The sequence below is a fragment of the Oreochromis niloticus genome, linkage group LG17 (assembly GCF_001858045.2).
Source record: "Oreochromis niloticus isolate F11D_XX linkage group LG17, O_niloticus_UMD_NMBU, whole genome shotgun sequence".
Classification (NCBI taxonomy): domain Eukaryota; kingdom Metazoa; phylum Chordata; class Actinopteri; order Cichliformes; family Cichlidae; genus Oreochromis; species Oreochromis niloticus.
In genome coordinates, this window is record NC_031981.2 from 32,457,699 (window position 1) to 32,572,594 (window position 114,896).

At 39.9% G+C, this 114,896-nt stretch overlaps 4 protein-coding genes and 1 long non-coding RNA gene across 11 annotated transcripts; 3 read left to right on the plus strand and 2 right to left on the minus strand.

Annotated features, from left to right (window-relative positions):
• Positions 1-3,160: 3,160 nt before the first annotated feature.
• Positions 3,161-13,299, minus strand: LOC102083075 (uncharacterized). Its single transcript, XR_266791.3, has 4 exons — positions 13,265-13,299; positions 12,156-12,235; positions 3,417-3,484; positions 3,161-3,301 (listed from the first exon to the last, which is right to left on the minus strand). It is a non-coding gene; the product is annotated as an uncharacterized LOC102083075 (long non-coding RNA).
• Positions 13,300-51,964: 38,665 nt separating this feature from the next.
• si:ch211-262h13.5 (fetuin-B) lies at positions 51,965-59,049 on the plus strand. Its single transcript, XM_003452356.5, has 7 exons — positions 51,965-52,267; positions 53,064-53,174; positions 54,901-54,988; positions 55,807-55,973; positions 56,464-56,571; positions 57,460-57,546; positions 58,356-59,049. The coding sequence occupies exons 1-7, from the start codon at positions 52,049-52,051 to the stop codon at positions 58,797-58,799; spliced, it is 1,224 nt and encodes a 407-aa protein (XP_003452404.2). The 5' UTR covers positions 51,965-52,048; the 3' UTR covers positions 58,800-59,049.
• A 4,368-nt stretch (positions 59,050-63,417) lies between these two features.
• On the plus strand, positions 63,418-80,436 carry LOC100694968 (G-protein-signaling modulator 2). Of its 2 annotated transcripts, XM_005457128.4 has the most exons (16): positions 63,421-63,758; positions 63,852-63,893; positions 70,163-70,384; positions 70,748-70,883; positions 71,278-71,417; positions 72,207-72,330; positions 72,455-72,570; positions 73,048-73,203; positions 73,803-73,911; positions 74,096-74,261; positions 74,479-74,576; positions 74,919-75,104; positions 77,007-77,166; positions 77,680-77,865; positions 77,950-78,065; positions 79,314-80,436. In XM_005457128.4, exons 1-16 carry the CDS (start codon positions 63,751-63,753, stop codon positions 79,479-79,481), a joined length of 2,133 nt encoding a protein of 710 aa, XP_005457185.1. In that variant the 5' UTR covers positions 63,421-63,750; the 3' UTR covers positions 79,482-80,436. The 2 variants fall into 2 exon arrangements, with proteins under 2 accessions (XP_005457187.1, XP_005457185.1); XM_005457130.4 differs by lacking the exon at positions 63,852-63,893 and having other exon boundaries at positions 63,418-63,758.
• On the minus strand, positions 79,740-88,095 carry mcoln3b (mucolipin TRP cation channel 3b). 2 transcript variants are annotated; one of them, XM_005457132.4, is made up of 15 exons: positions 87,899-88,095; positions 87,600-87,686; positions 87,125-87,348; positions 86,840-87,007; positions 86,352-86,505; positions 85,043-85,109; positions 84,839-84,935; positions 84,361-84,460; positions 84,149-84,261; positions 82,208-82,357; positions 81,992-82,093; positions 81,558-81,680; positions 81,209-81,415; positions 80,875-81,005; positions 79,740-80,722 (listed from the first exon to the last, which is right to left on the minus strand). In XM_005457132.4, exons 3-15 carry the CDS (start codon positions 87,344-87,346, stop codon positions 80,677-80,679), a joined length of 1,680 nt encoding a protein of 559 aa, XP_005457189.1. In that variant the 5' UTR covers positions 87,347-87,348; positions 87,600-87,686; positions 87,899-88,095; the 3' UTR covers positions 79,740-80,676. The 2 variants fall into 2 exon arrangements, with proteins under 2 accessions (XP_005457189.1, XP_003452402.1); XM_003452354.5 differs by lacking the exon at positions 87,600-87,686 and having other exon boundaries at positions 87,899-88,094.
• Positions 88,096-88,180: 85 nt separating this feature from the next.
• Positions 88,181-110,556, plus strand: dnai3 (dynein axonemal intermediate chain 3). 5 transcript variants are annotated; one of them, XM_013275837.3, is made up of 23 exons: positions 88,181-88,304; positions 89,768-89,835; positions 90,462-90,500; positions 92,631-92,815; positions 93,194-93,298; positions 93,713-93,850; positions 93,944-94,140; positions 94,429-94,545; positions 94,833-95,029; positions 95,641-95,759; positions 96,260-96,349; positions 96,590-96,688; positions 98,983-99,099; positions 99,981-100,054; positions 101,655-101,808; positions 103,723-103,819; positions 106,847-106,962; positions 107,248-107,308; positions 107,595-107,725; positions 108,180-108,387; positions 108,475-108,566; positions 108,727-108,843; positions 109,958-110,556. In XM_013275837.3, exons 2-23 carry the CDS (start codon positions 89,775-89,777, stop codon positions 110,054-110,056), a joined length of 2,613 nt encoding a protein of 870 aa, XP_013131291.1. In that variant the 5' UTR covers positions 88,181-88,304; positions 89,768-89,774; the 3' UTR covers positions 110,057-110,556. The 5 variants fall into 5 exon arrangements, with proteins under 5 accessions (XP_013131291.1, XP_013131292.1, XP_013131289.1 ...); XM_013275838.2 differs by having other exon boundaries at positions 89,768-89,829; XM_013275835.3 differs by having other exon boundaries at positions 88,216-88,293.
• The last annotated feature ends 4,340 nt before the right edge of the window (positions 110,557-114,896 follow it).

Here is a 114,896-nt window from a genome sequence, read left to right on the forward strand (position 1 = left end):
TTGTCCAGTATATCCACCGCCCCTCCTCTGCACATTACCAAACCATCTCAGCCTTGCCTCTCTAACTTTGTCTCCAAACCGCTGAACCTGAGCTGTCCCTCTGATGTGCTCATTTCTAATGAAAGTTTCAACTCTGCCACCTCCAGGTCTTTTTGTCAATGCTACCGAACCAAACATCATAGAAGGTCTCACTGCCATCTTGTAAACCTTCTCTTTCACTCTTGCGCCGATCCTTCTGTCACAAATCTCTTTGTGAGGCAGCTCAGCTCAGCTTCCTTGTCTCTGCCGTCACTCGCTTCCTCTTCTCGCTTTCCAAGGTCATCCTAAACACTTCCATCCGATGCTGATTAGCTAAATTATCTCCTGACACCACCTTGCAGTCTCCAGTCTCTTTCCAATTGCAACTTCTGCATAAGAAGTAGTCCCCCTGTGTGTACTTTCCTTCACTCTTAAACATCAACCTATGTTCTTCCCTCTTCTTGACATATGTGTTCATCACAGCCGTTTCCAGCCTTTTCATCTTCTGCATTTCTCTCCCTGACACCGTACCTACCCAACACCTCCTCATCACAGCTGTTCCTTTACCTACATGTCTATTAAAGCTCCAATTACCACCCATTGGGGACGGTCTCTACCACTTCATGCAACTTACTCCAGAATCATATTTTTATTTCTCAAGCTTGGTAACAGTATGTTCAAGAAAATACTCTGCAGTGGTTTTGGCACTCTGGCTGAGGTGCTCAGTCCTGGAGACAAATACATAAAAATGTGTGTATGAAATGGCGTTTTGCATGCCAATGTAGGGAAATGAGAATATTTTCTTCTTTTATATCCACTGATAAACATAAAATCCCCTAAAGTCACACGCAGAACAGAGTCAGGACCATGTGTATCAGGCTGATGCTATAGGTCAGTGACTTTAAAGTGCAGATGAACTCTTTTTAGGATTGATGAACAAGATGGCACATGCACTGTGAGACGTGTTAAAGTCACACCTGCAGTGTCGAACGTTCATGTGTGACGTAAAGATTTTGACCTTTAATTATTGCACTCCATTATGCTAAACACTTTAATTTCTGATGAAGGCAGGATGGTGCAGCATATTGAAAATCAACCAGACTCCAGTGTTTTTGGCCATCTGAAATCTATTTCCCAATGATGTGGTGCCAGTGTAAAGCACAGAACCTGTTAAATACATAAAAAAATAGAAAAGAATAGTGCCAGTGCCAAATGATTGGCAGATGAAGCCTCTGTACCGGCACTGTTGCTAGAAAAACAGTTATATAATGAGCGCCCCATAAGGGCAATTCATGATTTTCTTCACACTGGAACTTGTTTGTAAAAGGCTGCTTCACCCCTTCAGCTTCCATTGAACTCAAACCAGCTGGCAGCCTTTTAGATCTCATTGTGGGCAAACCCTGCACAGCCAGTTTAGCTTTAGCAGCAGCAGCCCATTCAAAGTTATGCACGCGAGCTCCAGAGTGAACCTCACAGAGGAGAAGGCACAGCAAAAGGAAAAAAAGAAATGGAAAAAAGTTACGGAAATGCCACAGTAACAACAACAGGGCTGTAAATTTCTGCTCAGAGTGGCGCTCGATCCCAGCGGGGAGCAGACACCTCGGCTAAGACGCTGAGATTGATGACACTGACACTTTGATCCCTGAACCGCTGCAGTGACATGTGACTTGAAACACTCTTGACCCCAAGTCACAGCTGCACAGGAAGAGCTTCAGTTCAACTCACTGAACTTTACAGAAGAGATATGTGAGGGCGAAGGCTGATAATAATTAACATATAACCTATGCAGGTATGTGATGTTGTTACAGTCCAAAACAGAAACCATAATATCTCTGAAATTCAGGAAAAGTCAGTCGTTCACGGTGAACAACCTCAGTCTTGTGATAAAGAATTAATATTCAAGAGCGTAACCGAACCATTAACTTAAAAAGTGTTCAGAGAAATTTGCTTGCAGTAGACTTTTTTTTTTTTTTTATTAAGATCAGCACCTTGATGAGTTCGGGAAGCACCATCTTGCATTTTGAACAGATTTACCTTGTTTTCCGATCCGGTTGAGATGAACACATTTTTGCAGCAGTTTCCTCTGAGCATTCTAATTTGAGGTATTTGGGTCAAATGCAACTTTGATGCTCAACTCTTTCAACTTCATCTGAACCTAATATCCCCTCCATAAGTCATCCCTGGGGTGGATTCAAAGGTAAGATAAACAGCTTTGTGTTGGATCCATACAAATTACCTAGCAGCTTTATTTAAGTTATTGTTTGGAGGTATGTCTAAAATTAAAACGTTATCTAACATTTAAACTTTTTATCTGCGATAAGAACCACTGCAATGTAAGCTATGTGTGAGCGCTGTGTCTTTGTAATATAAAAACCTTGAAAACGGTGACAAATATGAATATGCATGCTCACAGAAAGTACATTTTTGCATTTTCCCACAGGTCACAGGTCAAAAATGCCACCTCTTCTCGCTTCCTCCTTCCTCTTCTTCCTCTCTCTCCAACTCCTCTTCCTCCCACCTTATTCTCCGTTTATACCTTCCTCTTCCACCTCTGCTTCCTACATCCCATTGTTTTTCTGCTCTGAATCCTGTGAAGGCTAAATTTAGCTGAGGATTCTTCTGCAGGGATCAGTGATTGCGTTGCTTTCCGAGGACGCCCTCGGTGTTTGCAGGAAGTAGTTCAGTCTAATCTTGTTTTTTACGGTGTGGGACTTTTGCTGGAATTTTATTTTTGAGTATGTGCAAGAACAAAATACACCCTGCTTAAAACCATTCTGTGCATCAATATTGTACAGTTACAACAGCATAGCCCACTCAAGTTTAAAATGTCAGCAAGCTTATATCTGATCAGCAATAAATCAATGGCAAATAGTTTATTTACTTCTGCTTTCCATTTAAAGTATATAATGTCTTCTAAAGCCTGAAACAACCTGAAGTCAGTATTTAACCCTTTAAGTATTTGTTTTATCTTTTGTATCTTTTTCATTTTTTATTAATTAAATAATTATAATAATATATTTATTTTTTAGTTAGTTTTTATTCCCCTTTAAGGATTTTAATGGTCTCATCACCTAAAAATAAAGTAGATATCTCCCCACATACAGTCAGTATTGGTTACTTACACACCACAACTTTCCTTTGCACTTATTTTAATGTTATCTACAGTAATGAAAACAATGAAAAACTGTAATCCATCCATCCATCCATCCATCCCCTTCCACTTGTCAGAGTTATGTTGATGCGATGATGAGGGCTGGGGTATCGCCTGGTCAGGGTTATTTTTCTTTAAAAAAAAAAGCATCTCAGGTTACAGGTATGTTATCAGACATAAAATTATTAAAGGGACATTCCAGCGTTTCATTCTGATTTACTTCTATTCACGGGTGTGTTCCACTTACTGAGTTCATCGGAAGTTTCCATCTGTTTATTTGCAGATGGAGGGGGCGGGGTTGGAGCCTAAATGCAGCTTGAATGAAAATGAAAAAAACACACCAGTTCAGAAAAGATGATGCAAAAGATGCTAATTAAAACAGAATGTTTTTTTTGAAAAATGTAACTCCTGACTCCTGTACAGGTGGCTGATTTTCTGCTTTGCTGGTGGGTTTAAATAAAAAATATCACCCACACTTCCCTGCATGTCAGACATATCTCAACTTTTTCATATTTTCTGACTCATATGTCAGAATAAAAATGGGGAAGTAGGGAAGTTATATAACTAAAATTTCCAGTTTAGTCCTGACTGGGGCCCGTGGTGCAGCTACATCCATCCATCCATCCAGCCACAATTCAGCTGGAGCCGCACATAACTAGGATGAGGGCCAGGCTACTCCCTGGACAGGTTGCCAGTTTATCAAAGGGTCGTTTTACTTAAAGGAAAAAAGCACCTCGGGATAGAAATGTCTGACATGACATGGAATGTACATTTAATGAAAAAATTATTAAAGGCACATGAATGCTAAACACTAAAAACTGAAGATTGAGCTGTTTTTTGTTTTTGTATATTGCAGCGTGTTCCTCCAGATGTGAGGCTGACACACAGATCGATACTGTGTCTCAATCCTTCCTGTGTACAAACACACTGGAGCTGCTGCTGCTGTTCACACTACACCTTCTGTGTACACACAGCTTTAGAAATAGTTACCCTGTTTTTTCCAAAGGTAAAAGACTTTGTTTACAAGTTGCCTTTAAAGGTCAGTAGTCAGCATGCACAAACAGAAATGTGAAAATCACAATTTTCTTTAGCTGTGTTAGCTGTTTCTTGCTATTTTAGTCTTTATGCTTATCCTAACTTTAGCTCTAAAGTTGCATACAGGCATGAAAGTGGCACTGATCTCCACATGCAGCTCTTGGTTAAAAAGAAAGTTTATTTTTAAACTATTTTTGGTGGGAATGCTGTAATGTAGTTACTCCTGTGTGATAAAAATAAAGTTTTAGATGTAAACTAGTTGATCCACAATGTTTTTCCCTTTCATTTACTTTAAATCTGATTTACTGTTTAACAGGAGTGTGGCTAAAGGGGGTGTGTGCAGTGTCCTCGCATCATTTGTGCTCCAATACGATGTATTCTTCAAACTACTAATGACAAAATAATACACTTCAAAACCTCTGATAAGCAAGTGAGTAAAATTCATGTATAAGAGCTTTTCACAGACAACCAGTCACAAAGTGCTGTACAAAAAGCTAAAATCAACATGAACGTTAAGTGCCTAAAAAATTTAATTAAAAAAGGCAGGTTTTAAAAAAGTAAATAATATTTCAATTTTTAATCCAAAACGTCAACTAAACGTATTTGTAGTGGTAGACTGTTACAACGCCTTGGTGCCACAGACTGAAAGGTTATGTCCCCTTTAGTCTTTAGTCATTCATGGGGAACAGCTCACAAGTTTTGAGTCTGTGAACAGAGACAATTAGTCCAACCTGGTAAACAATAATCTAAACGTGATGACAAATGCATGAACAATTTTTTCCAGTTCAGGTGAGGAGACCATTTGTCGCAATTCAGAAATGTTCCTCGAATGAAAGAAACAGGAACAAGACAAAGATTTTACATGCGGGTCGAAGCCCAGACAAGAATCAAATATCACATCAAGATTTCAAATGTTGGGCTTAGCATTGGACAAAAAGAAGTAAGAACCTGACTGAGAATGTAGTTCAGGAGGAGCTGTAATTACGGTTTCAGTGTTGTTACTGTTTAAAACAAGCTAATTTCTAGACAGCCAATCAGTAACCTGAGTTAAGCAGAGGACTAGGGTGGACAACCTATCCATCTGATTAGGCTAAAAAGACACATACAGCTGAATGTCATCGGCATAGAACTGATAAGAAATTTCATTAGAACATTGAATAATGCCAGCTAAAGGAGGCATGTAGAAAGAAAACAATAATAGACCCAAAACTGAAGCCTGCAGGTTAGGGAGGAAATGTTAGAACTAGTTTGTTCTAACAGAAAAGGTCCTGTCAGGTACATAAGAAGAAAATCAGTCTTAGGCAGAGCCACATACACCAGCCAAAACCTTAAGTCTATTAAGTATTCTTTTATGGTCAGTGGTATCGAAGGCTGCACGGAGATCAAGCAAAAATAATTACAGAACAATTCCCTGCATCAGAAGCCATTAAAAGATCATTACAGACCTTCAAGAGAGCGGTCTCAGTCTCAGATCTGCTTCTCTCCAAAGCCAAAGAAGCCAAGCAAACTGACTCTCTTCTCCTGCGTCCTCCAATGAGGCAAACTTAATGGCAAGAGTGGAGGTATGCTGGGTGCTTTCCACATTTTTTGATGCAGCGCACTTTTTGTACCTGATTTTACCCAGCAACCACTCCCAGCTGGTCGAGGAATATGTGTTTTTCCCGAGGGACAGGCTGTTGGCAGATGGAACCACTCTCTAGGCCTGTGCGACTGAGGTCTGACTCCCTTGACTAGCAAATATGAATTAAAACCAAAGGATGTGTTTAGTTCTGCCACTCAGTAGAATTATATAGCAATATATTTATAGTTGTTACCAGAATACTTTTTCTTGACTCAGTTGTAGCAGATGGCCGCCCCTGCCTGAGCCTGGGACTACCAGAGGCTATTTCCTGTTAAAAGGCAGTTTTTCCTTCCCACTGTCACCAAGTGCTTGCTCATAGAGAGTCATTTGATTGTTGGGGTTTCTCTTTGCCACAAGTAAAATTAGAACTTACAGAGTTTTCAACCAATTTTCCAGTAGTTTGGCTTTGTGTTTATTTCTTTAAAAAAATTCATGATTTCCACTGCAGCCCATGGATTGGTCCTTCAAGTGCCTTCCCTCCGCAGTTGGTAGGTCAAACTGAAACACAAACTCTATTTGTATGTATTTATTTAAATTTGTCAGTGTCCTTTAAAAAACAAGGAATTGTGGAAACACTGGTCTTCTCAGATGGCAATGAGGAAGCCCCTAACATGAGAAACCAGTCTGACTCATTCAGGCTCTCTCGCTGTCCCTGCATGAAAGCAACAACAACAGCAAGAGGGAGGCAGAGTGGTGACACCAAGGTAACAGAAGTGTCTCTCTCTCTGTCTCTCTCACACACACACGTCCCCATCACGTCTCAGGACATCAAATTACATAACTTTAATTGTCTGAAGACTAACCTTAAACAATTACCACTACTTGTTGGATTCCCAACCTTAAAGTGCTTCTTCATCCTTAAACTAAACCATCTGTTAACAGAGACTTGCCCAGAAGGAAAATGAGTCCCATGAAGCTGAGACTTTAAGTGCATTTAAGTCGCCACAACACAAGTAATACAAGCAGACGCACGTGCCCTGCATTTAGCCTGCCTCAGGACTGCACCTATGTGCTGATTTGATGATTTGACCATAAGAAGGAGAGAGAGAGGGAGAGGGAGGGAGTGACTCAATTTTGTGTCACCATAGCAACGGGGCGACTGTAGAGAAATCTGGTCCTCTCTTGTAATCTCTTTTTAAATCATCTTTGAAAAGATGGGATGGCTCGGTGACAATATCTGTGAGTGTGTGACGAGTTGGGGGGGTGCAGAAAATGAATCTCTGCAGTAATTGTGACCCATGTCTCTCTTTGTACTTTCTTCCCCTCACACACACACACACACACACACACACACACACGCATGCACACACACACACAGACACACACATCCTTCACTTCTTTCCCCTTTTGTCAGTGTATAGATTTTCTCTCGGCGCTGGCCTTGTCTTCCTCCCTGCACAACGCCACGTTTCAGAATAGCAATCAGCCAGCCTCATTTGCCCCCCACCCACCCACACCCCCCCTCGTCTCCTCATGTACCAGAGAATACTTATGCTCTCAAGTCAAAGGCTGCTCCCCGAAGGTGTCTGGGCTTCCTTCACGGGCTAAATTAGATATTTAAGTGGTTCGATGCTTTTGTTGCAGCTCGGCCAGCAGGAAACAGCAACAAAAAAGAGGCACCGATTAAAAACAAACCGCGTTGACACACGCGGCAAAGTTGAACTTGAAATCATGTTATTGTTTCGTGTCCCTTTTCTCTCCTGCTGGCTTTATCTCCATCTTTTCTTTCACTCTCTCGCGCTGTCTCCCTCTTTCAAGCAAGTAATTATGTTGTAGTGTAAATCTGAATTCTGCTTTCTGCTTGCAGCGACAAAAAAAAGCTCACAATTTTGCTGACATGAGCAGCATTGTAACTTCTCGAGGGGCAGCCTTTGCGCTATCAATGAGTCACTGTCTGCCTCTGGTTTAGTAAAAGCTAAGACTAACACAACTAGCACAGGGTTTAGGAATGTTATTAAAAATAGGGGTGGGGAAAAAAAGCATGCTTTAACAAGGCATTCTGATTCTTTTTCTCTTTCTCTTCGCGTTCCTCAGTTGCAGGATTGTTGCATCATATTAGAGTTAATTTAAGTGCTGAGCTCAGACTGACTCATGCGGCAGGGCGCAGAAGGTTACTTGAAATTATAATCTGTTTTTAATTACTGATTGATTGCGTGCTTAACACTTCAGTCAGCACAGGAGACTGTTAGATGGCTCTGTTCAGCCATGTGTGAGAGTCATCAAACAAGTATTCAGAGAATCCCTGTCTTTGAATTTATGGCCTTTTTTTCCTTCTCCCCACTCTAATAACAGCCTTTGGAGTTTCACAAAATATCAGCTGCCTTCTCTTTCTTTTGTTTTGTTTTTATCTTCTTCCTCTTTAGAAAAAAAAAATCTCTTTTTATGCTGTCTCTGTGTCTCGACGTTATGCATAGGCCAGGACTGTGCAGCTGCTGCACAGTCCCCAGCCTTGTTAATATTTCACATGGTTGGAAGTCAGAGCAGACTCCTGGTTTTTCTCTCGAAAGGAAAGACATCTCCTCATTTAACCTCGGGCACCCAATCTCCATACTAACCAGCCAAGCCAAGGGTTTGACTAGAGACACACTGATTGTTGCAGTGCAGTCCCCTGTTGTTCACCCCCAACTCCCCACCTACCCCCTCAGCAGTCTTCTGCACTTTTTTTTTCACTTTTCAACATGGCAAAACTCCAAAATATTTAGCTGCTGCAGAATCATAATATGCCTAACCAAAGCTGCTAAGCACTTCCAGAGGTATGACTTGCTGCGAAAACCAGTTAAAAAAAACTAAAATAAAACACATTGATTTTGTCTCCTTAATGGTTGTGATTCTTGTGATGTAAGCTGCTTCAGTCTGAGTATAGCGTGATGCAGACTTTGTATCTGCATCAGCTGCCCTCAAATGAATGTGATTCATCACTTTGTGCAAAATGCAGTGTTTGTCTCAATCACCCCAACTTTCCTGGTTTTTTTGTTCTCATGTAAAGTCATTATCTTTTCTGAAAAGAAGTTATTTTTGCTGAACAAAATCTTTATTAAAACTTCCAGGTGTTATGTGAGCACAAGAAAAGTCACCTTTCAGATTCAAGATTCAAGAACTTTATTGTCAATAAAACAATATACACAGTATACAGCATACCGAAATGCTGTTTCACCCCAAGCCCCCCATGGTGCATTTATATATATATATATATATATATATATATATATATATATATATATATATATATATATATAAAAGATATATCTCCAAGAGAAATAAAACTAGGTATTACAAATAAACCGGTTTTTTGTAGGCTGCTCATCCTCTGAGTCAGTATATGTGTACAGGGGATTTGGTCTAAAGAAAAGAAATTACTTTCTGAATAAAGGATTCACTAAGTTTATTCATGCAGGCCCATATGACAGAGAATATGCATCTTCTTTTTGCTTTCATATTTTAATTTATATTTAATTGGCTGTGGTTTGCAGTATTTTGTATTGTTTCACTTTAAACTTAAAAGGAAAAAGCTGAAAATTTAAATAGTTAAAAGTTGAAATGTAAATAGTTGGTTTTTGTATTACTGGATTTATTTATTAAATTTATGTAGAGTGAATAAATAAAAGTATATTTACGGTGGCCCCTAGAGGCAAAGCACGTACAAACTCCAAAACACGTAAAAACTCCAAAACACGTAAAAACTCCGAAGCACGTAAAAAATTCAAAATACGTAAAAACTCAGAAGCACGTACAAACGTGTATAAACACAAACTAAGTGAATCACAACACTACAGTGTTTTAGAATTAATTCATAATTAGGCAGTGATTCTCTTTTGTGCAGTCAAAAATAGCCAAATTACATTTTTAATTACGACCAGGAAACGATGGAGGGATGAGAAACGCTTCTTTTCTGCCAAATCAGCACATAATGTGTCTGAAATGATATCTGCAGTTGAGATTTTGAAGCTCATTGGATTTTTCCTCTTCTCCCCAGTTAAACCAGTCACATTTTGCCTCAGCATCTGTTAGTCTGCCAATCATTTTTCCCAGCTACACTCCACTGGGGAACGTTCCTATGGCTCATGGCATTACTACACCCTTAAAATGACGGCATCACGAGTTTAATCACAGAAGACTCCACATATTTCTTCAGTTATTCCATACTGTGCGCACATCAAATAAATCATTTACGCCTTCTCTTTAAGCGTCTTTCTCATTTAAGTCTCTTGTGATTGTTATGCTGATTAGTTATCTAGCCTGCAAATTGTTATACAGTGTAGATTTCCTGGCAATGGAAGATGTGCGACTTTGGTAGTTAAATAAGAATGAAATTGAAAAAGTAATCTGAGTCGAGGTTTAAAATGTGTTGCTCTTATGCTGTGCATCAGGCTGCTGTCTGCTTATGCACCATGAAGCACATCACATTATATACATGGTTTAAATTAGGGGATATTGGTATGAAAACCAATTGTCAATCTGTTGGAGAGACTGGTAAGGGAAATAAATATTCTATTTGTTGCTGTGAAATTGATTGCTAAGGCACCAAATGACCCCCCAGATGACTGAACTCCTCACCCCATCACTAAGGGGCAGTCCAGCCACCCTTTGGAGGATTCTCATTTCCACTTTTTGTATTTAAAATCTCATTCTTTTTGGTCACCACCCAGAGCTTGGTGAAGGTAAGGACGCAAACTGACCAGTAAACCATCTGCTTTTTCATGCTTCTTCACCACAAGTGATCAGTACAGAGTCCGCATCACTACAGATCCAGCTCTCTCTCAATTTCCCTCTCACCTCACTCATGACCAAGAACCTGAGATACTTACAACTCCTCCACCCTGCAGCAACCTATTTCTGGCCTTGAGTGGCCACTCCACCCTTTACAACCTAAAAACCAGGACCTCAGACTTGGGGATGCTAATTCTAATTCCTTCCATTTCACACTGTGCTGCGGACCGCTGCAGTGTGAGCTGGAGGCCATCACCTGATGAAAGCACATCATCAGCAAAAAGCAGAGACAAGAGCCAAAGTGGAAGCCTTCTGCCGCTCGACTATGCCTAGAATTTCAGATACTGCCGGAGTCACTGGGTGGGACGCTCGCTAGGATCCTGCAAAGTGATTCCAAAACGTCTGGGAACTCTGAATTGTCAATTGGCACACAAAATATATAGCTTCCTTTTTAAAAATATACGATTACTAAATATTTTTCAATTATTTTATTATTTTTAATTATTTAGATAAATAAATATGATTTAAAATCATTAATTGTATTTTATATTTGTATTATAGTTTAGTACAGAGCATAGCTGCTCTTTCCTGTTTTATTATATTAAATAGATAGCTGGAAGGCAAGACTTGGTCCAAATCACAACAGCCGTAGCCTCACTATGCTTTATACTATAAGGTAAAGATGGTACAATAATACATAGAAAACCCCAACAATCAGGCGACGCTCTTTGAGCAAGCACTTGGCAACAGTGGGAAGGAAAAACTCTCTTTTAACAAGAAGAAACCTCCAGCAGAACCAGGGTCAAGGAGGGGCGGTCATCTGTCGTGACTGACTGGGGTAGAAGGGAGGAAGACAGGACAAAAGACACGCTGCGGAAAGAGCCAGAGATTAATAATAACAAACAATTAAATACAAAGTGAACAGGGTGTTGTGTAAACACATAGAGATAAAAAGGTGAGTGCATCATGGGAAGACCTGCATGTTAGGATAATCGGTGGTTCTAAATTGGACATAGGTGTGAATGTGAGTGTGCGATAGACTGGCAGCATGCCCAGGATGCACCAGCCCCCCACAAGTGATAAAATTAACCTTCACATGAACCTTTTACTGAATTAGTGTGGGCAGCTAAACAGCCAAATATCCCAAATGTCCCAACAGCAGCCTAAATCCCACAGCAGATGAATTACATGCCATAAACATCCCAGGATCATTGGTCCTGCTCCAGGTGTAACACCAGCCCGAGTGATGCTAACTGGAGCCGTTTCTAGCATGTTCTGGCAACTATATATGGCCCAGAGCTGGCCTGCGTCCTGTCTTCCGATGCCAGAACCCAGATGAGTGCACCAACACTCAGCTGCAACTGGCCTGATTCTGGCTAAATACCAGGCACATTTACCATAAACAAATGAGAACATGTTCAATAAGATTGGCAGTCCCTACTGGACGCTACATTTCACATTGTGCAACACAGGGTCAAATCTTGCTCGCAGCGTACGTGCCGGTTTGCTTTATGACACAAAGCAGAAGAGAGACTGATGCCAGCACAAGCAGAACTACTGCTTCAGAGTTTCTCACAAAGGCAGATGGTAGAAGGAGTGAAAGACAGATGGAAAACCACTTACTAGCTGTTTATCCTCTTCAGTAAAGTAGAAGGGAAAACATTTGCCCGAAGAAGCAACATTTTTTGCTGAGGGGAGGTTTCCTGTTAAAAAAGATTTAAGGTTTATTGGTTTATGGGAAATGTGCTGTTAATTTAGAGAAACATTAGCAGTGACAGCATCACTGGTGCGAGGATCAGGTTACCAATCATCTTCGCCACGGTGTCATCTGTTTGCAGTAATTATACAAAAATTTCACAGATAGTTTGGAAGTAAACAGTGCTGTGTGTCGAGAGAAATATCAACCATTTCATAAAAAACACGTTTATTTTTTTTAACACTGGATTAAAGCCGTGAGTAAAACCGCACATAACTAGAGAGCTGGGTGTAAAAAGGATGAACTGCAGCATTGCATTTAGAAAACCAGATTCCATTTAACACAGTCAGTCTGCTCTTCCGATATGTGATAATGAAGACTCCGGGGATCCTGTGACCTCAACAATAGAATACAGGTCAAAGGTCACAGGAGAGCGGCAGCTCATCATGATAATCGTCTCACTTTGCCTTTTATGATTCCTGAGGTGAATTCGTGGGACGCAGACGTATGTCTCTCTTCTTTTCTTGCTGTCCCATCAGGCTCTAGCATTTTAGGAGTACTAATACATTTCACCGGTATAGAGAAGCATCAGACGAGAGAAAAAGTTCATGCTAGCAGGCCCACCTAGTGATGGGATTTCCAGCTCTTTTTGGAGAACCGGCTCTTTCGGCTCGGATCACCAAAAAGAGCCGGATCTTCAGGTTGTTTTGTTGCTTTAATTAATTTATTATTAACAATAATATAAAATTATGCACAAAAAGAATTGCTAATGGAAAAAAGGGTTTTTATTTTTATGTTTATATATAAATATATACGGTGGCCCCTAGAGACAAAGCACGTACAACCTCCAAAAAGCACATACAAATTCCAAAGCATGTACAAACTCCAAAACACATTTCTAGCGTTAACTGAACTTCCAAAACAGAGCTACCTAGATAACTTAAATAACACAATTGAAAGCATATGTGTATTGTTTGTGTATTTATACACAAGCACTCACATAGTTTCAAATAATTTAAAAAAAATGTTCATTTACCTTTTACTACCACACACCAAATCCGGTCATTGGTACTTCCTTGCTTGTGTAGCCACTAGGTAACAAAAGCTCAACACTGCGCCTAGCATCCTGGAGCACTTCTGTTGTCTTTTGTACGTGTTTTGGAGTTTGTACATGCTTCGGGGTTTGTACGTGTTTTGGAGTTTGTACATGCTTCGGGGTTTGTACGTGTTTTGGAGTTTGTACATGCTTTGGGGTTTGTACGTGTTCTGGAGTTTGTACATGCTTCGGGGTTTGTACGTGTTTTGAAGTTTTTACGTGCTCCGGAGTTTATACGTGCTATGGAGTTTATACGTGTTTTGGAGTTTTTATGTGCTTCGGAGTTTATACGTGCTATGGAGTTTATACGTGTTTTGGAGTTTTTATGTGTTTTGGAGTTTGTACGTGTTTTGGAGTTTGTACATGCTTTGGGGTTTGTACGTGTTTTGAAGTTTTTACGTGCTTCGGAGTTTGTACATGCTATGGAGTTTATACGTGTTATGGAGTTTTTATGTGCTTCGGAGTTTATACGTGCTATGGAGTTTTTACGTGTTTTGGAGTTTGTACGTGTTTTGGAGTTTGTACGTGCTTTGTCTCTAGGGGCCACCGTAAATATGCTTTTATTTATTCACTCCACATAAAATTTAATAAATAAATCCAATAATACAAAAACCCAACTATTTATATGGTTTTCAGGGTTTTTATCGGTTTTCAGCGTTATTTTGTTATCGTTTTTATCGTTAACTCGGTTTTCCTGGGTCTTTTCACGTGTGTTATGAATAAATCTTCTTTTTTTCGGTACCGGCACTAGTTTTATTTTGTTGTATTTATCCGCGACACCTTATTGCCGGTCCGTGAAAATATTGTCGGGCATAAACCGGTCCGTGGCGCAAAAAAGGTTGGGGACCACTGACCTAGTGGCTACACAAGCAAGGAAGTACCAACGACCGGATTTGGTGTGTGGTAGTAAAAGGTAAATGAACATTTCTTTTAATTATTTGAAACTATGTGAGTGCTTGTGTATAAATACACAAACAATACACATATGCTTTCAATTGTGTTATTTAAGTTATCTAGGTAGCTCTGTTTTGGAAGTTCAGTTAACGCTAGAAATGTGTTTTGGAGTTTGTACATGCTTTGGAATTTGTATGTGCTGTTTGGAGTTTGTACGTGCTTTGTCTCTAGGGGCCACCGTATATACGTATATAAATAAAACCCCTTTTTTCCATTAGTAATTCTTTGTGTGCATAATTTTATATTATTATTAATTTCATGTTATTCCTGTGCTACTGCGAGTGTAACTACCGCCCCTCCCCCCTCTTTCCAGCGCAAAGCACAAGGCTCGCTTGCGAAGTGAAGCGGAAAAAAAGTGAGAGAGATAGAGAGAGGGTGAGAGATTGGGGGGGGCAAACAAACAAAAAAAAACACAGCTCCCAATAAGGAGCCGGCTCGCGTCGTTCACTTCAAAGATCCGGCTCTTAAGAGCCGTTTCGTTCACGAACGACACATCACTACCACCTAGAATACCACCTACATGCTGAATTTCCGAGACAAAGGAGCACATCATTAACTAATGACATTAACGTGTGTGACCGCTGGCTGCAGGCTCCATGCATGACTGACAGATCACAGCAGTGTTTCCAGTCAGTTTGAAAGCCAAATGTAGCTGCTCTATCCTGCTCTGGCTTTTGATATTTAAAGTTCTACTTGCTATTCATTTAGCGTACTGACACCACCGTTGCCAAATACTGTAAACAAGTTAACTGTACAATTTACTCCAGGATTAATTGCATGTCAGGTAAAGATTCAAAATCCAAGATTCAAAATGTATATTTAACAATGGTCTCTGTGGTAGTCCACAGAATATCTATAGCTAAGCAAGTTTACTGAAATGGGTTTGGATTATTAAGGTTCTAGGAACAAATATGAGCCAATCATGAACAAGCAGTTTTTGTAACATTAACAAAATAAAATGAAAAAGCCATACCAAAAAGATTATGGTGAGCAGCAACATGGGAGAGCTGTTGTTGGACCATACTAATGCATTATTGACATGGTTCGCCATGGTTTGCATATTCTCAATAATCCAGATGGCTCCAAAATTACTCTTGTGGAAAAAAAAAAATCCTATTAAATTTGTTTGTATAAGGGTCAATCATATAAAAGCTTTAAAGCAGCCACCTTCATATGCTGCTTGTGGGTCTTTCTGCATTCAGTTTTGTATTTATGACTGAAAAAAACTGTTGGGTTGAGATCATGTGACTGACATGTCCATTGAAGAATATCTTTGGACATTAACCACCGTACACAAGCAAACACACTATGTGTCATAATCTCTCTGTCTCACTCATTCACAAATAATATCACCTAGCAGTAATCAATAATATCAATAGCATCATTCCAGCTTATAAATAACAATTCCAGTCAGAGTTCAGGGAAACTGACACATTTCAACTTGCCCACAAAAAATCCGAGACAGAGTCAGCTTTGCTAAAGTAACAAAGATAGGTGCAGCATCTGTAAGCCCAGAACAAACAAGATAAGCCCATTGGTGTCAGGGCTCTGTGTGCGGGCAGGTGGAGATGAGGATCCAAATACAGGACTCGAACACCGAATTGTGACTCAAAAACCCTCAGCTTTATTGCCGGTGAAAACAAAACATGAACTGAACTGAACTGAACAAAGACTACTGACCACAGAGAACTGAAACACACAGGCATAATCTGATGGTACGACGCAACACTGAGCACAGGAAAACACAGGGCTAATATACACAGGGTGGTAATCAGGGAATGGGCAACAGGAGGGAAACACAGCTGGGAGAAATTGGACTAACGAGACAGGGGGAGCAAAGCTGGACACACTGACATATCATCATCATCATCTAGACCAGGGGTCCCCAATCTCAGTCCACGAGGGCCAGTGTCCCTGCAGGTTTTAGATGTGTCCTTGATCCATCACAGCTGATTTAAATGGATAAATTACCTTCTCAACATGTCTTGAAGTTCTCCAGAGGCCTGGTAATGAGCTAATCATGTGATTCAGGTGTGTTAACCCAGGGTGAGATCTAAAACCTGCAGGGACACCGGCCCTCGTGGACTGAGATTGAGGACCCCTGATCTAGACCAAGAAGATAACCAAAAATACAAAATCAAACCAAGACATGAAAAGCAACGACATTGACAGCACCACTCAAATCCTAAATCCTGGTGCTCTGCTTGTCCTTTTTTCCACAGATGTCAAAGAAAAAAGTCAGGAAGTACGAGTAATATACATCACAGTGTGCCAACCTGTCGTCAAGGGCCGAGGGCTCACAGCATGTTGACTGGGCAGTTCCTTGGTAGCTACCCCGCCAAAAGTTAGGCCTTTGCGTTTGTGCTGTCCTTTATCCATTTACACTGTGAAATTCTTCCAGAGACTGTTCTTGACTTGGTTGGTTGTTGTGAAGTTGTATTTTTTTTCCTACCAATTCTGAAATAATTCTGCGATCATCCCCTTCAGTTGTCTTCTTCTTTCAGACCTTTTGGTGTTACTGAGCTGGCCAAAATGTTCCTTCTCTTTAAAAATGTAGCAGATTGTTGCTTTGGACACTCCAACTCAACTCACCTGGTATTTTAAAAATAGACATACAATTAAACTTCTTTTTTTTTAAAAACCAACAACAACTTGTGATTCGTTTTTTTAGGTCAGGACACAGACCTGAACTATTTATTATCTATTTATTTTGCTTTCTAAATGATGGGTTGTTCTTTATTACTTTGCATCAACTGAATTAACTCACACACCCACAAAGCAATAATGGACCCATTGATTTCAGATTAATACACCATAGTTGTGAACACACACATTAGCCGCTGCAGAAATAATCAGCTGTCAGTGGAAATATGGCAGAAATATATGTGGATTTGTGGAGGATTTATGGCAGTCATTTAGGGAGAGGTTTACAGTTGCAGGAGCCGGGAAGGAAAAGCATGGCTGATGAAAAATAGTCTGTCAATCTCTCTGCCCTGGGTAGAATCTCAAACCCAGGAATCTGACGGTGGGAATGAAATATTATGTGAAGTGTGAAATATTCCAGCGGTGAAATACTCAGCTCTGTCTGTCCTCATTATCCATCTCTCTCTCTCTCTCGTCCGTCTTTCTCTTTTGAATCACTTCCTTTTCTTCCTCTCCACCGACTCTGCTCTCTTCATCCGCCTGCCCTCTCAGTCGTCTCTCTTTGTCTCCTTCTGTCCGTCTCTCATGTTGCTGCAGGGAGTTGGTCAGATTGGTCACAGCTTTCACAACAAAGGAGGAGAGAACAGAGAGGGACAGATTGGTAAAGAAAGAGAAGATAAAGAGGCTTTTACCTGGCTCAGATGTTTCATTTTGGAAGTAAAATACTTACTAAGGGAAAGATAAATAGCTTATAAAGCTAGATTACCAACTGGACCAAGTGGACAAACTGTCTAGCGATTTCCTCCACGTCATTTCTGCACGACGCTTTTGTTATTAATAAATTTGCCCAATTGAAGCAATCGCAACAAGGCTTCCATGACTTTTTTTTTTGTCTTGTAAGATGACCTTGTTAAAAAAAAAGTTTGCTTTAGTTTTTATTTGGGTCACTATTTGTTTTTGTTTTTTATCAATCTGCTTTCATTTTGGTTCACATAATTAACACCCATGGACCCTGAGGGAAAGTACTGTTAGCTTTTAAACACAGTAGCCGTGGAAAGCTGCAACCAACATTTATTTTCATCATCAGTACAACTGAAATATATTTTTTAATTAACTGACTGTAAAGTGTTACAAATGAGAGAAAATACCAGTACATCTGTTCTCTTGATTTGGCTTCTAGAATCTCAAAAATAAAAAAGTACACCCTCCTTCAACTGCTGTAGGCCCATCAGGACTAAGAATACTTAAACTGTAGTGTACATCACCTCTCCTCTCGCGGTGCTTTGGTCTATCCAAAGGACACTGCTCTTGTGGTTTGTTCAGATGTAACTCTAAGCCATGCTGCCATGTTCTTTTTAGACACAAGAGGCTTTCTCCTGTCAAACTTTTCAAACAAGCCATACTCGTTCAGTCGTTCCCCAATTACACTGTCATGAACGTTAACATTTAGCATGCCAATTTGGACCTAGAGAGCCTCAGATGTAGCTAACTGTGTCTTTATTCCTATGGAAGAAATATTTACTTTATACAACAGACGGTTGATAATTACACTTTGCCATTTTTGGTGACTATGCTGTACTGCTCTCCTTCTGTGTGTGCATGCGTGCGTAGGTACACAATTCAGCAGCCAGCCAAACTTCATTCAAAAGAATACGGGAGTCAGGATATAGCGTCCAAGCTCCAGGTGCTTTATTTTACATTACACCGCCATACACCATTGAATCAGAGTGAAACTAAAACAAAAGCAAGAGTACAACAGTAAGGTGATTAACACACTGATATTACAAATTCCCTTATCTACTCTACAGCAAGTCAAGGCTAGCAACAAAAGACAAAGACATATCCATGTAATAGGTCCTCCTATGTATACATGACATGAGATTAGCTTAGCAATATAATTATACACAGAGTTAGGCTTTAGAACACAAAACTACCAAAATGTTACTAAAATATGGCTCTATACTCTTAAGTCAACAAGTACTTACAGACGATGCTTTCGAAGGCATAAACAAGAAAGAGGAATGCAGCGGATAACTACGGGAACACTTCAGCACATGTGAACCTGCTTACCCCAACTAACATGGCTGACTTCCTGTTCTGGGTCAAAGTGCATGTCACATTAACAACAATTTACAAGGCCCAGTAGGGGGCACTAAACTCAAGGCAGAACATATGCGTCTAAATCGCTACAGTTGTGCTTGGAGGTTGGTGAACCCTTCAGAATGGTCTACATTTCTCCATAAATATTTTTTAAAATATCACCAGTTTTTCACACTAAACATTAACAAAGAGGGCCAAAAGTGAGCAAAGATAGTGATAAGATCCTGAAGTGCCGAGGTTTATTTTCTCCCGACAAAACATTTCTCATTTAAACCATTTCTTTTTTGGGGGGGGGGGCTCTATCGGCTTTCTTCTTGCGTTCCTGCACATCATTGTTGTTCACTATTCTCCTGATGATGGAATCATGAACAGCAGTGAATGTGAGAAAGTCATTTAGTTAGTCATTTGGACATTTCCCAGGTTTCCTTTTTACCTCTCAGTCTACTGAACGCCTTTCTCTTGAGGCAATCTTCTTTGGCCAATGACTCCTGGGGAGGGTAACAATGGTCCAAATTTGTACGCCATCCCTCTGACTGTGGATTGGTGGAGTCCAATCTCCCCTTTAACACTAGACTAAATTCAACTTAACATTAACTGCTAATCAAAGAGGTTCACATGCTTCCCTTGTTCAAGACTTGTGTGGAATTTTGATGATGTTTTAGGTCATAATTTTGCAGAAATATATAAAAAGCATGCACAACCTGCCAAGCGCCACTTTAATTGAGAGTGAAATTTTGATCATCATAATCACTACAAAAATAAGTCGCTGTGCCCCCGGGAAATTCAAAGACAGGTAATGTGAAATGCTTTGTGATATGTTCAAAACTCCTGTGGACAGCTGTGTGTTTTAATAGACCGAGATCATGATCCTTGCCAGCCCACCCACAAATAGGCTGTGAATAGCAGAGAACCAAATCAATTTGATTTGGCATTAACTGAAACGACTGGAGAGACACTGAGTTTTATTTGATTTAATTGGTCTGGTATAAACTATGCTGTTATTCAGGCTGAAATACAAATGCTTGTTCCAGTAAGAGCGGACAGATAGGCTGTTAGGAATAATAAGTCACAATAATGCAAAATGTCTGGGTAAGCCCTACATTTGTGTCAGAATCTTGAAACATATAAGTGTGTAAAGTATCCTGAGTACATGTATGTATATATGCATGTTTCTCTTTTCCCCATGAAGACGACATTTGATGACCTCCCCTGTACTCTTAACGGTGACTTTTACTCAATATACATCAATAAAGACGTAAATTGACGATCGTCAAACATTTTGCACACAATTGCACACTTCCAACTTCATAGGAACAGTTGGTGATGGCTCCTTCCCGTTCCAACATGACTATGCATGTATAAGTGTGTTTTGTTTTAAAGAACCTGACTGGCCTGCACAGAGTCCTGACCTCAACACCTTTGGGATGAATTACAGTGGAGACTGTGAGCCAGGCCTACTCCTCCAACATCAGTGTCTTATCTCACAAATGGAAGAACAATCAAAAATTCCCATAAACACACTTGTAAACCTTGTCTATAGCTGCAAAGGGTGGGCTGACACCAGCCTTGTGAATTGTGAGCAAATACTTTTGCCATTATGGCGTATAACAGAAACCATCATAATAAAGTGTCCGTTTGACTTTTTATTTTTAATTTGAAGTTAAGGTTAAGGCCTTTGACCTGTTTCACTGCTGTCAACCTCCTGCTGCCTCCGTCTTGCAGATTCACATCATTTGACTCGCAGGAACAGCAACTCGGCACCGGCCTTGGTCAAGTGTGGACACTGGTTTACCAGCAAATACCCCAGATTCATTCCATAAACATCCCTTTAATTATACAACTTACACTAATAGCTCAAAAATGAGCCAAATGCTGAATGTTGAGAAATAAAATAGCGCCACAGTTGTCAGGGTGCTGGTTGCACTAGGATTGCTGCTCAGATAGCGCTGTCCATGGTGCTGATAGCAACACGGAGCCATTTGGCTGCCTTCATCCATGTGCGGTATTCACAGTTTAACGCCTTCTGTGAGCTCTATGCTGATGTAATTGATCGTGTCATCTCCTTCCTCTCCAGGGCGAATCCCTTCCCGCTCTCCAACACATGAGCCTTGTGCCTGGCAGCCTGATAGACAGTCATGCCACATACGGAGTTAATTCAAACGCTTCCCGCTGAACGAGATGAAAGATTGTATTTGTGCCACTAACTTGAAACCAACTCCGCTGACACTGTGACACTTGATGCACCGTGCCTCCTTTGTTGCAGGGAATTTTCCTCACTTCCTTTCCTAACCTGAAAGCGCAAGAAAGTTCAACTTTTCCGGAGACAAAAATTCACGAGGCAGACTCCCACACATGAGCACACACACACAGGGATGCATGCCTCCCCTCCCCGTGCCACACACCCATCGGCGTGTGCATGTGCGCACAAAATAACACAGACAGAATAATAAAAAATGCCTCGGCACTCACACTGAGATGAGAGCTTGCAAGTGGAAAATAATGACATCTGTTGGGAGTCAAGAAACCCTCTACGCAGTACACACAGAAATACACACAAGACTGCACACGTGCACTCGGAGGTTGATAAATATACTAATTCTCCTGCGTGGCGTTATGCATATTGGTTTCAAACTGTTCAACCAGTCATTTCGGATCAAGCTCATTCAATGTGTGTTCGGCTGCATTGGAACTGTTGCTGCTGTGGAAATTGACTGGAAGTCTCTCGTGTCACCTGTGCTGCCTGATGCGCTGCCATGGCAGAGGCAATCTTGGCTCAGAAATGTAGCACTGCTTGTGCTGTGCAGGTTCTCCGAGTTATGTGCTGTGGTTACCAAAGAAATTAATCTGACCTTCATAAATACATCATTTTAAATGTGGTATTGCAGCTGACTTGCACACACTGCAGAGTAATTTGATAATATGGAGTTCCAGTAGGTGTCCAGTCATTTTAATTTGATGGGGGTTGTGCATTCATTACATCACCGAGTCCCCTACTGGTGCCTCCAAATAGCCAAGCAAAAAAATAATCCCAACTGCAACGCAAAGATAAGGACTCGCAGTATGCCAGGGGATAATCTCCTGATAATGTGTTGTGTAGCAGCAGGGGTGTGCTGTACAGGTAGCTTGTGGTAGTCATTTAAAAGTCCCATTACCTGGTAAGTAGACAGCCTTGGTGCTGTGGGATTTTTACAAAGTATTGCACCTGAGAGAGGCATGGGTTACCAACCACAGCGCGGCAAGGATTGCTCTTCCTGAAGTGAGTCACTATGAGATTTGGGAGCAGAAACAACTCAGTAGTGGCGTATTGGACGGGCTATATTTGCACATGTTTTCATCTCCGCTGGCATGCCACAGGAGACAGAAGATGCTGCAGTGTGATGGTAGTGGTAGAAAAAAAGGAGGGGGGGGGAAAGCATTTTAAAGGCGAGTTAAAGATCAGTGTGGCATTTTGCATAGCTGTGTGAAAAGACTGCTATCAGATTGCAGTTCAGGGTCTATTCTTGACCTTGTCTTGGAGGGACATCTATTTTTCTGACTACTGTAAGGGAAATGAAAATGTTTGAATTGATTTTTTTTTCTTTTTAGTACTCTGAGCACTAAAAGAGTGCCTACAGAAAATGAACATCTACAGTTATAACTGGGTAAGAACAGTTATTAACTACTTGCTAGACTGCTGTATGTTTAGTAAATCCATATTTGACAGTCAGGATACTAACAATGTTATTATGGGTGTTCTGGAATATAAATCTCATCACTGTGTTGTTGTATGATGTTTTCAGGCCTTACATGATTACATCAGAAAGGACAGTGATTTATTGGAAAAAACTTGATTATTGTTTATTTAATGTTTGTGTTTTCTACAGCCTGTAACTGCACAATTACCAATAAATCTCTGCATTGCCACATTAAATGTGACAAGTCAATAGTTAGCTCATAAATGGACAGTGATGATACAACACTGTTGGACTTATTGAGATTAATAGGTATAAATCTTAAAAAGATTACATTTCAAGAGAGTGTTTCATCTGTCTCCATTAAACTCAGAAGTTATGATGGCATAAAAATCTTTTCGTTAGTCACAAAGTAGCTGTGGTTGATGAAGGTTACTGTTAGGCAACAATGTAGCTCACTGGGTTAAACAGATGGCTTTTGCAGAGGGCCTGGCTCAAATCTACCCTGAGGCCACTTACAGAGTGACTTCTCCCTGTTCTGTCTCCTCTGGTTTGCTGTCTTCTCTCCACTGTCCATGACAAAAATAAAAAATAAAAAAAGACAGCGCTGAACAGTGAACCCCAGATCACACATACAACAGTGTTTCAGGTTTGTGGAACAAAAGGCTAACACACCCTATAAATCTCTCAGTCCATCGCCAGAACTTTCACACCGCACTGCTCCAGCTTTAAGCTTTAGAGTTTATCGATCTGATAAACTAAAGACTCCAGTTGAGAATAACTCCATGGCACGAGTACGAATCTGGCTGCATTTTAGACCAACTCAAAACCCATGTATGATGATAACTTAAAAAATAAAAATAAATACAATTTCTCAGAGAGAAAATTTCAGTGCCATTGCTACAGATGTATAAAATCAAACACCTAGCCATGCAGTCCGCCTTTACAAACTGTTGTGAAAGGTTGGGTCCTAAAAAGCTCACTGAACAGTGTGTTATTGTAATAGGATGCCACCATTGCAACAAGCCAATAACATTGTGAAATTTCTTTCCTCCCACATATTTGACGAACTATATCATAACTATATCACTGCAAAGTGGACAAAGTTACTGTTACAGGGTAATTACGTTAACTGGGAACAGGTCAGTAACATGACTCATTATAAAAATTGCATTTTAAAGAGACAGAGTTAAGTCTAAGAAGTAAAGATGGGTAAAGATTCACATATCAGTAAAAAACCAAACCAGCTTTTACAATTTGTGAAAGAATTTTACATAAAATATGTAAAATTGTAAAGGATTTTCGATATCTCATCATCTACAGTACATAATATCATTCAAAGAGTCACAGAATCTGGAGAAATCTCTGTGCGTGAGGGACAAAGCCAAAAATCAATACCGGATGCCCGCGAACTTCGGCCCCTTCAGCTCACCATGCCCTCCACAAATCCAGGTTGAAGCTCTATCATGCAAAGGCTATCATGCCATGTGTGAACACTATAGAAACACCACCACTGTGTCGTCACTAGGACACAGTTCATTTTAAATGGACTGAGGCAAAGTGAAAAATTGTTCTGTGGTCAGCTGAAAACTGACTGAAGTTATTTGGCAGATTTTCCTTAAAAGATGAAATATTTGACTTAATAAACCTGTGATTTAATATTTTTCAGTTTCAGTTTAGCATAAACTAAATAAACTAAAAAGTCTTCATGCAATAGTAAAATGTCGTAGTTTAAACATGTGATATCTTTTCCTTGATTTGGCAACCACTTCATTTTGGTTTTCTTTAATTTTTCACAGCGTTCCAACTTTTCACGTGTGATTTAGATTTACTGAAGGAGCAGATTTTATCCATCAAGCTTATTGCTTCATACCCTGAGCTGTGCATTAGTAAGTGCAGCAATGTCACAATCAGATATTTGCGAACCAGTCACTGAGATACCCATTATCACTAAGTGGGCTTTAGCTTTTATCAAGCCATCTTATGCATTGAAGCCTGGTTATGTCCAACACCGAGCACAGGTGCCATTTATCTCTCTGCTTGTGTTTTACCTGAGAAAACGATCGGCGCGTTTTCACTGTTTGAACATCTGATGAGGCTTTAACATATGTATGAATGTGTTACCATTCAGTGGGTGTCTCTGTGTCACTTGCTTACACTTTGTCGGACTTGTCAGCGCCACAGAAGCCAAAGAGAACTCTGTCACATGTTTAATGTAAAATAAGTATGCTATCAAACTACAAACCAAAGCCACTGAAAAATCACCTGAAACAAGTGATTTACTGTGTGCAGTCAGAATTAAGTAACAGCTCATGATAGTTTACAATTCAGAAATTACTACTTTGAGAGCCTCTGTAAAATGTGGCGCATAGCAAGGCACAAAAAACTGTCCATATGATGCAAAGCTGAAGGACAAAATAGGAAATGGGCAAACATTTCCAATCAGGCTGCAGTCGTCCTTTAATGTTGACCTCAGTGATTGATGCAGGCATTCTCCAAACATCATTTTATTCCCGTAGCCTTTCAAATCAAAAGCAGCAGAGGACCGGGAGGCTTTGAATGGCCGTAATCAGTTTCTACTCCATTTTGCACAAACCATTGTTCGTGAAACAAAACCACAATGATGGGGGTACAAAGAAATGTAAGGAACTGATTGACTGCCGACGGTACGCTGATTCAGAGAAGTTCCGTTGTGGATAAGTTTTTGTTTGGATTTTGACAACTTTGTTTATCATCTGCCCAACGGCCAAGTTTGGTTACTCAGCTCTGCAGGAAATGAATAGTTATTCCAGTGACTTGTTGATCATGTAGCTTGCAGTGTGAGTGCGGGGTTTATGGGAGGAATGTAATGAAATTTTTCACAGCAGTAAAAGAAAAAAAATCACTGTGTGTGTGTGTGAGTGTGTGTGTGTGTGTGAATATTAAAACCCAGGAGATCCACAAGCGGCCAAAACAACAAATTAGCTGGGCAAATGATCCAAAAAATGAACAAACCAAGCAAAAAAACAACAAAAAAACAGCTTCCATCACTTCGTAAGTCGGACTTCACATGTGTGTGTAGCCCCCTTTCATCACCCTTAATCAGTGTATTAGTCAGCTTTTACCGTTCCATTAAGTGTTTTCAAGCCTTGTTAGTGTCCCCTGTAGAGTGTGTTTGGGTGTGTTTTGGAGTAGCAGGGCACAGACTGTGCTCTGACTCAGCAGACGAGAGTGGAACTGAATGTTAAAATGACTAAATGCTAAATGCCAGCTCAGTAATGAGAAACTGTCTGAAGCTGTCAGAAGCAGCCCGGACCAAATGCTCCCGGTTTTGATTAAGACACCTATCGTCGGTGTCCCGCAAACAGAAAGCAGAACGCTCTCTAAAAAGGTCAAGCTTTCAGGAAGTGAGAAACATTTGTTCATTCGCTCAGTGACATCTCTGCATTTCACAGAGTATGTTTATGTGTTTAAGCAGTTTGCAGAAGTTGCTCTGTGTGAGTGTGAGAGGACTTTGTTGAAACTGCTGCCTTATCCAGAACATCAGACTATATTTCACAGCAGTTCTGAGTCAAAAGCAGGGTCACAGTTGGATAGATCTAACCCATCCTGACTGATTTACCTTATCTGTGGGCAATGGGAAACCTTTATTAAGAATTCTTTCCTGACTGATCTGCAGCATGTCTGGCTTACTATGACAGCCTTTCAGCATCTATTCTGTCAGGAGCACACGCAGCTGAGCAGCAGCTCATGTAGCTTTAATAAAAAAGTCAATCGATAATTGGCCTTTTCACTTCCCATCCTTGAACAACTGTGACCGCGTGCTGCAGCAGTTTTGCACACAGCAACAGTGTATAGAGGCTCTACACAAGCCTCTAATGTTGTTGGAATGACCCAAATATCAACAGTACGATACCAATGCCAGTATTGGTATAAGATCAGTACCAGAGATGGGCAATAATGCGTTACAAGTAACGCACTACTGTATTCCGATTACTTTTTTCAAGTAACGAGTAAAGTAAGGGATTACTATTGCAAAAAAGGTAATTAGATTACTGTTACTTTCCCGTATGCATGCTCCGTTACTGCGTTACTAAACCGTGATTTTGTTTGCGAGAGTGTCTCATGACAATGACCTATACTGACCTTACTTTGAGTTGGATTCCGTAAAAAGTGACAAAAACATTAGCGTGGGAAGAAAACTTCTTTTCACAGTGAAAAAAACCCCTAAACTTCTGAGCAAGCACCGAGTACGCTGCCATGGGAATGTGAAATTCAGAGAGAAACTCCCGGATCCTTCCACTGACATGACCACTGCGGCACACCTGCACCAGGGCAAACCTCCACCCGCCCCACTCCTGCTAAACAGGTGAAAATAGATTTAAGAGCATCAAGACTTAGTGCCACTGAGTCTTTGATTTTATTTATTTTTACTTGCATCTATTTGAAAGAGTGAATGTAAACACAAAAAACGATTTTATTTTATATGCTGGAATATGCAGAAAATAGGTTTAAATTTAAACAAACTTCTTCCAGTCAGTGAATGTTGCATATAATTTAATTTTTGCTTGATGCATAAAGTTAAAAGATTAAAACTAATAAAACCAGTTTTAAAAAGAGACTTTTATATGATGGATTATGCAGAAAAAGTAGAATTGGGCTGAAAGATCTATTGCTTTATTACCTATTTAGGCTGTGTATCATATTTTAAAAAAGTAACTAACTAATTACTTTTGAAAATAAGTAATCAGTAAAGTAACGGGATTACTTTTGGGGGGAGGTAATCAGTAATTAGTAACTGATTACTTTTTTCAAGTAACTTGACCAACACTGATCAGTACTAACGAGATAGGATCGATACTTTGTTTCTATCTCTAAGTTCAGTGTGTAGCGCACTGAATTGTGTTAAATAAATAGAAATGAAATGAAAAAATACACCTCAAACAGTATGAAAAATATCTGAACCTTTTTGTGTTGACTGTCATATCTACTTTATTTATATCCTATAGCACATTTAAACAACAGAAGCTGCCCAACGTGCTTTAGAGACAGGAGCGTTTACGTGCCAGGTCTCCAAAATAACCCGGTTTCAAAATACATGAAAAGCTGAATGATGTGTTTTGTTGCGTTAACTATTTATTGTGGAAATAACAATCACTCAATTCCCTCAGAGCTTCATCCAAGCCTCAGTCTTGATCTTCACCACTACCAGCATCTAGACTTCAAGTGGGGGGGGATCCTTTCATAAATCAAATCACAGACCCATCAATCAACTAGTAGTGCTGTGCAAATCTGCAAAATTTGGCATTGATCTGATACCGAGTAATTACGGGGCCAGTATTGCCAATACCAATACCGGTGCTTACATCAGTACGGGTCAGGATGGCTCATAGGAGTCTAACTGCTAAATACATTGATTTATTTCTCTGTCTCAATAAATCATGTTCAGTTCTTCCAAATGATCTCTTGTTATTGAAATATATTTGTTATATTTCATAAATTAATTAAGAATTAAGAAAGCACTTGAAGTACTTACAATTTGTTCCAGAATAGGAAAACTTTTTCCAGTTGCAATGTTGATCCAGTACCAACATTATCATGATGATGCAGGAACGACACTAACACGGGGATATCGGGTACACCCATGGGTTTGGAGGGGTGCAGCTCATCATCAGAACCTCACAGTGGCTGCTTCTTCTTCCTTTTAAATGAATGATTCCTGTCAGTGTTAACCTGGATGACAGATGTGTTTATTTTCTCTGTCACTCCTTCAGTCTGACTTCTTTTTTATCCATGTGAATTAAGCATTGTGAAGCAGTTGGAAATATTTGTTTTCATTAGCAGTAACTTCATACAGCTCTGATACAGCTGTGGGAGAAGGAAGAGTAAACAGTGAGGCTGATGATAATGAGCTAAAATTACTAACAGTAATGGGTTTCTGGGAATCTTTGTGAAGGCAATCTGAATCCAGTAAGGCAGCGGTTGACTTAGAGACATTACAAAAGCGATATATTGTACACATTGGTAGGTTTAAATACATATTTGACTGGATAGCTTTGCCGTCTAGGAAAGTTATCCCACTAGCATCTGGGTTTTGCTTTAATAAATGTTAGTACCATGTAAAATACAAAGCAAGAGCTTTTAGAATAAAGGGTGAATCTGTAAAAGAAATCAAGTTTGAAGAGATTACAGCGCTCAGTCAGTTTTTGTGTTAACCAGTGTTGGGAGTAATGTGATTCAATTATCTGCGGGAAAAAGAAAGAAAAAAAAATCATCAAACGTATCTTTTCATGCATCCTTCTGCAACAATTTTCAATTCTAAGCTTGCATGGGAGAGGGTATGAAAAAGTAGGAGGCCTGAAATATGCACATTATCTTCACATTTTTGGTCATTATGTGCAGTAAATTTGAAAGAAATAACCATTCCCTACTTTCTGTGAACACAGCTCACCATTCCCATCGCATCTATGTTTGCACTCACCTGCAATTCAGGAGACATGCTAACACAAAGGTACTAGCAATTTGTGCCTTGTGTGCAAACACTGTGAGCTTATTTGACAGGTCCTCTGGATGCCACAGTGCCTATCGTCCTTCTGCCTTTCCAACACATGCAGCATTTAGGCCTGTGACATGAGCTTGCTTGATCTAACAGCTGATTAGTTCACTAGGTTAGGTTCTGGGTTAGCAACATTTTGCTCGTGTTTCCCCTTGCACTTTTTTTTCTTTACGATTGCTTGAATGTCAGGCTGTGGTGGATCGGCACAGCATCAGATGCATGTGAGGCTGATTCTTATCACTCTGAAACCCTCTTATAGACATCTGGATAACACATAGCCAATCAGCCAAGGAAACTGCTGTTGTTGCATCACTCTACAATACATTTGAGGGCCGTACAGCTAAGTAACGAGGAGCAGCTAGAAGTGCATTCCTCCAAAAAGATGAGTGCAGCTGCAGATTCAGCTGATAATTTCCCATAAGTCAGTGAAGCCTTTCCACATCATCGCATTGCCAATATTATGACTTGATTGTTATTTGTCCTAACAAAAAGCACGAGTCATAGTCTTATTGAGCGGAATCAAAACTTCAAGTTTAAACTGTTTTTGACTCATACTTACGAGCCTCTTGCTTTCCTCAGCAGTGCGCTCTCCTGCCTTAGGTAAAGTATCATTAACAAGGAAACATGCTGCTCGATGCAGGTGAAGGAATGCCTCCTGGTTGCCTCCTCTCTATAAGAACCTGCATGTGGCCAAACAATGAGTGTGTGAGTCATGCACAGCGCTATATCTGATGCTGCCTGTTGTTTTTTCCCTCCTTGTCAAACACACATGCTGGTCTGATGCAGCGTTTCAGCCCAGCAGTCGATGTAGCTTTTATCCTTGCTAATGTGGACGGTGGAATTGGCTAAAGCCGCATCTCTCCACTACATGGTGTTTCTTGCGTGCTTTCCTATCTCAGTTTCTTGGTTTAAAGTATATTACTGTCAATTTTACTATCTTTTCTTGGAACTAAGCTCTTCCAGTGGAGCAAGGAACAAATCAGTAATGGAGCTGATGTTTGCGCTTCAGTGCTGATTGAAGACACGTGTTTCAGGTGTTCTGGTCTAATTCAGCCACATACAGTGAACTCTGAGACCATGAGTGTGCTTCAAGAGCTGCAGTCATAACAGTTGAGCTTCTTAAGACTGAAGGGGCCTTGTATTAATCCATGCATGATGATGGATTAAACAGGACATTCAAAAAGTTATGTGTAAAGTTGTTGTGACAGGAGCCTTCAGTTGATGAAGGCCCCTGTCACACAGGCCTCGATCCCAGTTACCAACTGCCTGGCAAGCATTAGTTGCTAGATAAAGATAAATATTCCCTGAATGGTTGCGAGAGGTTGCTGGAAGTTGTTCTGTGAAACTGGTTACTTCAATTCATTTCTATAGTGCCTAATTGCATCGTGTTACTTTATATTGTAAGGTAAAGACCCTACAATAATAAAGGAAACCCCCCCAACGATCATACAACCACCTTTGAGCAAGGATTTGGCAACAGTAGGAAGGAAAAACTCCCTTTTAAAAGAAAGAAACCTCCAGCAGAACCAGGCTCAGGAAGTGGCAACCATCTACTCGTGTGCATTATTGGTGGTAGCTTTCATAAAGCCTTGATTATACTTCTTATATCTACTTATAGTGTGGGTTATTAGGCATACTGAATCACTATACTGATACTATTACACTCAATCAACACATTTCTCATATAAAATTCATTTGAAATCAGTCAATATGCAATCAATAAGCTTCCTATTTTTCCCAATGAAAGATTGGCTATATTAGCCTAAAACTATTCCTCAATGATTGAAGATGGATCTATCCTTCATATGCCAAATTATCTTGGGTTGCTATGTCATTTGGAGTCAGAGTCTGGGCTGTAATGATTAGGGGAAAAATGAAAAGTAGAGTGGATAAAACCCCAAAAAGTGCCCCGGCTATCAGACAAGGTTCCTTCTATTTCAAAAAGTCCTATTTAAGCCCATTTAACTGGTCAGATTATTATCATTGCAATTATTACAGATAGACTGCATACAGACTACATACGTTTAATCACCCTTTTCAATCACTATGTGTTCGCAGACCCCTATTATTTATTATTAATAATCTGCTGCTCTTTTCCACAGCATGTCTTTTTCCTGTCTTCATCTGCTCACCCCAGACGACAGATGGCCGCCCCTCCCTGAGCCTGGTTCTGCTGGACGTTTCTTCCTGTTAAAAGGGAGTTTTTCCTTCCCACTGTCGCCAACGGCATGCTCATAAGGGGGAATATGATTGTTGAGGTTTTCTCTGTTTTCTTTGTATTACTGTAGCATCTTTACCTTACATTATAACCTTGACGCAAGTGTTGTTATTTGGTGCTATATAGAAAAATCTGAATTGAATTGATTTGAATTGATGTGCAATGATTTCTTTCTTTTTTTTCTCGAGTTGTGGTGAGCTTTTTTGTCCTGTCATTGTTACTTGTGAAGAAAATCTTCCTTTTGCCACAATAGAGCTCTGTGACCGTGTTGTGAGAACTTGCGTCACTTTCTGGATAAGTGATGCCGAACTTGAACTAATTATGTTTGCTTCAGTTTTACTACACAGTCAGACTTTATTCAGCTTGCACGGTATATTTCCTTTGTTATTCTGTTCTATTTGCCTTGCTTATCGCATGGCTTCAAACAGCAGGCAGTCACCATTTCTCTGTTCTAATCCTTTGTTTTTCTTTTTTTAAATTTTCATTTGACCAGAAAATCTTGGTGTGTCATTGGGCGATTCCCATCCGGGTGCAGCAGCACACTCCCACTCTGGTCGGCGTCAGGCTTTTTCTATCAAAGCCGAGGGAAGCTGCTTTGATTCCGCAGACAACGCAGAGTCGGTAATGATGTTCTCAGCGGAGCACCCCCTCTAGAGTGATTGCGGGGCCATGTTTGTTGGTGTTGTTTAGATGCATCAATCTCACCGCTGAATGGAGTGGACTCCTGCTGCCACTGTTCAGCATTCAAATTATCTTCCAGTCAATTAGTCATGAAGTTGAGAGGAAGCCTTCACTGAAGGAGTTTTTTTTTTCTCCTAGAATGACCTAAATCTGTTATTTCAAAGAAGTGACATGTACTCCTCGACCAAAAAAAAGAGAGTGAAAAAAGAGAGTCACCGGCACAGATGGAGATAAAACTTCCCTGCTGTTTCAAATGGAATTTGAGTTTACTTTTCATTTCAGAGGGGTTATTTTAGGAGAGTTCTCCTCTTTTTTTTGCAGAGTAAAAGTATGAACACAAACAGCCCCTCACATGTATTCACAGCCTCGCACTCTGACAAGACTAGAAAAACCTCATTAAGATCAAAGACTTGTTTCTCTTAATTACTCTGTCGCTGCAGCCCCATCCTGCCCTCACATGCATGTACACACGCACACAAAGCAGAAAACTAATTAGACTGTGGTTATTTTTAAATCCGGATCACAGTTTCTGAGAGGGTTTTCTTTGACTGTTCTGTCTCTTCGGGATCAGGATTCCCCTATAACCCTAGGATCAGTGACTATTTTATTACTAACAACTCTCTAATGCTGGCTAGGATCCCAGAAGTGCCCGCATTCTGCATTACATTGATTCAGCAGTGCATTAGCATTACAAAGTTGCTACATGATGCAGACTCAAGGGTTCCCTTTTGTGGACTGAGATATGCTAGCTGCAGTGGCCTTTCCTACAGTATAACCAAACTTAAATCACACACTGTGTCCACAAAGATGCTTATGCTAAGCAACAACCATAGTGTTAAACCACTTGGAAGTATTTTGTTTTTTATATTGGTGAATATAACTTGCAATATGGAGTGATTCAACAGGTATGTGCACCTATAGGAGCGAGAGGTAAGAAAGTCCCTTTTTGCTGCATAAGCACTCTTAGAACAAAATAAGGAACAACCTTTCCTGCGGTGTCTCAAAATCAGTGGTGTATTCAGACAGAAGTACTAGTTAATGAATTATTCATTTGCTACAGCAAAATTTAGCAGCAAAACTACCCCAAATATCATTCAGTCAGAGTGTATTTACTATGGGACATGAATGACAAAGTTCAAGTGGGACAATGTTGAAACTCCCTGTGTTCCCACCACGTCTGCATCCTACAGAGACAAGGCATCTTCAGGTCAATGAAAGATTGTGGTGGGCATCCAAAATGGTGAAATAGTAAAACAGCAAAGGAGTTATCATTTACAGCATGGGTAAGGATCAGAGGTCATAAAGAGGTCAGAAGGTGCCTTGATCTGCATCTGAAAGATCTGCATCACAAGTGTTTGTAGCCCTGCTTACTGAAGTGAAGTAGATTACATAGTATAACATGTAAATAGGTACCTCAATTATTTTTTTAAAGACTCAGTTTTAGTGACAATAGCAGCTGTAAATAATTTCTTTGGCCCCTGCTTTAAATGATTTACACATGAAATGTGTAACCTGCACTTGAAAACGATGTGTAGTTTGGCAGATTTGATTCAAATACAGCACCAGAATTTTCACTCAGTCCATTGTCAGGCTGGGATTATTAAACACGGCCAAGTTCGTATTAAGGCCTTTATCTGCCAAGAAAATATCCTGAAACCTATGAAGCCTCCACCCCCAGCCTGAACTGTACAAGGCAGCTCAGATTCTGTGATTCATGATCATTTTGTTTTTCATTGGATGCTGTAGGATTACACAACATAATTATCAAAGACAGATGCAAATAGTATTTGCAAATAGTATTTATAATACATCCATCCAGCCATTTATCCATTTTCGTAACCACTTATCCAACACAGGGTTGGAGGTAACACTGTGTGAGAGCTGTTGACACTATATGAGAGGCAGGGTACACTCGGGCAGGTGGCCAGGAAACACAGACGTGTAGTTTTCTTTTATAAAGAAGTGGGCACTGAATCAAAAAACACAAACTAGCTGGGAAAAAATAAAACATGTATTGATGCTGCGGTTTAATTGAATTTGTAATAATTGAAAAAATGAAAATGTTGCCAACTACACAGTTAGCTTGTCTGAAAACCTGTTGCTTTGCAACGGAAAAATGCGTTGGACTTTCTCCACCGTTCCTCTTTTCTCCAGCCTAGTAAAGCACAGCATTTCCTGAAATGTAGTGTGCATATAAAACAAGGGCGCAGGACAATCAGTCTAATGGCCAGTAAGCTGCTGAAGGCAATTATATTCTTTGAGATCAATAGGAAGAGAATAAAGAGGTTGACACCATGAATAAAGCACTTCAAATTTGTGTATGAGTGTAAAGCGAGTCCCTTTGTAACGTCTTGCACCCAGCACTGTACATGACACGCAGTCAAATAGGGCAAAGTAACAGTGCTGGACAGTCTTGTGTGTCATGTCAGTGGTAGCTGGCACCTACATACAGAGTGCAAGTAAGTGTGCAGTGTGACATTGGTGCAAGTAGTCTCGTTAATAACTTGGTTTTTCTGAACGTTACACACATTTATTGAGAGCTTTTAAAAAGATAGGTTAACAGTTCGAGCCCTGTGTGTCAGATAAATTACAAATATCATTGAACAGATGTGATTAATGTTATTTATATCTAACATCTCTGTGTTTCCACAGACATTTGATCAACATTCAACATTTTTATGAGCTTCTGATGCTTTTTTACTTGCATAACAGACAGTAACAGTGTATTTGGTTGGTTTGGTCTGGATCAGAGTCGAAGCAACAAGCTATTCATAGCTTTTTAAATAGGATTGAGCCTATCATTAAGTTATCCTTACATGACATCCTTACATAATTGTGTCCAAGTTTTAACTTTCTAGCTGTTGATCTGAGGTCAGATCCAAGTGGTTCTCTCTGTTTATCCACATTGTGCAATGCACCAGTATTACTGGGAGCAAAACTGCCCAGGAGCATGATGCTGCTACCACCATGCTTGACAGCTGTTACAGTGCTCCCAGGTTTGAAAGCCTTGCCTTTACTCTGCCAAACAAACCTATTTTCATTGTGTTTAAATAGCTCACTATTGGTCTCTTCTGATCATAACACTTTTCTCCAAAACACATTTGTCCCCTTTGAGCGGCCTCAGGAAAACCAGAGCCCAACACAAAAATGACTCCCCTGCTCCCAATGAAGGACCAATGCCGCCACAAAGTTTGCAGTTTCACAACAAAATATTTTATTTATCTTTGAATTTGGGAAACATCAGGATGAGCACGGCCAAAACAAGATACAAAACATTCTTGAAGGGAAGCAGAACTAACTTACCTTTCATGAAAATCCAAAAGAAAACACAGGCCTCTTACCTGTCTCACTAACCTAAACAGGGGAAAAAGGCTTCCCACCCCTACAGACCAGATCAATCAACAGAAGAGTCTATTCACAATATTTATAATATATACAAAAATAACTATTCTAGTTCTTCTAGACACAGGAACTTCATCACACACACAGTACATAACTGAACACACAGCCTGGTTGGAAGCAGGAAGTAGGCGGAGCCACACTGGTCTTGACATGTGTCAAATTTATAGCCAGCACCATTCAATCTTCAACCAGTCGTCCACCTGGAACATTACCACCATCAGGTGTGGAAGAGCAAAAACAATACACAAAATTATGACCTGGGTCAAAACAAGCTTCAAATTACAGTTGAGTTTGAAGGTGTTCATTTTGAAGCAGGGGCTTCTTTCTTGCTGTCACTCCATCGCAATGTGAAACTCACTTTTCTGTGGACAGCGACTCTGGTGCTTTAGCAGTGTTTTGGCAGGCTTGAAGCTTGGTGGTTCCTGGGTTGTGTCTGAACATGTTAACCAATTTCCTCTCATGTGAGGCTGACAGTTTGGGTCTTCTTCCAGAACTTGGCAAAGTGGTGACACATCTGAATAACTTGCACTTAAGTTCAAATGCTTGAACTGATTGATGATTCTGGAATATGCAGATAATGGCTCCAAAAGACCTTTGCAACTTGTGTAAACTTACAATTCATTTTCCATTGATCCAAGAGTTGGCCAGTCAATCTCTTGGATAAGTGTGTCAGACAAATTTTTTTCATGCTGGCAAAAAGAAAATGCCAGTTGTAGTCAATCATGATCACTAACAAGAAGTTAATAGTTAGTGTGTGTATATATTTGAGCCTTTTGATATTTCAATGAATGTATATACATTTCTGACATCATCTAAATAAAAACATACTAGTGAGAAACACTGTAACACATACCAGGAGCTTCCATCCAGTGTGGCTCAGAGAGAATGTAGCTTACGGCCAAATCCAGCGAGTGAGGAGAGCGAGGAGTTTGAGGACACATCAACAGACGGAGAAACAACACCAGCAGCAAACAAAAAAACTGATATTGATAGAAAATAGGATGTTACTGAGGGTGATGTGTACTGACTCAAATCTGCCCTGAACCACCTTCTCTCAGTCATGGCAGATCTCCTGCTCTATAAGATAAACTGGTTCACACATTGCTCCCTCCAAATAACCAGCAAATGGTCGGGTCAATGTTGGATCTGAATCCCAGGGGGACTTCAAGTGCAACCGCTGCAACCGCTGCACTAATTGAATCTAGACATTGATTTTTGTTTATTTGTCTTCTGAAAATATTAATCATCTCATTAAAGCATTGCCTGTGCTGCCTCAATTGTCATGAATGCCGCAGCTCTTTTACTTTTAACCCTGGGAGACCACAAAGACATTTACTGGACAGATTAGCAGAACACAAACATACTATTGACACTATCTGGACGCTGTCTGAACCCCCACAACAGTAAACATCCAGATTACAAGCATATGATGCTAACAGTTATCCATAAAAATGTAAAAGATAAAGTAATCTTAACCAGACTGAAGCTTTTTAGATTTGTGAATTAGCAGCTGCAAATGTACCATTTAAAATAAAGTCCGTTGGAGTTTTTGATTTTTAACTCTGTATATTAAACATTAAATATGCTACAAAGAGCTAAAAAAAAGGTGAATAAAGCAATCTTTTTTTTTTTTAATTCTATGATTGATTTTAACAATGCTTTTTTTTCTTACTTTTGATACTTTAGGTGTCTGTATGAATAAGTTCAGAGGTTGTTTGAAATAGTCATGGTTTAATGGAGGTTCTAAGTTTGTCTGCAGTCGTTTTGTTTCCGCTGCAAAGCTAAATGAACTGGAGGATTAAAATACAAGATGCACTCTTTCCAAAATGTACAGATAATCTTGCAAAATCTTCTAGGGGATCACATTCATCCATCCCCAGAGAGACCAGTAGTTTAGTCAAACTTTATGGATGGTGAAAAGCTTAAAAGGAGACACACATGCTGTGTGTGGAAATAGCCTGTGTGGAATAATGCAACCAGATAACTGACAACATCTCCTCTGAATTTCTTTGACTTATTCTACTGTGAATTTTGCTCACTTGCAACATCATTTCAAGGCACTTCTCCATGTGTGTGTGGGGGTGTCTGCATTTGTGTAAATCCCATCTTCTTTTTTTTAAATATGAAATTCATTTCTGACGCACCACACGAGAGGAATTTGTATCAGATCATGTCTTCCACATGTGAGGAGTGAGACTTTTGAGTCATTGCTCATCCCAGATGACTCGTGCCTGACAACCATGTGGGTTTTCAGGCTGTTTCCTGTTGTTTTTCGAAGCCTCTCGTAACATAAGATATGTGAATTTGATTACGCCGTATCAAAATCTGTCCCTGAACACCAAAACAGCAATGTGTATGTTCTTTGTAGTTGCCAACAAAGGCCTATCTCTGTCTCTTATTTTGCCACCGTGGCGGTGGAAGTGTGCATGTGTGTAGCATGTAGATGGCCCACCTGCCACTTCAAAGCTCCTGCCAGATGTGAAAGCACAGGGACTGGCAACACAGGGTCCCACAGTGGGAGGTCCCCACACGGTTCAGCAGCATTATTCACACATAATTATACATGCACAAACACAATGGCTGAAGCTCATTGCAGTGCCGGAAATCATGCACCCACCCTGTGTCTTTACCTCTGGCCACTCTTTGATGGATAAACCTGCAGCAGCTATTTTTCATTATTCTTCAAACAAGCATTTGTTTCATTTGAATATGTGTTGAACAGTGAGCCAGGGCTGTACAGGAGGACATCCCATCTTGCTAACGTGGTCAAAGGATGCTCAGTCTTACCTGTCTTAGACAATATGGGAGGTGCTTCAAATGTCATTTCCTTGTCCAGCTTTGGACCATTTTTGGTGCTCTAACGACTTTTCCCTCAGATCATGTTGAGGGAACATGCTTCATTTCTTTATATATTGCTTCCAAGCAGACAGACCTTTTTGTAATTGTGGTCTTGAGCAATAGTTCTCTGGGATTTCTTTCAAGGTTTTCCTTCTATTTTCAATTTCCTTCTATTTTCCGTTACTTGTAACGCCGTTATTCCCATCACTGCCCACGAATTGTTCGAGCATAAAAAGGCAGCTAACTCAAGTATTGTGTCAAGGGATGTTTACACATAACAGAGCAAAGAACCAATTTTAGATTTTTTCTTTAGTGACTTGGTTACTTTGTGTCCATTTCTTTAGTTTAATCTACAAAAAGTATAAAACAGCTTGACAGTCATAAAATAGTGTTTTGTGATATAAAAACTATCTAGACCTCATGAACAATATCTGAAATTCTTGCCCTTAAGAAATTGTAAAAAGCTGAGACCTTACACAGGACCTGCAAGATGCCTCCACTGGATCTTTGATGAAGCCTCACCAGAAAGATTGAGATACGCCAAATTACACAAGAACTGGACTAAAAATCAGTGCAACAAGTCTTGTGGGGTAGTGAATCCAAATTTTAAATGTTTGGTTCACATTGTCAAAAATATGTAGCAAAAAGGTCTCGAGAGATCTGCAGCCATCTATATGCAGAAAAAGCATATCTGAATAGAAAAACACACAACAGTAAAATGATCAATCATGGATTAGCCTGAAAGAGCTCAAAACTCAAGATTATTGAAGTAGTAAGGGGTCAGTTTGAAGGCAGTCAACATCCAAAGGAGAGCTTTAAATGTCTTGAAGAAATTTTCCCAAAAACTAGTAAAGAAATTACAGGAAAGCTTAAATTAGAGAGGCGGGGCTGAAGAATAAAGTTGGTCATACCAAATATTGACTTTCAAGCTAGAGTTGAACCAGTTGTTACCTTATATACTGTATTCCCATGTATGTTTGCCCATGTTTCAATAAATCGCTATATATATTTCCCATTTTGCTAGCAATGCACAAAGAACTGAGAGGCGGCTTAAGACTTTTGCACGACAGTGTCCATGTTACAAAATATCTGTTTCCTGATTTTAGTTCCTCTGTTAGTTCAAGTTCAAGGCATGAGAGAAACTTCAGTGGAGAAATGAAATTCCGAGTTCAAAAAGATTTCAGACGCCACAATAATGAGATGCATGTCAAAAGATTTGACCACATAATTACTTCATTGTATAGTTGCTAGCATCACATTAAAACCGAGCATTTCTAAAAGACTGTAACATTTCCTATTTTCAACATCTGATATGTTTGTAGAGATATAACCATGAGATGAGGCTTTTTTCTCTTTAAAAATATTCCATTTACACAAAGATAGCACATGATGTTTTCTCCCTTTTTCGGTTAATGAAGCTGATTATCTTTGTGGATTAATTACGGCCCACAAAAGAGTATAATTTCACTACGCTTTCTTTGCTTTCTTTATTGTGTGACGCTTCTCATCATTACTGTAGTCTGCAGACTTGCTGCTTTAGTGAAGTTTGCATAAGTAAAGTCTGGATGTTTTATATGTATATATATATATATATATCCCTTTGGATAGGCTCCAGCCCCCCCGCAACCCTGAAAAGGATAAACGGTAGAGAATGAATGGATAGATGGATATTTTTAAATAATGTGCATTTTCTATGATATTGAGTTATTATGTGCTCGATCCATAAAGCTAACAGCTCAGCTGCTAAGGTTGTGCTTTATTTAGCATTATGTTAGAATATGTTATGGTAGAATGTGTCACCGTGATGACTAAACCTGTGTTAGCACAGATAGGAGTGATGCTTTTCCCACATTTAAAAGGAAGATCTTTGAAGTGAATTTCAAACCGTCTTGCTGCTGATGAAATGTGGAGTCACTCATAAAACTTTTATGCTAGGCAAAGTAAAGAGTAATGATCTAATGTAACATTTGTGTTATATTTACAACGTATAGCTTCAATGCTTTCCTTGCCATATCTAAAGTGATAAGGCTTATGTATAAGTTCAATAAGGAAGATTTTATTAATTTTACCATTCCTCCGTGGTTTGGTCTGTGAGTTTATTCTTTACGCCTCTTCAGCTTTCTCATGCTCTCAACGCAATCCTGTTGTTGTTACTCAGCTGCGGTAATGTTCTTGGCCACCTTCTATGAGCCAATCAGCCTCAGTACTGCTCTGTCATTCTGCCTTTCAGACTCTCATTTGTGCGACCCACCTTCTCCACACCTCCAGCTCATTTCGTTTCCTCAGAGAGCCTCACCCAAGTCTCCACTGACTTCTCCACCACCACCAACAAGCGTCTAGACTCCAAAGGGTCATTTCCCCAAGGTGATCTCATCTTGATGAAATGAAATGAAGGTGTCTTACTTCAAATTAAAAACCCGACATTACTTTCTAAGGACTTTAACTCATTAAAATGTAGATATAGCATATTATTAGATCTTTAAATTTTGAAAATATTCAGTTTGAGTTGAGTTGATTTTTATATGGAAATGGGTTTGTGCAAGCTACTGTATAGGCTGTAATTACAGGAATTCTTGAATTTCTATGTTAATAACTAATTTGAAGCTTTCAAAGTGTATACATTGTATCAGCATCTAATAAACTTAGTATCCTTTCATTTTTTGGGGCTGATGTCAGGTTTTGGATTTTAACACAACATTGAAGCACAGCAGAGTAAAAAATTGCATTTTGCTTATTGTGTGTCATTATTATATTAATTCTATTATGTGATTGACTGTATCCGGCAAGGGTCGGTCCTCTCCAGACCAGCATCGTGTTACACAGTAGTCGTCAATGGGATTTAAGAGACCTGCCTCCTCTCTTTTCCCTGCAGACCAGCGCTCTACCCGCCTCCACTTGCTTGCCATAGTCACGTATTCCTTTTTAATACCACAAACCACTTCCCATTACAGGGTTGATAAAGCTGCACAACTGTTCCTTGCAGTAGCCCCTCAAGAGTGTGTGTGTACATGTGTGTGTGTGTGTGTGTGTGTGTGTGAAGTGTTTTTTATCCATTAATGCTTAATATCATTGGCAGAGGGCACGTTTCTATTTCATCTCTCACAGCTTTTAAGTGTTGAATCATCTGTGATTAAAGTGTCGAAATGACTACATCATCATGTTCCTCACGCTGCCCATGTGCATCTCGACTCAAACAGCCACTTCAGTGATATTAAGCCAGGTATGCACGCAACATTAAAACTCCATGAGCCGCTGTTACACGCCAATGTAAACGCGGCCTCTTGCCCATTCGAGTCTGTGTGCAACATCGCGCATTTTGACGCGTACGCACATCTGAATGTGGCAGCATATTTACAGCTGTCCCGTTTTAAGTAAAACAACAGGGCTTTTTGATATTCCTGCCATGGATTGTAACACTGTCAGGCTAAAGGTTTTGTGCATTCAAGTGAAGAGAATTAGACAGGTAGAAAACTAGAAGGAAGGAAATGACATGCAACACACACATACGAACACGTGTAACTTTTCATGTACACAAACACATTCAGTCTTACACACACACACATGCGCAGACACCCTTTCCTTGTTTCAGTGATTCGTTGGCTGGCATTTCCTGGGGTTGCTCTCTCTGCATGAGCTTTTCACACATCCTCCCTCTTTGGCTGTGAGTAACACTGATCTGATGGGCAGAAAGAAAGACAGACAGACAGAGCGAGAGAGAGCGCAATCAGGCAGATACTTGGTCAGATGCAGCCAAGCAAAGAGTGGTAGTCAGACAAAGAGACAGACTGCGTGGGAGTGGTGCCAGGACCTGAATTTTTATTTTACCCCGAACCAGCCGTCTTCATTCAAACATCAAACCAGGATCAATCGAGCTCCAGTGAAAGAAAGGCCAAGGTCAAGTGAAGAAAGCCAGTGTTCTTTAATGCGTGTGCCTTGTTAGCTGTATTTTTTTGATCCTCAGAGCTGGGAATGATCTCTAACGTGTCAGTTTCTTCTAGTTAGAATTCAATTAAAGAGAAATTTCACAGCAGCGAAAACCTTGATTTCTGGCACAACCCCAGTGGTTTCCACTGGTTTAACTTCCACTCCTGCAGAGAAATATAGCAACTGTGACAACAGGTGCAGTATACCACATCCACAACCACACCCAGATACACACAAAAAATACTTTTGAGTAAAATGCAGCTGAATCTGAAATCTGCTTGGTATAAAGTGAGGGTAGCAATGTTGCCTAACAGCAATAAGGTCCTTGGTTCAAAACCACCATCTCTAGCTCCTGATGTTCTCCACGTGTCTGCACGCAGGTACTCCGACTTCCTCCAACAGGCCACAGACATGGAGTTAGTGGGGTTAGGTCAATTGTTGATTCTAAATTGCCTATAGGTTTGAATGTGAGTGTCTGTCTCTCTGTGTTAGCCCTGACCTGTTCAGGGTGTACCAACCTATGGCAGCTGGAATATTCTCCAGTCCCCCCAGTGTTACCCTGAATCAGTTAAACAGAAGAAATGGAAACATAAACTGAATATATACCAATCAAGTAAATTTCATTGACCAGATTCCATTAAATGTAATATTTTTCTTTGGATTTTTGTATCAAAATTACATGGAAAATTGTAATGAAATTACTTAAAATCATTGTTTTTCAGAAAAAAATACTGTTTCAGAGCTCATGTCACTCAAAATCCTGAAATTCTGACCCAAACAAAATAGTTTGTAGGATAATTAGACTTGATCCGAATGCGGCTGAAACAAACAAACGAGCAGTGGCAGCACCGTGATACTCCACAACTTAACAAGCAGCATCTGTCGAGGCGCGGTGTCAAAACATGTAATTTTTTTCTCCTGCACTTAACAGTTTGCATGCCTTGTTTCAAAAGACAGATTACACTGAGTATGAGACAATACAATGCTTTGTTCCACTTGGCTTACTGCCACACTGATATGAGCCCTGGTGCAGTACAATGAGATACTACCTGATCCAGTCAAATCACAGCCACTAGTAGCTGAACAAATGTGAAGATCTGAGACTGCGGTGAAGTATTCATCTTAAAATTAATATATATAAAACCATCATCTGTGCATTTTGGTGATGCATTTCCAGATTTGCAAGGCACAAAACTGCCACCGATTGGTTATTAAAACAGTGAAAACCACTGGCGGGGACGCACACCTAATGTTCATGCACAAGAGTGGTGTACAAACAATCATCAGAACCTGATCATCAAAGCGCTGCTCCCCAGCCACATCATCATCATCATCATCATCCTTATTATTATTATTATGAAGCATGCAGCGGGCGTCCGCACAGGCTGCTGCTGCAAGACACACAGTCAGATTGAAAAAAGAAAAAAAGAATTCAATATTTGATGAACATTAAAGAGAGGGGAAAAAATGCTAAGTGATTTTCAAAGACTGGGCTGAGACTTTGGTGGATAGCAGTAAGATTAAAAGATTACTCTGGAGAAAGTGAGAGCGAAAGATAATTGAAATGGCGTGCTGCCAACGACATCCCAAGTCTGTGGTATGTAAGGCAGGCCGATGAGGAGCGACGTAGCCCGCAGATCTGTTGTTGCTGACTGAAGAATACACAGATACAGTATATCCACTGAACAATAGGGAAAGTTGCCTGTAAGATTTGGATCCATTGTTCAAAACGTGAATAATAAAATATCCTGAGACTGTTTAGACGTATTGAAAAAAACAAAAACACCTCACCTGAAACAGAGGAATGGTAATAAATATGAAACTGTTTAGCTGTCATGAACCTAAACATTCATAAATGGCACACACACAGATACGCACACATTCTCACATGTAAGCTGGCGTGCACTCACACACACAGACGGACACACACACACACACACACACATATATATACACAGGCAGTCTGAGACATCCACAGCATCCTCTATGTGCCGGGCTCTCCCTCCAGGGTGAGTTAGTGGTGCTTTTAAGTGCCGACATCAAAGAGGCCTGTATGGGTGTATAAATAGGCTTTAGGGCTGGAAAAGTTTTAGTTGTCATGAGTTTGATACCCAGTCGGTTAGACAAGGTCATGCATTGACTCAGTGACTTCTCACTAACCCCTCTCTCTCTCTCTCTCTCTCTCTCTCACACACACACACACACACACATGTAGAAACACACACACACAGAGAAAAGTACATAAATACACACAGGCCGACAAAACAACCTGCGCTCAGGCTTCCAAACACTGTACAGCTTGTGCAAATAAGCACATGCATCCAAACACATTTTAATATATTCAGCATAAACATATGCACACACGCACACACACAGACACACGCTTGGAATACAAATAGGAAGTAGAGGTTATGACATTTCCCAAATAGCCACAATATTACTGCCAAAAAAAAAAAAGTATTATATTTTCTTTGTCAGCGTGTCAGGCGCAGAGGTCCAGCTGTGCGGTGGGTAGCAGGTGACTGGTCCTGATACATCTTAGGGTTGGCCGAGGAGGTAAAATGAGGAGTGGGCAATGCATCGAGAGAGGCAGAGTTTGAAGTGCCACACGTGGTACTTCAATCACATTCAGTGATTGAGCCAGTCTCTCATACTGTGCGTCATCATTCCAGCTCTGGGTTTCTATAATACACCCTGACATAGCTATGTTCCACAGTATTTTCCCCCTCTCTCTCTCTGCAAGTCACACTGAATCCCTGTGCTTGCAGTGTCTTGTACCGCGTCTCGGCCGTGGAGGCAGCGTGTGCAGAAAAACAAAGCCCCGTTAATTAATGTTGCTCTAATGTAAAATAAAGTGAAGGCATGTGACGAGAGAGAGGGTCTCCTGTTAGTGAATGCCAGCTATGTTTCTGAGGAGTTTTTGGTTCTGTTTGAAAGCACACACAGCAAATACCTCTCAGTAAGCAAGCAAGCAGTGATTATCCCACTGGTGCAGAAAATCTATAATTCTATATCAAATCTATATTTTTTTTATTCCTAGAATCACCAATTATCCTAACTAGACATACAGCACATCAATATACAGAAAAATGTGCTTTTCACTTCACAACAGCCATTGTTCTCCCTAAATGTTCACTTAATTGAATGTTCTTTTAACATCATTGGACAGAACTATCCAGTGGCTTGTCAATCAGCTATAAACTTTCCATGTATTTAACTTCATTCAGGGTAATCACAGGGTTAATACAGACAGACAAGCATTCACGCTTGTTACATGTCATTATACCTACAGCTAGTTTACAATGAGCAATTAACAGTTAACAGTTAATCGGCTTTGTTAGACTCAAAGTGCTGGCTGCTGCCGTATTGCATATTTGTAGATATACAGTATATACAGCGTTTCTTCTTCATTCACTACTTTTCTCTCTGTATGCTTTTTATACACCACTCTGCATTAAATCATTAGTTGTTATTATTAAACTCTGGTTCTCATCCACAGTGTGTGTTTTTGCCCTGCCTCCCTCCATTCACCCTCCCTGAGTCTGCTTCTGTTGGAGGTTTCTTCCTGTTAAAAGGGAGTTTTTCCTTCCCACTGTTGCCAAGTGATTGCTTACAGGGGGTTTTTCATTTTAGTTGAGCCTTGAGACAACTGCTGTTGTGATTTGGCACTACATAAATAAATCGGAATTGAACTGAATTGATTTTGGATTTATCCTGGGTCACTAATATTACACTATAATGGGGTTTTGATTTGCTGTTTACCTATTTTTTCAACCTAAAACCAAATGACTGGACAAATCCTAGATTCTTATGATGTGCCATTAAGTGCTATTAATAAGTCTAAGCGTAAGCATATCAATAAGCATAATAAGAAATGTTACTTTACTACTTTGGTTTTGTTTTGAAAAGGCATATACAGGAAGCACATATAATGGTTCAATCAATACGATGAATAAAATCCTGCACATACAGAATACAGGAGCATCAGTTAATGTTTACACCAGAACAGGAGGCGAGCTGCTGTCTCAATGACTCGTTGGTGCCAGAGTGGCTGCTCTGAGTACTTCTGGGAATTTCAACAGAACATTCTCTGCAATCCACACAGGTCAGTGGAAAAAACCCCAAATGCTCCTGTGGGAATGTGCATTGTAGAGAGAGAGGTCAGACGAGTGCTATTATTGTGAGCATCTTATAAACCAAAACCCTTCTCAATTTGAGGCAGACGGGCTACATCAGCAGAAGACCACGGCAGCCGAGAACATACATCTGAGGCTACCGATGTGCCGGCTCAGAGCAGACGTCACCAGTTTGAATCCATCCACCGACCGGCCTTGCATGTGCGTGTGTCAGTAGTCCAGGCTATGAGTCTGGTGGTGTAATGGTGTTGGGAGAATCCATGGTCTTAGTGGCACAGCCTATCAGAGTGGCCTCTGCATGACCATGATTAAGCCATCTCCTAATGGGCGCTTCCAGCATGCTGACACACCAAGTCTCAAATCAAAAGTCGTCTCAAATTGATTTCATGACACGACATTGACTTCGCTGGGCTTCTGAGGCCTCCCCATTCACCAGATCTTAATCCAGTAGAACACCTTTGGGATGTTGCAGATGAGTGCAGAACAGGAGATTTGCAGCATGAATGTGCCGCTCGTGAATCTGCGGAAATAGTGTGAAATCATGTCAGCATGCACCAAACTCAGAGGAATACTTCCTTCAGTTGGTGGAATCATGTCAAAAATAGCTGCTGCTGCTTTTGAGCACTAATAGCGGCGATATCGAGCATTACATGCATCTCTAAATGAAATGATCAGCATGCGTTTATTAGAGCAGAAGTAGTAACTCGTAAGCCCCTCCCAGCTCTTGGGGGGTCTGCAGATCAATTTGGATTTCTCTTGTTGTTTGTGTGTTTTTGTTTTTGACTATTTTACAAATGGAAATTGAAAGTATCTATCTATCTATCTATCTATCTATCTATCTATCTATCTATCTATCTATCTATCTATCTATCTATCTATCTATCTATCTATCTATCTATTTATCTACAGTCACACAGATGGATGGCAAGATTAAAGGAAAGTCCAAATTAAATTTGTTTTAAGTGAGTGATCACATGTAATAACGAAAGAAAACATTCCCATCTCGATAGGAGTGGTCTCTTCCCGGATAATAGGGCTTCCATCCATGAGGCACAAGGGATCAGTAAATGGTTAGACGCAATAAAATGACGTAAATGCGCACAGGCCCGATGGAAGATTTCAAACCAGTGCATCAGACAGCACTTTCCACCACTATCATCAGAACACCAGAAACATTTGTAATATCATGTGGGATATTCCGCCTGTCCAGTAGATTTCCAGAGACTTGGAATCAGTGCTAAACCAGACTGGACCTGTGCACGCAGCAAGTGGTGGCCCACCACTTCGCATGGACACTAAATGCTGTTTTACCTGTTCGTATCTTTGAGTTTGTTTTGTAAAATGATAATGTTAACAATAATAATGTTGAATTAAAAACCTTATTCTACTTTGAGCAAAAAACAAGCATGTGTTACTAAGTGCATGCAGGAAGAACACAAGACTTCCCACATAACAAGCCGTGTTCTGGTGCAGGTGTCCACTCATTTACTGGCTGCTGCTGCAAAAGCAGAAACTGAATACACGGTGGGGAAATTAAGAGTCTAAAGCTGACTACTTTATCCAAGTGAAATGACTGGGATTTGTGACCACTGCCGCGGAGAATGCCAATCAACTGTGAAAGCTTTTGCTAACATGAGCTCGTGGCTTGACCAATTACAGTGAAATTTAATGGGTTTAGCGTCAGTGTCCGTGTTTTGGCCACAACATCGGAGGAAACAGGTCCTCCAGGGGCGAAAAAAGTTTGAAACCAATTAAATGAGGGAATTATCCTTCTTCCTCCTCTTTCCTCTCTCCCTGATGTAATGTCTCCTTGCAGACTTTGACCAGGAAGATTTTAAAAAAAGAGTTCCCAGAAGCTTCTCAAGTCAGAAAAAAGCAGAAATAGAAACGGCAAAAAGACAGTGGGAGACAAAATGCAAAAGAGAAGACAAAAGCGAGGCTAGTGTGAGAATTAGAGCGGGCGAGATGGAGATGGGAGAGCGTGATTTTTCTAAAGATAAAGGCTGGCTGTTGTCCTGTCCACTTGTTCTATTTATTCACACCAATCTGTGGGAGATAGTCTAAGTAATGATAAAAGACAAAATGTAAATACTCTGAAAGACAAACACACATCCCAGGTACAATGTGATTAGAAAGGGAAATGGCACTGGCCTCCCCCTCCCTCCTCCTCCTAAATGCACCATGCAGTACAGAAACCAATTCTTTTCCTCTTTTGCTGGCAAGGGATGTGACACAGAGGGATGGGGGGGGGGGGAGATTTTCCCCCAGAAATTTGTTCTTGGCAAGGTGCAAAGGTCTGTGAAACAGCATTTAGAGCATGGAAGACTGAAATTCTCCACTGAAAACAATACTAATGAACTTCTCTGAAGCAGCATTTAAACCATGTCAGTGTAAAACTTTGCTCTGCGAGAAACTTCAGTGAAACCTTTCAGAGCGGTATTATAGACCAACGTCACGCTACAAATTACTCTTCTCTTCTCTTCTCTTCTCTTCTCTTCTCTTCTCTTCTCTTCTCTTCTCTTCCCGCAGGCTCATCACTGTACAAAGTGAACAGCAGGAGCCCCGGTGGCAGCAGCCCCCTCGTATCAGGGCCTGGGCATCACTACAGTGTGGCATCTATCCGCAGCTAGCAGAAGGGGAGATTACTCAGTGCTCACATCAAAGGAGGTTTGTCTAACTTGGGTCTGGCGTTGTGCTGGTAGAGCAAGTCCTTGGAGCAGCCGTGCCGTTCTTATCTCTCCCCCACAGACTCTTTCTGCTTTTCTGCAGCAACACAACTGGCTCCCGGTAACACTGACGCATGAATGCATGGCTCTGCGTGGTCAAAATGTGCACACAGACAAACACCAGTTCACATTCTCTCGTATGAAAGCACACATACACAAAGGGCACACACGGCACAGAAGCAGCTCTCCCTCTCTCTCTCTCTCTTTTCCCTGATATTAGTAGAATTTGTTCTGCTGAGCGAGTCTCTCTCTCTCTCTCCCTCCTCCTGCTTCTTGTCGAGAGCTGAACCTGGTTCAGTGAATATTTGAAATGGATTAAATGATTATCCCTGGACAGATGCTTGCAAAAGAACCCTCTGCAGTGGAATATGATGTTAAATATTTTAACCACTCCAGGTGTACTTTCAACGCGAAAGCACCAGCAAAGTGAAAATCGCTGAAACGTATAAACAAACTGGCTTATGGTGTTTTACACACTAAACTCAGATGATATTAATTTCAGGATGAAGGGCAACTAGAAAAATCAACAGTTTGAAAAATGGATTTGAGAGGGTTCTCGTGTTTGTGCGTTAAAGATGAAGTCACCACCAGCACGTAGCTTAACTCAAAGAGCATTGCCATGTCATACCAGCACATCCTTTCATAAGAGATTCACCTATATAGCTTTTATTTAAGGCATAGACTGCATATAAATGATGGACTCAGCCACCACGACATCACCCACCAATTTGTAATCTCCTTTTTTGAGACCTCATGGCATCCACGGACTGTGCAGGTGTGAGTCAGCACCCCCCTGTCAGTCAAAGTGGCCGTACCACAGCCTTACTTAACTGTAAATGAAGGTGAGTTTAAATACTTGGAGTCAACCACCCAAAGCAGGAGAGTGCACAGGAGAAGTGAATAAGAGAGCGGAGGCAGGGTGGAGCGGGCGGAAACGGGTGTCAGGGATATTTTGTGACAGAAGGATTGCAGGGAGCGGGAAGTGAAAAGGAAGGTTTATAACCTGCTATGATGGATGGGTTGGAGAGGGTGGCACTAACTGAAAAGACAGGAGGCCAGACTGGAGGTGGCAAGGTGGAAGATGATAAGATTTTTGTCGGGAGCGACCAGAAGGGACAGGATTAGAAATGAGAACATCAGAGGGACAGCTCAGGTTGAGTGGTTTGGAGGTAAAGTCAGAGAGGTGAGGCTGGGATAGTTTGGACATGTGCAGAGGGGGATAGTGGATATAATGGACAAAGGCAGATGAATATGGAGGAAAAGAGGAAGACCACAGAGGAGGTTCACATATGCAGTGAAGGAGGACATGCAGAGGGTTGGTGTGACAGAAAAGGATCCAACGAGTAGAGTGAGATGGAAGACAGGAGATCCATTGTGGCAACCCCTAAAGGGAGGAAGCAATGTGTCAGCTGTAAAAGTTGGGGAAATTATCTACAGAGAACCAAAGGGTTTATTTATTTATTTATTTATTTATTTTGGCAAAAGGCTTTAAACACGTGTATTCCAGATGAAAGGTTGGGCATTTTGACCTATGGGGAGTGATTTGGGTTTGAAGCCGTCTCGAGTAGCCATTTGAGGACCTGCTTTTGCCCTTTCTGTCTTGACATCATTTTTAACCCCTGAGGTCACCACCTGGTTAAATCCACAGCTAGACTGTTTTTCCTTGTTGCTGCCCGTTATGCTAAGCTAACAGCATCTTAGCTTTACTTAGATTTACAGCCTTGCCAGAGGGCAAATGAGAGTATTTCCCAGTCGTATAAAACAAATGCTTTGGAATTCTTTATTCATCAGTGTATGCAAAAAAAAAGCTTTGCTTTGTAAAATCTATGATTAATTAAATGCAAGCATATGTGTGTGAGAGAGAGAGAGAGAACCAAGAGAGAACGAGATAGGCCACGCATGTGTGCTCGCCTGTATGCCAGTCTGTACTGAGCTGCAGTTACAGACATTAGTCATCGATGTTGTCATGAACAATGGAAGCAGGCTTATTCTCCCAAAAATTGTGAATCCCCCCCCCACCACCATCACCACCCTTACCACCCTTCTACACACAAACGCACACTCTCTACGAGGGCCTTACCTTCTGTTTATTACTTAAAAAGGAACATTATGTACTCCCATTTATTTAAAAAAGAAAATCAGATTTCTTTTGTAAACATGACACTAGTTTATAAAATCTAAAACAATTAGGCTACGGTTACTTATTTACCACAACAAAGTAAGTTGAGAAGGATTAAGGGCAGCTGGGTTCCACAGAAAAAAAATTAAGATAGAAAAACACAAATATCAGAGTTATGAGGCTCTAAGACAACATCAACATCAAATGCTGAAAGTAATTAACTTGATATCAGTGAATCATTAACCCAGTTCTGCCTGGTGGACCAATAGATTTCTCAACCCGCATCTTACCAGATCCACAGTGACCCCTACTGGTGATATAATAATATTACAGTCCAACTCAGTGACCCAGTCTTGAAGGCATTGCATGCTCTCTTTGGTGTTCATTGTCATTTAATGAGGTATCTATTGCACTAATTTAGTTTGCATGACATACACCTCTTGCACAGTATGGAAACAACTCCTGCAGAAACAATAAAATAACCCCCAGTCTTAATATTGGAGCCACAGGAAAAAGCATAATGAATGACCGTTTTGACATACGTTCTATTTGCCTTTGACGACTGCATGTTCCAGGGGTTAAATAAATACCAGGAACATCCATTCACAAATATCAGCTCTCTGCCGTCAAATAAACTTTGTCCTTGGCTTCATTTCAGCTGTGCCGTCCTGTTTTGATTCCAAAAGTCAATGCCTCGACTAAAGGCAAACACAAGGGAACAAACTTCACTATAAAACGGCCCTGTCTTCTGGCTCCTGTCTAAAACCACCTGCCATCATGGACAAATTACTACATCTAATATCACTATCCATTCACATCCTGTGTGTGTGTGGAGAGGGTGTCGTACTAATGCCAGTTGAACTTGCTCCCATCCCCTGTAACGACAAAGCGGTGGAGAAGCTGTCTCGCCTGGCCGTCACTTACATCAATGAGGATCGCAGAGAAGGCTACAAGTTTGCCCTGAACCGCATCGCAAATGTCCATCTGCACGCTCAGGTCAGTACAAAGACCAGAGGAGGCTGTAAAACACATGTTTGTTCATCCTAGACCAGGGTGGGAAGTGTTTATATGTATCAGCCGTGACCAGATTCATGTCAGGGGAAGCCCATTTAATAAAATTTAAAACAACAAAAATCAAAAATTACCCTTCTCCAGGACTCGCTGTGGCTTCTAGATTCTCCAATTGAGGACCCACTGGGTTAAATGAAAGCTGGGAAAAACAGCAGCAGTTTCATTAGGGAGCAGCAACTTAAGCACTAAAAACAACAAGAAACACTTTGGTGCGAATGGCCGCCATCAGTGCATGTCGCTTTTAATAAATGTAGCATTAAGATCAAAGTACATAATTTCATATCATAAAACGGGAAGCCATTCCTTTTTCACGCCTCATGAAAAAAGGCCTCTAGGATTGAAGCGAGTGTTAATAAAGTCCAGGTCATTTCAGTCCAGCACTGCTGAGACAAACCTTGCACAACAGACTTTATGAACTTCATGCTGTCAGCTGCTGAAGGCTATAGTGGCCTGACTGTGGGATAGATCAGGTTTTAAGAGGCTCAGATCAACTTCATGACCTAAAAAGGCTGCTATTACTGTGGCGCAAAGTGTTGACAAATCATTATTGTACAAAGTGTTGTGTGGAATTACACAGAGCACCTCCTAAATGGTCCCTTATTGATATACTTAACAGAACAAATGATGCTACTTGGCAGGAGGACTTCTCATAAATTTGAGCCTCATAGCTTTGTTAATGCCTGCTCTCCCTTATCGCATGTGTTTATACTCTGAATTACAGGGCCCGGCAGGCAACGTGTATTACCTCGACCTGGAAGTCCTGGAGACCAAGTGTCACACAGGCAGCAAGAAACCATGGAAACGTTGTGACGTCAGGCCATTCATGGAAACGGTAGGATGCTCACATGTATACAAACAAGAGCACGTGTCCGCACGTGTAGGAGGCCCCTATATGCCTGAAGGCACTGTTTGTAAGATATGTCCCACACTGTACTGGATAATGTAAGAAAGTCACACTTAAACCATATACATGAAGCTTTGGACATGAAGCTATTTGAGTTTTTGGAAGTGTCAGGGCGTTCTTTCAGAAGTCACAGTCACTTTACCCATTTCCACTGGCAGATCTATTTTATTCCTGTGACTTTTTCAAAGCATAATTGTATTACTCTTCAGTAACTGGGCATTTGGAGGAAATCTTTCCCACAAAATTGAAAAATATATTCTGTTAAAATAGATATTTGTGGTTTACATATTTTACTTATAAAACTTCCATTATAAACAACTTCCTATTGATTTAATCATGAAAGCAGCTCCTTTGCCAAAAGGGTGAAAGGAACTATTGGCATGGCAATCATGGGCCACTTTATTAGGTACATCTGTTCAACTGCTCGTTAATGGTTGTTGGTTTATTAATGGATTGTTGATAGCAGACAGGCTGAACTGGGCTCATCAGAAACTGCTGTCTACTGGGATTTTCCCACACAATCATCTCTAGGGCTTAAAGAAAATAGTCTGAAAACAACAACCAGTGAGTGGTGAAAATGCATTGTTGGCATCAGAGGTCAGAGGAGAACAGCCAGACTGCTTTGAAATGATAGCAAGGGAACAACCAAGGTATGCAGAAAAGCATCTCTTACTGCACAACACAAACCTCTAAGCAGATGGGCTACAGCAGCAGAAGACCATACTGGGTGCCCTACTCATGTCAGATAAGGCAGAAGACTGGAAAAACTTGAACTTCCCTTAAGCGTCTGGATTTCTGCTGTGACATTTGGATGTTAGGGTCAGAATGTGGTGTAAATGACATGAATGTAGGGATCCATCCTAATCTTATATCAGCGGAAGTGGTGGAAGTGGTGTAATGCTGTGGGGGATCATTTCTTGGCACATTTTGGACAATTAATAGTATCAAATAAATATTTAAACATCACAGTCTACCTGATTATTGTTGCTGAAAGTGTCCACAGTGTAACTGTCTTCTAATAGCTGCTACCATCAGGATAAAGCATCATGTCACAAAGGTCAGATCATTTCAAACTCTTTTTTTAACATGATAGAGAGTTCACTGTGCTCAAATGGCCTCCACAGTCACTATATCTCAATCCAATAGAGCGCCTTTGGGATGTGGTGGAACAGCAGATTCGCATCATGAGTGTACAGCGGACAAATCTGCAGCAACTGTGTGATGCTGTCACGTAACATGGACCAAAATCTCTGAGGAAAATTTCCAGCAACGTTGTTGAATCTGTGCTATTAGGAATTAAGACAGCTCTGAGGCAAAAAGGGGTCCAAACCAGTAGTAGCAGCATAGTGTACCTAACAAAGTGGCTGGTGAATGTCAGTCCTGTAACACTTACAAACACAAACTTTTTTTTTTACAGCAATAGGAAATTCAAATGAGTTTATGTCTTTTCCATATAGGTGAGCGACTCCTAAGCCAAAAACAGCCCTTTGAAAAAGTAACACAAGCCAAAACACTCACACTTGTCTCACTGATAGAAGAGTACATTCAAAGTTTTTTCTTCTTGCATCTGTTTGTGCCAAGTCTTTGTAGTAAAGTGGTTGATATTGGGCCAATCAGGAATTCTGTCTGTTTTATCTTTTTTATTTTTTCAAAGCAAATCTCTGGCAACTGCAACACCACCATCCTGCACACACCAGAGGGCTACTCCTACTTATACAGCTACGACTGTGCTCTCGTGCCAGGTAATGTTAGCAGGTTCCTATCCCCTAACCACTAACTGGTTACATACACAGAAGGTTGCATGCATACAGTGCTGTGCAACATGAGTCGCAACATAACGTCTATTATTAGATGCCCACTGTTTATCGATGTCTTTAAATAATGTGTAGCATCAGAGATCATGCAGCCGGCATGTGCTGCTTTGGATACCACATCAAGCTGGAGATTTAAGGTAAAGAAAATATCGAATTAAAACAAAGAAATTGTAAATATCCAGTAAGGAAAAATTCTCATAAGAAACAACAACAAAGACCTGAGGAGAGAAAAGTATCGACGTTTCATTGTGAGTATCTCAATTTGTTATGCGCAGGTGTAACTAATAACATTAATGATGGCCCAGTCTAATGAAGCTGAGTCCTAATTAATTATCAATTAGTCACGCTAGTGAATTTCCCACTATGACAAATCAAAAGGTCGAGCGTGAAAATGATGATTTGGCCCCGATCTCAATCGATTTCCCTTCTCTCTCACTGCCACACCCCCTCCCCACTGGCTTTTAAAACCTTTTCTCAGGTTAAAGTTTAGTGTTTGGTTTGGTGCTACTTAGGAGACATCAGCAAAAGCAGATTACACCTCACTGTCATGAAAAGAGAGTTCTCCAGTGCATTTGGAGAGCGAAAAGTTGTGTATCCGTTCAAAATGACATGACTTTTTTTCCTTTTCTGCTTTCACTGTAAATTTAGTGCCACTGCTTTATCCAGTCTCTATCATCTGTTTGTTAGATGTAATTTAATACAGACATTTACTTATTCATTCTTATTCAATTCTCTGATTTCTGCAGATTCCCCAGAGAAACTCCAGCAGATCTGCCCAACATGCCCCCTCCTGCTCTCCGTAGACAGCCCCGAGGCCATGACTGCTGCTCGGGTCACTCTGGTATCCTATAAAAGGACGTCCACTCTGGCTGCAGGGCTGGGGGTGAAAAAAATCACTAGAGCTGCTGCAAAGGTATCGCTAGATATACTGTTATTAACTTTGATGGGGGGAAAGAAAGCTGCGGGGCTAATTTTATTGCTTGACAGTGCGTCAAACGTTATGTTTATGGGGGGAAATCACACTTAAGGAAATTCTCTGGGTATACATATGCAGAAGGTACAGTGCACCTTTGAGCTTCAGTGTTCCAGATAAGAACCATTATTGCACAAGCATCACCATCACGCAATAGTTATAGACGAGTCTGGCAAGGTTGCAAAGGATCACTGAAGGCACTTTCCTCCTTGGCCCAGCTTTTGTTTGGGGAGCAAATAAGAAAAACTGAATAGTTTGCTTGGGGACCAAAGCTAAGTACGCTGCTTTTGCATATGATAGTCCAGCTTCAGGATGGAAAAACCAACATGATAGCTGTCGCAATAAAAATCCTGCCATCTCTATTTGTGCCTGTGCTTGTGTTTGTTTTTGCAGTTTGCTCCTCTCTTCCCATATTATTTTTATATTTCAGTCTGTGCCAGTAAAAGCCACCTTTGTGGAATACACAGTGCAAGAATGCCCCGAGGGAGTGACAGAAAGAGGCACCTGCCAGCGACTGACACTCGACTCGGACACAGAGGTACTCGTATAGAAGTTACTTGAAAGAATGACACATTCACACACCAATTTATTAGATACACCCGTACAATGTGCATTAATTTATTGTTTTTTAGGATTCCTGTATTGTTTAGTCATGCCACTGTTGGAGATTCTTTATTTTTGTGTCCCTATTGCCCAGCTAAGAAGATTTTGTGGGCTCCTTGTGTATGTAAACAAGAACGACAAAAGCATTTCCAAGGTCAACAAAAATTGAACATTACAAACTTCACAAAGGGGAAATTCATGGAAGAGCTGTATGAATTCTAGATCTATTTGCGTGGCCACTTAGTGCATATTAATGATAAATTAGTACTCAGACATAGTCAAGCAGCGCTGTCTGAAACAGCACTGTTAATTACAAATCATCGATCACCATTGTGTGTGTGATCACTGAATCATTTCATGGAGAATTTACTAGCTGACATAACTAATTCAGTTACGTTTAAAATGTGACGTCACTTATTTGTTTTAGCCCATTCAGACATGAATAGTGGTGCTGGGGTGCAGGTGGGTTGCGAAGCGGCTTGCAGATGCTCAGCAATTATTTGCAGGGTAAAGCAGGCTTTGATATCAGCTTCTAGTAATAACATCAGCTGAGCTGCAGGGACTGTTGCTGAGCTTAACTTACTCAAACAGTAACTGAAAAGGAATAGGCTGAAGCCTTGTGGCTTATAATTATCCTATCCCTTACCCCCCAAAACTTCATTTACTGCCTGAACTAATGCCATGTTTATGTATTTATTTATAACTGAAGATTCCTGAGAGGGAATGTACATTTTAACCCACCCTGTGTCATCTTCTTACTTTTTAATAGTCTCCCGGTATGTCACAGAAATACATTACCAAATGTCTCACACTCTTCTCTCAGACTGCAGGTTTCTGCACAGGATCTGTACATGGAGACATGAATACTGATCCTGATGTCCAGACGTCCTGTGAGATGTTTAAAGTACAGGTATGGGAGGAAATTACGTAATATTTTTTAATATTTCATTGCTAAGCCAAAGTAGCAGCTCATTTACGCAAAGATCTTATAAATTCACAACAACTATAACAGGAGGAAAGGAATAGAAGTGACTGCATGTGCAATGGTCCAAACATGTTTCTTATTCTCCAATGACAAGAAGAAGAAAAGATTTAAATTTATAGTAAAGCCAACATTCAATGTGCACGCAAGATTTGACCTAAAAACCTGTTCTGATTGTTCTCTATCAAAAACTGTGAACGTCCTACATGCAGGAAAATCGCAGCGGAGGTGTAACAATGATAGCAGCTGAATTATCCGCAACCCAAAAGTGAACAGAAAATTTAAATGCATTAATAGAAGAATGTCAGTAACTGAGAAAAAAAGCAAAAACTTCTGGAAAAGTGTACCATTTAGTGTCAGTTCACACTGTAGGACTGGGAGTTGGGCGTGTAATAACCCACCGCTTGACCTTGATTTGATGAATGTTTCATGTTCTCTGTTTTCTTTCAGTTTTTTTTTTACTAAAGTAACCTTTAGAGTGAACATTTAACTCTCTGAATGGAAGCCAGTGGTCATATAATTATTCTGTCATATCTTACAAGTTGCTGGTTTTGTGTGTGTGTGTTTAATCCTATGTGTGAGATTTCAAATTGTATGCTCCTGCGCTGCAATTATGTTGTCTTCTCAGTTCATTTAAGAGCGTGTGGTTTGTAAAGCAGTTTTACAGTATTGAGTGAAATTCATTCGTGCAACCAGAAGAGTTCTCATTTGGTGTGGTGTTGTCTGCGTCTCTTCAGAATGTGGATGTCCTCCGGCCGGTGCAGCCACAGGGTCACGACCTCCCAGAAAACCCAGCAATCCCGACCTTCCCACCTGTGATTGGCGGCCCAGGAAACGATCCGCAGCCTGTTCCCTCTGACCCTCCCTTTCCCACTGCCGTTCACCCTGTACCCGTTGACCCCTCTGTGGCTGTTAACCCAGCTGTCCCTCTTAGCTCTTCTTCCAGTGAGTCTGCTGAAGGTCTACTCACTGAGCCTTCTGACTCATCCTCCGAGGAAATCGGAGGCCCTGTGGCTCTGCGTCCCCCTTTTAACTTCCGCTACCAGAGGCGTGACCGTGAAAAACGCCAGGCTTTGAACAACACCTCGCCCTCTCACCACCCTGTCTTCCTGTCTGATTTCCCCGGTGGGCCCTCTCCTTTCCGATCCTGTCCCGGTCCAGCTCGGTACACCACTGTTTAAGTGTTGCTGCTCTGTTCAGGAGTCTGTTTTTCAATTTCTGATTTATCCAGTGAGAGCCTGTGCTGATAAACTGTTCCACTTTCTGTTGCTGGAAGCATAAAAATAATTTGTGCTAATAAGAGGAAACCTATCTCTTTTCACTGGCCCTGAAATGACCTCTAATACTGCTGCATTGTAAACTGCTTCTAATGCAGCAAAATTCCTTCAGATGTTATTAAAAATTTCAATAAAACTTGTTTTGAAACCCTCATCAGAATCTTCAAATTCTTACGCTCATAGTCTGATAATACCTAGACTTATTTGGTAGTACATACAATTTTGATTGAAGAGTTGAATTTGTCAATCAAAGTCTTAATGGAACTAATCTTAAACTAGTTTAATGAATAATTGAATGTTTTGAGTGAAACAACATGGCCCAGAAAGCTGATAACTTTCATGCGCTTTTCTAATTCAGATATCCTTGCAAAATGCAGCCCCTGTGTTACAAGCATGTTTCATTAATTCTTTGATAATTCTCACATTCTTCAAAATGACTAACTAAAGAAGGAAATGGGTGTTTTAAAAATGCAGTAATGAGAAAATAACCAGCTGCAGCTGCAAATCTTTAGCTGCCATGCTGCAGCTGCATTTATTTTCCTACAATTTCTATGAAGCCCATCCCTGCTGAAATTAGGCATCAAAGGGCTAACATAAAGACGCAGACAACCATTCAAGTCCACGGCAATTTAGAATGCAATGCACATGTTTTTGGACTGAGTAGGGAAACCACAAAAACTGGTGAAAACCCATGTAGACACATTTAGAACATACAAACTGCACAGAAAGGCTCCAGCCGTGTGCTGTGCTAACTGCTGCACAGCTACGTCAACTCGCATCCAATTTTCTGTAATACATTTCATATGTAACGATAATGGACTGATTAATCACACTAGGTCATTTCATTTTACTGTTAACCTTCCCTCAAATGTTTTAAAGGTGACCTTTTATGCTTTTCCTTACTTCCTGTTACACATTGATACACTATACAGACACCTTCAGGAGCTGCTTGAGCAAGGAAACTTACGTCATGAAGCTCCTGGCCCACAGTTTTTGTGCTGATGTTAACGCTAGAGGAAGTTTGGAACTGAGCAGTTACTGAATCAGCAGAGCACAGATGAGTTTTATGCACTATAGTTCTCAGCACTTGGGGAACTCCACTGCGTAACTTTATGTGGTCTGCCACTATGTGGCTGAGTTGCCTTGAGTATGCACTGGTACCACATACAGTTTGTTGTGCAATATCTATGAAGGAAGAGAGCTCACAAACTTGCTGTAATGATGGCATTTTATCACAGTACCATGTACCTCTTTAGAACAGCGGTGTCAGAGCTAAAGGCCCGAGGGCAAAGACTCCAATCTGCCCATTGGACGCCTTTGGAAAATGTGAAGGGCATAAACTTGGACTTTTAACTGTTTTATCATTAGTTTTACAGCATTTCCTATTTCCATCATTGCCATTTTTACTACACCAAAGTAATTAAGTAATAGATAAACACTTAAATCAGAGAAAAGTTCCTGTTTTTTTATTATCTACTGTAGAGATTTCCTCATTCATTACAACAACATTTATTTGTTGTAAAGTGTGTTGTGTTAGTCCCCGAAGGGAAATTACTCCTCTGCATTTAACCCATTCACCCAGTGAAGCAGTGGGCAGCCACCAATGCAGCGCCCGGGGAACAGTGTGTAGGGACGGTACCTTGCTCAGGGGTACCTCAGGGTAGCCGTTCAGTGGAGTCGAACCCCCGACCTTCCGATCATGGGGCAGACACTCTACCTACTGAGCTATCCCTGCCCTGTTGTAGAACACTGACATAGACGTACCATTGAAACTGCACTTCTTTTTTGAGACATCTCAGGGATTACATGTTTGGTTTACACTGACAGAATGGAGTCCGGCCCACTTGATATCAAAGTGGGCTGTTAGGGCCCATAATGTAACATGAGTTAGACTTCCCTGCTTTACAATGGCCCATCTTTCATAAGCATATATAAAGGCAAAGTGCATAGCTGGCTGCTTGATTTTGCACACCTGTAGAAATGGTGCTGAATTTGAACATACTTTTGTCCATATAGCGTATGTATATAGCAGTGAATGCTGAAATTAAATATGAGGATTTAATATGATTCAAAGTTACAGGTGAGCCCTGTTAGCCGAAAGCTCAGGCTTCAGTCTATTTAGTGCACTTTTGTGAGAGGGGATACCCTTAACACAGTCATTTCAGGTACACAGCTCAGGTTATAAGTGCAGAAGCCCAACCTAATTGTTTCCTTTTTCTTTTTTAAATGTTCTGTTTGTGATAGACAGCCAATCAGAATATAGTAATATAAAAAGAACAAAGATGAACTTTCACACAGAAGATGAGCTGAAGGTCAAAGGGCTAACAGAAGGTAAATAATGATTATTTTGATTTAATAAGCATGGAAATCTCCTCTAGTACAGCCCAAGAATAAAATTATGGAGTAGAAAATAACTGTAATATGTTCTTTTCAAGGGATGTCCTCATCCTGTCTTCATCTGGATAATTTTAACTCACAGGACTTTTATGAGTCAAAAATGAATATTTTAGAACATTTTATTTTATTTTTTAAGTTTCAAGATGACAGTGTTGTACAACACAGCAAGGTTTGTATTCTCCACACCATATCCCTCAAGATCCAGATGGTTTAAAACCGCTTTACAAACACATCTGGCAAAGCAGGGGAAAAAGTCGGGGTTTGTTATTGTAGGACTCCTCACCACAGGGCTTATACTGTGCCAAATAGCACTGAAGTGAAAAGGAAAGTGCAAACATCTCAGGAAAGCTTTAAAAGCTTGCAGCTAGCTAAAGTGGGCCTTTATCAACACAGCTACATGAGCTATTAGAAAGAGCAGGACAGCACAGAGGAGAGACGCAGCACAAATGTGAAAAGTCATCTCGTACCTGGCTGGAGTGTCACTCTGGAGAATCCTCAATCAGCAGCATCTCAGTGTTTTTAAGGCCAGTGTGTCAGAAACTAGCTATTAAGAAAGCCACACACACAGAACAATGTCGAGTCCAGAGCAAAGACAAATTCAGAAACATATAAGCCAAGAGATGAAATATGACTAAGACAGAGCAAACCAGGTCAGGTCTCTGCAGTATGTCTTCATTTAAGAGACAGCAGAACATTATTTGAGCTTCATGCTTGACAGAGACGAAGATGAATGAAAAATGAAAAAAGCTAAAATAACCATTCGGAACACCATCCCCCCTGACATTAGCAAAATACCAGCAGTACTCATATGACAGCCATGTAAACAATTTCAGTGACTGACGACGTCCCACAGAGGTTTAAGTGTCTGTGACTCCCTAAATGCATCAAAACATCACTGCCATTCTTGATAATGCATTCTTCTGAATTGCAGCAAACTGGAAGCTTCGGAGAAGCACAAGTGACACTTTCTTTATTTTCCCTATGGTTCTTAGCTTTCTGTGCAATGACAAATCCCCCAAAGCTACAAAAGAAGGAAGCTTGGGGTGTTGCAAAATTGCAACAGTTGTAAAAAAAAATTTCTTGAGTAAAGTCAGGGTATAAGTGAGTAGTCCTGTGTGATGTAGTCATTTCAGTACTTCAGTCTGACAACTGTTTCTGGATAAAACAAAGAGAAACCAAAACTGAGCTCTTGGCCAGCTGCTGGACAATCTAACCAGCAAATAGCTGTTTTAAATCATCAGTTAAGGGTATTCATTGGCAGAATTTGTGAGCACAACTAGCTGAAATGTTTTAAGGCATTTATTTGGGCAGTTTAGAGAAGAAATGAAACTTGGGAGAGACAGTGAATGACAACTAGAGGTGGCCAGGTCAGTCCAATGCTAGTACGATAGTAGGAACGATATTTTGTTTCAGGCCTGTAACACTGAATTGTGTTAAATAAATTATTGTTTGGAAATGAAAAAATATATACCTCAAGCGCATGTGCATTAGAAAAATGTCTGAACGTTTTTTGTGTTGACTGCCTGTCACCTCTATTTTATTTATAGCCTATGGCACATTTAAACAACAGAAGTTGACCCGAAGAGGTAAGCACATTTACATTCAATGTCCAACAGTTTCAAAATACATTAAAAGCTGAAAGGTGTGTTTTGTTGTGTTAAGTAATTATTGTGCAAAGTAAAAAAGAAAATAAAATCACAGTGATTTAATGGTTTTTAAAATGTCTTCAGAATTTGCAAACTAATGATAATTCATCTCAAAAATCATGACACACTGCTCTTGCCGCTAAAAGCTGCCTTTAAAGGTTAAAATATCAGTATTGACAAAATTGGCCCTCTATTTACTTGGTCAGTAAGTAACTTTTACTCCAGTGAATTTGCAGTATTGCACAGTCTAATGACAGCTAAATGCCTGGGTGAAGACTACGACTACAACCATCAGTAAGGGGCATACTTTTATTTTGAAATCCTATACGTGTTTGCTGCTTCTGCGCGTTTGTCGTAATTCCCATTTAGTCAAAGTGATTTAAACAAACTGCTACACTTTGCCACCCTACTTTTGAATATTTTTACCGGACTACACAAGACATCTGCCATAATTTGCTTGTTTTGAAAATGAGTCGCAAAGAATAGCGCCGTGCGGCAGGGGGCGGGAGAGACCTTCAAAGCTACGCACGCTGTATTAATTGAGGCTATTTGCCAGTACGCGACTGGTTTATTAACAATCACTGTCTTCCAACGACGGATAGTTGACAGTGGAGGTTTACAACCGCCCTCCTGCAAACGTCACCTCAAGAACTTTTTAGCGACGTGATTGGTCAGGTTACAGTACCACTGCCAAATATTTCCCATGACACTTGAAGGCAGCAACCGTGGAATCCTAATTGGAGTCAGATTTTGAGCTCGAGGAGTGGCTTCGACTTGTGCTTCCCGAGACACCAGAGTCATCTTCCTCCCAGATGGACGAGTGAGTAGTAACGCTACTGTAAACAACCCGGTGGAAAACAAAACAAACACTTTCGAAGATTTTTGACTTGACTTTACTATTTTCTTTATCGAGCTGGAGCCATGTTTGTGGTGTATTCGCGGACTTCACTTTGAGGTAGGTGAAAGAAACATCTGGGAAGTTTTGGTGTCGTTTGGTCGTTGTGGTTCATTTCTAGAAACAGTCGTTTACACATTTAAGGTAGCTTTATTCTCTGTGAGAACTTCATACGTTTGGACTGTATTAACGATGTCACAATAGCTTCTACAACAAGTGACACCGTCTGCCGTTCAGTCAGACAGGGGGCATGTGAGGGCTTGCTCATGTTTAACTGACTCATTTCCAGCTTTCTAATACAGAATTTCCTAAACATGACCAAGGCTGTGTCATAAGTTTAGGGAAGAAATGTAGCGCGAGCCAGTACACGGACCAAACAAATGGTAACTTTAGGTGTTAAATCTTAGCACAAAAAAAATAAATAAATAAAATTTAAAAAAAAAAAAAAGCCCAACAGCAACAAAAATAAGTTTTGTTTTGTTTTTTAAGTACTGTATTGCTACAGCTTTGGCTACATGGTGAAACCCACTCAACTAGTTTAACATAAACAGTAATTACAGGGCAGGCAGCAGTTATGATGTTGAAGCTCAGTTTGCCATTTAAATAGGCTGCGACCCATTTTCCCATGTAGGGCTGGGTTTAAGTCTCTAATGATGGTTTCTGGTGAGCTTTCTTCAGGGGAAAAAGAAAGAAAGAAGCTGTTAGCACTTCAGAGAGCATCACTTAATTGGAGAGAGATTGGTTGGGCGTATTTCTATGGAAATTATTTTTGGATGTCACTTTGGGCCCTTTTTTTTCGTTTTCTTTTTTAATGCATGGGTGAGTAAGAGGCTTCCAAAGAGCAGTGCTGGGGTGGTGCTTTCGTTTGTAGTTGTCCATACTTTCTGTGCAAAAGGAAAGTGGAGCAACAGCATTTTTTTTTTTTTTTAATGCAGCGAAATGAGGAGGATTTGTTGTGTCAGCTTTTTTTTTGTATTATGGGAAATTAAGAGCATTGGCCTTTTTTTTTCAGGATGTTTAAAAAAATATTTATCCCTGGATCTTCAGCAGAGAGCTGTGATTAAAGGCTAAGGAGCTGCTGCAGGACTGCACATTGCTCTTATAATTCTTCAGAATTATCAGAATTCATATTTAAATCAGCATTTGACAAATGAGATCTATATTTAGGCCAAATTGGAGGAGAAAGTGAAAGAAAACTGGACTTATTTGGCAGCTCATTGTGATCAGTTTTGGTTTTACTGTGCCGCAGTTCCTCCTGATTGTCATTTACTGTAATGGAACATTGCACATGTATAGTGCTTGATCTGGAATGTTTTTCAGTGAGCTGATTATTTTTTTTTTTTTTTTCATCATTCTAATCTCAAGAAAATCCGATGGCTTTTTTTCACCCCCTCTTCTTTTAAGCTTTAAAAAGTAAAGTCTCAGTTTGACAGGTATTGCTAAAAGTGCGACGCAGAACCTAACCGACTTTTGATTGTTGCCAGACGTCATGGTCCCTGCATCGGAAACGGCTTTCCTTTTGGGATCCGTGTGCACTGCAACACTGTCAAAACTTTAGAGAACATGATGATGCTTTCACCCAAAAAAAAGAGGGAAAAAAAGAAAAATGGTGCAGTCAGCTGGAGTGCCTTCTCTGAAAACAGTTCAGTCAGTGAATGAGGTCATAGGATAAATGGATCCATTCAGGCCAACAGGGAGGCAAACAAGCCTAGTACAGCTCAGTGCTGAGGTATGTGCAAAATAGGTCAAAAATCAAGAAAGAGAGCATCAACGGCAGCATGATCAGAAACACAGGAGGTGTGAAACTAGTAGTTGAATTTCGAGTTTCTGTTTGGACACGGTCTTGGGAGCTAGGCATGAGGAACATGAGCTCTTGGCATATGATTGACACTGAGTAGTCAGGTGAACATAATTTTGAATGCAGTAGCATGCGCATTCGTTGTGTGCACTGTTCATGACAAATCCCCAGTCATTTTTTTTTTTTTTTTTTTTTTAAGCATAAAAATCAAAGAGCATGCCACAGAGCAGTGGTACCCAATGCAAGCTCTTCCCCTTTGAGAAAGTGTATTCTCTTTATTTACCACATATTGCAACTTTAGGAGAGATCGCTATTGCTTTGAACAAGCACGTGAACTGACAGCTTCCACAGAACTCCTGGCAGCATGTGCAGCAATGAAAATAATTAAATTATAAAGCTCTGCTGATTCAATTGTCTCCCCATCTGTGTCTCGTCAAACGCCCTTGATTGATTGTGTTAGTTTTTCCTTGTGAGTTGGTTTTTGTTTTTGTTTTTTTCTTTGCATGTGTCCATGAAAGTGAGTGTTTTCTCTTCCACCTCAGCTCTGGTTTCCAGATAAGAGGTGGGACAGAGATAGTGTAACAGCTGAACCCATGCATAGCAGCATGCGGGCGTTCTCCGTGAATCGGTTGCATGTATATTTCGTGTCAGTTAGTTCCCAGATTTTTCTTCAAAACAAAACAAAAAAAGCTTGGTTCACCTTGAGCTGAGGAGTTGACAGGAATACATAATGTGGTTCAGTCTCTGGCTCCTTGTAGGACTGCTTGGCTGACTGTCATGTTTGGCAGCTTTGCTCTGCAATGTGCATACGACAGAGAGCATTTACTCCATGTGCGCCTCAGGTAGGCTGCGTGTTTGCATTCACATGAACTGTGGCATGCTTTTGTGCTGTTCTCTCTGAATATAAAATCTGAGAGGTTAGAAGAACACGACTGAAGATGCTTTGAATTATCCACATTATTTGGCGTGGAGTGATAAGAGCTGAAAATCTGAATGCTGACATGCATAAGAGCTTCCATATTAAATGGCACAATTATCTCAAATTGAGGTTACAGCTAATTAGACTTTTTTCTTCCACAATAGTAGCAATAATAATACTAATTCTACTAATAATAATTACACACATTTGTATTTATCATTAGTTTATCTGCTAAGTTTGTGTCTGTGTCAGTAACATGAGACCTGATTGGCTAGCTGATGACAGATTCTGGATGGACTACAGGAGGTCCTCCTGAGCCACGGTGTAAATATTTCATGGCAGGACTAAAACAGTTGTGAGAAAATGAACCTGATTACAAAGCTGTGCTGTCATGTTGTTGACCCTGACTCTCATGTTTAGCTCCGCGTGTAACTGGTATAGTATATGACATATATTTTGGGAAACGGCGTAGGGTAGAGACATAATTGAGCTGCATGCACAAGCCCAGTCAAACCGGTTTACTACTGGCATATTTTCCTTTGAATGAATTCCATTCTGTGTGTTCAGCAACAGCTAGCATGCAGGTAAATAAGACAACCTGATAATGGAGATTTTTCTGGTCTACTTTGAAGTCATAGATGAGAAGTAGCAGGAAGATGTACAATATAGCTATGAGTTACTTATGTAGGAATAATAATATATAATTAGGAGAATTTTAATAATGCATTTTCTTGTCTAATACATTTCTACGTGCACCAACGTTCACCTCTTTGTATAACCATTGACCTGGCTTTTGGTCAGCTGAAGTGGTAGCTTTAAAGTCACATGGCTTGCTCTAGTGTTCGTGGACAAGGGTGAGGAAATGTCCACCCCAGAGGGCACTTTGGTCCAGCCTTCTTAATTCGGACAAGTGGATTTCTTTGGATCCGCAACAGCTGAGATACGAGAAGCTTTGGTTAAGGGATTGTGAAGGGGTGTGAATTTATCTTTGGCTTTCTGTACCTAATACATCACTATGCTGTCCACTGTGGGATTTGCCAAAAGAAATCACAGAGAGTCAATCTAATAAAAGATGACGCGTCTCATTAAAATGAACCCTATCGACCAGGTAAAACATTTTCATATGTTAATAGTAGAATGTGTGTATATGCAGACTGCATGCCGCAGAATGATTATTTCATGCGGAGTCGAGCAAATAGCCTTAGGGTTCACTAGAGCCACTTAAAGTTACTATAATTACCTCGCAGGTCTGGCTTAATTGGAAGTGACACATACCATCAGGTGGATTAGATGTGCAGGTTACCAATGGCTAAGTGAGAAATATAACAATCATTTGAACATGCCAGCCTTGCGGACTGCTCTAACTTAAATCATTTCAGCTCTGTAACAGCCTGCTGTTAATCCGCCTTCACCTAAACAAAAGGTCTCCCAGCCTTTCACCTGGCCATTGAGGTCGACGTGAACGCTGAGAGGATTAAGTCCTTTGTTTTGCTGCTACGAGTTAGCGGGGCGCTCGCAGGGAAGGCGGCCTATCTGTGGGGGTTTTCTTTATTTCTTTGAAATTGAGACACCGTAGCTGTGTGCGTTATGTGTATGCACGCGAAGGTAGAGAAGATAAAGGGTGCAGTGCTGAACGAGCTGGGTTTGCTCCTGAGAGTCATTGAGAAGCTTGAAATGTCTGTCGTGTCAACTTGTCTCGAGTGCATCAGAAGGGGAAGAGGCGACAGGTATGTGAGCCAGGGTATTGGATTGTCACTTGTCTTTGACCGGGAGCAGCAAAATGTCCAGTTACATGTCAGAAAGCATGTTAATATACAGGAAACACTGTGGTACTCTGAGGTCCTACATTGTACACATACATCTCAACAGCTTACAGTTACTGTTTTTGTGGAATTTAAAGTCTTCAACATATTCTTAACAATAAAGACTTTTTTTTTTTTTTTAATGCAGTAGTACTTTAGTAAGAAAAGGTTTAGTTTATTTACATTACTTTTAACCTTTTGAAAGAAAATCTCTGCTCTCTAGCTGAGATTAAATACTTCTATTCTTGTAACCAAAGCATGCTCAAGTAGCCATGGAACATTCAGAAGAGGAAATGTCTAAGTTTAGAAAGTAAATGCAGCACATCACAGATGAAGCTATATTAGTTTGTTTGTTTGTTTATTTATTTATGTATTTTTAATGAATCCTATGAAACCACATTTTGCCATTCATAAATTACTTGTTAATTCCTGAATAGAGCAAGCTAACAAACATAATAGTATTGCAGACAACACCGCAGAATGTGGTTTCATTTCCTCAGAGGGCTGAGGGGGCTGAGGGGGCTGAGGGGGCGGGGGATAACTGGTATGGTCTCTTTGGGGGATGGGGTCAACAGTGTGCAAGGGTAATTATAAACCTGTGATTGTTCAGATTAAAAAGAAATACCTGCATGTGTGTGATTCTCTGTGGCAGGCACTAAAATTTTAACCTAGTTCATGAAGTATGTATTTATATTTCACACCAGTATTGCTTTGTTTTAATGCAGAGCAATATTGCTGTTCCTCCAAATTTGGTATCAATCAACAAGTCAAGTCATGTTAATGCTGTAGTTGTGAATCTGTTGCAGCCTTGCATGACTGGATTTGTTTTACAAATTTATCATGGATTTGCTCATGACAGATTTTTTCCCCTCCTGGTTTTGTATCACTGACAGTTTTGAAGCTTAATAAAATAAAAGATGATTGAGAGTGCAAAAATGTTAGACCTTATTAGTTTACCTAATGTCATGGTTAAATGTAAAGTACACACTTTCATTTCAGGGTAAATGTGGCAGTTTAGGAGTTGGACAGGAAATGCTTGGTCCTATTTTGGAATTATAGTTCTTGGGTCTGGTTTCACAGTCTGGAGGGGGTTTTTTCTGCTTCTCATTTGGAGTTTCTTTCTTGTGTTGTGTGGGAATTTGACTGTTTAAAAAGGGATCTCCACAGTGAGCCGTGAGAGGAGTTCATGTGTTACTTGAGTGAGCTAACCTTCAGGTTATTTGGCCCTGTTTCAAAACACAGATGATCTCTCCGCGGTGGCACTTTAGTGTGTTTCTTTGTAGTAAAGGACATTCGTGCAATTTAAAAAGTGGTTGTTTCAGATTTTGCTGGAACAATTTGTCAATTTGTTGTTAAGTCACTTCAGAAAGGTTTTTGCTAAATGTGATCTGTTGAATAATTCAGACAACCAAAATGGAATTTTTGGCATCTTTTTTCCCCTCACTGGAAGCAGATTCTCTTAAATGATAATTTTCTGCTCTTTTACATCATTTTTGAATAGATGAATATTTTTTTTAATATGCTAGGAAATTGATTGGTTAATCAAAACCTAGTCAAGAGTAATCAGCTTTAGTAATTTGGAAGAAAAAAAATCAATACCGTACATTTGAATGGATGAGTGTGTCCACACTTATGTTCGGGACTGTGGACTTATCTAGACATGACAAAGTATCGAGTTGTAGTTTTGTTGCTCAGCATGAGTAAGGGGTTAGGGGAGAATTATAACTGATTTGTCATCCTTCTGATTTAGTGAGGTATTTCAACCTTGTGATTAAACACTGAATTCTCGCCTGGTCCCGCCTCCCTGCAGGATGGAGTCATCATGTCTGGACCTGGCTCTGGAAGGTGAGCGGCTCTGTAAGACCGGGGACTACCGAGCGGGTGTGTCCTTCTTTGAGTCTGCCATCCAGGTTGGAACAGAGGACCTCCAGATCCTCAGTGCCATCTACAGCCAGCTGGGAAATGCCTACTTTCACCTTCAAGAGTATAATAAAGCTCTGGAATACCATCGGCATGACCTCACACTCACCAGGTGAACATTTTTACAATATGGTTGTTAAACAAATCATCCAAATGTCTTCATTTTTAAGTCTTTTGAGTTGATTGTTCAACTGTTTTGACCTTGGTCAGCCTACACACACACACACACACACACGCACGTACGTATAGTCTAACAATACATTCAGGATTAAGTGCTACAACTTTTTTTAATCACTATATCTCCCCTCCTTGATTAAACTGCTAAACTAGACTCCAGCGTATTACCGCTTGCAGCTGCAAATTACTTTCTTGCCTCTTGTGTTTTCCATCTAATACACATAAGGAATACACTGATATTCCAATCTAATTATTTCCTAATGCTTTTTTTTTTTTTAAATCTTCATTATAATCCCAGAACAATTGGAGATGAAGTTGGAGAGGCCAAAGCCAGCGGTAACCTTGGAAACACATTAAAGCTTTTAGGACGGTATGATGAAGCAGTGGTTTGCTGCCAAAGACATTTGGAAATCACAAGAGCCATATATGATAAGGTGGGTAATGTTTTATTTATTATTTCAATACAAGTGGAGCATCCCCTAGCTGTTTTTTTTTGTTTTTTGGTTTTTGTTTTTTTTTGTTAGCAACATAAGATTAAATTATTTTTCACTGTTTTGTCAATAAACATTTTAGTCTGTGACTAAAATGCTCATATACTTTGATTAGAATAAATAGATCCACATTTGTTACAACTGTACCATGTAACGTGCTGTGGAGCCACAGAACGAGCACACGTGACGACTGCATAGACTCGGTGTACCAGCATCTAGAATAGTTCTGCAGTCTGCATGCAAGCACCAAAGTCTGGTGTCTGTGTATTTTAAGTATGTAATTACAGCGCCGGTCACTCTGGTTTCCGTCTGTGAAAATCTGTTGTGCGTGTTGTAGGTTGGGCAGGCTCGAGCGCTGTATAATTTCGGAAACGTTTACCACGCCAAGGGCAAGAGCATCTGCTGGAGTGGAGCAGAGCCAGGAGAGTTTTCAGAGGAGGCAAGGATAGCCCTGAGGAAAGCTGCGCAGTACTACGAGTAAGTTGGCATCACTGTTTACCTCTAGCATTGATTTTGCTTTGTTTACTGCAAAGGTCCCGATGAGATATGACTAAGACGCTGAACTGTGCCACGGTTGGAAGTTACTTAAAAAATGATCTTGCCAGAATGGATTAGATATAGAGCTTAAGACAGCTCTGAGGTGCCAGGGTGGTGTATGGTGTTTGTAATGAAGTTGTTTAATAATCATTTCCATTGCCTCACATTTCACTGACTAACATCAATGTCTTTGCATCAGTGGCAGGCAATTTTTTTTTTTTTTTTTTTTAAATATATGACTGAACAGTTTTGAGTGGCATAGAAACTGTTGTCCCATGCAGCTGTAACCAAAATTGTCATTTTTGATTGTTTGCTGTTATTTCATTATGCAATGACCACCATGCGCAAGCAGACAAAGGCGGTTTGTAGAAAAAATGGTATGTAATCTTCCACTGATCCATAAACTGATTTAAAGAAAACACAAAAAATAAACTGTTGCTAAAGTTAATTCCTAAGTTGTTAAATTGTGGTAAATTGATTTAAAAAAAAAAAAAGAAAGAAAGAAAAAGAAACTGCTCATGTACTTTGATTAGAACAAATTTGGGTGGTTGTGCTGTCAAGATCTAGGTCATAAGATGGTCCGTCAAGAGTATTTAAGAAAAGAAGAGAAAAAAAAAAAGTAGCAGACAAGCTCTGATTGGCATTAAACCCAAGTCCAAGAAAACAGCCATGTCTTTCTGCCATAGTTTTCAATTATAAGTGAGCATCTTCTTGTTATTGTGAACAAAGAGCAAACCTGCACCTGGTGACGGAGCTAGGCGATCGAGCGGCCCAGGGTCGTACCTACGGGAACCTTGGAAACACTTACTATCTGCTAGGAGACTTTGAGAACGCAGTAGCTGCACATGAAAAGGTAGGTGCTAAAGTACTCACAACGCTCTTTGATGCTTGTTTAGGAGCTTGGCCAGTATTGTTATGATGCTTAACTCTTTCTTTAATAAGATAAGAGTAACATGTACCCTTTTTTTATTCGATAGCGCCTTCTCATTGCTAAGGAGTTTGGGGATAGGTCTGCTGAGAGGAGGGCCCACTGCAACCTTGGCAATGCACACATATTCCTCAAACAGTTTGATGTGGCGGCTGGTCATTACAAGTGAGGCTCATCATCTTTCTCACCTCATTTGTGGCATGACAGAAAGAAAAGTCTGCTGAAAGCACAGTTTTTACTTTTAGGGCTTCTCTTTGTTCTCCTCTTTGTACCATAAATGCTACATTAAAACCTTTTACACATGAACAGACAGCTATAAACGAGTTAGGTTTAATCTGATTCTTGTTCTCTAAGTGATTTACACTGGAGGATGAGTTCATCCCAGCAGCTTAGGAGGACTTTTTTGGCTGCACTTCCTCCCTAGTTTTTATGAGCAGCATAGTATTTTTTTAATGACTTGCATACAGGAACACTGTCAAATGTTGTAACTTCTCAGGCTGTCAGTCTGTCATTCCAGGACTTCCTTGACATAGATGTCCTTGGAAAATGAGAACAAAGAACAGAAAAGAGCAGATAACAATCATTCTCCTGCACCCGCCCTAGACATTCTTTGACCTTCCTCCCCTTCTCTTTCACCCTCAGGAGGACTCTGCAGCTGGCCAGGCTTTTGAAGGACAGAGCAGTGGAGGCTCAGGCCTGTTACAGTCTGGGAAACACCTACACGCTACTGCAGGACTATGAGAGAGCTATTGATTACCACCTCAAACATCTGGTCATTGCTCAGGATCTCAGCGACCGGTATACCACTGAAAGCCTTTTGTTGTTGCCAGCTTTGCTGCCAAACTGTCCTCAGAAGTGTAATCAGATTGTGCACTTAACATGTGGGTGGCCGCTGTGGTGTTAAAACAAACATCCAAAAACAAAAAGTCCCAAGGAGCAGCATTAACAGTCATTTCATGTTGTAATTGGTTATAAGTGTTTATAGATGAGCTTTATATAAAGGCTGTGCAGGATATTTGGGAACAATGGTTATTTTATAATGTGGAAATGTGTGGGGGGGTTTTTTGGGGGTTTTTTTGTTCTTTTTTTGAGGGGGGGATAGTTTTCTTTTTAGTCTTTTGAAAAGATGTAAAAGGTTTAAAATGGGCGGTGCTGAGTAAATCTTGTAGAATGTTTTTTGTTTTGTTTTTTTTAAACTAGCTGTTGTTTATATGTATAGATTTTAGCAAATCGTGGCAAGCGTGAAAATGTTAAATACCACCTATTGTTGTGAAATACACATGACCTAATTTTAGTCTCAGCTGTTGTAATTGCAGTGTGTGACAATTTGATGTATGACTACACCGTTCTTGCATAATTTCACATGAAGTTGCTCAGACTGCTCTGTCTTGCTGCAGCGTCGGTGAGGGAAGAGCTTACTGGAGTCTAGGAAATGCCCACACAGCCCTGGGGAATCATGAGCAAGCCATGCAGTTTGCTGAAAAACATCTAGAAATTGCCAAAGAGGTGACTGTTTACAGTTTTCCTGCTCTTTTAGGAGTCTAGTCAGTAGCTTTATCGGGCCACACCTCCATCTGCTGGCTGTGTAGGGAACAACAGGAAATAATTGTATATGTATTTGTAAAGCCAGTTGTATAAATATTGCTCCTTCATATGCTCACAGTAAACTGTAATGTTGTCACTGGTGCAGACCGGAGATAAAAGTAGCGAGGCGACTGCCAGGATGAACTTGTCAGACCTACGGTTGGCTGTAGGCCTCAAGTCCAACCCAAACTTTCATCCCTACCTCTTTGGCAACACCAATGCAAATAGCTCTACTCTGACAGAAGGCTACCAGGGTTACCCCAGCATACCAGGTAAATCAGGACTTTGTGAACCAATTCATTTTTACGCTTCTGCATGTGTGTAAATGCGCATGAACAAGAGTCAAGTCCTCTTAAACACCAAACCCATGCTGTTAAGATTCAGAAATCCATTTGCTTGTGTCCTGTAGCTTTATGCTGTGATGCTTTGCTGAATCATTGTTTTCCCAGGAATGTGGCCACACTGGCTAATTTTTTATTTTTGTTTCAGGGACCAAGTATGCATCCTTGAACAGAAGTAGAGAAGAAAACTTGGATTTCAGACCAATTTCCCCCAAAAGTCAAAGGGGAGATTTGCCAGCACACCCGGTACGTAAAAATAACTGTGCTCAGTCTTATTTCAAAACTGGCCATATCAAATGAAATGGTCCAAACTTCTGAGCTTTAAATTAGGCTAGCCAAATTTTTAGTTTTACTATTTTCACTATTTTTAGGAGGCAAAGTGGAACAGAGTAAAAAAAACAAACAAAAAAAAACAGCTGTGCTGACAATGAAAACACATTAAATACAAAAAGAGTTAATTTTACATGAAAAATGCTCTGCAAAGAATGGTACTTTCCGCTCTGTTCACCCAGCCTGTGGTAGGTAAAGAAAAATAGAAAAATCTTGTAATTCTGTCAGTAAGAAAGTTGTGTGTTTTTATATATACAGGACTGGGGGGAAGATGCGTTCTCTGGGTCTTCAAAAAACAACTCAGTCAAGGCTTCCAGTAAGCTTTTCCCCTTCCCCTGGACAAAAAGCAAAAAGCAGAAGGATGACAAATCCTCTTCTGAAGACCAGCGCAAAACCTGCACCAAGGACACGGAGCCTGAGCTGGAAGCACCAGTGCCTCCGAAGGTATGTGTAAGTTAAAGCAGGCAAAAAAACGTAACCCACTCAAAACATTCTTGGAATCCTCGCTGGGCTTCTGGTCAGTGATGATTCAGCCTAAAAGTTAAAAGTGAGCATGTAGCCTGTGACACAACCTCACGCAGATGCCTTCCCACAAAAAGTGTTAATGCTGTGGGAGGAAGAGTTTCGGTGTAGCAGCATGGAGTCATAGTTTCTGATGTGTGCTCGTTGTTGTTTTTCTTCCTACTGCTTCCAAGAACTTCCTTAAAGGGAAGCAGTTTGTCTGTACAATACAGAGTCTGTTAAAATACAGGCTGTTTCAGAATTAAGAGAATTTGTAGCAAAACGTAACACTTGTAGTAATAAACTATAAACTAGTAAGCTTTTGTCCTCTATGTGCCTGCAGCTGTCTTGGAGTATGTTGATGTGTTATTATGAGAAAATATACAAATATTAATAAAGAAAAACAAGAAAAAATGATAAGAAAAATTGCTACACAGAAACAAGTTTTTCAGTAGTGTCTGAAGTCTTTGTGTTTCCCTGATGAAACACAGTAATAAATAGAAATTAAATAATCTTCTTGTTGTCCCCCTGTTGACTGCACACAATTTTATTGTTCTGTAAGCGTTAATAAATGATCCTTAAAGAGGACACCTAATTGTACTTGCTGACCTTGTATCAAATTTGCACATAGATCAAATCATTAGTAGAGCTTATATATTTATTCTTCACTTGCTCTCTGACAGTTAAACACCACCAAAGCTGCAGCTGAAAGGGTTCGGCGATCCCGTTTGAATAAGGGAGCAACTGAACATGGCTTACTGACTAGACTGCTTTTTTTTTTTCTCCTGTCACACACACTCACATCGCTGTATTGCATACCATCTATATTGTTTGTTTAGCCTGTTCACATTTTACAGTGTTGGCTTTCTTTGTAAAAAAAAAAAATCATCCCACTCTGCTGCTAGTACAATTATCCCAAGTTGTGATTGGTCAGATGCTACTAACAGCACTCTTATTGGGAAACCCTGGGCTAACTTGATGAGTTTATAACCAGCTTTATGTAACTGCTTATCTTGATTCAAAGATATCCTAAGTATGCTGAACTCGCTTTGGAGTACAGGACCCTCGCCAGATCAGATTAGATGTGCTTTCTTCTGCACCTCCTCTATTGCAAACCAGGTTATATTCAGTTTGAGTATTTTTAAATCATCTGTAACGGGGGGAAAAAGTGCCACTTGTTTACCATTTCTTTTCCTAATTATATTATTTATAATTATTATTTATTTATTATTCCTAATTGAATTATTATACACCCAAATTCCATTGGGTAGATTCATCGAGAAGAGCAACCTCTGCTAACTCAAACATGTGAAGCTACCTGCTGTGGTTACCCCTTGTGACAAGAGAGCAGCCGGAAGTAGCGCAGTGTTAAGAGAATCTGTTGTATATTCAACTGCATCGCAGCTACAATGTAACAAACTGTGTGCACCAGATGAAGAAAGGCTGTATTAACAAAGGAAGTCAAAAACCACTCAGGATACTTGTATCATATCTTATTGTATTCATAGCTGTTTATATTATACTGATGCATAAGTATCAGCAAACATCTCCACTCTCCGCCAGAATGTAAAGATTACTCTCTTGTATTCCCACATTTACCTTTTAGTCACTTTTGCCTCTAAAATGTTGGAAAATAGAGAAAGCGTTCATCAAAATTTCCCAGAACACAAATGGCATCTTTATTAAAATGATTTAATTTTCTGTCAAAGGTCAAATTAACTAATTGTTTTAGTTTTACTGTTTTGTTTGTTTAAGCTGTTCTGAGTACCTCTGTTATCTGGAGCTTTTTCTGTTGTTATTAAACCTGCTTCATTATTTATTTATGGATTTTTATTGTTTTTGTAGCCAGAAACACGGGACACTATCGGCGAGGACAGCTTTTTCGACGTCATCTCTCGTTTCCAGGGCAACAGACTGGACGACCAAAGGTGTACACTGGATGGCAACAGCCATCTCCCTGCCCATCCCTCTCCCTCCTCCGTCCCACCTGTAGCTGAAAAGAAATGTGAGTCAGTCTTGTGTCCTTACTGGTGTTCACGCCATATCTAAAAAGGTGCCAGTAATATACGAGTGAACTACAAAGAAGGCACTCCCAGTCCTGGCGTATTATGGTGTGAACGTCACAGAATTATCCTTTTACATGTTGAATGTTGCTTTTCCTCATGGCAGAGATGACCTTAAGTGATTCTCAACCCAAAAAGCTATATTTGTGGTTTCATCCTTCAGTGTTTGTGCCTTTTTGTTATCATTGCGCTCGTCTGTAACGGCCATGAGTCCCAGCTTATCACACCCGTCAGTCTCTATGAAGGGCAAATTCTTTTCAGCCAGCTTTCAAACCTCTGAGGACAATTCATTTTGGGTGGAGGATTGCTTTAAGATACTGCCCTCTTTTGACGTGTACAAAGTCAGGATTAAATGTTGGGTTGAGTAGCTAATGGCCCAACTCACAGTTAACCAGTGCAGGTGTAATTCACTTCCATTTGTTACTCACACACATAATAATTATGTCTGTTTGTAGCTGTTTCAGAGCACGAACGACTATACCAGGATCCTGGTCATTTCCTGGAGCTGCTGGCCAGCTCCCAAGCCCGCCGTCTGGACGACCAACGGGTCAGCATGACCCCTTTTCCTGGCTTGCGTGTCAACACCTCCAACCAGCCTTGTACACCCTCCACCTCCAACACAGATCAAGTCCAGTCACAAGGTAAAGAATGCAAGGAAAAGCCCATTTTTATCCTTTCATTACTCCCCATAATATCACATAAAGTGTTTCTGGTTTTCTCTCTAGTCCCAGTCCCCACTGCAAATACTACTCGCACACCCTCCCTGTACGGTCGTCTCGAGGCCAGTTCTGAGCAGCCCGAGGGGGATGATGTCTTCTTCGACATGTTAGTCAAGTGCCAGGTAAAGAAAATTAATTGCATCACGTCCTGCCTTGTACATAACTCTTATTAAGAATCTGTGCCCTTAAAGTTTTCCATGTGATAACACTTAGATTCTGGGTCCATGAATTTAGGTCCCAGGAAGTAGCTTCAATAATTTGAACATGGTTGGACAATTCAGGATTATTCATATTAAACAAGAGACCTCAAACCCTGCTGTACACTGTCTTCTCATACTGAATGTGCTCCAGGTTAAACAAGGTATTACCATTTTACTGAAAGTGCAGTGCAGTCCTTCTTAATTGGCACCATATTACCCAGTTTATTCCAAGGAATGTCCAAGACAAAAAGGGACTCATGTATGTACTTTTCAACCAAGTTGGGTATTTGAAAAGTGAGTTAATGTCTAGGTCTGATAGGCAGTTTAATGCAGTCAAGTGAGAATTTTCATGGGCTGTGGCGTGGCAGGCCTCCCAGCTGTAACCTTCGAGATGACAAACTTGGTCATTCAATGTTTATACTAGACTAGATGCATGCTACAGTGGGTAGTTTACAGTACTGTGGTACAGTTTCCAGTCATGGTCTATGTTGCACTGATGCACAGGTGGTGCATTGCTAGGTTAGGTTCTCAGTAGCACTATAGTCACCTTATAGGAGAGAGACATGATGATGGTAAAAGTGTAACTTTCAGGAGAGAAAGCTTTTAAAACCTTATTAGTGTTTCTGATTAGATTTGAGCTGATATTCTGCACAAGCAGCTTTTATGTCATGTTGACCATTGAAATTAAAGTTAACAGACATTGTTTCAACATTACCGCCTAGATGTGTTTCTATATAGCGATTGAGTAACAGGATTTACTGAGAAGGACATTGGCAGGAGTCGTCAATTTAAGCTGATGATGTTCTTTAGTAACATCTTATATTTTTATGCATGCTATATTCTAGCTGGGGGGTTGGAAAGGAGCCATAAAGGCGTATGTAAGCTCCGCTCATATACTGCAGGATCCCGGCAAAGAGCAGTAAAGAGCCGATCAAAGCCCGTCCACAAGGAAAACAACTTACTGGACCTCAGAATAGAAAATATTAGGCCACTCATTTCTAATTTTAGTCAGTTTCCATGCTGCACCACTACACTGGAAATGAGTTTCCTCACTTACCAATTTCTGCTTTATGCCTATTAAAGTATAATCAGAGGTTAATCAATTCTGATACGTGTAAAGCAGCACTAAACACTTCAGTTGGTATAATTTAACTCTCGATTGTGTTTTAGGGTTCCAGACTGAATGACCAGAGGTGTACTGCTCCACCATCTACAACCAAAGCATCGACTGTTCCTGATGAGGATTTTTTCAGTCTCATCCTGCGTTCCCAATCCAACAGGATGGAGGAGCAACGGGTTCCACCTCCCCCTGGAGTAAACCAGTCCAAACCAGGCTGACGTCATGGAGCGGGGTTTTTTTTTTTTCTCATATTAAATGAAGTAACAAGCTCTTGCGTTTTGCTTTTGGGTTTGTTTGTTTTTTGGTTTGTTTTTTTTTAACATTTAAGGAGGGTTTTGTAACCCGTAGGGATTCCTGCCTTTTTGGACTGTCCTGACTGATTTCCTGTGAGATCGGGAAGAATACAAAGCAATCCTGCAAGGAAGTCAGGCTCTCAAAACTGGCATCGTGACTTAAAAATCATGTGAAATTTATGATTTCAAGACTTGGGAATTTATTTTATTGAAAGGTCACAACTTTTTTTTTTTTTTTTAAATATTGGTGATGTCACTGGTTGGCTGCTTTTATAAGAGACCTCTCTACCAGTGATGTCGGTTTACTCTAGAAGTTTGCATAAAGTCACTCCTACAAACAGAGGGTTGTAGTGGTCAGTGGTGGCTGGATTATGTATCCCAAAATCATAAGCCAAAAAGAAAATAATGGATTTTGGCTTCAGGTTCAAGGCTTCAAGATGGATGCCACATTCGATGAAAGGAAGATGTGTTTAAGCAGCGTGGAACAGAGTGTGTGTGTGGTCTGTTTACAACTTCATTAAGTGCAAGAATGGAAGATCTTTGTTTGAATTGATCTCTGACCTCTCCAGCAGTAATTTATCAAAGGAGCTCAACTCTTCTCTTGGGAAATAATCCACTGCTACAGCGCTGACTGTGGAGCCATATACAATATCTGCTTGCGGATATTGCTTTTAAAGACACAAAAGACTTGATTATTTTACTGTGTTGACAGATGTATAGGTTGTCTTATTACCATGAAATGAAATGGGATTTTTTTTTTTCTGAATTGTAACAAGATTTTACAGAGGATTAACTAATGTGAAGGGTAAAACGATATATAATTAGCTTTTATACTAATACCTTCTCCTGACGATGGGGAAATAAAATCATTTTATACACATTTCAACTTATTCATTGAACCTTGATTTATTACCTAGAATTTGCAACTTCCAGTATGATGTACGTGATTTAAAAACATTTTCATACAGTGTTCATAGGAAACTAGGAGAAAGGCATCACAGCGCTTCACTTCTTACCATCTGGGTTCAGTCAGGTTAAAAAAATCCCACTGTAGCTGAATATAACAGGATAAAGTGCACATTAATTATAATTTTTAATGCGTTTCCACAATGAAATCATGTCACGCCTCTGAAGTCAGCCTCTCTCGAGTTCGATACTTCCTGCATCTGAAAGGAAGGTGGGGGAGAGTCTCTGTTACAGAAATATGACAAATTTGCACTTGCACCTCAAGTTTAATTACCAACGGACATCTTCAGCTAAGCGGTGCAATATCACCTAAAGAGCAAAGAAGTGCTATAGAGCAGAAGTCTGGATTTACCTGTTGATGAAGCAGTTTAGGAAACAGCTGTTGTTCTTGTCAAGTCTGTACACCCCAGAGTTTGGCAGATCTTTACATTCTGACAAGAATTTCTGCAGCTCTGATGTTGGGGTTCCACTCTGCTGCTGTTGCTAAATGATGCAAGTCGGAGAGTGACAGTAAATACAGAGTGTGTGCTTGTTAAGCGTTTCAGACACCATTTCAACTATTAAGGCTTTCTTAGAAACCTTTTGTTAGACCTGTGCTTAAAACTTTCTTCTGCAGCATTCAAAGCAGACTCTGCATTTAAAAAACACAAAAACTAATGACCAAGTTAGTAGAAAGGTGGCTATACCTTGATGGTGTCATAGGTGTCAGTGATGAGTGTGATGAAAAGGCTGAGGATCATGTAGATAAAGAGTGACACAAAGGTGTAGAGGTAGACTCTGCTGAACATCCACACCAGGCTGTTCTTCTGCTTCATGTTCTTAAAAGTGGAAAACATGTCGTCTCCATTGATCAGCGAGAACAGACACTCTGACACAGTGTTCAACGTCCGGAACTGCAAAGACATTTACAGAGCACCACGTTATTTTTTTTTTTTTTTCACTGCATTGATTTAAAAAAAAAAAAAAAAAAAAAAAATCATTTGGCCTCAGTAAAGTAAAGCAGGCCTTTTTTGTGTTAATTACAATGCTTGTTACCTTCTCGTGATACGGGCCTAGGACAATCCAGCCACAAAAACAGTAACTCAGGTAGATGATTCCCGCGCAGCAGATGAAACGAATAACATTTGGGAAAGCTGCCCGGAGTGTCAGGATGAGGATCTGGAAATGAACACATGTGCAAAAGTGTGTGAATCATTCTCTCTTTGAGAATACCTTTAAGCTTACTGGGTCTGGTTTTCCCACAACTAGCCATTCGGAGACCTGAAAGTATTCTGAGGTCCTATTAGTCTTTCACACACTGCCATTTTGCACAAAGACAATAAGAAAAGCTTCTTTTCAGACCTATGAACTAATGTTTCTAATAATTTAATTCTTTCTAATGAATAAACAAGGATTTTATACATGTTTAATCATGTCTGGAGGAGATCTATTAAAGCACGAAAATAACTACTACTGTTTGACAGATTTACATTATACTTCTTGAAGTATCCCATATATCGGATCACCCCCATCCAGACAAACATGGTGCCTGTTCCAAGGAAGATGCTGCAGACATCATAGCTGGTGAGGACCTGGGAGGAAAAAAACCCATGAATGATGAACTCAAAAAAATACTTGTAATACCAAACAGAAAATAATGACGGCTATCACAATTTAAATTACACACTTACTAAAAATGTTATTACCTTTGTTTGGATCTCTATCTTGAGAACGGAACCAATGATGGTCAGTGTGTCGCTGACAATAATCAGGATATACCAGCCGCTCACAAACTCCAACTTGTCAGACCACAACAGCTCCTTGCCGAAGTGTTTCCTGCAGTAATGGCTGTACTCCTGTTTAAACGAAGAAATGTGGGTTGTAATTTGAATCGCTAAAGAGAATTAATCACTACAGGTTTTTGTTTGTGATCTAAACGCAAGCACCTAAAAACCAAACAGAATAATTAAGATCAGATGATATTAGAACTTAGATATTATTAGTTCTGAGAATGAGATATTATGGTGATATATGTAGGGAGCATTTGAAGGAAATGAACAGGCGACACAGAAAGGTGGACACAATGTTCCCTTTGGTTCTTAGTTTTGGTACTAAAGAGTGGTGAGAAAAGTGTTTGTGCAGGACATTATCAAGTCAAAGTCGAGCTGAACTTTGGCCATAAGAAAATTTAATCTTCATCTTTATCATTTTCTTCAAGTCAAGCTCAGCTGTAAACCCAGCAATTCAGCTGATCTCAGTTCCAGCCCACATCAACTGATATAGCACATTTCTGCACATCCAACTGGCTATGATATACAGAGACTGCTTGTTACAGTCAGTTTGCTTAAGTGGAATTTATGGTACAGTGGGGGTAGTGCGTTCACAGTCTGGGGATGTCCTGGCTACCTGCAGAGAGCTCTGTTGTTGATGGAGGTACAGAGTATGTGGTACAACTGGTCTGTGAGCTGCTTTTGCCTGTGCTGTTGTTGGTCCGTCAGTCAGGCGCGGAAAAGAGAAAATTTTCCGCGAGCTGAAGTGTTAAAACAATGAAAAGTGCCCACTGCATTTGATAAACGCATGTACCAACTGCTTAAAGCACAGGTGGGATTTTGGCAGAGTGCATGCACGATGGGTGAACACCCCTCTCTGCTCCATGTCTGAACGGAAATGTGCATGCAGACAAACACATTTGCGGGGACTGTAAATTCTGCTTTAACCTGTCCACAGCTACTGCGCATGTGCAACCTGCTTTGCAACCCACCTCTTATATCCTATCTCCCCCCTTTTCATCTTGCATCTGACTTAATGTTATATCCATTTTCCCCGATGACTGCTCTGCTCTGTTCTGGAGCTTTCTTTCCACTGCTCTCCTTGTCTCCGTCTTTCTGTGTCTGCTCACTGGAGGGTGGAGAGGTTGCAGAATACAGCTAGCTACTAGCTAGATACTCATTTTCCTGCCACAATAGTCATAAAGCTATATAAAAAAAACTAAAAAGAAATACTTTTTAAGTACAGACAAGTGTTACTCATCTAACCCAAAGTAAAAACTCACAACGGCAAACTCTTACCTGCTGTTATACCACAGAATAATTCTTTTTTTAATAAAAGCTGCACTAGGCTGAAAAAAAAGAAATCCTGCAGTTCTCCCCTCTCTGCCCTAAGCCCCTCCTACCAGCTGAGCACAGGCAAAAGCAAATACTTTGTATGGGCTAAGATAAGTCTGATTTGACTTCAGTAAGGATTAAAATCCCACTCACCCAGACACAAGTCCTCTGCTTAACCCACCCAACTGCTTAAGCTGCCACAACCAACTTCCTCTATAGACTTTCAGGACCCTAATCTGCTCTCTGATTGGCCAATATTACTCCCACTGGCCTCTGTTAAAAAAAAAAAACGGAGGCAAGTGGGAGTGAACGGTGAGCGTGTAGATCCCTTCACTTGAATTAAAATGTCTTTTTTTTCCAATGATGCCAAAAACATGTTGCCGATCCTAGTCAGGTGTAGAATCAGCTGTGAGCGTGAACACGTTTAAAAATGTTGTACACACAAGGCTTCTCTTGCACTCTTGTACACAATGAATTTAAAGGTATCAGACAATCACAGCCTGTTTTAGGTGTGAGCAAAAGAAACCACTTTGGTTTACTCACGAGCTGCAGCTGAATCCCAGTGATCACCGAGCGCATGCACAGGGCGAAGGAAATGATGCACATTATAATGATGAGGCAGTCAAACAGCACAGTCAGGTATATGCTTCTACCATCTGAAAGAGGACAGGAATTCAAAATTTTCATCAAAATTTAAAAAAGAAAATCTCCAACCAGATGATTTGTACAAACTAGAATCTGCTCATCAAACTTACATGCTCCAGTTACTTTCCATTCCCTGCATTCATTGATGTCTACTTCGTTTTCCAAGTCAACCTTTATCTGGCCACTGTGAGCTTGGTTGTTGAAAGTGATCTGTTAACCAAACAGTCGTATTTGGAGGAGAGAAAAGAGTAAGCACTCCGGTCTTAAAGCCACACTTGATAGCCAAGCATTTACCTGCCTGGCCTCAAACATAACATTCATTATATAAACAGCAGCTGCTGTGCGCTACTAAACTGCTCTGATTTGTTTACTCAAATTAACTTCAGAAATAAAGACAGCATTCACACCGACTCTCTTCAGTTTTCTTCACTGACATTGAAAGTCCTCTTTGTGCTTTGTTTAGGTACAGAGTCGCAAGTAGTAACTGTCACGGTTAAGGGTTAACGTCGTATAACTGCTAGTAAGAGTCAAAGTCTGACGTGATCCACTCATGTTCACTGAGCCATGAAGACAAGTCAAAAGACATACGATAAGAGTGAAGTCGTAGCAATCTGGCAGCTCTCGATGTCTCACTGTCTGCAAATTTATTGCCTTGAGAACAAATGTAATCTTGACAGATATTAACCTGGAAGACAGAGCAGACACATGAGCTGACAGGAGGATCTAAATGCATATACAGCAACAACAGCGAGGGAGCAAAGTCAAAGAAAACATCGAATGTGGTTTCTGTACCTTATGAAATCCAATTTAAAATGTGGAAGCGCTTCGTGTACTGGCTGGGGATAAACTCTGAGGCACTCTAGTAGAGACAGGCCACAACACAGACAGAAATTAACAAAATAAACCCATTAGACCCAATTGGATTTTTTCATTTTTCTATTGGATCCCATTGTCTATAAATTAAACAAAGTCAAATATGTTTTCCTTTTTATGCTGTTCAAAGCTTCCACTGTTTATTTCTCTAAACCACCTTCATGAGTTTGTGTCCTGGAGCTTTTCCAGCAGTGCTGAAGGAGTTACCAGAAATGCTGAGCACTTGTTGGCTGCCTTTCCTTCACTTCACGGTCCAACTCATTCCAATCCCAAACATCAGTTAGGTTTGGATTTCAGTGAAGGCCAACGGTATTGATGCAGCCCTCAATCATGGCGCCAATCGGTCAAACACTCATTACAGAGCCTGGAGGCATGCTTTTGCTGACTGAAAACAACTGATGTTTCCACTATACACTGTACTAGGGAAATACTTCAGGAGGCTGAGGTAGTCAAAGTGTTACCTTGAAAACAAAATAAGCCACCAGCAGCTCCTTGATAAATTATCCTCCATGCATTTCACCTGACCTAATGCCCATTTACTGTGCTTCTTAGACAGATAACTTCTCCTGTTATTAGTCTTTCTCAGAGGTTTTCTTGGACCAATTTGCAATTTTTGCAGGGTTCATCAACTAATCTGAGGTGCTGTTAAGTGATGAGATTACTTTAAAGGTGCAGTGTGTAAAATCTCACCACTAGATGTCAGTAGACTGCAGATTACAGTCAACTGAATTCTGTGTTCTTAGTACTTCCAATTCAAGTGCATAATCCTTGCTACGGTGGCAGCGGGAGGACAAGTGACTCTGGCTGCCATTCCTCTGTAGTGAGTGCAGTCGTTTAGTCCACTGTTTATCTTAGCTGTCAATATGTGTCAGTTATCTATTTACTCTGGAAGAGGCTTTAGTTAGTTAATTTTCTATAAGGCAAACCTAAACATCTCCAGGTAACTACTTCATGAAGCTGGTTAGTTTAAAATGAAGGCACTTTTGTGTAAAGTTTATCATTTTTGCTAACGGTGTCAACATCATTCTTTGTAGTTTCAGCACCTTATTTTTTCTACACTTTAGATAATTAGACAATATAATTTTATATTATTACAAAATTTAAAAAACGAGTACTTGTTTGAGTCGCTGTGTTCAATCTTTCACTTGGCACTGTAGGCTTACGTGTAAATCACTGTATTTTAGCAATACTGTTATGAGTCTTTCTTGTAAATAATAATCATGCTTACCGGTGTCCACATGAGCATCAATTTCAAAGGTCTCATTTGAAGGGTAGATGGTCCCGTTCCTGTAGAAATCCTTACACACTAACAGTGGGGTGTAGACGCTGTCCTTTTTCTCATATTCATGATTGCCTACTGTGATGTTGTGCAGAAGCTGATACTGGAAATGAACAGTAGAAAAAGGTAGTTGACATTTTGCTAGCATTTTGCCACAGGAAGTTTATGTAACCTACATGTTGTTTAAAAACACATTTACTATATGAGCCATAATCAACACAACTAAAATACTGATTTAAGCGACGTGACCAAAGTCCAATCCCATGACAAGCTTAGCCAGTAGGACGTTTGGACATACGAGCATACAGAATTGTAAAATTCCAGCAATAATTAACAATAACTAAGGCACATGTAAAGCTGTGTTTTCAAACAACCAACGCAAACCCATTTCACAGCTTCTTAGTTTATTTTCTTATTTATAGATAAGTTTTAGTCACCTGTTGAATGACGTACTCAATGTGATCATAAACATCCGCCTGTCTGTAAACAGCATACGGATCTATGCCTCCGTCCACATAATCTTTCAAGAAGAGGTGCTTGAATGTCATCAGATTTTCATCCTTGAAAGTGACAACCATCTGGTTGCTTAGCCCAAATAAAACCAGCTGCAGTAGGGAAAAAATTATAATATAAATCTTATAAATTATAAATCTTATGACAGTAGATCACAATAAAATGAACTGATCATAATTGCTTGGATCATGTTTGAGAATACCGTGTACCTGGATGGTAATAATGGCGATTTTGATGATCTGCAGTATGAGTTTCCATGGTTTACGTCCACGAGCGTGGTATTTCTCGCAGGGGTTCATGAAGTAGTACTTGATCTTCCTCCTGAGGCACTCCACTTTTGCCACGTCTTGCAGACACTGGGGGTGCTGGTCCTCCCAAGAAGAGGGGTCATTGGTCTCATGCACGTCATACAAGTCACCGGACTCCTCCATATCTAGAATTATTGACATATGGGTGATATGCATGCAAGCTCCTTTATGAGTGTGTTTGTGTATAGAGTTCAGTTTACACTTCAGATATATGATGAATATTTTTAATGTGCTATACGGGATTAAATGCAGATTGTAACATTTTTGTCCAGCCTAGTGCTATCCATGAAAACTTAAAAGAATTAAAACATGAATACTAGTCTTGATTTTTGTTCTGTTTTGTTAATCGTTAAGAATGAAGAACAAACCAACATACTTGCCACAAGCTGAATGCATAGCTCTGCAAGGCTACAGTTCCTCTTTCATTTCTTTTTCACATGATTAATGACTACCCAACAGCTGACTGGGAAGGAAGGAAGAAAGGAAGGCAGTGACTTCAAGCTTACCTGTACTGAATAATACAGACCAGCTCAGGTTTACAGTCATGGTCGCCTTCCAGCATTGCGGCAACATGTCAGCTATTCATTACTCCTCGTGAAGGAGTTAAATCATACCCCGTAGATCCGGGAAAACAGTAAAAAATGAATCGAATAACGTACATTAACAGATACTTACCGATATCCCGAAACAGGTTAATTAACTTGTAATTGCATCCAAACGCCGCGGATCCAACGACGCGCAAAATAAATATATTCCTCTCAATTAAAAATCATAATTAAAACTGTTGTTTTGATTAGAGAATCACGAGTGACCTCACTGACTTCGACTGAACTTCTAAAGCACCAGACTTGTCTTTCCGGTAAACTCCTTTAACTATGTAAAATACCCAGGTAACTTTTAACCACTTCTTGAAGCTGGAATGTGATTAGCTCGTGCGTATGCCAGTCAATGTTCTCCCGCCCTCTCTCTTGTAACCACTGGCAACCCAGCGGTTCCCAACCCACTGGTGAGCAAAAACAGAGAGTGCAAAGATATCAAGAAGATAGAAGAAGATATCAAGCCTATGTGGTGTAAGCTCACGGTAATATTGATTTATTCTTCTGTAAAGAGGGAAAAGTTGCACCTTTGAGCATAAAATAAGCTGCTTATCCAATCTTCTTTTGATTACTTTAGCCCTATTAACTAGCTAGATGACTAACTTAACGTAACTAGCCTGTATAAGCTAATGTCTTCTAATTTATAATGCCTAAGCAAGCCTTAAAGAAAACAGGACGTCTGTAATGCGTTTACGAGTTATACTTTATGATATTAAATTGAGACTTACATATTCTGGATTATACTGAGTGATAGCTATGAGGATATGATGCTGTACTAGGTTACTACAGTGGACTAAAATTAAACCGACTAAAATGCCATCCATATTTCAGGAAATGAATGAGACTATCATTAGCAAGGAAACGCATAAACACCTAAATTGACCATTGTCAAATAATACAAGCGAACTCAGAAAGTAATATATATTGAAAACAAACGTCAAAAAGAAACAAAAAACTTTTTAGAAACTACAAAACTGTAATAACTCTGACATTTGATCTTCGTGACTTAGTGCATTTTAAGGGCCCAATACTTTACAGTTCTTTTTTGTGTGTGTGTTTTTGTTTCAGAATGAAATATTTAGTGAAATAATGTTAGTAAATTATTATTGTAAGTGCACACCTGTAGTTTGTTTTAAACAAAATTTTCATTGAAAAATATATGAGCTTGTTAAACTAGATGTTGTTAGAGGATATTTAAAATTTCCCAATATTACACAAAGCAGTAAAAACGTCCTCTTGGCAGAGTTTATTCACATCACTAAACATTATGTCCAGTGGTCAAATTATGTTATTAATACTTTTGATGATTAGACTACATCCATCCAGGTCACCAGTCTATCTATTACAGGCCTAACAGAGAGAACCAGTTAACCTAACATGCATGTCCTTGGAGTGTGGGAGAAAGCTGGAGAACAAAGGAAAACAACAGACTACACATAGAAAGGTCCTGGATTTGCACCCAAGACCTGCTTGCTGTGGGGCAAGAGTGCTAATTGCTGTAACTTTATGTTGTCCAATTAAATACATTTTACTGATATGTGCAAAATATAACACAATACTTAAGAGTCAAAGCTTTTACTGAAGTGTCTAAGAAAACTTCCTGTATCATTGGTTGTAATCTGTATTATAATTCTGATTAACACAACTAAACAACAACTTATTATTGTTATAATAATAACTTTAACAGGTATTATTTGGCTAAGTTGTTTAAATTAATATAAGCATTTATTCTCTGAGTTCACCAGCTTTTCTTAAGTAAGCAGTGCAGTTCCCTTATCTGCCACAAGATGTCACCAGAGCCTTTCATAATGACATCAGGATTGCCTGAGTGGATGAGTTCTAATGCCAGTGACAGTGGGGAAAATTAAATTGAAAATTGTGTACAGAATGTGTTTAGGAAAAAAAAATGTGTAAACTTCCTCTCTTCCCTTTATAAATCTGCCCAAAGAGCAAAGATGGCACCCAAGAGGCAAAATAGTCCATCAAGAAAAGCAAGTGTTAAAGGAAAAGGTAAAGGTGAGTCCTGGAGTATTAATTTCTGAATTTAAATGCATTTGTTTGCTTTTATTGTACATGTCTCTGTATGAAAGAACATCTTAAAATAGTAAAATAGTAAACTGATTTCCCAGAGCCAGGGTGATCCTATAATCCTTGATGCTTTTGAATTGGCCCTTAAGTTTACTTTGAGGGATTCGTAACTCATGAGAACAGAATTACTTTTAATTAGTTTTGTAACACAAACAGTTGAGAAAAATAAAAAAAAGCTATTTGCATTGTTCTAATTTGGTCTTGAGTGTAATGTTAGACAGCCCTTAGACTGACATTGGTGCTTGGAGATGGTTTCTACTCAGCTGTGGTTCCCCATTCTCAGTGTTTGGTTTACATTCACCATGCCACAGCTAAAAACCTGCTTACCGTTAAATACCAGCAGCATATCATTTTACTATGAGGTGATGGTGCCATGTCCTTGTTAAACATTATTGTTCTCAGAGATTTTCTTTTTAAAAATATCCCGTGTTACCCATTCCACCAGTTTCCAGCTTATAGCCCCGACAGTATAAGTCCACACTGTCAAAACAACCTAAACAGGCTTGCTTTTGTTTTTGATTTACCCTAAAAACTAACAGTTACTTTCTATTCAGTCAAGAAGAATCAGCCACCTTCACCTAAGGAAAAGCCTGGTAAGAAAAAAAATATTTGGTTTTTTTTTTGAAGAGAGAAAATTAAATTCTATCTCCTTATGTCTTTTTACTTTTACAAAAAGCTGGCTTTGTTCATTTTTCACCACTGTATTTTTATTCTTGAACTCAGAGAGCCTGAGCATTTGGCTCTCCTACTTGCATACGTGCTGACTTTAATATTAAAGTCAACACAGCATATTAATTAGACCCTTAGTATTCTTTTTCAGGTTTACCAGTAGCAATGCTCAAGTCAAAAGAACAGTCGCATTTTGAAGTACTCATATAACGTGAATAGTTATATATCCTTCATATGTGCATTGTTCTGATATGTTCTCAAGTGTGTAGCCTCTGGAGATCTTCTCTACTCGGCTGCGTGTCCCTGGATTTGGTTTTCTTTTAGACATACCAACCCCCAAAACTTGTTTTTGATCAAGTGCTTGTAACCATCAACATAAGTTTTACTTTAGATTAGGTGATTGTGAGTAAAAAATATTCTTCCTTTCAAAATTTGCTCAGTTTTTTTGCATTTATTTATTCCTTTTAATCATATACTTCCAGCAGTTTAAGTCCAATTTGTGAACGTGACAAAATTGAACATGACCTAATTAGGTTAAGCCCAGGCTTGTCTTGGCTTGGGCTCAACCTAATTAGGTCATAAAATATTGTCTTTGCCATAAAACTAATGGTAATTTTATAGGAACCAGTTTAAAATCTTTGTGACAATAAAAACACATTGGCCTTCTAGTTCAAATATAAATGCAGGTTTCTGCACATTGTGTGACATTAAGCATAAGCTGATAAATGTATTTTGTTCAAGCTTAAATTCTTCACTAATATGAGCAGACTGGAAAACAAAGTGTGCTAAAATTTGAATGCTCTGAGGTTCGGTATAAATATCTTGTGGTATGCTTTTAAAAAATGCCTGGGTAAATTATGCAAGAGAAAAGAAGCTTAACAAATTAAAAATAGCTTTTTGGTGCACCCGACAAATGTAATTTAATTGCATTCTTGAGGGCTGTGGAACGTTGCACATCTCACTCTTTATGTCTCCCAAGCAAATATTTCCCATGAATACAAATGCCTTGGTTGACACATGACTCTGTGAAATGAAGGGTGTGAGTTTCCACTACAATGATTTGGCGTGAGGCCTAAGTGGTGTGAGTGGAAAAGGTTGACACACCCAGCTGGGAAGTGGTTACTTAAGCTGTACTTGAGCATTCCCAGTGTCCCCTTAGCAACCTTGTGGAAAGACTTTGAAGAGAGAGACCACAAGCAGGATGAAAACTATCATTATACAAAGCTTTGTTTACTGTACTATGCCCTGGACTGTGCTTGGCTTAGATATAGTGGAGTCTGAATGGATTGTTTATTAGGAAAAGCTTTGTTGTGGGGGTGGTAAAGTACTTTGGCTTCGTTTTATAACAGTCCTGAATAAATGTGTGTAACTGCACTTTATGTCTTGAGGGATGCCCTATTGGTTTTTACACATTCTGATACAAAAGTACTCCTAGAAACATTTAAAATTTGTGCACAGACTTCTCATAAGGACTGATATTTGTAGGGTCAAAGCAGGCAAAGGATGAGAGGCATTTGCTGGGTCTGAGGGATGTTAAATTTCATCAGAAGGTGAACACGAGGCTCTGCGTGGATGTACGCGTGCCTTCTAGTTTGCTGTGACCACAAGGACTTGTCCCTATAGACAATGTACTGCAATGCACCAATTCTGCACGCATTCTCCAGGCCCACTCAAAGCATATTTGAATAAATACATGTCAGTGGTCTTTGCAGCTGTTGTGTGTGTCCACAAGCCAGTAAAATCCCAAAGTTTATACCAGATGTTGCTTATCTGACTGTTTACATTGTTTTGATATCAAAACATTGTTTTTTGGTATCATTATTGTTTCATTGTCTGATACTGTCTCTTTCAATATTCTAAAACATAATTAATTGGTTCTGGGTTATTTATTATTATTATTATTATTATTAGTGGTAGTAGTAGTATTAGTATTAGTATTTATTTGAGCCGTTCAAGTCATCAGCTTTGCTTTTAGGGAATGAAGCCCAAAAGCTCGTTTTATCAGATAACTTCCCTATTTTTCTTCCCTCAATTGTTTCTGAACGCTCCTGAAGATCACCCTGATGACATCTACCCCATCGTCCTGACAACAGCCACCCAGGAGCTCTTTGAATGCTGCATTGATGAGGATGTCACAGACCAGAGCCCTTACAAGCTGCTGAAAAAGGACGACATCATACAGGATATTAAGACAAGAGCTGCAGTGTCCGATTTCCACCCTGTGAAGCAGTTTGTGCTGGTTAGGCGCTGGTTATGCATTGTTGCATAGTTTACTCAGACAACAGCAACCAGACACTGTGATGATGCACAGACCCAAGTTTAGAGCTGTGGGAAAAGACAAAGCAACCAGTTTAACTTAATTTTTTTCTCTGTCTGATCTAAATTCTTTTATGCATTTATGACAGAACTTTGCAACTTTAGTCATCCACAAATGAGATTTAAACCCTAAGTAACACCAGTTTTCCTTCCAGCCATTTTGGTTTTTGTGATGTTTGTAGGGTTTTTGGCACTTTCACATTCACTCTCAGCCAAATTACTGGAGAAGTAGTTTGTACTGTGATGTATTCTAACACTCTCATAAAGAATTAATGCTGTGATTTTCAATTTCTTTTAACAGGACTACCCAGAGGATGAAATATTGCTTGTTTTTGATGTAGATTTCACCTATGGACAAAGTTTTTACCTGGTTCTCACACCAGAAGCCAAGGCTAGAATATATAATGTAAGCTAACAGTGTTGGTTACGGTAACAAAGTTCTCTTTTGTTAATATAGTTTTTCTTTCCTCAATACATGTTTGTTATTGGACAGACCAGGTCAATAATTAAAAATTGTGTACTGATAAGCAGTTACATAGGCAGAAGTTTTATATTATTTAATTTAAAGGTAGGTAATAGTTTCTAGTGCTTTTGTGGCACCAGTTATTAGTAATAGTGACAGGTCATATATCATCCTGGCTGTTTCGCTTTCCTAGCTATTTTTCCGTAAAATTTAAGACTTTAAGTACTACTTTATTATCTTTCCCTAGCATAAGCATTTTGCTGTAAGTATGAATACATGTAAAGATTGCTAGTGTGTGGGGGTTTTTTTTACTGTTATTTTGTCCTTTATTTTATATATTCTTAAAATTGTATCTAGGTTCTGCAGCCCCCACAGCCTGAAATAATAGAAGTGTTGGAGGATGATGTCAGTAAAACCCCAGAACCAAAGCCATGGATATCTCTCGGCAGTGAGCTGGAAGTAGATCAAGAGTCTGTCAAAGAGACCAGAGAAAAGGCACTGCAGTATATTCAAATTAACATTAAATATTTATATCTGATCTGATTGCTTTGCTCATGAATTCTGTTCTGTCTCTTCTGTCATCATCAGCTGTGCTACAAGTTCTACTTAAAGCGCAGACCGGGGTTACCCGTCTGTTTTTCTGACCGCAACAGTACAGAGGCTGAGTGTCGCTCCGTGGAGTGTCCTTCCTACCAAGACAGCAGATTCAGCATCAAGCGGATGCAGAGGGACTGCGGGATGCAGGCTGTTCCCAGGCTGCAGAGCAGCACTACTCAGACGCAGCGGTAGGCCAGCAAATCAGTGCACTTAAAATGGATTTGTTCTGTAGGGAGGGAAAGCACGTGCAGGTTTGACTAGCCTGATAATAAGACTGCATCTGTTTCAAATCAAGGAAGTAAGATGAAATCAATTTCAGAAATATTTTCTGCTTTGTCTACATACATGATACTGTGCACGCTTTATAGATTATATATGCTTTCAGTGCATCTGCAACACTTTTCATAACATATTGTTTTAAAAGTAAGGCAACTTCCATGTTTTATTGTATGTGTTGCCTTCTGTCTATTTTACAGGGCGTTTCAGAGGAATATATTTACCCAGTATGAACCAAGAGAGCTAAGTAAGAAAGAAAAAGAACGCATCCTCAGTTCTGAGAATCTGAGGAAGTTTCTCAACTCAGTGACCCCCAGGTAAAATGAATTCTTATGGTATCGTCTTTTCCATCTGCTTCTTAACAACCCATGCTCGAAATATCAGCCATAGATAACTCAATCCCATCCAGTATTATGAGTGCAGGAATATTCAGTGGAAATATGATGATGGTATATTAAGACAATTGTGTCTACTTTATTCCTCTGCCGAGGCAAGAGAGAAAAAATGTTTCCAGTAGCGTTTGTCTGTTTGCTCCGCTGTCTGTGAGCACTGATACGTAAAAAGTACTGGTCCAAATTTCAAGAGGTACATTTTCACTTTGCAGGGTCTTGCATGCCCTTCAGCAGACACACATAATGAATGTGTTCACTGATGACTTTAAGGCCTTGGGCATAGGAGCAGAAGCTTCTGACAGGTTGGTGATGGTTTCTGAAGGTCTGAAGCTTCAATGGACCTTCACAGACGAGAAGCGCGCCATGGGCAATAAAATCAGCAGCGTCAGCTGGCACCCTACAATCCATGGTGAAGTACATAGACTTCTACAGACATAACATAGAGTACTTTTATGAACAAGTCAAGATTTGTGTACCATAGAAACTTTGGACATTCATGAACGTTGCAAAATAATCATTAGAACCCTGACATGTCACATTAAAATCATCATCATTCATTTTCTTTCACTTTTTAGTTGGAAAAATAAGGTCACTATTGACCCCTTACACAGACCTGGGCAGGCAGGAGTTTGCCCAATTCTTGTTTTTTCAGCAACAGCAGTTTGTGGCGAGACAGTATACACTTACTGGGCAATAATATAAATACGTACAAATATACACTAGCCTGGCTAAAAGAAATTGCACTTCCTTTTCCTGTTATTTCAACTTCACTGACAAGCTCTGTCTTGTAATATCAACGCGTCTCTCACCTTAAGACACACATCGACTTTCACAAGAACCGGAAAAAGAATATCAGTGTGATCAGTACACACGCATTATCAATTTGTGGCTTCTATGTAAAGTAGAAATTAGAGTTGACCTACAAATTTTTCAAAAAAGGCTTTGTAAACACAGGTCTGTTTTCCTGTTGCTATGTAGCTGATACATTGTGGGGTGTGGTTTTTTTTGTCTATGTGGCAGGTCTGATAGCTGTGGCTTTTATAAAGAAACAGGAGGAGCAGCTGGATAAGTCCACTGCGTACATCAACAGTCCTGCTTTCATTGTCTTCTATGGCTTCCCCGATCAATCTAACCCCCGGGTATGAAAAGTAGAGGAGAGAAACCCATTAATGGGAGTCGAGAAAACATTTTTTTAAATGTATGTGTTTGAGAGTTAGCTCTAAGCATTTGCCCTTTACTGTAATTTATCTTCTGCTGTATTAAATTTGAAAAGATCTATTGATTTGAGCCAAGCACTCAATCAATATAACCAAGCTGCTAAATCACTCAAAAGTAATATGAGTTCCACGTGTGCCTTCAGTGGTGAATGTGTCATGATTTGGTTTCAGCCTCTGGGACCAGTGGCACTTTGACAAGACATATAAATAACATAAATAAATAAAATTTTCTACAAAAGGGAACAAAGCTAAAAAATGTACTGCATACTGTCTTTTTCCCCTTATGTCAGTGTAGGCATATGGTTTTATCATATAAGAGAGAGACTAGAATAAATACATTGTTGCATTGTGAAGCTCCTTATACATGGAAACCTCTGCTTGGAAATATGTGTATGTTCATTTTTATGTGTTTTTATATATAGTTGCTCTTGGAGTGCCCAGACGACATTTTTGCCTTTGAGTTCTGCCCTTCAAATCCAAATGTTATCGTTGGTGGCTGCAGGAATGGCAAGGTGCTCCTTTTTCACTCAGCATCTCAACTTCACAAATCAAAATAATCAGTTTCTCATCCCATTCCCCCATTTTAGTTCAATATAAAAATGGTATTGCATACTGTTGCCACTCTTCTGTCAGCATTTAATATGAAATGTTTGAGGGGTTTTTTCTAATATATATATTTGTATATTATTATCTATAGTCTCAGGCTCAAATGGTCATCACCACTAAATGATTTTTTGTTGCTGATGTCTCAGGTGGTGTTGTGGGACATTTCTTTTCATGCCCCGCACTTACAGGGAACACAGCCTAACAGTAAAAAAGGCTCAGACTCCGACTCTGACACTGACACATTTGTAAGTACCCATACTCTCTTTGAAATAGTCACAGTGCTGATGCAGTGAGACATGCCGTTCTGTATAATGTTGGTCAAGGTACTTGAAAAAAGTAATTAGTTACTTTATTACTTAGTTACTTTTAATTAGTTACTTTTAAAAACATGATACACAACCTGAATACATAATAAAGCAATAGACCTTTCTACCCAATATTTTTCTGCATAATCCATCATATCAAGTTGAAATAAATTTTGAATCAAATGAAAAAGTCTCTTTTTAAAAATTGTTTTACTAATTTACTTTTAAGTTTATGCACTTTGCATCAAGCAAAAATTAAATTATATGTAACAGTCTTTGACTTAAAGAAATTTATTTAACATTTAAACCTATTCTCTGCATATTCCAACATATAAAATAAAATAATTTTTTGTGTTTACAACTCATTCTTTCAAATACATCCAAGTAAAACATCAAAAAATAAATAAAATCAAAGGTTCAGTGGCACTAAATCCTGTCACTCTTAAATCTATTTTCACCTGTTTAGCAGGAGTGGGGCCGCTGGAGGTTTGCCCGGTGCCGCAGCGGTCATGACAGCGGGGGGATCCGGGGGGTTTCTCTGTGAATTTCACATTCCCGTGGCAGATTTAAAGTTTAATTTTACGCTGAAAAAAGACGTTTTCTTCCCATGCAGAGTGTACAGCGGACGCTAATGTTGTTGTCACTTTTTACGGAATCAAACTCAAAGTAATGTCAGTACTTCCAAGCTTTAAACGCTGCACAGTCGTACTCTCTCCAGTACGCCATATTATCCATTGTTGATCTGCACACGTCTTTTGCTGCCACGGACGTCGCACGCTCATACGTCATTGTCATGAGACGCTCTCACAAAAAAAATCATGGTTTAGTAACGCAGTAATGGAGCGTGCTTGCGGGAAAGTAACAGTAATCTAATTACTTTTTTTGCAATAATAATTCCTTACTCATTACTTGAAAGGAGTGAATCTCTTAGAAAGATGATATCGTTACATAATCCTGCTTCTATATACGTGCAGCTTATTAGGCTTCATATGGACACCTCAGTTAAACTGAAGTGAAATAAAGTGAAAATTCCAACTGAAGACTGAAATATCTTTAGCAAAGCCTTGTAAAAAATACATTTTCACTGAGGGCTGGGACAAAATAGTAACGTGACAATATGTTGTGGGAAACACATTATATCTATCATGTGATATTCTATAGTAAAAACCCAATATAAAGGTAAGGCCAGAGAACAGTTGTGAGCTATTATAGTTTGTATTTTCTAATTTTTGTTTAATTTTTGTTTACCGTAGTTTTGACTTTGTTTTGTTTTAGCTCATTTCAGTGTAGCTTTTATAGTTTGAAAATGTTTTGTTTTACTTCAGTTTCTCAAAGCCTAACCCTGCACTGATATCTTCCAGCTGTATTTAAATAGACACTCGTGTCCTATCATCTCTAGCCCAGATTTGCCTTGTGTGTTTTTATTGCCTCTACAGTGGAGCAGCTGTCTCCATCCTTCTCCTTACTGCTTCCTTCTCTTTGCCTTCCCCTCTCCCACCCTCTGTGCCTCCTTCTGTTCTCTTTGTCATTGTTAGCCCTTTATTCACCAGAGTCAACAGCACTGGCTCACATACGCCAGCTGTTACATAACTCTTCATCTACCTCCGTAGATTGCCCCCACATAGAAGATAACACACAGTGAAATCAGATCACTGCCCTTCCTGCTGTTTGCAGTGTAAACAGTGGCAGTTGTATCTACTAGAACGCTCTGTTAGGTGATGTGAAAGCTGTGCTACACCACCACCTGTCACTGGGTTGTCAGATAAATGAAGAATTACATTTTAAATTAACATCTTCTCTATCTATTTTTTTTATTCGCTCCATTGCACATAATAAATCCAATTGCAGGTCCACACTACGACTAAGATATATGTGTAAAATTTGCTTGCAACACTATGAGGAGGTGTTTTAAACAAATTTAATAACCATATTGCAGCGATTTTATGTTTTTTAAGTGGCTCTATTGTGCCAGAATGTGTTTGAGTATATTTATCTGTGTGCTGTTTGTTTTTCCATGCACACATCGAAGTTGTCACGTCATAAAGTGTGAGCAGAAAAATCATTGTTGTTCAATATGTTCGCATTGGGGATTAAACACAGAGTCTGCGTGCATTTCATTATTCTGCTTGTGCGTTTTACAGTGGTTATTCAGCTGTGTACAGTCTTTGTGTCTAGATTGAATTTGTGTGTAGACCATACAGCACATTACTGTCGCGTGTCTGCTTTCCCACCAGGACTTTGACAAAAAAGAGAACAAGACTCCTGTCATGCGCTACTGTGCAGTTTCTTCCATAGAAAGCAGCCACAAATCCCCAGTTACTGATGTCCAGTGGCTGCCAAAAACATTTGAGGTACTGAGGGACTGAAGGGCAAAGGGGTTGGAGGGAATTAACAACTGTTGGGAATTACTCTTTCCACCAGGCGCACATGAGCCTACTCTGAGCCCTTCCACAAGGTTACTGCTGTTTAGCGTGTGGATAAAAGGTGTTTTTGTGTGACTACACAGCAATGGTCTCAGAAAAGCAATCTTTAGTGTTCTCTAGATCTCAGCCTCCCTAAATTATATCTAATACAAACACTGTGTCGTAATTCAACATACTAAAACCCCCAATCTCAAAATGGTAACAAAACATACACTTCAAGGTCAGGTCTCATACTAGCATACTGATTTCTCTGTCTTGTTTTGGAATGGTGACAGGTTAATGGGCAGTTCACTATAAACAGGGCTAAGAGGATGTAGGGCATTAGTGGGAAGTAGATAGCAAGCAGAGCAAATGTTACAAATGAGGGTGTGAGCGCAGAAAAGGAGCAATGTAGAATATATGTTCAGAGGAAAACAAACCCCACAATCACAGCGTCAAAAGAAATCAAATCTAAACCTATATTTATATTATAAATATTATATTTATATTGTAAAGATATATTTTCTGCAGTAAGACTATGGTATTTTGTCTTTTACAAAGAAATCCAATATTAAGTGTGCACAGATAATTACTAGCCATATATATCCAGATTTGGTTTCCCACTTGTGCCTATCACTTACCTCTATGTAGTTACTTGCAGTAAATCACATCAATCACTTTCAGTTATCTGGATAAGTAAAATAAGGCAATCATCAAAGTGCCCCCAGGGGAAAATCCAACCACCCATACAGCTTCATGAACCATGTTCATTCTTTACAAGACCAAGCCTGATGTAGACATTTATTGATTTTGTAACTCTCTCTGTTTAGGTGACCAGGACAGGCGTTCCAGTTCAAAACAATTCTAACATTTCTGTTCAAGTTGTCACCTGCTCCCCTGACTGGTAAGTTCTCTACAGTTTAATGAAAAGAATAACTCCTGATGCTTTATCTTTTTACTTTTCACTGCTTGTCACTATGTACTTTGGATGGCTGATAGCATGTGTGTGTTTTTTAATACATACAGTTATTTGAAAAGCAGGCAAACAAAGGCGTCTGGTTACCTGATGGGTACATTATACACTCACTAGATCCACTGTTTGCTTTATCACGTCCCCTTTCTCTCTCGCTGCCCTTGTTTTGAGTCTCTCTGGATTGTTGACATTCTAATGAAGGTCAAATACAGGGAAAAGAAAGAAAAACTTTGGAAGTGAACAGTGTTTAGAAAATAGCTTTTAGTCATTTTCCCTCATCATTACTGACTTTGTCACACCTCTACATGTGCATAGAAAAAAGGATACATAAAGTATTATTATGAAATTACAACAAAACCTCCACAAGTTTAGATAATAAGCAAAACAACCCAAATGGGAATATTATACTACTTATGCAGCTAAATAACATGAGCTAAATGAATACATCATAATTTAAGTTCCTTGGTGTATATATTTTGTGTAATTCCAAATGAAACTGACTTATAACTAACACTGGAAATAAATACAAAAGAAAGCAAATACAAAGAATATAAGAAGTAGTAATATTTAAATTGTAAAAGAGTAGAAACACAGTTGATACGGAAAAATTCAAGTAGTACCAGATCTCTTAGAGAAGATGGAATTCTAACTTGAGGCTAATGCTAGAAAGTTAGCAAGCTACATCCCTAGCTTCGAGTATGGGTTTGGTTTTACTGTCTGTATTTGGCAGACAAAAATGTCTGGCTATTAGTGCCAAGTCACATATCAATTAAATAATAAAAAACTACAATTTTGTTCAGATCAGTGACTTGGATTAACAAGACATAACAGCTACTAGCTAACTGGAGACAGTTTAAAACATAAAATGTATATGTGTGAAAAAATCACCTATAAATTTTTCATAAAGATGAAAGCTGTTTATATAGAGTTAAATGTTTTTTTTCTTGTAGTAGACTGTAAAGATGCTTTTTAATACTGTAAAGTTCTAAAGCTTTCCATTGGTGAATATATATTATGGCACTTAAACACCCTGGATTATTTTTCCGGTTTCATTTTAATGCTATGGTGTAATCTGTAGTCATTCTCCTCTGGTTGAACATACTGAGCCAATAATATATTGAAGAGCTGTGCAGTCGGATAAAATATTGCCTTTTGTAAACCACGTAAATGAGTGTATCTGGCAATCATTATATTTCTCAGGAAATAGCTATGCAGTCTAATTCTCACTAGTGTTTTTATGTGTTACTTCATTTTGCATGTCCTGTTATTCAGTTTAGATATGAAGTATCAATGTGAACACAGACTGTGTTTCACACTCGGTGTCATTAGACTGACGCTAAAGGAGTTGCAAATGACAGAAAGATTTCAAAACACTGCTCCTGTTGTTTTTGGCAATAACCACATTTGAAGAAAACCACATATCTATATATTCAGCAATCATGTTTGAATATGAACATCTGACGATAGAGAATTTTGTTAATTTTCAGGTGGTTCTTAATTCCATATTATCTTATTGTGTCTCTGTCTGAAGCACTGTAATGTTTTGGGATCTGCGAGTGCCAAAACTACAGAACCAGTTTCTGGCCGACAGGAAGCAAGATGTAGATCAGAAGACCATGATGACACCCTACAGCATCCCCAAAACTTTCAAACACCTGGACCGGACATGGAAACCACTCTTCAGGGTACTGTCATGTCTGGGATGCATTACAGAGCTCATGATTTGTGTAGAAAGAGCTTTTTTCTTCAACTTCCAACTATAAGAAAATCAACCATAAGAAAAAGAATGATTCGATGTTTAATGTTATTTTTACACATCAGTAATTATTCTGCAGACAAAGATTTGTTACAAGAAAATGGGAAAATGGCTTAAATTGAATAACTATTTAATTTGTATTTACAGGGAGTGCAGAATTATTAGGCAAATGAGTATTTTGTCCACATCATCCTCTTCATGCATGTTGTCTTACTCCAAGCTGTATAGGCTCGAAAGCCTACTACCAATTAAGCATATTAGGTGATGTGCATCTCTGTAATGAGAAGGGGTGTGGTCTATTGACATCAACACCCTATATCAGGTGTGCATAATTATTAGGCAACTTCCTTTCCTTTGGCAAAATGGGTCAAAAGAAGGACTTGACAGGCTCAGAAAAGTCAAAAATAGTGAGATATCTTGCAGAGGGATGCAGCAGTCTTAAAATTGCAAAGCTTCTGAAGCGTGATCGTCGAACAATCAAGCGTTTCATTCAAAATAGTCAACAGGGTCGCAAGAAGCGTGTGGAAAAACCAAGGCGCAAAATAACTGCCCATGAACTGAGAAAAGTCAAGCGTGCAGCTGCCAAGATGCCACTTGCCACCAGTTTGGCCATATTTCAGAGCTGCAACATCACTGGAGTGCCCAAAAGCACAAGGTGTGCAATACTCAGAGACATGGCCAAGGTAAGAAAGGCTGAAAGATGACCACCACTGAACAAGACACACAAGCTGAAACGTCAAGACTGGGCCAAGAAATATCTCAAGACTGATTTTTCTAAGGTTTTATGGACTGATGAAATGAGAGTGGGCCAGATGGATGGGCCCGTGGCTGGATTGGTAAAGGGCAGAGAGCTCCAGTCCGACTCAGACGCCAGCAAGGTGGAGGTGGAGTACTGGTTTGGGCTGGTATCATCAAAGATGAGCTTGTGGGGCCTTTTCGGGTTGAGGATGGAGTCAAGCTCAACTCCCAGTCCTACTGCCAGTTTCTGGAAGACACCTTCTTCAAGCAGTGGTACAGGAAGAAGTCTGCATCCTTCAAGAAAAACATGATTTTCATGCAGGACAATGCTCCATCACACGCGTCCAAGTACTCCACAGCGTGGCTGGCAAGAAAGGGTATAAAAGAAGAAAAACTAATGACATGGCCTCCTTGTTCACCTGATCTGAACCCCATTGAGAACCTGTGGTCCATCATCAAATGTGAGATTTACAAGGAGGGAAAACAGTACACCTCTCTGAACAGTGTCTGGGAGGCTGTGGTTGCTGCTGCACGCAATGTTGATGGTGAACAGATCAAAACACTGACAGAATCCATGGATGGCAGGCTTTTGAGTGTCCTTGCAAAGAAAGGTGGCTATATTGGTCGCTGATTTGTTTTTGTTTTGTTTTTGAATGTCAGAAATGTATATTTGTGAATGTGGAGATGTTATATTGGTTTCACTGGTAAAAATAAATAATTGAAATGGGTATATATTTGTTTTTTGTTAAGTTGCCTAATAATTATGCACAGTAATAGTCACCTGCACACACAGATATCCCCCTAAAATAGCTCAAACTAAAAACAAACTAAAAACTACTTCCAAAAACATTCAGCTTTGATATTAATGAGTTTTTTGGGTTCATTGAGAACATGGTTGTTGTTCAATAATAAAATTATTCCTCAAAAATACAACTTGCCTAATAATTCTGCACTCCCTGTATGTGTGCATTAGATTTATTTAACTTGGGTTTAGGTAATGATTTCAGTGTGTAGATTCTTGAGCATGCTCTGTGATTTTGTTTTAAATAATGTTTTCTTTTTTCTTCAAGTGATAAAAGCCATCTTCTTTTATGCCATGTGTCAGGTTTCCCTGCCAAAGAGCGATACAAGTGGAGAGTATGCTCCTTTGAAGTTCAGCCTAGAACATTACACCTGTAATAGTAATACAGGTAGGAACACAGGTGAGCAAGCGCTTTTACCCTCGAGGCTGCAAGGCTTTGTCTGTTTCAGTCTGTTATACTCATTCTCCATTTTCCTGCAATCAGTCACGTTACTTAATTACACGAAATACTTTGTGGTTTTTTTGTTTGATGCCAAACGTTTTAGGAAGCTGACTCACTCACATGCTCATTCAAATCAAACCAATTGTCCATAAGAGATACAGTTAGGGAAACAATTGTTTGATCCCCTGCTGAATTTGTACAGTTGCTTATTGCAAAAAAAAAAAAAGCAGTCTCTAATATTCATGGAAGCTTCATTTTAATGGAGAGAAACAGAAAAAATCAAGAAAAAAAATACATAAACATTATAAATTGATTTGCATGTCAGTGAGTGAAAAAAGTATTTGATCCCCTACAACCCAGCCAACAATCTGGCTGCCACAGATTGAATATGTGCCCATGTGGCAGACAGATTAATTCAGATCAATTCAATTCAGTTTTATTTATGCAGTGCCAACTTACAACAATGAGGTTCTTTATATTGTAAGGTAGACCGTACAATAATACATAGAAAAACCCATCAATCATATGACCCCCTATTAGCAAGCGCTTTGGCAACAGTGGGAAGGAAAAACTCCCTTTTTACAAGAAGAAACCTCCAGCAGAACCAGACTCAGGGAGGGGCGGCCATCTGCCTCGAGCAGTTGGGGTGAGAGAGGGAAGACAGGATAAAAGACATGCTGTGGAAGAGAGCCAGAGATTAATAAGTAATAAGTATAAGTATGATTCATACATGATTGATACAGTCAATCATGTATGAATCGAAAATAGAAGAAAGAAATAATAAAATGACCATCAGTCACCCTCAGTCTGGAGATTCATGCAAGATCTTGCCTCATGAGGTGAGGGTGATTGTGAGAAAGGTGGCATATCAGCCCCGAACTACATGAGAGGAGCCTGTTAATGATCTGAGGGCAGTTGGGACCACAGCCACCAAGAGCACCATTGGTAACACTTTGGACAATGGACAGAAATCTTCTGGCTGTCGCAAAGTCCCAATGCTCAAGAAGGCACATTTACAGGCGCATGTCAAGTTTGCCAATGAGGACGTAAGTAGGAAAAAGTACTGTGGTCAAGTTATTGTGTTTGTGTTTGAAAGAAGAGAAATGCTGCATATGACATTAAGAGCATCACCCCCACAGTCAAGCACGGAGATGTAAACATGCTTTAGGACTGTTTCAGGGCAAACTCATTGCACGAGGGACCAATGTAACCTAACGTAAAATCTTGGACACAAACATCCTCTCCTCAGTCAGAACACTAAAGACGGGTCATGGATGGCTCTTTGGTCATGGATCAAATTCTTCTTTCACAATCAATTTATAACTTCTATATAAAGTGTTTTCTGGATTTTTGGTTTATATTCTGTGTGCCCTCCATTAAAATTAAACCACCATAACAATTAGAGAAATGATTTCCCCATTGTAGCTGATGAGGAAAATAATGAAGCAAAGCTCAAGCGCAAACTATAGTAAAAGATACACTCACTGTGTCTTCAAAATATCAAAGGTAAAGAGCAATTATTCTTTAATGTGCCTGAACAATTCTTATAATATCTGAATGGATCAGAATGTGTTAAAAACTGAGGTAAGTGAGGAGAGCAAACAGTGAGCGTCACAGACATGTCTCCTGACCTCTTTCAGGGAGTTTTGGATTCCTGAGTTCTGCTTTGGATGGCTGAGCACAGTGATCAGTGGGGCAGGGCTCATTTGGCCCTGAGCTACTCTATTTCTCTCTCTGTCTTGTCTCTCCTCAGGTTTCATGGCACTGTATTAAGTGATACTTCCAAAACAAGGCCGCCATAGTTGCAGACCATTGGCTTTGCTGACTGTCAGCTCTTTGCAATATGCTGCTCAGACTCCTTGAGGGCCAGAAGATGATCATGTGTGTCCTGGCTGGTCAAGAAGAGACATGTCTTTGTCTGGCTTCCATAAACACAGCCTTGGTGGCTGGTTGTTATAGAATTAATATGCTTACTAACTCAAGCAATAAATCTGCTTCTTTTTTCATCAGCCCTCAGGGAGTCTGTTATTACGATTTTAATGAATCCCTGTGTGATTAATACTGCAGCGCTACCTAAAATATCTGACTCACATTGATCGAGGGTGGTCTTTGCTGTGTGCTTCTGTGCCTTTTGCCATTTCTCTGAACATTTAAAAACCTACAATATACTTGTTAACAGTAGCGCATGATTTTTCACACTGAAATAAATTGTGAGCAGGCCCTCATGGGGATTAAGCAACAGTTACGCAGCAGTGGGGTAAAAGTCAAACACTGTCTGTATCATCTTTCTCATATCTTTACACACATCTTAACTGGGAGAAAATAGATTTAGAAGACATGTGATTGGGTAATCTGATCTAACCTTCAAGAGTGAGACTTGATCGAGAGCGGTCCACAGGTAAGGGGCTGTGAACAGATAGATCCACATGATCTCTGGCAGACAGTCAGGCTTTTGTGATGGAAAAGGCTTCTACCAGCTTAACCTATTTCAGCCCCTCCACCTTTTACCTCCTGTCCCTGTTTTCTCCACAGGCTTCCCTCCTAACTTTGCCTCTTGTGCTTTTCTTTCTCTCTCCCTTCAAATCCACTCTTACCAGCCCTTTCACCTCGGCTGTACCCCCTCCCCACCTCACTTGCTTTAGTACTTCTGTCGTCTTGTTCACGGTCAAATTACAGCACCACTGCCACAATTCAGTCTGTTATTTCCTTCATTTGAATAAAGCAGATATTCTATTTCCTAAAATCTGCTAGTTTTCACCAATCTTTCTTCCCCTATTTTAGTTTATTGAAATATTTGTACTTGTCTAGTAACAAGGCGCTGAGTATTGTGAACATTTTAGTCCTACGTCAGCACCAGGCTCCCTCTCTCAGGTCACTGAAATGTTAAATAAATAAATAAAAAACAGTGAGTTGAACTTTTAACCTGTTCTTACTTTCTGGCCCCCACACTTTACCCTCTCTTCCTGTTTTGTCTTACATAACAAGATAATGAAAATGATGTTGCAGAGGTCCTCCCAGAATACAGTCAACTCAGAATACCCTCAGCCAAAACACTCAGGACCCTGGACGATGTCAATACCAAGTTTTATATTGGAACAGAGGTAAAAATGTCTTCAAATGATATCAACATAGAGCAAGTAAAAAATACAGTTAAGTTCTTGACTGCTTAAGTACGCTTTACTCAGCTTGTGAGCAAGCTGGACTTCTTTTTTCTACATTGAAGTTCATCTCAAGTTGGCATAACCAATAATGAATGATTTTTTTATTAGGTTTTTGCACATGTTTTTGTCATGCCACTTAAGGAGTATACTATACTTTACAACTTAACTGAAATAAGGAAGACACATACATACATTTATAAGCAGTTTTATGTTCATTTTTTACAGGAAGGAGAGATTGTCTACACTGACTGGAAACTGGAGGAAGATGAGTTTGAACGAAAGTTCAGTGAGTAGTCGGGTTTGCCACGCTCTGTTTTTTATGGCTCACCAGTGCTCAGCTGTCAGACTGACAGCAGTACGATGAATCATAAAACAATTACACCCAGTTTATTGAAATGACTTTGATTGCTACTTTCACATTAAATCCACTATTTAGTTTGGTAGCCTGACCAAATGTAATGACCATAATGTTTTACAGGGTTAATTGCTCCTTTGCATTGTGATTACCTCGGAAGGAAATGACTGTCAAATAAAACTGTGTATATTCTCCATCTGTCTCACTTCACTTCCAGGTGCCAAGCCCCTCCTCTGTTTTAGAACTCATGCCTGGTTTGTGAACACAATGCAGCGATCACCCTTTTTCAAAGACATTCTTTTGACAACAGGAGGCTGGAACTTTGCCATCTGGAAAGAGGGTGTGATGGTACTGCAACAGAAAATATTGATTACTTCACATGACGTATGCGTAATGCACATAGAATCGAGACAATTTAATTACGTAATTTCTTGGTTGCTGTGTTGAGCATTTAAACTGCAAAACTAAGCAAAACTATTCAGGCTTATTCAGTTAGTCAGACATAGACTGTACATAAAAAATGGATATAGCGGCCATGTATGGTTTGTGGAGCCTCAGCATTAGTAATGTTGTGCTTTTGTTTTTTTTGTTTGTTTGGTTTTTGGATAAACACTGTCAGTTTTGGTTTTTGAAGCACGTCCAAATGGTAACCATGCACAGACACAGACTAATTCGTCCTAAGTAACACACAAGTAAAATACCACAAGTTCACTCGACAAAATTGGAGCATACAATTCAATAAATAAAATGCTTCAGAACACACAAAATTCTTTAAATACTTCTTGTAAACCACAACATCCAGGGTGGCCCAATCTTCGTGGGACCAAGCTCTGAGCAAGAGTACAGTGCGGCATGCTGGTCCCTCTCCCGACCTGCAGTTTTCTTCATTGGGAGAAATGATGGCAGTATCGAGGTGTGGAATCTGCTCCTAAACACCAGCGAATCTACCCACTTCCATGAACACATCGCCAGTACCAGAATTACCTGCATCAAACCCTGTATCGCCTCCTGTGAGTTCTTGGCTTATATTAGGTGCTCAGGACAGATAAGATTTTTGAACCTTAAAACTCATTTAATGGACTGTTTTGTACTTACAGCCAAACAACACTACCTGGCTGTTGCTGACAACCTTGGAATGCTCCGTGTTTTCAGTGTGCCAAAGACCCTCCGCTCCCCCGTTAAGAATGAGGTAAGAAGACTATGAGCTGTCTGTTTTGCTTGGACCCTTGTGTAATTTTAAGAAACTGTGGTAAAAATGTGTTATTTGTCTTAAAGGTATTTAATGGCCGCTACAGTATTATTGACTGCTTACTAGTGTCTTTGTCTTGTTTTGTTTTGTTTGTATGCAGGATTTAAACATGCAGATCTTCTTTGACCGAGAGCATGACAGGCTGAAGGATTATTTGGAGTGGGAAGAACAGTGGGCGAAACAGAGAAAGGAGGCAGGCGAGTCCAAGAAACAAGTGGTGAGCAGTGGGTTTTAATTCTAAACTGAATTCCCAGAAGTCTTAAGGTGCCAGTTTCCATCAAACAGTGTGACTGGAAGGTGGCTCAACAGCAGCTGAGAGGGAGGAAAGATGTCCTCTGTCCAGTGTTTGTAATTTCCATGATCTGACAGTTCAGACCATAATGTCGCACAACGAATGGTTAGATTTGAAATGAAGATTGAAATGAAAATGAAGGACGAGAAAGGATAGAACACTAAAGCTTTTCTTTCCCTGTGTCCTTTGCCATTTGTCCAATTCCAGGAGAATTTGTTTACAGTGAAAGTGTCCTTGAGTTAAACCTCGACTTCCCACAAAACTTCCCTGCATTGGTGATCAGAATCTTCAGCAGACTTACAAAAGTTTTAGTACTGACCCAGCTAAATATGTGCACGTATAAAGTTGACATTGGAAAAGATGAAGAAGGCACTCGTGTATCTCTTTCTGTCAGTGTCTCTCTCTCATTTTCTATCCGCTCATGTTTAATTCATTCGCATCGTTATTTGATCCCAAGTACTGGGGATAGGGTAGTTATTGACAGGCACTGCCTGACAGTCTGCCTGCTAAGTATAGAAGCAAAGTCTTTTAGTGGCTGTTTCCATCTTAGGGTGCATGACAGCTACAAAAAAAGTTTTGTTTTGCTGTAGTAATGTCACTTGGAGTGGATACTTTCTCTTAATTCCTCAAAACGGAAATGAATTTTCATGTTCACCTCCAGCTTCTTTCTGTTGAATTTAGATGGATGATCAGGACAAGGCGCCTCTTGAATATGATATGAACAATACTGTCTGGTTTCCTGTTGTGGGAGGAAAGTATCAGGAATTTGCCACACAGTATCCTAATTTTCCTTTTTTTTCTTTAAAAGACTGTGCCCTGCCTGCAATACACAGATGCAGGGCACAGTCCAGATTTTACTAGAAAAGTCTCATCCTATTTAATATTTGCATCCTTCAATAAAAATTCAGTTCAGTAAAATTCAGAGGCAATGTAACTTTCTGCCTCTACGATGGGAAAGGCTGAGATCTTGGATTAAGTGCTCTATTGTTTCGTAATTATTGTTTATGATGAAGCTTTTTTTCTCTGGCTTTGTCTGCAGGAGCCTGACAAGCCAGTCACATTCCAGGTAGACAGCGAGGAGGCGGACTTGAAGGAGTACAGTGATTACCTGAAACTGGAGGAAAGCATCCTCGAGTAAATGGGCCTGTGGCCACGTGCTTCAAAAACCCAGGATACCTAATATCACACTCCTTCACACACACATGCACAAGAATTAAAAGCTTTTTTCTTACATTTATTTATTGATTTGTATAAGTTTAATGTAAATAAGAAAACATTTTACAATATGGAAACCTGTTCAACCTGTTCCACACATTGCCAGTGTTCGTATGTTTGTGCCTATTTTCGCAGTGTTTCTTGTAACTTACATCGATTTTACAGTATACATTCACATTGTCCTTGGGTTCAGGCTTCAGGGTCAACAGATTATTTTCATCCATTCATCTAAGATCGAGTTACTGGGTAATGCCATCCATTAGTGCCCTCCTTACCACCACTCCCTAAGGATACAAAAGTGATCTGACCTTGACAGAAAGTCATTATATGGCTGTTTAATTTCAGTAAGTGCCGTAAGAATGTAAATGAATTTAGAATCTGGTGTTTTGTGGACAATTTTGAATAAAAAGATTTAAAAGCTAATGACTGTGGTCACTATCGCAAAAGCTGTTAGTCAGAAATCCTGACTTGTAAGTGATCTTTATGGCTTAATATTGTGTCTCTGGGTCTTTACTAAGGCAGTAATTCACACGGCTGTGAACCAGTTGGAACTGGTGGCTATAAGGCCGACTACATTTTAGTAGGGCAGCATAAAAGGAGTCAAATGAAAGGATGCACTCTTGCTGATCTATGAATACATGTACACAGCCTGCCCAGCACCAAACAGCAGAAAGGTGAAACTAGCTGCAACAGTACATATTTCCCTAAAGAATATGCGGAGAGCATATTCTCCAAATAATCTGGCCAGATGGTGAGAGTCACAACTCCAATTACATGATAACACTACTCTACCGACAAGTGGATTGGATGGCTAACAATGTAATAAGATGATGGTATGCTAATCATGTGTGTATAGCTTGCCCTCATTGCACAAGTAATCAGCTAATGCAGCAATAACGTCTTGATCTAAACAGTGTCCAGATGTTAGCATTATGTTTAAAGCAGTCTCCCTAATGGTCCCGCTGAATGAATCCATTGTTTCCACTGAAAAGATTCGAATCATTTTTCAGGTTGTTTTTTTGTGCACAAAAGGCCATGTAGTTATGTGCTAGTTAACTGCTGTCCAAGAACTTCCAAGGCTGTTTTGAGAGTGCAGGAAACTGCACCTGTGGCCTTGAAACGTTGTAACCAGAACCACGAGAGTGGTGTGTTACTGTACAGCACCTCTACAGCTAAAAACTGGAATGTGCTCAATATTTTAAGTAACACACTTTTACCAGAATTAGAAGGTTTTACTAATTGTATTATTTTAGAAAGTAGCCTACTGAAATGTAGCGCACATGGAAACCAAACATTACAGTATAAGTTTGCAAAATGGAAACAGTTGGTTTCCCTTTCATAAGTAACTTTGGAATATTTCCATATGGGGAATAGATCAAATAGATTAAATCAAATTAAATATATCTTTAATATATCCAAGGACTTTAATTACATTAATCTACATTAAGACTTTAATATTAAGTTTAGAAAATTTGACTTCCAAATGATCTTCCAGTACCAAATAATGATTTTTTTTATGATTAAAGACTGTATAAATATGAATCACATAACAGTCTATTGAAGTGAGATTTTGTCTTTTAGACTGTAGTCCTCACAGCTTCATTCAGCCATGACTCAAAACAATAATACTGAAATGAGCCACAGTGATAGTGCATTATAATGTCTTAAGGTTTGTTTGTTTTTTAAATTCACTTCATCTTAGAATTGTGTCAGAACTCGGATTGTAGTCGTTACTGATGAGTGTAATCTGTAACCCAACCGACTTGCAGCAATCGTTAAAAAGTGCTTCACCATGTAACAGATGTGAGATTCAAGATCAAAGTGAGTGAGGGAAAGTTGGATATACTGTCACGTAAAAAAGAAAGTTTCTTGGGATTCTGCACACTTGTGAGAAATTAAGTCCACCCTTACTGCTTCCATAGGATCTAAGAGGGTAAGTCAGCCAGGTGCTGCTAATCACATGCACTTAATTGACTGATTATCAGCAAGTGTGACCACCTCTATTGCAAAGTTGTATATGAGCAAATCACAGAACTTCTGGAACAATGTCCTTTGGACAGATGAGACCAAAATGGAGAGTTCTGGCCATAACGCACAGCACCATGTCTGGAGAAAACCAAACACAGCATATCAGTGCGAACACGTCATACCAACCAAGCATGGTGATGGATGGGTTATGATTTACACTTGTTTGCAGTCTTTAAGTCAACCATGAACTCCTCTGTATACCAAAAGTCAAATGAGACTGTGGAATACTTGAATGTCTGTCATACAACCAGGACCGCCCATTTGACTCGACTAACAACAAACAAACTGTGTCCTCTGTGCTCTCTGCCATGTATGGATACATATGGATACATGTTGTTTCTGAAATGCTGGAAAAAAGCCTGATATTCAGATTTTTCCCAGTGTGCAATAAATAAGTCTTTATTTAGTTACTGTTTTTTTGGCAAAGGAGCAGCTTTGCGGCACCAGTCTTAAAGTTTCTACATGTGGACCGTGATTTAAAGTTATAGTTAACATAACACAACTCAGTCCTTTAAAGATAGCAACTAAGGCCAAAAACTGATCAACGAAGCGTTTACTGAGTTCATAGACTCAGTAAAGGGATTTTCCCCATAAATATCTGTGCAATTTACTGCAACAAGAGGAGTCGCCTCCTGCTGGTCATTAAGACAGAACACAGTGATGAAGAAGATGGTATTGACTTTACTTTTTTATACCCAGATGCTAACTCAGTTTTTTACATAGTCTTTTACAAAAAATGATAAAGCTTGAGGAATCTCATATAAGAAATTTAATGTTAAAAAAAGACACATGACGGAAGGCAAATCCTAGTTAAAAGCATTAAAAATAAGAAGTTAAAATAACTTTACAATTAATTTGTATCAGGTTTTGAAACTTTTGCCAGTTGTGTTTGATTCCAAAAATGGTCAAGGGTTATGAAAATCACAAGAAAGGCTAAATTAAACCTCGAATCCTCCCCCATTGTTCACAACATTTATGAGAATGTCGTTTCCTTTGCAGTATCTTGCAAGGAGTACCTCTGCAGCTTTCTGGACTCCATTAGTTTCGCTCCTTCATGGGGATAAAATAAGGACGCCTCAGAGTGCTGGGTCCACCACAGGTCAGAGCAGCGCAGCAAACCTATAGTCACAAATTGACAGCCGGTGTTCTGCCAGAAAAGAGGCCGGAGGGACAGAGAAGGAGGGGGCTATAGGGGCAGCTGTCTATTGCCAAGTTTTCACACTGTGTTCGAGATGCCTCAAAAGGAAAGAGAGAGTGCGAGGGTTGAGAGAATCAATGAACAACACAAGCACGAATGGTTGAATTCAGGGGGGAGAGGGGGAAGGAGACTGTTAAAGAGGAGAGAAAGATGGAAAACAGAGACGATTCTCCTTAACAGAAGTGAACCGGGGTCGACTTCACCCTGGCCATGACTCATTCACATGGACGGTCCTGTCACGGAGCGGAGGGGGTGGAGGAGGGTGAAGAATGGGCTGATGTGAGGGTGCACAGCGACAGGCGTCCATATGGCCCCTGAGGCACCAACAAGGTCCCATGACAAAAGGGGGCTCTGCGCTCAAGTCGCATCCTCCTCAAACCTCTCTGGGAATTCTCTTTCGCAGTCCCCCCTTTCCTCTGCAGAGCCTCTCACTTTTCTGCCAGCCCAGCAAGCAGCAGAGGAATGTGCCTTCTGCAAACCAGCACTCGCTCGGGGATTGCCTTCACACTTGCTGGCTAGTTATTATTGTAATGGCTGATGCAAAGAATGTTGTGCAATTGAGTAGGCTTATGTGCTATGTAAACATTTGCGGCATTTGAGGTTCCGCAGACGTACATAGAGATGTTTGCAGGGTAAGCTCTACTGCTCCGCATTTGTCCTCTTTAGAGCATTCGCTACAATAGTCAGCAGCACGGCCATAAACCAAGTGACTCCTACTGGCATGAAGGGCATTCATGATGTCAGCTTTTCCTCACTTGACTTCTTCATCTAAGTCCCAAGAGATTTCCCAAACATAAAAAGCGATCTTTAACTAAAGGGGGAGTATGGGGGGGGGGCGTCTATACAGAGTGGATTGCCCGTAGTCCAGTTTTTATTACCAGTTCGTCAAAGTTCTTAAGCCAAGTCCTGGGATACAATGAGCGCAGGTGCTGTGCAGGAGGGGCTGTAAATCTGGCCAGGCGAATTAAGCCATTGCTTTAGCATTGTTCTGTTTGGCCTCCTATCTGTTCTTGCTCCGGAGGGTGTTGGGTGGATTGGGGTGTTGGGGGGGACATGTGAGGGCCTGCATCCACAAATCTCCCAACATGCGGGGCATCCTGCAGATTTCACACACGGTCATCCGAGTCGGACCCCAGCTGCAGAGGAGGACCATGCAGGACGACGAGAAGGGTTAAAAGATATTAAAAGAGGCAGAGCTGGAGAAAAGAACGGTTGAGAGAGAAAGCCACATTTGCCTGTGAGATAAGAAAACATTTAATTGACTGAAACAGAATTTCTTGAGACACAAGCAAATCAGAATTCTGTTTAATCTCAAAGCAGCTGTGCAATTGCTAAAATTATCCCCAGGTAAACTGTTGGGCTTTCTTTCTGTAAACCATGGCGCAGTTTCTCTTTAAAGCCTCTGCCAAGCTGGTGGTAGGTTTCATTAGTTGACCCTTGACCTCATAAGAGATCAGGTGACCAGGGCAGTGCTGTGGAATGCTCCCTCTTGACTCCTTTTCAATTTCTAATTTCAAAGCTCTCAACACTTTGGATC

What these genes read in the sequence shown, in the direction of transcription:
- si:ch211-262h13.5 (XM_003452356.5), top strand. Translation starts at nt 52,049, where the DNA reads ATGGACAAATTACTACATCTAATATCACTATCCATTCACATCCTGTGT. An exon ending in CGACTGTGCTCTCGTGCCAG is followed by an intron (nt 54,989 to 55,806) that starts GTAATGTTAGCA and finishes TGATTTCTGCAG; the next exon opens with ATTCCCCAGAGAAACTCCAG. An exon ending in CACTCGACTCGGACACAGAG is followed by an intron (nt 56,572 to 57,459) that starts GTACTCGTATAG and finishes CTCTTCTCTCAG; the next exon opens with ACTGCAGGTTTCTGCACAGG.
- LOC100694968 (XM_005457128.4), top strand. An exon ending in CATGACCTCACACTCACCAG is followed by an intron (nt 70,385 to 70,747) that starts GTGAACATTTTT and finishes TTATAATCCCAG; the next exon opens with AACAATTGGAGATGAAGTTG. An exon ending in ACATGTTAGTCAAGTGCCAG is followed by an intron (nt 78,066 to 79,313) that starts GTAAAGAAAATT and finishes ATTGTGTTTTAG; the next exon opens with GGTTCCAGACTGAATGACCA.
- mcoln3b (XM_005457132.4), bottom strand. Translation starts at nt 87,346, where the DNA reads ATGGAGGAGTCCGGTGACTTGTATGACGTGCATGAGACCAATGACCCC. An exon ending in GCTACGACTTCACTCTTATC is followed by an intron (nt 84,461 to 84,838) that starts GTATGTCTTTTG and finishes TTTGGTTAACAG; the next exon opens with ATCACTTTCAACAACCAAGC. An exon ending in ATGGAAAGTAACTGGAGCAT is followed by an intron (nt 84,262 to 84,360) that starts GTAAGTTTGATG and finishes GTCCTCTTTCAG; the next exon opens with ATGGTAGAAGCATATACCTG.
- dnai3 (XM_013275837.3), top strand. Translation starts at nt 89,775, where the DNA reads ATGGCACCCAAGAGGCAAAATAGTCCATCAAGAAAAGCAAGTGTTAAA. An exon ending in CCAAGGCTAGAATATATAAT is followed by an intron (nt 93,299 to 93,712) that starts GTAAGCTAACAG and finishes AATTGTATCTAG; the next exon opens with GTTCTGCAGCCCCCACAGCC. An exon ending in GCTCCCCCGTTAAGAATGAG is followed by an intron (nt 108,567 to 108,726) that starts GTAAGAAGACTA and finishes GTTTGTATGCAG; the next exon opens with GATTTAAACATGCAGATCTT.